General features: G+C 32.3%; 7 protein-coding genes across 14 annotated transcripts; 4 read left to right on the top strand and 3 right to left on the bottom strand.

The window, feature by feature from the left end:
• Positions 1-4,834: 4,834 nt before the first annotated feature.
• On the top strand, positions 4,835-11,903 carry LOC139517884 (fatty acyl-CoA hydrolase precursor, medium chain-like). The gene is made up of 3 exons (XM_071309373.1): positions 4,835-4,926; positions 9,172-10,725; positions 11,584-11,903. The coding sequence occupies exons 2-3, from the start codon at positions 9,176-9,178 to the stop codon at positions 11,774-11,776; spliced, it is 1,743 nt and encodes a 580-aa protein (XP_071165474.1). The 5' UTR covers positions 4,835-4,926; positions 9,172-9,175; the 3' UTR covers positions 11,777-11,903.
• Positions 11,904-15,425: 3,522 nt separating this feature from the next.
• On the bottom strand, positions 15,426-25,185 carry LOC139517883 (monocarboxylate transporter 12-B-like). Of its 3 annotated transcripts, XM_071309372.1 has the most exons (7): positions 25,046-25,167; positions 22,952-22,973; positions 21,400-21,524; positions 19,746-19,889; positions 18,822-18,968; positions 16,587-17,963; positions 15,426-15,689 (listed from the first exon to the last, which is right to left on the bottom strand). In XM_071309372.1, exons 3-7 carry the CDS (start codon positions 21,500-21,502, stop codon positions 15,532-15,534), a joined length of 1,929 nt encoding a protein of 642 aa, XP_071165473.1. In that variant the 5' UTR covers positions 21,503-21,524; positions 22,952-22,973; positions 25,046-25,167; the 3' UTR covers positions 15,426-15,531. The 3 variants fall into 3 exon arrangements, with proteins under 3 accessions (XP_071165473.1, XP_071165472.1, XP_071165471.1); XM_071309371.1 differs by lacking the exon at positions 22,952-22,973 and having other exon boundaries at positions 25,046-25,185; XM_071309370.1 differs by lacking the exons at positions 22,952-22,973; positions 25,046-25,167 and adding an exon at positions 23,046-23,264.
• A 4,611-nt stretch (positions 25,186-29,796) lies between these two features.
• Positions 29,797-37,708, top strand: LOC139517887 (gigasin-6-like). Its single transcript, XM_071309375.1, has 6 exons — positions 29,797-30,098; positions 31,633-31,841; positions 32,612-32,776; positions 33,244-33,516; positions 34,954-35,207; positions 36,461-37,708. Exons 1-6 carry the CDS (start codon positions 29,991-29,993, stop codon positions 37,024-37,026), a joined length of 1,575 nt encoding a protein of 524 aa, XP_071165476.1. The 5' UTR covers positions 29,797-29,990; the 3' UTR covers positions 37,027-37,708.
• A 13,492-nt stretch (positions 37,709-51,200) lies between these two features.
• LOC139517890 (uncharacterized) lies at positions 51,201-64,005 on the bottom strand. Of its 2 annotated transcripts, none has more exons than XR_011663222.1 (4): positions 57,775-57,846; positions 55,039-55,144; positions 53,322-53,398; positions 51,201-52,835 (listed from the first exon to the last, which is right to left on the bottom strand). XR_011663222.1 is itself a non-coding variant. In XM_071309381.1 (4 exons), the coding sequence occupies exons 1-4, from the start codon at positions 63,962-63,964 to the stop codon at positions 52,660-52,662; spliced, it is 426 nt and encodes a 141-aa protein (XP_071165482.1). In that variant the 5' UTR covers positions 63,965-64,005; the 3' UTR covers positions 51,201-52,659. The 2 variants fall into 2 exon arrangements, 1 of the variants encoding a protein (XP_071165482.1); XM_071309381.1 differs by lacking the exon at positions 57,775-57,846 and adding an exon at positions 63,898-64,005.
• A 10,036-nt stretch (positions 64,006-74,041) lies between these two features.
• On the bottom strand, positions 74,042-86,110 carry LOC139517857 (zinc finger protein 511-like). The gene is made up of 7 exons (XM_071309329.1): positions 86,024-86,110; positions 81,437-81,928; positions 80,878-80,937; positions 80,383-80,524; positions 79,499-79,626; positions 76,110-76,373; positions 74,042-74,283 (listed from the first exon to the last, which is right to left on the bottom strand). The coding sequence occupies exons 2-7, from the start codon at positions 81,580-81,582 to the stop codon at positions 74,103-74,105; spliced, it is 921 nt and encodes a 306-aa protein (XP_071165430.1). The 5' UTR covers positions 81,583-81,928; positions 86,024-86,110; the 3' UTR covers positions 74,042-74,102.
• A 202-nt stretch (positions 86,111-86,312) lies between these two features.
• Positions 86,313-111,343, top strand: LOC139517856 (protein O-mannosyl-transferase 1-like). 4 transcript variants are annotated; one of them, XM_071309324.1, is made up of 19 exons: positions 86,313-86,385; positions 88,758-88,909; positions 89,780-89,949; positions 92,779-92,882; positions 93,602-93,652; positions 94,284-94,430; positions 94,936-95,044; positions 95,450-95,515; positions 96,526-96,619; positions 97,078-97,233; positions 98,607-98,836; positions 99,346-99,438; positions 100,476-100,572; positions 101,008-101,100; positions 101,482-101,596; positions 101,985-102,199; positions 102,789-102,915; positions 106,934-107,111; positions 109,163-111,343. In XM_071309324.1, exons 2-19 carry the CDS (start codon positions 88,775-88,777, stop codon positions 109,338-109,340), a joined length of 2,358 nt encoding a protein of 785 aa, XP_071165425.1. In that variant the 5' UTR covers positions 86,313-86,385; positions 88,758-88,774; the 3' UTR covers positions 109,341-111,343. The 4 variants fall into 4 exon arrangements, with proteins under 4 accessions (XP_071165425.1, XP_071165426.1, XP_071165427.1 ...); XM_071309325.1 differs by lacking the exons at positions 86,313-86,385; positions 88,758-88,909; positions 89,780-89,949 and adding an exon at positions 91,592-91,674; XM_071309326.1 differs by lacking the exons at positions 86,313-86,385; positions 88,758-88,909; positions 89,780-89,949 and adding an exon at positions 91,687-91,744.
• Positions 111,344-121,368: 10,025 nt separating this feature from the next.
• Positions 121,369-136,554, top strand: LOC139517855 (galactosylgalactosylxylosylprotein 3-beta-glucuronosyltransferase 3-like). 2 transcript variants are annotated; one of them, XM_071309322.1, is made up of 6 exons: positions 121,369-121,524; positions 129,508-129,652; positions 130,610-131,136; positions 133,836-133,922; positions 135,106-135,312; positions 135,956-136,554. In XM_071309322.1, exons 2-6 carry the CDS (start codon positions 129,568-129,570, stop codon positions 136,055-136,057), a joined length of 1,008 nt encoding a protein of 335 aa, XP_071165423.1. In that variant the 5' UTR covers positions 121,369-121,524; positions 129,508-129,567; the 3' UTR covers positions 136,058-136,554. The 2 variants fall into 2 exon arrangements, with proteins under 2 accessions (XP_071165423.1, XP_071165424.1); XM_071309323.1 differs by having other exon boundaries at positions 121,460-121,565.
• The last annotated feature ends 7,625 nt before the right edge of the window (positions 136,555-144,179 follow it).

Below are 144,179 nucleotides of genomic sequence, written 5' to 3'. Positions count from 1 at the left end.
AATCTAGTACATTCGCCAATATACCTACCTTTAAGAAAACCTGTTTGTGTTTGACTAATTATGTTTACCAAGACCTTTTTAAATCTATTTGCTAGACTGGTTGTAGCTATCTTATAGTCTACACACAGCAGAGTGATAGGTCGCCAGTTCTTAAGATAAAATTTTGACTTACCCTCCTTTGGTATACAGGTAATGAGTCCCTGTCTTTGAGTGATAGAGAACTTTCCATACTCTAATGCCTCATTTAAACATCTTACTAGTGGTAATTTAATATCATTTCAAAACAATTTATAAAACTCAACAGTGAATCCATCTATACCAGGTGATTTAGAGTTCTTCATATGTTTAAGAGAAGACAGACATTCTTGTACTGATAAAGGTCCTTCACATTATTCCACCTCTTCCTCAATAGGTTTTGTAATAAAAGGATTGTCATGCTGAAGAAATGTGCTCCTGTGAGTTTCAAGTAACAATGGGTAAGAACTAGTATACAATTTTTTATAAAATTGTTTTTGTTCATTTCTAATAATACATGGATCCGTTATCTCAGATTCGTCCTCTAGAATAAGTTTGGGAATAATTTTTTCTGTATAATGTTTTTTTCCCAAATTACAAAAATAGTTACTTCCCTTTTCCCCCTCTACTTGCCATCTCGCCTTTGCTCTTGTAATTATCCCTTTAACATTTTTTTCTCTTATTTCTTTTAATTCTAGTTCCAACCCTTCCCTTTCTTGGTGTACTGATGGCAAGTTATTCTCTTAGTTTTTTTTATCTAATAATGATATCTTGTATAATAATTATTTTTCTTTATTATTTTGTTCCTTCTTCCGGAAAGACGAAAATGAGATTGCAGATCCACGAACTTTCATCTTAATCATATCCCATAAAAGCTGATAGCTTATACTAAACTGTTTATCCTCTGTCTCAATATCAATAGATGAATCAGACTCATATTCTTCAATGACAGTTGTGATATCCCCTTTAACTTTTTCAATAAACTCATTTTCCTTCAAAAGACTGTTATTAAATTTCCATGTACCCTTCCCTCTAATCTGGCTTGAAAATTTTAAATTAATAAGTACTGGAGAATGATCCAATCTATAACTAATTCCTATATCTGATGAAATTACAAATGCTTCTATATCAGAGGTAATCATGAAGTAGTCCGAAAGACTTTGTTTGCGATTTGGACCCCGCCATGAGTACCTCTTTTCAAAAGGGTGTTGCGGGGGCCATATATCTAATAAATCAAGGTCATGCATAACCTCATGTATCTTAGCTTTCGACTGGGGGTTATTTTCATTTCTATAATTTAATGTGTCCATCTCATAATATTGAACAACATTCCAATCCCCCACCACTACAATTGGCGAGTTGCCAAAGTGGGATATTTTGTTTTTTATGTTGTAAAAAGGCTGGATCATCATTATTCGGTCCATATATTGCTGCCAAAGTTATACGGTAGTCCTGAATGGTGATATCTAATATAACAAAATTACCAGGCAAGTCTATAGTTTCCCCATGGATTTTAAATTCAAAAGTATTTCTGAAAAGAACAGCTACCCCTCTACTTTTACTAGAAAAAGAACTAAATTTCCCCACATATCCCCATTCATGCAGCCATTGTTTTTCTTTTTCAGATGTGCTATGGGTGTCTACTAATATAATTATATCATATAAGTCAATATATCAATTCTTTTAACTGTTTCTGATAACCCCCTGCAGTTTACAGTACCAATAGTTATAGTGGACATATTATTATCAAGTGGATAAACAAGAATAGCTTAAATAATAATAAATATAAATATCTATACGACCAATATATCCAAGCAGTATGAACAAAGAGTTACCCCCCCCCCCCCCAAAAAAAAAAGTGTCGAGAGCTGAAGAAATTGCTTGAGGTAATAATGTCTTTTGTTGAGAGCTGCCTCATTGACAATCATACCATGTCTTCTAACTATTATATTGTAATCAAGAGAAAATGATATGAAAGGATTGTAATCGTTGAAGAAACACTTCCCCTTTTTTGTTTGACTATAAGACAAATGCGTTAACTATGCTGGAATAGACGATATGTGTAGTTCAATATTGATTTAACCTTTCGATCGTTTTAAATAACTATGTGAATTGTATATAGAGGGTTTATAATATTTACTTTAAATTAAGTCGCAACGAGGGATTTACTAAACATCGGAATAAAAATCATTTCAAGTAGATCAGTTTTATTTTTAAAGAATAGTATAAAATAAGTTGGTTCAGAAAGTGAGAGCAACCGAGTTTTGATATAAGAATTCATTTCTGTAGCAAATTCTAAAACTGGGCTAACTGTTTGATAAGGGACAAAAAATATTACTGTTTATGATATATCGTTTAGCGCGTGTTTACCTTTTCGGCTTTCTAAATGCTTATATTTTATTCCTTTGTCGCTTTTTTACCATCCTCATCTTGTGACGTTCTGAGATAATTATTAAAAGCATAAAAAAGGTCCCACAAAAATTGCTTTGAATCTGCTTTCAACTTGATATGGCTTGTTTAGAACTGGGGCGATTTGGTGGATCCATATGATGTCTCTTTAACCAAACTAGCTAAGGACATTTTTATCACATGGTAGATTGTGGTTTGTCATTATGTCGTCTAATCTTTTAATTACCAAACGTGACTTATTCCCGATTGTGACTGTTTTGCTGAATGTGAATTCGCATTACTATAAGACGTGTTTCTGTACTTGTTGATCCCAAATTCATGTATTTAGTTTACATGTTTAATGTTATATTTGTAATTCTCATCGGATTTTGTCAAATGTGTTGACGTCTTTTTATTATATTTAGGTGTTACGGATAGAAAAATTAATCACCGCCTTTATTAATCATATTAAATTTTGTACGATTATTTACGTTTGAAGTTGGATTCATAACAAACTGGACATATATATATTACAGTTAATTGTTATTAATAAGTATTGCAATATGCATTTTGTTTAAATGAATTATCAGTATTTAGTTCTAATATAATCTTAAATCAATCCTAATTCTATCTCACTTTGATAGTTTTTCATATGTGACGTCATGCTGTTTCTAAATTTCATAAATTCAAATGTGGCATAACGTTTGTGCCTTTTCGCCATCGTATGTGACGTCACATTTTTTTAATTACGTTGACGCCTGGACTGATTCGGGTGTGTCTATTCTGTGTTAAACTTTAATAGCATTATGTATTCGGGTTTAGTTTTCTGTAATTAGTTAATACTTCAGTTTCATTATGTATATCTCTTTCATATTCATTTGTTAAAATTTACTGTTTGCAATAGCATGAATTGTTCTATATAATAAGGATGTTCTTATCCCGGGCATAAAAACAATGCCGTATTTGGCAAAACCTTTTCAACTTTTTATCTTCAGTGCTGTACAACTTTGTACCTTTTTCACTTTCGATCTTTTATATCTGGGCGTTATGTATTCGGGTTTAGTTTTCTGTAATTAGTTAATACTTCAGTTTTTTTATGTATATCTCTTTCATATTCATTTGATAAAATTTACTGTTTGCAATAGCATGAATTGTTCTATATAATAAGAATGTTCTTATCCCGGGCATAAAAACAATGCCGTATTTGGCGAAACCTTTTCAACTTTTGATCTTCAGTGTTGTACAACTTTGTACTTTTTTCACTTTCGATCTTTTATATCTGGGCGTCACTTGTAAGTCTTGTGTGGACAAGGCGCGTTTTTGGCGTATTGAATTTTAAACCTGATGCTTTTTGTTATCTATTAATCATGTTTTTCTTTGTCTAATATGTTCTCCTATTAATTTGTATTGTAGTCCTGTAATATTATGTTGTCATTTCAATGTTATATTTAACTTTGCCATTAAAGTGCGAGGTTTGGCATGCCACAAAACCAGGTTCAACCCACCACTTTTATTCCCCTTTAAAAGTGTCCTGTACCAAGTCAGGAAGATGGCCATTGTTATATTATTGTTCGTTTCTGTGTGTGTTGCATTTTAACGTTGAGTCGTTTGTGTTTTCTCTTATTTTTGAGAAATTGAGATAAGACGTGGCACGGTACTTGTCTATCCCAAATTCATGTATTTGGTTTTCATGTTATATTTGTTATTCTCGTGGTGTTTTGTCTGATGCTTGGTCCGTTTCTCTGTGTGTTACGTTTCGGTGTTATGTCGTTGTTCTCTGATATTTAATGCGTTTCCCTCGGTTTTAGTTAGTTACCCCGATTTTGTTTTTTGTCCATGGATTTATGAGTTTTGAACAGCGGTATACTACTGTTGCCTTTATTCATATATTTGCATGGTGTAATTAGAGTGGATAAGTACCGATTATCAGGTTATCTGCATGTTGATATCGTAAAATATCAGCTGCGAGACATAATATGAAGCTTTTTGTCGAGTGAGCGTAGCGAACGAGATCAAAACGCCTTCATATAATGTCAAGCAGCTGATATTTTACAATATAAATATACAGATAATCTGATAATCGATTTATCAGGCTATATTTGCGTGTTTCGGAAGTGTTTTCTTTGTTTCACTAGCACACAAAAGATGACTTGATAAGTTCGGGTCAAAGTTATTAACGTCGGTTCAAACATTATGACGTCGCTGATATGTCCGGGTCAAAGTTATTAAGGCCGGGTCAACGTATTTGACGCCACAAAGACATGATACGGAATAATATTAAGAGCTGAACAGAGTGATATAGACAGTGGGACGACCGATAAGTGATCATTATCGTAATCAGATTGATATAAATTTTAGACATAATTTTAAGAAAATGAGAGCAAAGATTATTTCCGTTCCCTTTCCATTATCCATATTTTAGTAGCAGCCTTTTTAAAGTCCTGGCAGTTCAAAATATGGGTCTTTTCACCTGGATAACAAGTGCAAGATTCGGTCGATGAAGTAGCAAAACTTGATTAAAAGGTAAGAATAGTTTGTTAACAGAGGATACAACATATATGATGAATTGATCTGGCTCAAATATTTTTTTTTTCTTTTTTCTTTCTTAAGCGTATCCATCTAATTTTAAATTACATTAAAAGTGATTTATACCGGAATAAATGTTAAATGATAATGATGTTGATGGGATATTACCTGCATTGCTAGTTAAACAATTCAATTGTTAATATTCTGCATTTATTTATATCTATAACACTATCTGTCACATCAAACTGCAAACTATAAATTCTAAAAGTTGGGCATTGATTTTATATGCTATTAACTACACTATTAAATAACATTATGTCATCGGGGGACAAAGGCACTCACTATAAAATCAATGCGTGGCCGCTGTAATTTTTTGGAAAGGGCGTGAAATTAGATGATTCCACCAAAAACAATTAATGTATTTAAATATGAAAGTAGTAAAATTATGTTTAAAATGTCATTTAAATCGTCAAATGATAGCTTATTGTACGCTGATTCAAGAAATATATGGTTTCTATGCAATACTTTTTTAAATAAGGGAGATAATTCCTTACTTCCGGTTTGAAAAATGTTACTTCCGATAATATTTGAATATTTACTTGACACTGATTCCAAAAATATCTGGTTCTATATACTTTTATATTAATAAAGTACAAAAAATAGCTACTTCCGGTTTACACAACGTCACTTCCGGTTGTTTTTTTCAAGGTTAAATGGTTTGATTCATATTGCCAAAAGTCTCATGGCTTTATCATATTTACATATGAGGTTAAAGCAAAGGTCAAAATCTAGAACATCAAATTAAGCTATGACCTTGAGATCAATTTCAAGGTCATACACCAAGGACCTCAAATCAAAAGACCATAGGTCTTAATTATATTTGGTTAATGAGTTATATCACCATACACATATTTTTAAATACAAGAGGGGAGAAAACTCCCTTTTACGTTCAACGTACCCTTGCAATCAAAATTTACTTGTTATGATATATCGCAACTAACAATTTAGTAAAAATAATTTGTTGATATCTTATACGGTTTTTGGAAATAAATGAAAATAAGCAAAATTCAAAAATAAAAATATGACCTTGACCTTTGACCTTGATCTAATTCTTATTTTTTGGACCAAGGTCCTCAAATCAAAAGATTCTAGGTCTCTATCACTTATGGCTTACAAGATACAAATGCATATCACTTATATCAAATGCATAAGAGGAAATAACTCTCATATGGAGCGTTCATATTGCTTAGGTCAAAATAGAACAAATCATGTGAAGGATATAACGAGCAATTTTATAAAAATAAATTTGTCGTAAACTTTTACAGTTGCAAAGGAGTCGTGGACACAAGGAAAACAGTGTTTGAGGAGATAACTCTTACAAAGAAAAGTATTCGGTTACGTAGGGGAAATTTCAAAAGCGCATAAACTGTTCGATATCATATACATAATATATAAGCGACATATTGCGAAACAAATATTTATCGCAAGAACAAAATAAGGCGGAAGAAACAAAAAAAAATAAAAAATAATTAGAAGAAAAACAATAAGTCTTTCCACAGAAAAGGTGGAAAGACTTAATTATGGCAGGGTTGCAGATTATATCATAAGTACACGAATCTTAAACTGAATCAAATGTTACTATTATTATAGCATATGTGAGTGAAACCTTAGGTTATGCAACAAATATCAGTAAATTTTAACTCTCTGTGAAATAGATTCATACAGCTATAGATCAAATGCTTTTTTGTCAAAATATTGATTCATGATGTGAAAGATTTGCCGTGTATTCAGGCGTATATAATAAAATAGACGTATTGACGTGACTTCTAAGAACACAGGTATGTCTTTTATATACTAATATCAAGGAACGCGTTCGGAGGTAATGGACTTATCTGAAGGGTTTTGAAAATGAAATGCCTGGCCTGGTTAGAGCTAAAACAAAAACTTTCGGCAGATTATTCCAGGTTGCAAGTTATTAGAAATTCTTAATTATATAGGAACTTTACTTTGAAGCTATATGCTTTTGAGATATAAGGGAATTCATCATCAAGGTGGCGATACAACGCTATTTTCCTGCACATCTATTGCCTCAAAAAAACACCACTCCTAACCGTATATTCAAAAAAGCACCGCATATTTTATTGAACCATACTAACCTTATATGGAATATACACGGTCTCAGCGCAGTTGCTTTTAACCAATCATATTTCTAGAAAGGTATAGGTGGTCAGATAAATAGATTTACATTCACATTAATAATAAAATAATACAATATAACTGATTGTCATGAACACTGCAAATCTTGACTCGGGAAAAGTAGAGAAGGGAACGCAACAAAAATCATTGACGTAAAAATTAACGATCTGATGTTCAGTAGTTGTCGTTTGTTGATGTGGTTCACACATGTTTTTCTTTTTTTTTTATATATATAGATTATACCGTTGGTTTTCCCGTTTAAATGATTTTACACTAGTATTTTTGTGGGCACTTGTGAGCCAAGGCTCCGTGTTGAAGACCATACCTTGACCATAATGGGTTTTTTTTTATAAATTGTGACTTGGGAAGAGAGTTGTCCCATTGGCATTCATACCATATCTTCCTATATTTATTCAAACTGAGATTCAATGAGTAGTTTGATAAACGGAACGGAATTTGATAAATTGTAAACAGGGAAATTTTCGCAGCAGTTTTATTTTCGCTATTTTCGCGGTTAGAGTGGAAACGCGAAAATAAAACTACCGCCAATATTTCAAGGAATCCTAACAAGAATATGAATACCATACATGAACTTATGTCCATAAATATCGATTTAACAGACGACAGATACATTCCTTTATTTTTATAGGAGTGTCACTTTTTGGCTTTATAAATATTTTGATATGAGTGTCACTGATGAGTCTTATGTAGACGCGCGTCTGACCTACTAAACTATAATCCTAGTACCTTTGATAACTATTAGATATAAAAACTTTATATCATGATAGTCCTAATTAGTCCAAGTGCACATTACGGATATCGCTGAATAAACGACTATATCGTTACAGTTATGTAAATGACACCTGTCAGTCAGTTTGTTTTGAAATGATTACTTATTTATCTGCTACACAGATCAATCAGATTAAAATATTAACTAATAAGCAGTAATTCTGTCAGAATTTAATTCACTCTTAATTAGGTCATTCCTCTCTGTTTACTGTGATTGTGTTATTACAAGCAAACATGACTAATAATTTTTTTAAAGAAATTTTGATTAATTTTATCACTTGCTTGAAAAACATTTATTAACACTGTACAATTTCCAAATTATTTATGATAAAAACTTATAAAAGGACAAGACCAGGACATCGCGAATTCAAAACGGTGCAAATCTTTATTTTGTTGAGAAATCGCGAAAAAAAGACTCAGCGAAAATTTCCCGGTTTACAGTAATAACAGACTGTCAATTAGAGACCATTCGACAAAGAAATGAATCATAACTGTTATCATGTCATATAAAGAAAAGACATAAATCATTACTGTTTCCAGGTCATCTATTGACAGAGACATAGATCATTACTTTTCCGGTGTCATATAATAAAAAAGACAGAAATCATTTCTATTTCCATGTCATAGTATACAAATATAGCCTTTGCATGAGGTCGATAGCAGGATATATTGACCTGAAAAAAGTTTAATGACCTCAAATAAAGGCTATAATTGTTATTTCCGACCATATCTGTATCAAAATCGTCAGTGTATTATTTTCGATCATTTGATTTTGTTGGAATTTTATGGATATTATTTTGACTTTAACAATAATTTAAGCTGTTATTTTCTTTCTGTATTTTTTTTTTTTTTAACATTTTATGTATTTGATGATTTTTTTCTTAAATAATCGATCATAACTATAAATTTTTTTTAAACTTTTGAAAATACCATGAAATTCATTATAGAGTATAGTTTATTAGATATTAAAAAAATAACCGTGCAATATGCTTTTTGCTATCCGCCGTTTTCTGTCTACCTTCTATAGTTTAGACTATCCCTGAACGAATCATTACTGTTCTCATGTAATATAATTAAAAAAGATATAAACCAAAAAGGTACACTTTATTCGATTTTACACAAATCTGCACCAATGGAAAACTTTACGACAGGCTTATATCATTTCAATAATTTTTACTCTAACCTTTTGTGTATTTTCCTATAAATTGTGTATTTCTAAATCAAAATGAAAATAAAAATCTGTTGTATTCATTTCAGGACAATGTTTACCTTCACAACTACTATTTATATGGCTTTAATAGGCTTAGCATTCACAGCAGGCGATAAGATAGAAACAGCTAGAGTAAACTCTCCGTCTGGTCCGATAGATGGACTCAAGACACAAAACAAACATACCGGAATGAACCTTCATGAATTCCGCGGAATTCCATTTGGCAAACCACCTGTCGGACCTTTGAGGTTCAAAAAACCAGAACCAGTCGACAAATGGACAGATGTTCTTGACGCAACAGAGTTTGGGGCAGGATGCCCCCAGACGGTTTCTGAATATACTCCAGACTTTGCACCTCGTAAAATGTCGGAAGACTGTTTATTCCTTAATGTTTATGTTCCGGGAAGTCTAGATGAAAACAGAAAATTATCCGTAATGGTGTGGATATATGGCGGAGGTTTCATGGCAGGGTTTTCCAGTCAGTATGACGGAGGATGGATAGCGACACAAGGCAATGTTATAGTGATAACAATTAATTATAGGGTAGATATACTCGGATTTTTGACTCTTGACCATCCAGCTGCACTTGGAAACTATGGTCTATGGGACCAGAAACTAGCTCTTCAATGGGTACACGACAATATTGAATCATTTGGAGGTAACCCCGATTCTGTTACCTTATTTGGAGAATCTGCTGGTGGATGGAGTGTGTCTTTCCAGTCCCTAATACCTTCTAACCAGGGGCTATTCCACAGAATTATAGCACAAAGTGGTGTTGTTAATAGATTGAGTATTATGACAAAGAAACAAATTAATGATAGAACCATTGAACTGGCACAGAAGACATCATGTCCGATCAATGATATGTTTAAATTTGTTAACTGTCTTCGAGATAAAGACTACAGTGAACTATTGGAAGCCACTAATATGGAAAGTTCTATGTCCCAAGATAGAATAGACAGCTATCAAACGCCATATTTTGCCGTGGTAGACGGAGAGTTGTTCCACGATCATCCAATTACAAGTTTAGATGACAAATCAACAGAGGTTGCAAAGTTTTTCAAGTCTCTAGACTTAATTACTGGATATACATCAAACGAAGGACTTGTTTTATATTTTATAATATTCCCAAAAATGCAGGAAATCTTTGAGTTTAATGTCACTGAGGGAATTCCAGCTAGATTTATTTGTGAGGGAATGATTGCTCCTTTTGTTGAATTATTTTACAAAAATGATACTGATGTAAAGCAGAAGATGTGTTCCTATTATACAACTGAAAGTTCTAAAGATGAGCAAAGCATGAGAGCAAATCACTTACTGGGTGATATCATATTCAATCATCCGGCAATGGAGATGCTCAGCTATCACACACGTCTAGGGGGCAAGTCTTACCAATATGTGTTTTCCAAGGAAAAACACATAGAATGGGGATTTGCTCCGTTACCTGAGTGGGCAACGGGTTCTGGTCATGGCGAAGATCTTCAGTTTATGTTTGATATGCACACTGTCATGCCGTCTCTAAATGAGACTAAGTTCACACCGGAAGAAAAAGATTTATCCGACAAGATTATTCAGTATTGGACGTCATTTGCAAAAACCGGGTAAGCATTGCATTGTTCAATTTCTATGTTTTAATCATTTAACTTTAGATTCGTTAAAAACTGCTATTGAGGAAATATATTTTAAAACCTCTTTCGATAAATGCACGTGTAGCTGAGGCAGACTGTTTGTTTGGAAGCTGAAGTAGTCAAACTATATATATAAGAAACAGAAAACTGAACTGACCAGACTGAATGTAAGAAGGCTGAAATAGTTGTACTGCATACCTGTATGTAAGAAAGCTGAACTAGCCATACTTTATATAAGAAAGCTGAAGTAGCCCGACTGTATGTTAAAAAGATGAACTATCTAGACTGTGTGTTAGAAAGCTGAAATGGCCATACTGTATGTAAGAAGGCTGAATTTTAGAAAGCTCAACTAGATAAACAGTATGTTTGAAAACTGAACTTGCCATTCGGTATATAGACTTCCAAAACAAAAGAGTTATTCCAGCGGATCTGCATAAAAAATATATACTTTAAAATGTATTTGAAATGAGAAATATCATTACCTACTTAATAGATGTTTGTTTTACTTACACTTTCAGAATGCTTTTATTTTTATGTGACAATATTCTTGATGAAAATGCATAAGATTTAATTAATTCGTTCATTTGTAACTCTATTAAATTTACTTTAAACTAAAATTAAGAGCTGATTTACGTTAGTAAAAAAATAACATGAAAAATGAACATAGTTTTACCATGAAACATATGGTTATCAAATGAACTCATGTAATAAGATTTTAAACTTGATAACTTTTCAACTCATCTCTCCTTTACTTAATTGAAAATCTGTTCCTTTACATTCAGTGACAAATATGGAATGTGCTTGGATATTCCTTGATGTTCTTTTTTTCAGGGAACCGTATGGTGGTGAGGGAGCAATTCCATGGAAACCATTTGACCTTACATCAAGATATTATCTAGATCTCGACACACCACTGGCACTGAGAAGTAATTTAAGTCCCAAAATGGTAGAATTCTGGTCCAAGGAAATACCAGCAATAGGACTAGAACGTGTGGAGAAAGTCAAAAGACATGACGAATTGTAAATGCAGATTAAGTAACATTGTGATTTTTATCAATTGGTGTTGTTGTGGTTTTTATCGTGTTGTAATTAGACATCTTTCTATGCTTATTTTCAGTCCAAATAGAATACATTTAGTTATTCATGTGTTCGCGTATATCCATGCAACTCCGTGTTTTACATCAAATATGATTTAAAGTTTAAATCAACTAACGTCTGCTCAGTTTGAACAACATAAAGTAAACATTTAGTATAGTGAAAGCTTTATTTATGATGAACAAATATACTCATGTTCATGTTTGTTCGTATTCAAGTACCAGTGTATTCTTCTCTCATATGACAGAGGTTCAATACTTGTACTTTGTTAAATCTTTAAGTCTCCTTTTGAAATGTTTACTTTCAGTCTTGTTTTAGATTATCTTTACATTGACCTAACCGTGATCTGTAAATTGTAAATTTTGTCCAGGGAAACGAGACATCTTGAATGCAATGCATTGAAAAATGAAATGAAATGATATTAGGATTACTAGTTATACCAGAATACCTTTTAGTAGTAGCCTAGGTCGACTTCCGCAACGTGTGTAAAAACAAGATCTTTAAACGTTGGTTGAAATTGGCATGTAAAAATGTAGAAATAGATACATTTACAATACGTTTTCTAGAAGTCAAACTCAAGATAAAATATTTGAAGAGCTGAGAAAATGGAAACATTTGGTTGAATACATAGGGACTGTGAATTGTTGGTGATATCATTTTATTACATTGGTTGCAATGAATTACATTGATTTCCCAGTTAGATAAAAACCGATAATTTCACATGTGAAATAAACGTGGTTATTTCACTCTCTGACGTCATACAACAATAGGCGTTGTCAAGACGTCGATAACGTCGGATCAAAACAAATTGTCAATGCGTAGGAAAAAGATATAGTTCCTTACATTTTCTACATTAATTTCATAAAAAAAGCCAAATTTTGCCATTGTAATAAAAAGAATAACTAATCGCCGTATTTGAATATCAAAAATAAGACAACTTGTGACCGAACGCCGCTATGGATTAAACTCGTGCTGCGCACTCGTTTAATCCATGCGTCGTTCGGTCACGCGTTGTCTTATTTTTGATATTCAAATACGGCGATTAGTTATACTATAAATCATCCATCAACTTGTCTTTATACTGTACATCTTATGACTACGCTAATGTTAACCCGCCTCTATCCTTTTTGTCTTTCAGTCTGCACGCCATTCTTTGTACCTTTGACATTGAAAAATGGAATTGGTAGATGTCCTTCTTGCATGTCTCCTTGTTTTCCTTAAAAAGTGTAACAGTTAAGATGAAGGTTATCGTCTGCTTGATCTGCTTACTAAGTTAGTATGGGCAGTTATGTTTAATATTTTTGAGTTGACATTTTATGTTTAATGATATGATATGCTTTGAATGTTTTGTATTACTTTTTATAGATTTTATATAGCTTTTGTTTTTGTATAATTATTTTTTTTCTTGTGTTGAGATTATTTGACGAATAAAAACGAAAGAAGGTGTGTTCAACAGTATGATTAATACTTTGGTAACTGCAATTAGAAGATTCAGATGAAGCCGATAGATCCATTTATATTAGATCGAGCCCGAATTGTTAGGATGCCTCTGTTGGTGGACTGATAGTTTCCGAGGGAATTACCAACCCAGTAGCCAGTACTTCAGTACTGATTATGTGTTATTAAAATTTGCTATTTCAAAATTTTAGAAATAATTTTAAATTGAGGAGTATATCTCCCTCATGCAAAACTATAATTCATAGTTCGTCTTTAGCTATAGTTTTTTGTCACTGAAGAGAAATTTATTATAGAAATGTGCAGAAAAAAAGGATACCGTTTATATGTCCAACACTGCAGGTATTGTAACAAAATAATATTAATGATGTTTTCTTGGGTTTTTTTAAACGGAATAATCAGCTGAGAGTAACAGTTGACGAAAAGTCTGCTGTGTCGTCAACTGTTTAGGTACTCATACATCCTTGGCTTTAAAATACATATTCGGCTTTGAGCGTTCCTGATGAAGGTAAATCTATAAAAGAGCGTCGGACACAAGTAATTAGTAATCAAAGGTACCAGGATTATAATTTAGTACGCCAGACGCGCGTTTCGTCTACATCTACATAAGACTCATCAGTGACGCTCATGTCAAAATATGTATTAAGCCAAACAGGTAAAAAGTTGAAGAGCATTGAGGATCCAAAATTCCAAAAAGTTGTGCCAAATACGGCTAGGGTAATATATGCCTGGGATAAGAAAATCCTTAGTTTTTAAAAAAATTCAAAGTTTTTTCAACAGGAAATTTGTAAAAATGACCACATTATTGATATTCATGTCAACACCGAAGTGTTGACTACTGGGCTGGTGATACCTGTTTTTTTCATTTTTTGCTTATCTTCAGCCGACAGACGTAAAGGCATCATATGTTATGAACAGGTGTGTATAACCTGCTTTGAATGTGTCACACTTTATTATTCTCGGTGGTCAAACCCGATATTAAAGGTTGAATAGAAAACGGTCTTAACAGTCATGTAGTCAATCATTACACTCTTTACTAGCATCGACAGAGCCGGAAGCAGGTATATATTAACCGCTCGACTCTATCCGTACGTCCGTCAGAAAGAAAACTTTCGTCAAATTCAAAGTTTCAGTCTTGGTTTCCATGAAAGGAAACAATTTTAATATTTGGTCTGCAGGTTTATAATGTTGAATTGTATCAATTCGAGTATGCAATTTTTGCATATCCTATGTATCCACTTCCTGTTTTCCGAAATTTTACAACATTCAATTTACAAGCAAAAAAGTTTTCTTAGCATCAGTCAAAAAAGAATGGTCAGTTATAATCCATTATACATATAACCCCAATCAATCGCATGCTACGACTCAGACTATATATACCCTGTAATCATGGTTTTGTTTATTCTAAATTCACCATAAAGTGCACAAGTTTTTGTGAACTTTCTTTGATACGTGTAATTTTTTTTTAAGTACTACTTAGAAAAGGAAAATCCACTATTTGAATACTAAAACGACCAAAGCAATTGTATGAACAAGATAGTGGGGTTTCATTTCTAGCTTAAAGAAAAATGAGGTACTGGTAATCTTTTAACTTTTCATTTTTGAAAGAAGAACATTTACATTATAAAAGAAAAGCACGAAAAAGACCTGTATTGTAAACATATGACTGGGAACTTTGATAAGAAGACAATTCAGAAAAAGAACAAACGAGGTGCTTAATTAATCAATCCATAAAAAATATGCCAAAAGAATTCAACGATAAGTTTCCGATACAGCATATCAAAAGACTTCTCTCTACGCAGCCGTGTCTGTGTGAATCATATTTTACTAGCATAAGTTAGTAAAAAGGGTGATCAGTGGTGGACCGAGTGGTATAAAGGGCGTTATGTACCGTGTTTTGTCGCTGACAAAGTCAATTACGTTTTTCAAACGATCTAAATGATTTTTTTACATAAACCCTGCAAGAAATCGGTTTTTATTGGAATAAGTCACCACTCATCACTCACCTTTTTCAAAAATTCTGGATCTGCATGATGTAATAATGTATATTGTGGAGTGTTGTTGTATTGGCAATCATACCACATCTTCTAACTGTTATATTGTAATCAAGAGAAAAAAAGAAATTTTAGTAATCGTTGAAGAAACAACTTCTTTGTTATTTGCTTGACTATAAGATAAATGCGTATAACATAAAACCGGTTAACATAATACTGATTAAAGAAACGTCTGTCATGTCTCAAGTTCAACCTCAGCAAGCTGTGTTTTCCTTTGTCCATTTAGTTTGATATATATAACGTCTACGACCAATAAAAACGCTCCAAAGAAATTTGCAAATCCAAAGAAAAAGAATGTAGCATTATAACTACCCGTCAGATCTCTCAATGCACCTGCAAATAAAATCAAAACAATCTAAAATACTTGATTACAATCTACAACTTTTAAAAGTGTAATGATTTCAATTTAATTCTTGTCGGGTAAGAAAAGGAACAGATTTTTACCTGTAAAGTGAGTACCACGATCTCTGAATGTCCGTAGGTGGTTTTATTCAGAAGCAAAATTACAACCTTATCAAACAACCCTCAATTTCATGAGGCAGCGAAAATGACGCATCCATCATCCTATTCGACCTAACTTGATTGAAGCCAAATCAATAACCGATTTTTACTTCGTAAATCCGGTTAAAAACCTACATAATGCATGTATTGTTAGTTGGTTTGCGTTAAGGACTTGTATTAAATATTTGCCACTTAACACTAAACACGCACGAAAAAACATTAAATCAATCAATGAATTTTATTTCTTAATATTTTGCCTTTTATATCGTGTAAGTAAAAAAAATGTATAGCTATCATGCGTAATAAATAGAAATGGATCATTAATGTTGATTTCACTTCAAATTTATGTGGTCCCGTTCTATGGGAATTCAGAAGTCTCAGATATTTCACACTACAATGTTATTGGCTGTGTTTGCTAAAAAAGATAAGTTCACCTGTTGGAAAAAAAAACATTTATTCCAATAAATATTGATATGCCAGAAGAAAAAACGCTGCTTTCGTCTGCAAAAGCTTGGTACACATCCATTGACTTCAACTATTTATAGAAATGGAAAGTAACACTTCTGATCTACATTTGAACTAAAAATAACAATTTACATGTAAAGCATTTTCAAATATACAGATTTGTTTTCTATGCTTATAATCATTGAGAGAATTTTGCATCCTTGCATAGGTTGTTTAGATATATATTTCTTACCGCCAATTTAAACTTTTTCAGTAATCACTTACCATTGAATGGTCCAGCAATTCCAAAAAATATGTGCTGACCTCCAGTCATTAGCCCAATAGCTTGGCCGAACCGTTCCGGTTCGATTATTTCTGACAAAGTAGATGAATTAATAGCAAACATAGTCCCTCCGATGAGTCCGTATATCACAGAATATAAAACAAGGGACCAGAATTCAGTATAAAACGGGTTTAAGGAATTTATAATGCCACATATAATCAATGCAATAATCATAATTTGTTTTCTACCAATAAAACCATGGTCTGCGAATATTCCACTTCCTGCCCGACCAAATATGTCTACAACACTGGAAATAGATATGATAAGACTAGTACGGGTTTTGTCTATACCGTGGAAGTCTGCTAGCGGAGGAATAAACATGATTGGATATAAGCAACCAATACTTCCTGTTAAAAAAGCTATTATAAACAAAGTAAATTCAATGTTTCTAAATATTTCACAGTTGAACACATAACGAAGAACGGACACAAAGCTATGTTTGGTTTCTAAAGTTGTATCAACCTTATTAACACTATCATCACTTATTGATCTAATTATTTCAGCTGTATTGATATCATATAAATATTCGTTACTTAAATAATGTCTTCTTGTCGTCTCGGAACTTCCAAGTATGTTTCCTTGAGACGAACTGGTATGGTGGTTTGATTCAACTAAACTTGGGTCCATTTCAACTTGCATAACTTCCGAGTCTGTTCTTGAACGCATTCTTTGTAGCATTGCTTTTCTAGCTAAAGGCGAAAACGAGTCGCCTGTGAGTGATCTTGGACGGAATCCGTCAGACTGATCATTATTTTCTTCTAACAGTGATTTTGTTTCTGGTTTTCTAGTGTCACTAAATTTTCGTGTTCTTTGTTCTGATGTTCCGACTGAGCTTTTTGGATCATTTGTTTTTCTAATTCTGTGATCTGGGCTATTTTCATCACTCATTTTCCTAGTTCTATGTTCAGGGCTATTTCTATCACTTATTTTTCTATATTTATTTTCTGACCTATTTATACCATCACTTATTTTTCTAGTTCTACGTTCTGGGCTTTTACCATCACTTATTTTTCTTATTTTCTGATCTTTGTTATTATCATCACTGATTTTACGGTTTCTTTTTTTAATAACAACCCGATAAAAAGATTCTGGTCGCAATAAAGCGCCTGCCATAACTGTATGAAAATGAATACCTCCAATTATGAGGAAGGCTCCCCTAAGTCCATATGTATCAATAAGAAGTCTGGATAAAGGTCCCATTATAAGACCACCAAAGCTGACTCCACTCATAGTTATTCCGTTCGCTAAACTCCTTCGTTTGTCAAAATACTTTCCGAGTACAAACAAGCAAGGTCCGTTTATTGAACCTATGGCAATGCCTGTAAATAAACGAAGTAAATTCATTGCTTAATTATTTATTTCAAATGACATGCAGGAATGATGGCATATAATCACATAACAAACAATGATTCAAAATAAATGAAATTATATAAGGAGCAACAAACTGTGTCAGTTCAGGAAAAGACAAATGCACATTGTTGAAGACCGTATAGTGACCTATATTTTTTAATTTCTGTGTCATTTTGTCGCATTGACAGTCAAACTACATCTTCTTTTTATATAAAAGAATGCATCATCTAGATGAAGCTTGCTTGCAGTTATCACTGAAATCCTCAAATATTTAATTTATCGTATTTTTAACATTGTTTCTATGGTATATTTGGGCTGGTTCATTGATTGTTTAGTCAAATTTTAAGTACATTAACACAATTGCAGGTATGGTATTTAAAACAGCTAAATAAGTCTAACATCTAGAAAATTTGCTAGGAAATAATGCAAACTAAAACAAGATCAAAAACAAAAACTATATCTCTAACAAAATGACAATGAAAAACTAATGAGTTAATGCAAGCCTCCCATCTAACGTCAGTAATGCTAATAACTAATAAATAAACAATAAAACAAGCATAAAACTTTACACTGACAAACATAATTCGGGAGCAAAACAAAATATCAGCTTGTCAAACCATTTTCAGCACAAAATTTGGATAACAATACCTTAGATCTTGAATCTTTTAAAAATTACAAAATATGAGCATTTCAGACCATAAAAAAGAGTAAACAAGAGCCAGACCATTAACATAAATAGAATCTGTTCTCTGAAATTGTAAACAGGGAAAGCCTGCAAATGGGAACGACTTTCTTATATAAAATATTCCATAACAACTCAAACTTACCGACTAAAATACTGTGAGAGAAAATGAAGAAGTAGATACTTTGAGCGAATGTATTACATATTAATCCAAGACTGCCAATAAATCCACCCGTCATTATCACCTGTCTGGGGGTAAAAAACTTCAGTCCCACTGTCATGCTTAGGAAACCTGAAATTCAAAAATAAGTATGACATTGTGTCAGCAAACGTACGACGTAGAATTGTTTCTCTGTTTTGAGATTTGAGTGCAAATTGAGTTGAATATTTCTCCAAAAATTGCACTACCAATGACACATATACGTTATATCAATCTTCTTGGGAAATGCGTTTTTAAACTATTGAGTAACTGCGAGTATTCTTTGATACGATATCATTCTGTAGGCTTGTTACTTGCATAAAGTGACTTGGAGTATTTTTTTTATTAGGTATCATTCTGTATCGTTTTTAAATTACATTAAGGAAACTGCGAGCATTGAATTTTGATGAATCGGTACTATCATGTTATCTTTAAGTTTGCCTTCAGTAACTGTGAATTTCTAGGATACGGTATTGCTTCGTTTTGTTTCTTTTCAAGTTCACCTTCAGTAACTGCGAACATTCTTTAATTTGGTGTTATTTTGTATCTTTCTGGTATTGTCCTCAGTAATTGCAATTTTCTTTGATATTGCATTGCTGTGTGTCATTTTTTAGATACCCTTCATAGCGAGCATTCTTTGGTGTGATATGGTTTTGTATCATTTTAAGTAAATGCTTACAGTAATTGGGAGCATTCTTTGATAAAACATTTTTTTTTTCTTTATAGTTTTACCTTTAGAACTTGTTAGCATTTCTTTAAATTGCATTGTTTTGCATGTATGGCTAGTTTGCCAACGAACCATTTCGAAGATGACTTTATATTAAAAAGAAGGGTCATATGATCACGTGATGTGTATTTCTACAGACCTACCGACGACACTACTAGTAGCAAACTGCAATCCAATTATAAGCGATGACGACGTCGAGTCTGTGTTATATACTGTAAAGAATTCTACCATATATATACCAAAAGATCTCAAAATGCCGCCAAATGTTACAAACAGTATGAACGAAGCTGAAATATAAAAGTGTAATAATTTACATCATGTGTATGAGCAAACTCAAAGTATACACTGAGATATATTTCAAGAATATGAAAGGGCATTGCTGATAAAGTATAATAAAAACTTACAAAAGTCTCAAATATCGTTATTAGTATGTAAAGTTCTTTTTTCTGACTATATATTGCATGACGTGAGACAAAACAACAAATCACAAGACTTATTATACGACAAGTATAAAATTGAGAATGGAAATGGGGAATATGTCAAAGAGACAACAACCCGACCGAAGAACAGACAACAACCGATTGCCGCCAATGGGTCTCCAACGCAGCGAGAAAATCCCACACCCGGAGGTGGTCCTCAGCTGGCCCCTTAATAAAATTGTGTACTAGTTCAGTGAAAATGGACGTCAAACTAAACTCCAATAACATCAAATGAACTTAAATTAAAAAGACATACAAGACTAACAAAGGCCAGAGGCTCCTTACTTGGGACTTATTGTGTTTTCTAACCACAAATCAACATGTGTGTCTTCAAACTGTATTTGTTTTCATGATAGTTCTTGGTAACATCAATAAAACAATGGATACTGAATGTGAGTATTGTAGATATTATTATAACCTACAGTAACATTAGTATACAATATATTTTATCAACTTTAAAATCACATATCAGGTTGACGATAATGGACATGTGGGAGCTTTGGTAACATAATTGCCACAACAGTTAGTCTTCTTGTTAAATTTGATACTAGAAATACCAATCGTGAAAACTAAAAATTGGTCTATATTAAAGTTACATTAAATTAGCATATAGTTATACCGATGAAGGCAAACTGTTGGTCCCCTTGTTCAGTTCTTGTCATAAATGTAATCATGACAGCCGTTTGTACTACTGATTAAGAACTTGCCTGACAACTTTTGACCTGGCAATATCCCCAATCATGACAACCTTTTTGACTTCTTGTTACGAACTTACAATGATAATAATCTTAACGGCCTTTTGGACTTCTTGTTGAGAACTTGCAATTATACCAAACATGACGAACTTTTGGACTTCTTTTACGAACTTTGCAATGATAATAATCCTAACAAAATTTTGAACTTCTTGTTAAGAACTTGCAACAATACCAATCCTGACAATCTTTTAGACTTTGTGTTCAAAACTTTCATGACAACCGTTCAGAACTTGACATTGTACCAATCCTGACAACCGTCCACAAAACTTGTCAATAAATCAATATTTAAAATAAATATTTTGTTGAAAACAAGTAAAATTTGAAGGTAATGTAATGTGTTTCCATGCACGAAACATGTCTTGGTTGATATGTAAATAGGCTGTAGTTGTTAATTTCTGTATCATTTGGTCGCATGTGAAGAGTTGTCGCATTGGCAATTATGTCACATTTTTTTATGAATGTCTTCCTACCTAGTGTCACAGCTAACTAATGATAATATAGTGAGCAACCTTGAATATCACATCCTTTTAATGCCTTCTACCTACCAAAACCTTTGTACTAACCTAGTAAAACTACCCAGGACCACCCACAATCAACAGGATGGGGTAATTCCTTCACTTTCTCTTTATGTTTTTTATTCATCGTCGATGACTTGATGACAGTCATAATTTTGTAATACCAATTTTGTCTAAAATGAGAAGCAGAAAAAAACATCTGAATATGTTGAAAAACAATTTGTTATTATAGAAACTACACATCATTCGGTATTCGAAATATTCTATACTTTGGCTGGAATGTGCTATTTATGTGCGAAAACAGAAATCTCATTAGTATGGTATTTATTGTCTGACCAATACTAGTCGATTCCGATTTGGGATTTTTTTCGAATGTATTTTTCTTGCATTTCTAAATCTAATGCACACTCTCAAATTAATCCAAATATAATGAGTTTATTAAGCAGTTGTTAACGATGAATAATAGTCACATTCGATCTTGAACAATTCACAAATGCGTATATGTGTCTTTTAAAGTCGTTTTGTGTCGATCTGATGAGCAGCGAATTGTTCAAAAAGAAATTCTTATGTTTTGCAGTGATATGAAATTCCCAGGGAAGGAGATTGTTATGGTCCCGCACATACGTTTAATCCTGCCACATTCTGCATGTACTTGTCATAAGTCTGTAATTAAATGGTGCAGTTTGTTTCTTGTTTCATGTTTATATTTCGTTCATTGTTTTCATCAGGCTGTTATTTTTCTAGTTTAAATTGTTTCATATTTCATGTCGGGATCTTCTATAGCTTACTATTGTTTATTGTTGAAAGAAGTATGGTGACCTATAGTTGCTAAATTCTATGTATTTTTGTTTATGGTTGAAAGTTATCTAATTGCAATCGTACAGTATATAGGCTAAAGTTTGGAATCGCACAAGGTCGTTTAGTTTAAGGGATTTTTTATTTTAATGTCTTAAGTCGGTTGTTGATTTTTAGTTGTCGTTTGTTACCTGTGTCATATTTGTTTTTGTTTCTTTTATCGTCATAAAAAGTTTTTTTTTTTCATTTTCTTATGATGAATCATTTTATATCTGACTATACCATTTATACGGTATATATAGGTTTTGTTTATTATTGAAAGTCCCTATTAAGAGACTTAAGAGGCAGACGCACCTGCAACTCACAAGGCTGGTGGTGCATCGAGACCCCAAAAATATTAAGAAGTCATAAGTCTGCTGATATCAAATCATGAATAAATTTCTATTTCATTTGATGCCAGATTTCAAATCAAATAAAAAATAAAAGTTCAGGTATTGAAAATGTAATTTTAAATTAACAAATTGATATTTATCAAAAAGCAACAGATGCAGTGATTGTAAATATAACAGTATAATTTCAATCTTTTTTGGATTCGAGCGTCACTGATGAGTCTTTTTTAGACAAAACGCGCGTCTGGGATATTTACAAAATTTGGTCCTGGTATCTATGATGAGATTATTTAACTTATATTACCATTGACAGATTAGATTTTGAACTTTTGTCGTTATCGTATTTATATCACACAATGATGACTAACAATGACCGACATATATTTCATTCAATCAATTAACTTTATCTCTCTTACCTGATCGGGTCTTTGTATATAACTGTAAATAACCACACATTATTACTTGTAGAAAGGTTACACTATACCTGTATACCGTTGCAACATAACTTACATAATTTACTTCTTGCATACTTGTCGGGGTGCACTGTCCGTTTTGTCGTTCATCGGTCGTTGACCCCTATATTTGTTTTCAGATATACCTAGTAATTATCCTTAAGATTTTTTTTTCACATAAACATCTTTGTTGGACTGGTATTTACGATATTACAAAAGTTAAAGCGGTCAGCATTTTATTCATGATAAATATTTAGAAATTACAGGGAAAACGTGTGACTATCAATCAATACGACCCTGATAAATAAACCGTACATGCGTATACACGTATATATCTAGTTTTTGATTTTATCGCTTTTCCTGAATAATTTCTAACAAAGGTTGTATTGCCTTTTCAAAGTCTGTGTATGTTTTACTCATATATCAGAACAACAATGTTTATAAATCTCCAACTTTAAGAAAGCAAATGTTTGTTCTGCACTCGCCGGGATTCAAACTCATGCTTTTTGGATATCGAGAACATAGACAATAACTGTTTAGTGTCTTTAAATATCAGCTGTATTTGTACGAGGCTAGGAAACAAGGTGTATGCGAGCTTTTAGCGAGCTATTACACCTGTTTCGAGCCGAGTACAAATACAGCTGATATTTAAAGACACTAAACAGTTATTGTCTTTATCCTGCAATTAATTCTGTATATCATTTGTGTTTTAGAGACACAAAGCACATGTTTTTCATTTATTTTTTATTTGAAATCCCTTGAGGCCCGTGTAGTAATACGATACAGTAATCACACATTCAGCTGAAGACGGGTTCGCAAAAAAAGAATCTCGAATGTTCAACAATGATACGTCGCTCAAAGTGAATAATTATCTATTTTAACATAACAACTAAATTCAACAATAAAAACAAATAACAAAACATTGTCCAATTTGAAACATGAGTGTACGAGTTGTCCTACGCTTCAGACTCGACATTCACTAAACATGCATGCTGAAATTGACATGGTTATTTTTGTTACACAATCATACACATTCAAGTTTTGAAATCGATAGTTGTCATCTTAGAAAAGACTGCTGTTCTTGTGTGTATGTGTATGTTATCAGAAAATTGGTGGGATTCTTATTGCTCTGAAGAAATGTTTGAAAACAAACAGAACGTATAAAGTAATCGTTAATTCGCAATTGGTACGTCATTGGAATTCGACTGCAATACACATTCTGATGTCACGCAGGTTCATACAATACACAGTCCGGCAGTGGGCGGAGCTTTTTAGCGATATCTGTATAGTATACAGATACAGCATAGCGATATCTGTAGGGTTGTATCTGTATAGTAGGACACCTAATTGCAGGATAAATTTAAATACATATCATAAATTCATTATTTATGCATACTATTATTAACCTCGATAACTCCCCCCCCCCCCTTTTCCCCCTCATTTTTTACATTCAGAAATATGTGTCAATCAAATGGATATTTTCTGATGTGATATGACATATATATTATACTCAGATATTATACCTCTTGACGTTTGCAGGTACGGACCCAGAATTTTATGTAAGGGATTGGCGCTCCTGGTAATTGGGAATTATGCAACCTCATGTTGACATAAAATTGGCTGTAATTTGACCTTGTGTTTTTCTCTCTATTAAAAGGGATAAAAAAAAAAAAGGGGGGTGTTCCGCCTCATAACGACTGGTGTGAGTGTTTGGGTTTTTTTTCTGTCATTCTGGTTTCTGTCTCATGGACGACCAGACATCTCGTTTTACTTAACTCCATTATCAAATGATTAGAAGCCGGAATGTGTATGTGGATTTGTTATCGGATGAAGACACTCATAGATAACATAATGTGTATCATGGCCATTTATACCTGTGTATGTGTGGTAGACAAATACTGCATTTTAAACTCATCTATTTATACATTAATTTGTTTATTATTTTGTTTTATGAATATTTTTTTATTTACATGATCAACAGAAACATTTATCAATTATTTCCCAAATCGAGGGCAACGACATTATTAACATATTGAATATTCATATTTATCTACTTACGGGATCAGTAAACATTTTCGTTGGACGCCTCCTCTAATTACATAATATAATTGCACAACATACTTTTACACTACAATGCGCGAGAGAACAATGTTAAAAAAAAATATGTCATCCCTTTTAATCACTGTATTTCGTTCGTGAATAATTATCAAAAGATGAAAATGATAAGGTTCGAAGTTCAATTTGTAAAGTAAAGAGCAAAGATATCTTATCTTATTGTCATAGCATATTTGTTGATTGATTGACAAACAGACAGACAAATGGCAGTCAATATATTAACTTAATCATGATAGTGATGAGAAGGGTGATTGATTAGTTGATTGATTGGTTGGTTGATTGGTTGATTGGTTGTTTGATTGATTGATAGTTGATTGATAGTTGATTGATAATTAATTGACTGATTGATTGATTGATTGGTGTAAAGTTTTTGTCCAAATTTAGCAACCTTTTAACCGAACCATATATAAGTACATATTCGAAGTCAAGATCTGCCTCGTATGGTATTCCTTTTTTTTAAGTTAGTGTTCGATGTTTTTCAAAAGAGGGGCGAAAGATACCAGAGGAACAGTCAAACTCAATTTAGACATGTTGGATAGACATATGTTGTTGAAAACTGTTGATTAATCTCTTGGGGTTTTTTTTTTTGGTTGTGTTTGACCTTTGGTTGCTGTTTCATTGGAGTACACCCCACATTTCCTTGTTCATATTTAAGGGCAATGACTCATTCCAAGAGTCGATTGAAAATTTGCTCGTGTTGAATATTTGTAGATGTTAATTTTTCTTATAATTTATTTTAGAATAAGAAGATGTGGTACGATAGTCAATTAGACACTACAGACCAAACGACGTAGAGATTAACAACTATAGGTCATCGAACGGCCTTCAAAAATGAAGAAACCCCATCCCGCATAGTAAGCTATGAAAGCAGGGCCCCGAAATGACATCTGTAAACTAGTTCTCTTTCAAAGCCAATAATAAATAATAAAAAAATCGTGTATCTAAACTATGTAAGACAAAACTATCAATTAGTACACATCCAACATCCAATGAATTTAGTGAAAAGATGTCAGTAACAGTAAGAATAACATGACAATATGCAGTGCCAAAATAAAGGTATCGACAGCTTTTAGGACTAGACGTATGTGTATAACAATAAATTGTGATTAATCAATATTTATACCAATAGAAATTAACATTCAAAGATCTAATTATAGTGTTGAATAGGTAACCTTTTAGAATAAGTTAATTTAAAGGATCGATAAGTTTACGGAACATGTCTAAGTTTACGGGCTCGGTACAACATCATTACCGTAATCATTAGAATGTGCCATCTTGTTTGTTTTACATTGTCATATCGGGGCCTTTTATAGAACTGGTGACTATGCGGTATGGGCTTTACTCATTGTTGAAGGCCGTACGGCGACCTGTAGTTGTTAATGTCTAAGTCATTTTGGTATCTTGTGGACAGTTGTCTCATTGGAAATTATACCACATCTTCTTTTTATACAGTCATGCTTGTAGACAAACTATTTGTATCTATGAAAGAATAAAGTAAAGAATTTGAGTAGTTTGCTGTTACAAAAATCTTTGACTCAATAATTTACCAAAGATACATTATAGATCACGTTCATTGAATTCCAAAACGTCACTAAAGAGCGAACGAGTTTGGATATATAATCATTATATTATGTAAGATGTTGCCAATGGAACCTCACCGATCAAAGCAGGAAAATTGATCAAAGGGAAAAAAATTCGCTTCCTTATATTTTGTGTAGAGTTTCCCGTGTAAAGCTTATTTATGCAGATAATTGTAAGTATTGGTATTAGTTCTAAATATATCGTATTTCAAAGTATCTTTGGATTTTAAGAATGTGTATGTATTTTGTGCAATGTGTCTCATAAGCCAAATTGATATAGCTGGGTAATGAATGTTCTGCAACTTCTTGTATAATATGTTACAGTATGTTAATCAATATGTGACACAATAATAAAATAGATTATTATTGTTGTTGAATTTATCAGTAAAATGGAATTGAGACGGTTTTATTAACATTATCTACTCATAATAATGTGTTTATCTTCTATACTATTAAACGAGAAGACCTCATTTTGTGTGTCGCTTCTCTTCCTTCCAAGATAAATTAATCATCGTGCCTCTGTGTTCTATATGTAACATGCATAGTCGCATTTGTCATCCATTCTTATGATTATTCAGATTGAGTTATTTTGGGAGAAAAACGACAAAAAAGAAAGGAGTCCGGATATTGATTCCGTCATCAGATTGACTTTTAGTCATAGATAAGACTTCCGGTTTGAATCATGCACAAGTACAACCAATCGTATGATAGATAACAAAAAATGAAAAATAAATAAGCCAATCAGAGTGTTTTCCATATCATGGTGTTTAGATCGCGAGAACCACAACTATTATACCTCCTTAGAGTGGACAATTATTTTTCGAGTTTATCTACATATAAACTACGATTATACTACTCACATATATAGAGACTCTCTGTATTCTGTCTACTGTTTTCTTTGAAATGTTTACTATTTAAAGGGTCACGCCAGTTGCATATATATTAAAATAAGTAAAACATGTGGAAACAAAAATGTGTCCATAGTACACGGATGCAACATCGGCACTCTATTTTCTAAGTTTCGAGTTGATTGGACTTCAACGTCTCAAAAACTACCTCGACCAAAACCTTTAACCTGAAGCGGGACAGAATGACGGACTAACGAACGAAGAAACCCACGGATGCATAGACTAGAAAACATAATGCCTATAAATGGGCATAACAGTTTATTGTTGGAAGCGAAAGTAATAGTGATTTGGCAAAAATGAAAGTAGGGTAGAGATGAGAGCTCGAGGGAGGCAGGACCGTGACCTTTTTTCGGGACGTCGGGATCGGGTGTTTTTAAGTTCGGGATTTGGGGATTGATCCTTACGGGATCCGGGAATATATTTTTTCGATTTCGGGATTTCGGGATATGAATTTCCTGAAATTCTGTATCTCGGGATTTCATGATTTTAATCCCGGGATTTCTGGATCAGAACCCCTCCGACACTCCCTCAAATTAGCCTTAGATGGTTTTAGTCATTTATACAAGATTCATATCCTACCATTGGCATGTTAATAAGGCTCTCAAAAGAAAAAAAACACTGATGGATTGTCCTAGAAGTATATTTTATTAGACTAATAATGGTCCATATATATGCAGTTACATTTATTTCATGTTTGAAGCGGAGCAAATTTTTTAATTTAATTTGACTTTTACCAAAAGATGCGTTGTAGCAAAGGAGAAGAATAATTGTGGTCTGAGGCCAGAAACAGGAAAATAATTAAATTTAACAGAAAGGAAACAAATATCGGACTTTGGAAAAAAAGGAGAGGGCTTTTGGTACCTTTTATGAAATTCCCCATACATACATGTAGTATCTTTTACAAAAAATCATCCAACAACATTTCTCAAGCTGTATATGCCCGCGATTTCGTGGGTGTGTTCTAGTTATATTGAATTGTAAACATGTATTAATAGTTATAACATAATTACGAGGTCTATATATAGCCAACGATGCACTTGTCTATTTAGACCTATAAGTCACCTTTTTGCCAAATTTAGTAAGTTTATACAGTATCACGAACTACAATGTAAATACTCTAAGTCTGGCTATAAACTTTGGTTTAAAAGTGAAAATTAAAATGTTCTGTCGTTAAAGAGGCGCCATTGGTGCCCATAGGAATATCAAATAACATGTCGAAATTACCGAAACATACATAAATGTTGTCAAGGAGATAATTTACAGCTTTGATTTCCTCATCACACGTCCAATAAAATATCTAGCATTATAACCTTTCTTGTTAGAGAGGACAGCTTTATATGAGTTGCAGCAAAGCACAATCCTTTTATCAAATAGGGAAAACTTTTGTTTTAAAATAAGATTGTGTGGACGTGTAGTTTGAAGAGTTGATAAGTCAGAATTGTCAACCGAATTAAGAGGACCATCAAAAGAACGAAATTTAACCAAAACATAAAACATCCATATAATTTTTAACACTCCGAAAAAGGCTAATTCCATTATTTTCAAATACATTTTTACGAAATAGGTAGAAGTTAGGAACTAGTTAAAAACACTAAAGGGTTGGTAGTAGAACACTTACTAGAGGCCGAGCCGAGACGATATTTTTTTTTTTTTTTATGTAGTTTAGGTTACCTAAAATCCAATCTATTAGAAACATCTAAGAGTGTCTACCATGCACTTGCACTGCACTATTATTTATATAGTAGAATAGAAAGACATACAAATGGATGAAAATTATATATACATGTAACTGTAATATACGAATATTATTATAATCAGAAGTCCATTACTAGACTAGTTTAGTAATGGACTTCTGATATAATATATAACAACAAACCAGAATATACTGAATTGTATCACTACAGTACAGTATAATAGTTATTACAATGAGGTTTTTTTTTTATATCTGTGCATTAACCTCACTTTTATAAGTATAGAGATGTGATTGTGACCATCCACATGAAATTGCGGTCATTCGATGTTTAGAACTTCAGTACTTCGATTTGTACATGTATCCATACGAACTTGCACTTTTACAAGTTGCTAAGTATTTTTATACAAACAAATGAAGGAAGTTTAATTTTTTCTTTCATATCCTATGATCATCATTTAATTTGTCATAACAAACAGGATATGTTTTAATTTATCATATATAGCGAGTCTAATTACTGCAATCATTATCTCTTTAAAAGTCGGATAACATCAGTCTCCATATGCATTGGTAAACATGTCAACTAAATATTGATGGATACATGCTTAACAAAAACAGTTCCCTAGACTAGTTGCCAAACATACAAAATAATATTGACTTCTGTTTCAATATAAAAGCATGATAGACGCTTTCAAATTATAACACGAAAAATGGCAGTTCGACAACTTATTGTCGGCTTCTTATTTTTGTCCAGCCTTCTTCTTGCTTTTGCATCTGAGCCGACATACGAGGATAAAGTTGACAAGACAATAAGAGAGGTTAGTTTAAAAAAAAATTGATGTGTTTATGACGTCTTTGTACTTAATCCATTGGATATGTACTGATTGATATTTTAGTCAAGGTGAATATGTTTTATTTGCTAGAATTTAAAACTGGTTTTGAACCAACTTTTAGCAGCAGCGATCAAGTACTTAGTGTCAGCAGTCTTTTTGGTATTTTTTATTTTATTTTGTGCTAATCTTGTTGAGTTGGAAATTGTTGAAATATTCACGGTCAAGAAACAGTTTGGATGATAATGTAACATTCAGACTAGCATGATTAGTTTATGGCAATGAAACTTAAATTTATTATATTATAAACATAAATGAATTTTTGATAAAATATTGTTATTATTAATCGAGATTTTATGGTTTAAAGAATGTTGTATATCGGTTCAATTATCTACCTGTACAAATCTATGTATTTTTTAAAAGAAATCTGTCACATAGTCAGTAAATAAATGAGATGAATGAATTATTTGTTTCGACATTTAGTTTATATATTTAACATGCCAAAAGTCTATTCAAAATCTTAAACAAATCTCTAACATTTACTGTAACTTGACTCAACAACAGCAATTGCAGTTTTTGCGTTATGGATTTCCACTGCAAATCAATAGTATAAATGCAGATGCAGAATTGTTTATGATCTGACTAGACTGGTAATCTACAACCCCGTTGCATGGGAGATAATTCCCATGTATTAACGGTTAAAGAAATAACAATGCAAATGCATGTACTTACAAACTACGAGACCGGTCATTTGTACACAGTAAGGGTAAGGAATTGAAAGAAATCAGTGGGGGCTTGAAGATTCATAGAATTAAAAGGGTTTATCCAATTGTAAAATACTTAAGAAGGGACATCAACATTTTTTACGAGATTTGAACAATTTTGTATTTCAAACTTGCAAAAATTATAGCGATTATACTAATATAATTTCTGATTAGTTAGCTTGATATAAACAACGACAATATCAGGGAGTTTATACACATGTATATATATATTGAGTTTGTAATATATATCGAAAAGATAAAAAGTAAAAACAAATAACTATACTTACTATGCATAGACTTCGTTGGAGAATGAAGTAAGATATGGATACTCTTCAGTATTTTTATTTACAGAAACGCCAGTATTTTAATGCCATGCATAACACGACGGGTGTCACATGTCCCTTTGACTGGATTCTATAAATATTCTTATTCATAGGGTACATGATTCTACTATGTACCATTTCGAAACACATGAGATCACACCCCGTTTTTAGTGGGTTTGTGTTACTCAGGCTTTAGTTTTTTTAATGGTATTTTTTAATGGTATTTTTTAATGGTATTTTGATATTCTGTTCGTCTTTCCTTCGGGTTTTTTTGCCAAGGATTTTCCGGTCTGAAGACAGTGCCGATTATTTCCCTAGCTAGCCTCTAATATTTCTTGCCTACTTCGTTTGATTTCCATCTTGTTAGGTAGCGCTACCAAATATCGTGCTTCTCGTGCAATACTAAATGCTATTTTATATTTATTTTTCACACAGATTATGAACTATTGTAAAACATGGATTCCTGGTTTAACCGTCAGTGTTGTAAAAGACGGTCAGACACTGTTTGCCAAAGGTTATGGAGTAACCAATGTAAATGTATCAGACGGGAAACCAGTAACGAGCAAGACTCTCTTTCAAATCGGTTCACTTTCAAAAGCTTTTGGTGCCACACTACTTGTCAAGCAGTTGGATGACAATCAAAAGTAAATATATTTATAATAAACACTTCAAAAAGAGCAAAAACACAAACAAACAAAAAATGGAGAAAAAAAATGGAACAATTATAAAAAAGAAAATATTTTTTTTTTAATTTTTATTATTTATAACTTCCAATTTACAACATAATATACACAAATATAATAGCAATATATAATATATAAATCTATAGATATTATCTAATCAATACATCTTTCTATTAGGAAGCAATTTTTTTTTTTTTTTTTAAATATACAAATATACAAATAAAAAGTAGTCCAGCTTCTCTGTTCTACATTGAGTGATAACAAATATCATGTTGTATGACTGTTGGTATCAATTCAAATGTGACTTTATACTATTGAAATAACACTGAAACGTTCAAAATCTTATGTTCAATGTTTTATGAAAACGAAAGATTTAAGTCGCATTTAAACTATCCAACGAAACTGAATGCTATATAATATTCCCTGAAAAACTCTAGTAGAACGCATACGATTGTACAAATTCTGCAATCTCAAAAGGAAAGACATATCTGAAATGTACTTTAGTCAGTTATTTTGCGATTTATAAAGGGCTTTTTACCTGATAGATACTTAATTTTTGTCAGACTTTGGTTGGATTATCATGCAAAATAAAACTCATCGTTATAAAACATTGCAACATGTGTATTCAAATTGATTGCTGGAATCTTAACGCCAAACCTCTTTACAAATCATTTAACGAATAATTTAATAGTATACGAGTCAGTAATGTTTAAATTTGTTTCTTTTTTAAGCTACAATCTTAACACAAAAGTGAAAGATTTGATGGATTCTGGATTTAATTTTGTTCCTGGGAGAGAGGAGGCAACTGTAGTTGACATATTGGCACATAGGATGGGCGTTCCAGATCACACCAAGTTACGACTAGACCCATCACTAACCAGAGAGAACCTGCAAGAGTAAGTACACATACAAATTTGCGACTAGACCCATCACTTACCATATTTGCATATTTCACATGTTCTGTGATTGTTATGTCAGCTTAGATTTGGTACTATGCAGTTTTATAAGTATTTCAACGTCTCATTGCCATCGACTAATCATGGCTCATTTACATTGTAACTTGCTTGAAACAAGTTTGTGTCAGATCAGTTTAAAAGTAAAGTCAAAGGTATTTGGTATGCAGTTGGCATTTCTCGTTGTCACAGAGATTATTTGGCCCTGTACCTTCAATTATTGTTATTGACTTTGAATGGTTTGCACAGTTTATATGTTTTAATTTACTGCATACGTGAATTGCAATTTTCATTTCAATATTTGTGCAATACCGTCAAAATTGTCTATAGGCAATACATGTCCGAGTCTTTACGTCTATATGAATGTGCGAAATGCCTTTAAGACTGACCTATGATATATTTTTTTTCAGTCGATTCAAGCATATGAATTCTGTGAAGAGTTTGGGAAAATCTTTCCTGTACAGTAATATGATGTATGGCTTTGCTACTTATCTGTCTGAGAAACTTGGAGGCCATACTTGGGAGGAATTGGTAGACTCTGAAATCTTCCAGTCCCTTGGAATGACTTCATCTACGTTTATCACTACCGTCACGGACGTAGGAAATGTTGCACAGGGTTATGATAAGGGTCCTCTATCAAAATCAAAAGGATACTTTGTACCAGTGCCATTAGCATTTAGCAGGTAAGTTTTACGAAATTCAAATTAAATCACAATTTATCATATTAAGACGTATGTCAAAGATGAAACAGTTATAACGTCTGATGTCATCACTAATTGGCTGCGTACCAAGCGTTTAAAATTATTAATAGTAACGAATATCACGTCATTTCCCCCGATGGATATACATATCGTTATATCGAAGGACGTTTTAAAGGACCTTTGACAATCAGAAAAGTTATCAGTAAGAGTCATATAGCTAAAAAAATCTAGTGTTTTCAACATTTAATGTACATCTTCTTTACTGGATTGCGCCTGAGTTAGTTAAGTCGTTAATATTAAAATAACTGTAATACTATGAGTCATTTTTATGTAAATACATGTATGAGAAACGGTTATAAGAAGTCAGGAACATGAAAGCTGCTTTCCATTCCTTTGATGTGTTATATCTTTTGATTTTTCCCTTTGATTAGGGATTTTGTTTTCAGTTTTCTTAAGAGTTCGGTGTTTTTCCAGTATTTTAATTTTTGAAATCATTTCTAATGAAACACTGTCTTCGAAAGGAAGATGAACAAACCATGTTCGATAAGATTAAATCGACCAATCGATCAACATGCATATATTAAAAAGATGTTTTCCTCAGAACAATTATTATGGAGAAATTAGCACATTGGCGGTGTTCCTGCAAGAGATGGGCGAAAGATACCAAATGGACATTTCAACTCGTAGATAAAAAAAAAAACAAAAAAAACAATGACAACGTCATGGCTAAACATAAGCCGAACAGGCAAATAATAGTACACAAGACACAACATAGAAAACTAAAGACTTAGCAACACGAACCCCACCAAAATTGGTGGTGATCTCATGTGATCTGGAAGAATTGGAAGATCCTGATTCACATGTGGCACCTCTCGTGTTGCTCATGTTATTTCAAACCCGGTAAATATTTTTATTCAGTAGGTCATATTCGTGAAAATGGAACGGGATTGTTGAAAAGACACGAGGAACAGATGTAGTTTTTACTACAAATAATCTAAATAATGTGTTGGGTTTTTTTTTGTTTGCTGAAAACAAAGCTTATGTCTGTATGAAGTAAGAAAATATCTTGTAATCTTTAACCAAACTGTTGCGGTTATTGTTGTTGAAATGCATTTCTTACTTAATAGTTACTTGTTAACATACTCTTTTGTTAATAAAAACTTAAATGTTTAAAAGTTATGTAAGAAAGTATCTGTCGGCAAAACTCAGTAGATTCCTGTACATATATCCAACTTATGTAGGTTATCGGACTTAAAACATACCAATATGGCAACAACAACAAAAAGACCATTAGAAATAGTACTAAACGTTTTAAAATGTTATCTTCTTCTTTAATGATATTTAAGCTGTAAATGATCAATGACTGTTTTATGTGAATATCAGTGTTGATAAAACTAACATACAAGCTTTTTCTTATAGGGAGTGGGGATTATGGGCGGGATCTGGTGCTATAATGTCCAATGCTGAAGATATGACGAAATGGATGAAATTCCATCTGAATGGAGGCCTTGACAAAAATGGCAACCCATTAATGAGCCAGTCGTCTTTTGATGCATTACATGCAGAACATATAGGTTTATCCTACACCACAGTCAATAAATATTTCAAAAATCAGATACAGCCAACAGAGGAAACAGGATACGGATTAGGATTTAAACTCGGAACATATAGAGGTAAGCCATAGGGATTTTTTTATGACTTTAATATATGTGTATATCTATAATACTAAAATTAAGAGGTCCAATTTGTCAGCCGTCATCACGTACAAACGATGAATCAAAGAATTCAACTTTATATATAACTAATATAGTACAATGGTGTTGATTAAAAATTACACCCCTCTAGGCCCGATTGTTTTCCACGTAATTAATATTGCCAATAATTATGAAGTTCCGGATCGAGTCCGACACCGATATCAATAGTATATTCACCTGTTACCTATTACCTTATCTGTACGTTCCGCATCAGACAGGCGCACCACCAAACAGTGTATTTAGAATTTTGCTGTATACTGTTGAGTAAAAAATATTCCATTCCAGGCCCTTTTGTTTTCCAAATTATTAATATTACCAATAATTGATAGGTTCCAGGTCGACGGGTTTAAACAGAAAGATTTTGAAAGCAAAGAAAACTGTGCACCTTATACATGTTATAATCGGCATGACTTTATCAGATGACAATACCAATACTAAAATAAGGCATACGCATAGTTATATATCAGTCACGGACCCGCGATATCACGGGTGTGTTCTAGTAATTACTAAAAAAAAAGTCTTGTTCATGCTTATTTTCTTTTGTTGGTGCTGGCTTTTTGCCGAGATAGCCCGCATGCACATCATCTTTACTTTAATAATACTTTCTTTTTTCATTCTTTATTTTAAAAGACATTAAAGGATATATATGATAGGTAGCTTGTACACGCGTATTTTTGTGTTTGATATCTATAACAATGTCTGATATTTGATGTATTATATAGAATGTATTTGAGTTGCTGATGACAAGTGTCTACATAACTGTTTACTATGTTGTATTGTTTTACTTGTATATGTGTTTTTGGCGAATTGGTATAGTAGAGTTTTTAAAATTTATTAACTTTATATGGACTGATCTTAATAGTAAGGTTATCCATGATGTTTGGTTTTTGTTGTTGCAATGATTTAAATAACAAGATCGTCGATGAATTGATAAAGAAAAAAAGATTAATTTACATATTTTGATAAAATCAGGGCCTTACCTTGTCGACAGCAATGGTTCAATTATTAATCATCTTATCCATAATAAATAAGGGAAGTAATAATACTTGTTCTTCCTCGAGCAATAACCAGAATGCAACATAACTGTATTCCAACTTCAAAAGAAACTACATTTACAATTTTATCGTAGATGAATGTTTTCATGCTTTGGAAAAACAATATTTTCATTGTAGGTAAAAATATTTTGTTACATGGTGGCAGTACCTTCGGTTATAGATCTTTTATGACCTTATTTCCCGATCAGAGAATTGGTGTCTTTACCTCTATGAATGGGGAAGATCAAGATGATAACACGTATAAATTCCGCGTCCTGCTTCATAATTTCTTATCGGATGTTGCCCTGAATGTCTCACCGTGGTTAAATGCTTCGTCAATACAACAACAGCTTTTGAAACCTAGATATAAAGGATATAGCACAAAAACGAAGGCCAAAAGAAGTTTGACGGATTACGTTGGTCAATACAATAGTCCAATATACGGAAATGTTATCGTTGAGATGAAAAAAAACAACAAACTATGTCTAATCTATGGAAATGGTACTTGGAATTTATGGCCAAAATCCACTAAAGATGAATTTAAAGGCACTGCGACAGGAATTATTCAGTACCTGATGAACATTTGGGAGGTAGTGTTCATTCCTGAAGCAAATGATCAATCCATTGTATCTGTTGAAATCAACAGTTTCTGTAACAAATGTGGTGACAACAAGCCACCAACATTCTCAAAAGTTAATCAATAATTTCAAAACGTATGTTTAATCAAGTTTCTTTTCTATTTCTTTGCTGGCATATTTTAGCATAAATATCTAAAGCTTCAGCTGCTTTTGGGCATACGATGCAGTTTTGATCCCACGGTGTTTTTTTTTGTTTTTTTCAATTACTAAAAAAACAAGCATTTTCAAAAGATAAGCACAATCGGATTTCTTAATCATTTGGAATACAAAAGTATGCTCTAAATTAGTGAAAAAAAAATCTTTTTTGTTTTTAAATGTTCCAATGATTTTAGAATTTAAAAAAAATTGCAAGTTTTGCTGAATATTTGAAAAATTCCATCCTTGACTTTTTCATTAAAATTGGTGAAAATAATCTTCATACATAATCATGTCTAGTTATTTTAAAAAGAGGACTCCATGTACTCGTTTTCGAACTAAATATTAAAATCAGTCGGGAAATTTCTTTTCTTCCGACCGATATGTCACGGTTAAACGTCGGTTAAACGTCGAATAAAAGTAACATACGTTTCATCTCCTATGTAACTGTATCTTATGCCCCTTTCTAAATATTTACTCAAGAAAGATATATATCATAAAAGTTGTTTTAGTTTACAAGTTTAGTGCTTAATCTCGAATTATTGATTCTATATCATGTCAACTGTTTATGCATTTTGTGGCAAATATAAATATAAATAAAATATCTTCTCTTCGTCTTGTACAATAAATTATATGTAATCCAGCATGTATTTTTATTTTACAAGGAAAACAAAGACAAAAACAGACATTGTATATGCGTAGTAGGACGTCAAACCAACACTAAAAACATAACAAGTTAAAAAAAATCAGCTATCGTTTCTAAATTAATCAAATAATATTTATTTCAATAAATATCAACATGATTTTAAACAGGCTTGGTAAATCTGACAGAATCAAAAAGCAAAAATAGATAAAATACAAGTAAGAAAAAGACGGACAATATCATTGTGAAAAGAAAACTAACCGGAAATTGGTAAACAGAAAACGAAGTATTGGCAAACTCACTAGATATTGTGTATGAACAGGGTGATTCGTAATGGCAACAGTTCTTGTTCTATTAGTGGCACCCGGTATTATCCTCATTTCAAGTAACAGTCCAGACTGCGGATTTGTTTGTCCCGATAATGGATGAGTTTGTGCAGATTGCGGATATGTTTGTCCTGATTGCGGATTTTTTTGTCCAGTTTGTTGATTTGTTTGTCCAGTTTGTGTATTTATCTGTGCAGATTGGGGATTTGTTTGTCCAGATTGGGGATGTAGTTGTCCAGTTTGTGGATGTATTTGTCCAGATTGTGGATGTATTTGTTTAGATTGTGGATGTGTTTGACCAGATTGCGGATGTGTTTGTTCACATTGTGGATTTGTTTGTCCAGATAGTGGATGTGTTTGTCCAGATAGTGGATGTGTTTGTCCAGATTGCGGATATGTTTGACCAGATTGCGGATAGGTAAGTCCAGACTGCGGATTTGTTTGTCCCGATAATGGATGAGTTTGTGCAGATTGCGGATATGTTTGTCCTGATTGCGGATTTGTTTGTCCAGTTTGTTGATTTGTTTGTCCAGTTTGTGTATTTATCTGTGCAGATTAGGGATTTGTTTGTCCTGATTGTGAATTGGTGTGTCCAGATTGTGGATATACTTGTCCTGATTGTAGATTTATTTGTTCAGATTGTGGAAATGTTTGTCCAGATTGCGGAAAAATGTGCCCAGATTGTGCTGCAACTGCATGTGCGCTACCTTGTGGTGGTAAAACTGTTCCGGCGTTGTTACGACCTGTGAAAGAAATTCGTCAAATTAGCTTCTTTTATACAAGTTCTATCAACTGTTTACCTGACAATAAAATAATTTTCATTTACTTGTGTATATTATTGTATTTGACGGATTTTTGTTCAAGGCTATTGTTTGTTTTTTTTACATTTTCTAACATCTCACAGCGGTATTTATGTTGTCTTTAATTTTTCACCCCTATTTTTAGTGATTGTGTATTTACATTGTATCATATATCAAATTTATTCTTTCAGTGTATCTTCAAATGTGTTAAAATGTGTTTTGATCGAATTAAGTCATTTCAATTGATATTTTATAGTGGGTATTTCTTTGGTGTGATGTTACACTATTGTTTCAGATAAGGGTGAAAGTTGGTACCATTAAAACATTTTAAATGCTACATTTGTTTGCACCTGTCCTAAGTCAGAATTCTAATGTTCAGTAGTTGTTGTTTGTTGAAATGGTTCATAATTGTTTCTCGTTTCTCGTTTTTATATAGATAAGACCGTTTGTTTATTCGTCTGAATGGTTTAGCACTATCAATTTTGGGGGCCCTTTATAGCTAGCTGCTCGGTGTAACCCAGGGGTCCGTGTTGGAGACATTACCTTGACCTTTAATGGTTTACTTTAACAAATTGTCACTTGTGACAAGTCAGGAATATGACAGTTCTTGTCCATTCGTTTTTGATGCGTTTTGTTATTTGATTTTGCCATGTGTTTATGGACTTTCCGAATTGATTTTCGTCACTTGTGACAAGTCAGGAATATGACAGTTCTTGTCCATTCGTTTTTTATGCGTTTTGTTATTTGATTTTGCCATGTGTTTATGGACTTTCCGAATTGATTTTCCTCTTAAAAAAGAATTTTTGTGATTTTACTATTGGATGGAGAGTTGTCTTATTTGCACCCATACCACATATTTTTACATCTCTATTAGGAGGCTCATTGGCCGAGTGTTCTAAGTAGTAATCACTAGCCAGTCGACACTGAGGTTGTGAGTTCGAATCCCGCTCGTATGGTTTACTCGACTCCAATCTTAATTGATTAGGATTGTCAGTTTTCCATCGAAGGTCGGTAGTTTTCTCCGGGAACTCCAGCTTCGTCCACTAATAAATACTAGCCGCTTCAAATTAGTCCAAAAGCGGTGTTAAAAGCGGCTTTAAAACACAAAAAATCAACCAATCAATCTTATCTTTATCAATCAAAGTGTATGCAAATAAAAATATCACAACTTTGAACTATTCTACATCAATTGTTTTGTTACTTTTCAACAAATAGTATGATCACAGCGTTCTCAGAATATAACAAAACTCTTCTTATTATTTAATTGGCTAGTAGAACGATCAAATATCTCTATGTGTATAATCAGTTTGTTATAAATCAGAAGAAACAAAATCATAATTGGTTGATTTTCTATTCAAAATGATAACATGAGTTGTTTACTTACGTCTAACACAGGCACAAATCACTCCAATAAATATTCCTATGCCAACCAGGCAACCAATCACAAGTCCAACAATGAGTCTAATGAATAGTAAAAGAAATAAAATGATGATGATAAATCAACAACGCAACAGATATTACCAATCTTATTTCAACTCATCGGGCGGAGCTTATGTTTTAATTTGCATAAGTACAGTCTATTTGAAGATATGTGTGATAAGGATGATTGCCGTAATAATTATGTTTGAATTCTATTATTAATCACCTATCTGTATCACCAAACACATATACAAAATTACTAAGTGTATGATATGGGACGTATAACTGGACACTTCATTGATGAGTTTATCCCAAAACTCCTATAGATAGACTGGTCTTAAATAAGCAAACTTCTTAAAACCCCGCCCAGTCAAGTGAAATAAATTAAGTAATACACACCTATAAACATAAAATTGCCAATCAATACCAGTTGACTTATCATATGTCAAGTTAAACAGCAAAATAAAATAAAACATTTCTTGAACCGCATTACACTAAAGCACTTTAGCGTGTCATGTACAATGTACCTTGTCATCTAATAGCACTTGAAAAAACAAACAACCATCGCACTTTAGTGTCTGACAGCAATGCACTTTAACGCGATGCATTGTTCTTTGCGTGATCATCGCAATTGAGAGTTCCATCGCAACTTTGTGCTCTACAGTTATACAATAAGTCAAATAGAAAGTAAAACACCACCCAATGTAAATTATCATGGAATGAAATATTTAGAAGTCCAGGTACAAAACTATTCATTGGCAGGTTAGTAAAGATAGTAGTTAAAGTTCACACGGAAAATATGAAAATATGAAATGACATATCATCTCAGTTAGCTTATCTTTTGGCACAACTTTTTTGAATTGTGGATCCTCAATGCTCTTCAACTTTGTACTTGTTTGGCTTTAAAAATATTTTGAGCGTCACTGATGAGTCTTATGTAGACCCAGTACTAAGACATGTTGATGTCCTAGTACAGACATTTATTTATTGGTAATATACGATTAACTCACCCAGTACTAAGACATGTTGAAGTCCCTGTACAGACATAGCCCTCAGGACAGCACCATAACGTCCCACTGCAGTCATGATACCCAGAATAACAGGAATTACCTTAAAATATATGGGGTCGTTCCAGTTAAAATTAACATGTGAAGCAGGATCTGCCTGACTTCCGGAGCAGCTGAGATCATCCCTAGTTTTTGGTGGAGTTCGTGTTGCTTAGTCTTTAGTTGTCTATGTTGTGTCATGTGTACTATTATTTGTCTGTTTGTCTTTTTCATTTTTTATCCATGTCGTTGTTAGTTTATTTTCGATCTATGAGTGTGACTGTTCCTCTGGTATCTTTCTACCCTCTTTTACAGTACATTGTTAAAAAGAACTTTATAACAGCATGTTATCTTGCATCATTGAAGATTTACTAAGCGCTGCAAAGTCAATTTGTTTATTTTTTTTTTAAATAGAAAATGTTTTCTAGATCTATATTGGATTGCCCAAAGAAAATTTTGCGTTTTTCAACTAGAGATGACCAGGCACTTTGCAGTGCATAAAAGAAAACGTTCACTTCTTGCCATGAAACGAATGTCGAGCAGATTTATATATTTTTTGGGGTTTATCTTTAACCTATATAATAAATTGAGTATTTAGACCACATACCAGATAAGGGAGCCACTATCATCATGTGCCTGATCTTATCCATGGAAAAATCTTAAAAGATATTGTGGTGGGAATAAATCTATATAACTTCCAACGTGGTTTTCGATCATGTCGCAGAGGCGGATTAGGCCCACTCCCTTGTATGACAAAATTGGTTGATAAGTTAGGGAATCACTAAGGCATGACATGAGTGGGCCCTTTGGCCTCTTCGACAATCAGTGTGCCTCCTTTTGAAAATATCTGGGTCCGTCACTGTTTGGTTCCTGTCAAACTCAGTAAATATCATTTATTCATGGCCTTTGGATGTGTTTTTCGTTCGAATCGTTTCACATTTGTCATTTCGGTCAATAGCTGACTACTTGGTATGGGCTTTGCTCATGGTGAAGACTGTATAGTTACCTATAGTTGTTAACATCTATGTCATTTGGTCTCTGTTGTTGAGTTTTACCTCATATTCTTACCTATATACTTAGTCTGTTTGTAAAGCTTTTAAATAAATTCCGAATTTACAAAATGATAAAATCTTCAATCAAGTAGTTCTGCGTTTCCTAAACAAGCAGTTGACAGAATGTAGAAAAAAAGTAATAGTCAAATGAATTCACATATATATCAAGTTTTAGAGATCCGGCAATATGTCTCGGGACCAAGAAGTACATGGGTCGACTGTAATGTCGATATGCAATATAATACGTTAAATGTTGAATAAGTCAATTGCATGTAAAACTTAACTGTACATGAAATCAGTCGTCCGTAAGCTTGTATTCAAAAGAAATATATCTGTGTAAATAAGAACTGTATGATTGGACCGTTGTCTTTGTAGTAGAATCGCAAACATTTTAATTGATATATGACCCTTTCGAATTGCATTGTTTAAATATGTAGTGTTTTGTGACTGAATATTGATAATGAGATTTATCTTAACTTATATACATTTCTAGGAATATGATTGGTTAAAAACGTCCTCGTGGAAACCGTGTATATTCAATATTAGGCTAGTTGGGAGGCGGGGCTTATTTCATACACGGTTAGTAGTGGAGTTACGTCCCTTTATATTCCATATAAGGTAATAAGGAGGCGGGGCTTATTTCATACACGGTTAGTAGTGGTGTTTAGAAAAACAAAAACAGTACTGAGAAAAATCTTAAATGTTTCAACAGACGAAGAAAGTGATGATAAAGTGAAATAAATTCACAAAACACATTTAAATCTAACAAGTTGTCATTGTTGGCATCTGTTTTTGTAGGATCAAAGGAAGTAGTTTCTTAATCATGTTAATGCTAACTGTATTGAATACTTGCTCATTTTGATAGGTCACTAGTCTATATTATACACGTTAAGATAGTCGGTAAGATAAATTCGTTACATAGTGTGCTAGTGACGTAATACGGTATATATGGGGTCAGTAAATTCCATATGGGGATTCGAGCTTCGCTCTCACCCCATATGGAATTTACTAATACCGTATTAGGTCACTAGCACACTATGTAACTAATAGTATCCGTATTTTATCTTTAAGACTCTTCCGAGTAAAGATAAAAGCTGAAATGACTTTCTTTGCTCTTTATGAATGGTCAAAGAATAGTCTCCATTGCTGTTAAATGACAGCTAATATCAATATCGTAAAAAAAAAGCCCCCTAAAAGTACATGAGATTTTATAACTTTAATTTCTTACAGGGCAAAACACTTAATTATAAAAAAAAGACTAACAATGATGTCGATTCTATCGGGAAACAGGAACATCAATTTTGTTGTTGGCATATAATTAGAACAAGAAGATTTTTTTTAAAAAGGAACAGTTTTTAAGGGCCTGCAAGCGTTCAATTTCATAAAATTAACTCAATTGTCTAAACAGCAGTAAAAAGACCTTTAAGTAGAATGCTTGTTTGTATGTATTCATACCATAAGTATATTTACCAAAATAGCAAAATATTTTTAAAAAATGGACAGCTTTTAAAACAATTTATGTGCACCCATCGTACACAAGTCTTATATATCATTTACAGTCATCGTGGTCATTTTGATTAGTCGCTTGCATCATTAGCGACTACAATTCGTTAAAAGAAAGCCCATTATAGAAATTGATAATTTATAGATTTCGTTCGTCGAAAACGCATCTCCGGATTTACCTTTCACGGGAACACTTAAACGCTAAGAATAATACAGGTCAATATTTTCCTGATCAGCACAGTGGCTCAGAAGATGGAGACGTTTTATATACATTAGAACTAAAAAGTAACAAAAACGACACCACTAGATGTGAGGTTAAAGAAATGGGAAAAAATAAATAATTCATATTTTCCTTTAATTTTTACAATAGCCTGGAGTAAAATTGTCGAAAAAACACTGATGTACAATATATATTTCATTTTGATTTTTGTTAATTATCAACAGTGCGCCTTTTAATCGATTGTTAGATACTTTTGAGATGGTCTCGTTACCTAAAAAAATGTTGAGAAGCAACATCACGTGATCATATTCACGCTATGTAGACACATAGGGAAGTCGGGACAAATGCACTGCTGCTACTGTCAAAATTTAGATTTGTTCATTTTTTTCTTACAATTATATGAGACTATCTTGATTTAAGCTTTTGTTACATGGTTACATCAAAAAAGTGTAGGCGAACTTGCTGCATACCATTTATTTTTTTAAGAACGTAACAATTGATAAATGTTTCAGAAATTAATATTTTTTTAGTGTTGCCATTTCTAAAAAAGTACAACCAAAATAATAAATTTGAAAAAAAAAGGGGAAGTCTGTAAAAACTGACATAATTAAACGCTATCTATCAACGGAACAAGACAAAAAACTACTGCCGTATTCCTTACTTGGTACAGGCATTTCCCGAGAAAAAGGGAGGGCAAAACTTGGTTTTAAAACTAGCTAAACCTCCCACTTAAATGGCAGGTGTTTTATAGTATAGTTATATATGACCAAAGAAAATAAAATAAAAAAATATTTGGAAAGCAATTCAAGGTAACAAAATATCTTTATGAAACAATTATTAGGACCCTGCAGTCTAAACTGTGTGAACATTTATCACAGATATGCAACACAACTGACTAAAAACAACAACATAAGACGCCCAAACAAATGGTGTAGCAAATAGTAATAACTCATTGTAGATACCAAGACCAAAATTTAATTCGACAGAATAACAAAAAAACAACTTAAAAAATCATTAATGTATCTTGAGTGCTGGTCTAGGCCAAAATTTGAAAATTCAAAAATTATAAAGATGCGGAAGAGTAAAAATATTAAAAAAAGAACACTTAATGCTGTTGCAAAATCTGGCAAAGGGATTAGAGATTTGTTCGAAAAAGACTATATTTTTATTAGCTATATTTTCAATCAATGGAAATAAGAACTTTTAATACGTCTGTGCGTTGCAACATAGGATTAACTTCTCGTCATTTTTATGCAAAGACTGTCATTCATAATGTTAAAATGCAAATAAGTCCAAGTAGATGGTGATAGGCTGATTTCAAAAGTGGCATTAGGTTTTGTGTGAAAACAGCAACGCGCATTATCAACGAACGATTACATAATTTAGATCAAAACCAATTTTGAAAGATTTGAACAATGATAGAAATAAACTCATCATAGATACCAGGATCAAAATTTTATATTTAAGCCAGACGCGCGTTTCGTCTAAAAAAAGATTCATCAGTGACGCTCGAATCAAAAAATGTTTAAAAGGCCAAATAGAAACAAAGCGAATGGTATTAATTAAGAATGTATTTTTATTATGTCAAACTTACAATAACACTATTCAACAGCGATACACTACTGATAGCTGTTGAGACGAGGCGATATACCATGAACGCAAATATCATCAAATGATAGACTTTTAAAAATCTGTTATACGAAAGCTGTGGAACACGAAATACGTTTTATATGGGTTTGTCCTTAAATACAGATATCTGATACGAACTTCTTCTGAAATCACTTTAACTCATTTATGACGTTGCCAGAATAAACACAGAATAGATTTATTGCGCTTTTGAACTTTAAACAAATCACAACATTTCTACCTTACACATTGAATATATTTTTTTTTAAGAGAAAAAAGTTTTTATGAGATTATACCTAGTAAACAATTTATCTATAACTATTATTTCTATTTCTTTATATATATTTTTTTTGCATTGTACTTAGGTAACTATACGTGATAGTCTTCATTTGTAAAAAAAAATTTAAAAGATAAAACCAATCGTCAATTTTATTTACATTATCATCATAATATTGGAATTTGTATAAAGATTATTTCTTTTGTCAGATGTGAAATATTTTATGCCGTTATTGCAGAAGTGCTTCTAAATAATTAATTATATATGTTTAATTGATATGTCAGTGTCTCGTTATACTCTATAGGCTGGGTATTGGTCATTGTTATAGCTGTTTTGTGTATTGAAAATGTACAATTAGTTGTTTAATAGATCAATTTGTGACATTTAAATTAAAATAATCATTATCTAATCTATCTATTTTATCTTTATACTTTAAAATATTTTAGTAGATGAAATATATATACGAAGCCAATTGGAGTATTCGGAGAATATATTTGAATGGGCGTATGACATTTGCGCCGATTTAAAAATGAATTGCGATCTTGTTTTTGCGCCTATTTCAAATATGTGCGATCTTTTATTTGCGCTGATTGTTAACAGGTAAATTACAGTTGAATGCTATTTTTCATTTATCATAAAAGCAAGTACAATATGAATACAAGAGTGGACATTACAAGTGAGCAATATGTGTAGCATGTACATACTTGGCAAGAACAGTTTTTGATTCATCGTATACCGTTTTCCAGGATCATCTACCCCGATTTAGTTTTTTGTCCATGGATTTATGAGTTTGAACAGCGGTATACTACTGTTGCCTTTATTTATCACCACCGGACCGGAATCTCTGCTGGTGGACAATCTGTCCCCGAGGATTCTACCAGTCCGGTAGCCTAACAGCATGAAAACTAGTAGAACAAAAAATATTATACTGGATGATACGACGCCCAGGATAAAAAGGTGTCAATCGACTGTTGTCAAGGACACAACAACACCGATTTTATCAGGTGTCCCCAGGGTCATCTACCCCGATTTTGTTTTTGGTCCATGGATTAATGAGTTTGAACAGCGGTATACTACTGTTGCCTTTATTCATAGATTTTAACGTTTTGAAATTTGTTACTTTGAGATATTCGTGGTTGTAAACAGAGTGCTTAAGTCTGTCAAATTAAGTTATCCTTCTCGAAATCCTACATCGGTCATGGGACAACAGTTATATTCATGTTTTGATTGACAATACTTAACATATGTACAACTGACTAACGGAAGATGTTTACAATAATAAAATAAAACATAAAACTCACCTTCAAGTAACCTGTACGCAATCGACGCAAATGAAAGAAAGAAATCGGCGCAAGTGAAAGAAAAAATTGACGCATGTGAAATACAGGTCGGTGCAAATGCAAAATGCTGATTTGAAATTCAAAAACATAAAGTTCCTAATCAAATGACAAAATCAAATGATAAAACACATCAAATGAATGGACAACAACTGTCATATTCCTGAAACGGAACAGACATTTTCAAATGTAGGAAATGGTGGCTAATTATTCTTTTTGTAAAATAGAACAGGAAGATCATTTACATTTTCTTTACTACATTTTAGATTTGGGAATATTTTTGAAAGAAAGTACACTATCGTCTTACAAACATAAATTTTGAAATAATACATCAATAAAACACATAATATTTTGATACCAAATACTGGATCACGAGTATTACGGTTGTTAATTAATTTTAAGTTTTTGTTTTTTTTTTGCATTTGCTAGTCATACTTTTTTGCAGAGCAAAAATAGAAATTCGAAATCGATATGCACAGAAAAGTTATGAAAGAGAAGAAAAACGGTCTCTCGACATATTTTTTTCATAAACACAAAACGATGTATATGATAAACAAAATAAAATATCTTACTTTTGTAGTGTTTTATGCATTTTTAAGGGTTTCATTCTAAGTTATTTGCTGGATATTAATAAAATATATCGCTTGAATTCTTACTAGAGCTTAGACAATGAAGTATAATTCTAACAAGCAATATGAAAAATTAAGAATATGTATTTGTTGTTAAAACAATTGATTATGACAAATATGAAAAAGAAAAAAAATCTCATAAATCTAATGCGTCGAAAGCGCCTTTCTTGATTCAGCTTCATCAGCGATGTTTGAGACCAAATATTAAAAAGCCAATGATGTATAAGAACTGAACCAGTTGAAGAGTTATGTGACCAATAAAGACCTAAAGAGTAGCTTAATCAATCTACGGTCAATAAACTCATCATAGATACCATAATTTAAAATGGGGTTGCCAGATGCACGTTTCTTTTACAAACGACTCATCACCTGCACTAGAAGCACAACTATAGGCGAGTTGAAAACCTTAGTTTCTTTATACTTTCAAAATTTGTAAAGGGACAATTTAAAAAAAAATGTGTTGTAAATCAAATAATTCATTGGCACTCATACCACATCTTCCAATAGCTAAGTACCGAAGTACTGATTACTAAGTTGATGATACCTGTAACATAGTTGTATATATACCTATGTTGCACTTAATAATATATAAATGTTATAACCCTACTATCAGACAAAACCAAGATGGCAGATGACCATTTACCTAGCCTTGGTGATATACAAACAAATCGTCCCTTATTATTATTAATTAAGAAACCAGAAACATTACGATGATGTATACCTTAGAATCAAGAACATAAATTGACTTTCAATAAACTTACGATTTAGAACATTAGCATCTCAGCATGTGTCTGTATTACAGAACCTCTAGTATATACATTACCTATTATTGATCACACTGTACGATCACCAGACAATCTTATGACTCTATTTATTAATAGACTTTTTGTAGCTGTACCACAACTATCTTAGACTCACACCGATGTACACATATACATTATTTGTTCTCGTAAATTATTTACATTTAGTTCTAATAAAATATATCATTGAAACCTTTGTGTTCATAAACCATATTACGTTACGACGTCGCGAAAATAACACAATACGTAAGCGACGTTAGTATCTCGTCTATCACTGTAGCGTATATTTCTTTAAAATATTTGCCACTTTGTTTTATTTTATAAGTAATATGTTTTAGTCTCAAATTATTGATAATATTCTTTGTCTTGTTGTACAATAAACTATATGTAATTCAGCATGTAGTTTTATCTTACAATTTGTAATGAAAAAAAAGAGACATTAGGTATGCGTAGCAAGACAAAATAACATAAGATAAAAAAAAAGATAAGTTATCGTCTTAAAATTTATCAATAAATATCTATTTCAATAAATATCAACATCCAAGATTTTAAACAGGTTGATAAATCTGACAGAAACAAAAACAAAAATAGGTTACAAAACGAAACAGACCTGAAATGGGTAATTGAAAAACATATTATATATTGTGTATGAACAAAGGTGATTCGTAATGGCAACAGTTCTTTTTCTATAAGTGGCACCAATTACGATCCTCATTTAAAGTAAAAATAGTAAAGGTCGCGCGACATAAGCCTTAATTGCGTCATAATTGTGGAAAGGGAACGGGATTGCGGTAGCAAGTGGAATTTATGCGTTGTCATCTGTATTATAGATTTGCCAATACTGTAACCATTCTTTGTCCCTTATAAATTTTTGAAATATACACCTTGGTTCATTAGCATCCTTGTAAATAGTAACCCTCTTAATCTACAAGGAAATAATGGTAAGACACGCTTACCCTAGAATATCGTATTACCTATGTTAGGAACCTGATGTTCAGTGGTTGTCGTTAGTTGTTCATAAATGTTCCTCGTTTCTTGTTTTCTATACATATATATATATATAGACCGTTGGTTTTCCTGTTGTTGGGTCCTTTATAGCTTGCTATTCGGTGTGAATCAAGGCTCCGTGTTGAAGACCGTGCTTTGATCTTCAATGGTTTACTTTTACAAATTATTAAAAAAAAATTATATAATTATTTTTTTTTCATGAGTTTACAGTTGTCAACATATATTTATTTTGTGGCACAATAATCAAGCAAGTGAAATAAATAAGCATAATAAGCATTCTATGAACTAACACTTAGAAGAACTATGGATTAAGTATAGTTATAACAATTTCATTAATATAGTAATAATAGTAAAAGTAGTGCAAGAAATATATGAACATGCATATGGTATGGTATCACAGTAAATACAAATAATTTCAAATAACCATGTACACAAATGTATATACATTTACCTCATTCATATTTTAATTAATGACCCTATCCAAGGGGTTCCAGTACAAGTTGTGTTCTTTCACACTTAAATATTTTGAAGAAATATGTTTCCCTACAATCAAGTTTTCTTTTATGTAATTTAAAGACTTTTTATATTAGGTTTTATATCTTGCTTCTTACATCTGTAAATGAAGTATTTTGTCAGGAAGATAACTTTATTTTTAATAAAGTTCAGCTTATAATTTTCATAAAGGCAAAAAATGACAATTTTCAAATTAAGTGGAACTTCGATAAGAACCTTATCGAAAATCCAAGCATTTAGATTGTGCCAAATGTCGGCTACAATATGACAACCCCAAAGTAAATGCTCTAAATGCTCTTTTTAGAAAAATGTACACAAATTACAATTAGCAAGTTTCATTTTAAAAAGTAGAGCATTTGTCCCTAAAATATAATTTAAACCAACTTTATCAAGAATACCTTCCCATTTTTTTTGCTTCAAAATCTATAGGTAAAGTTCCTTGATTTAAAATAGTATACATGTCTTTTAAGCCCTTTTCGGACTTCAAAAAAATGTTAATTTTAAAAGGTATAATAGCCTGATGGTTTTTTTTCTCTTTCAGTGTTGATTCCAATGTCATGTAACCACTTTTTAGTGCTAGTATAAGTCCATAAAATTGTAGAAACGATTACAAATTATGACATGGATAGAGAGTCGTCTCATTGGCACTCATACCACATCCTCTTATTTCTGAATATATTTCCTTGTTTTTTCATCAGTTGTGAAGAATAAAAATTGCGATAGAAAGCTAGTTCTGTTTTCTTAAAGTCGTAAGACTTACACCCGCAGGTTTTCTGTATATCATACTACTAGAAAAATCCTGGTAAAAGTTCAAACTCAAAACTGCCGCATAAATATAAACATGCTATAGTTGTTGATAACATATCTTTGATTAGAAATATACATAATACTAATAAAAAACAAAAGCATGTTAGATTAAGATTTAATAAACATAAGATATAACAATGGATAGAAAATAGAAAACGAGAGAAGGCAAAATATTAAAAAAGGTATTACAAATGGAAAATCTTATATATGAAATATAGATTCAATAAAAAATAAGTTAATGAAAAAACATGCATACAGATAGAGGTATTAAACTCAAAGTTAAATAGCAGTATTTTTTACTCCATCCTTTTAATAGAGTTCAATAGATAATTGAAAACCAGTGAAGACAAAAATGCAGTCCAAATTCGAATGTAATGTAAATTTAAAAGACATAACTAGACTATTAAACAAACGGCTCATAGTTTTTACATATCTGCAAAAAATATCGCTTTCCATTAAAAACTGTGTGTGATCATTGAGACAAACAACTGTTACATTAAAATGATATTTAAAAATTTTCAAATAAAAGAACAAAATCTCATATTCTACCACGGTGAAAAAATATTGAGCAATCGATTTCAAGTCCTTCAATAAAACAAAATACTGTATTTGGGCATCTTTGCACCAATCTTTTAGTGATGACCTACTAACTAACTGTATGACATTTTTACTGGAAAAAACAAAACTTTATTCATGGCAAGTATTTCTTTATTTGAAACACATTTGTGTGCCAATTTAGAGAGAACATAATGAGTTATCATGAGACATGCCCCAAAATGTCGAATTAAAACGATTAAAACCAGTTGACCACAAATGTGATGAGCTTGACACATCGAAATGATGTACATAAAGATCTATAAAGACAAATGTCATAACTTTTCGTTTTCGTTAAGATTATAGTTGTCTCTTAACCGGATACTTCACAACTACTTTTAGTCCTACTGAGATATGATATCATAAGATGAGTAAGCACGCATATTGGTTTACCATAATTCAGTTGACATCATCTACGTTTGAATTAAAATCTTCTATCTAATAACATTAAACTATTCTAATTGAACTGTACCAGGTGCGTATTTCAATTCGTATAATTCATTCATATCCAGGGCGATTGCTTTGAACATCTTGATTGATTTCCTTATCATTGAAAATAGAATTGCCTAATATAAGCATTAAACGTAACTTCCACGGGCATAATTAAAACCTCAAATGAAAAGGCCCCTATCAAAATACTCCTCGCAAATCGATTCGTTTAAAAAAAAACTCGTTTGTTTTTACTTGCCTGCAATGTGTGCATAGAAATCGTGGTTAGCAAGTCAGTGGTTCCAATTATTGCGTCGGCAGCTAACACTCGACGATAAGTCATTATTATTACAGCTAAAAGTACCTCTAAAACAGTAAAGATATTTTAAATACATTGAATTCTTAGAAATATATACAGTATTTAGAATTTAGGTATTGAGTTTGAATAGTATTAGATTTAACAGCATCAAACTTTGTTCCACTGAAAGCTTTTCTTTAGTTGAAATAGAATGCAAAAATTTTGTCATGCCGTAATTTAGTATTTTGGAGCCGGGTACGCCGGAGGGTAACCTGGTTGTTGTTGATTTGGTTCTCCCGGGTATCCAGATTGCGGATATGTTTGTCCAGCTTGTGGATATGTTTGACCAGATTGTGCTGTAACTACATGTGCGCCACCCTGTGTTTGTAAAACTGTTCCGGCGTTGTTACGACCTGTGAAAGAAATATCTCAAATAAGTTTCTATCTTACTTGTTATTTCCTACACCAATGCAATATTTATATATCACATCAAAGTGTGTAAAAATAAAAATCTGGCAACTTTAAACTATTATACATCAATTGTTTTGTTACTTTAAAAAATATTATGATCACATCGAACTCAGAATAACAAAGTTGACACAACATTTATTTATGAGGTGATATTAAAACAAATGTATTATTTGAGGGTGTTCTTTGTACATTAGTTTTCTTGTTTCTATGTGAACAGTAAATTCTTAATATTTTTAAGATACTGTAAATATAGAAACAAAATTATACAAAAACTTTTACATCCACTCTTCAGACTTGTTATGATTTGATTGGCTAATATAACGATAAAGTATCTCTACTTGTATAATAAATTTGTTATAAATCTGAGGAAAAAAACTCACTATTGGAAAATGTTATATTAAAAATGATACCAAGAGTTGTTTACTTACGTCTTACACAGGCACAAATCACTCCAATAAATATTGCTACGCCAACCAGGCAACCAATCACAATTCCAACAATAAGTCTGATAAAAAGTAAAGAAATAACTTCATTATAATACGTCATTCTGATTGGCTAACAGCACATCACGTGTTAATCCTTAAGCAAATGCATTACACAATAATATTTATCATTCATTATAACGCGTGGTCCCGCAATAAAGTGCACAGGTGAATTAAATAAAAATTTGATAAAATTCGTGTTTTCATGATCCTAGCTAAAACAAAATGTAATGATAAGTATTGAATGCTTCTTGTTGTAACTTCATAGGGTTGTGAAAGCGTTTATCGTGTGCACATTTTTACAAAATGTACTTCAGCCAACGCTTTTACACCCCAATGAAGTTACAAATAGAAGCATTCAATTCTTAAATCAACAACAGAACAGATACAGATACCAGGCATGGTAATGCAAATTTGTAATTATAATGCATGGTAATGCATTACATTTTCTAAGTAATTGCATGTAGTGTGTAACGCAGCAATTTTTGCATTACATGTATAAATTGTAATTTAATGCATTACTTGAGAAAAAAGTTACATTACTTGGCATTACTATTTTCTCATACTGCACATCTTTTTCAGATTGTTCCAGATATTTAGCTAAAGCAGAATTTAAGATTTCTTGATTTTTTACGAAAATAATCATTTGGATATTTATTTATTTTTTCGAAAAACATTAATGAAAAAGTGTTTTAATGTTGACATATAATAAATGAAAATCTTTTAATGATTAAACAGAATTAATTACCAACAAAAAAACATAAATAAACTTATTCGTATCAGTCGATATCATAAGTACTGTTATAAGTCTCCGATCAGACGACATGATAAGAAAAAAAGGTTTACGAGCCCAAAATCTAGAAATGTGTATGTCCTGAACAAACATATCCATTTTGATGAATCAAGATTTACTCACCAAATGCTGAGACATATTGATGTCCCCGAACAGATCTGTCAATCAATAATTTTGATAATTCAAAAAATAACTTATCCTTTAGAATCCCTACACAGACATTTGAATTGACTACACCAATAATTGGACTGTCCCAGAACAGACATATCCATTTTGATAGAACAAATCAAATATTGAGACATGCTCATCCTTGTACGTATACGTATCACTCTTGATAGCACAAGATATACTCACCAAAACTGAGACATGTCGGTGTCCCTATACAGATGTATCAATCTTGATATTATAAGATTAACTCACCCAGCACTGAGATATTTTGATGTCCCCGTATCAATATTGACAAATCAAATATTACTCACCTAGTACTGAGACATGCTTATCCTTGTGCGTATAAATACCAATCTTGATAGTACAGGCTTAACTCAACCAGTACAGAAACTTGTTTTCCCCACACAGATGTATCAAATTTCACAGTAGAGATTTTACTCACCCAGTACTGAGACATATGTATCATTTTGTGTATCCACATCCATCTTGAGAGTACAATATTTACTCATCAATACTGAGTCGTGGGGATGTCCCTGTACAGACAAAATCACCTTGACAGTACACATTTTACACATCTATTACTGAGCCACTGAGAAATGTTTATCCTAAACGTCTCCATCTTGAAAGTACAAGCTTTACTCACACAGTACTGAGATGTCGTAGTATAGAAATATCTTTCTTGGTAATATAAGATTAACTCACCCAGTACTAAGACATGTTGATGTCCCTGTACAGACATAGCCATCAGGACAGCACCATAAAGTTCCACTGCAGTGATGGTACCCAGAATAACACAAATCCCCATACCCTGAAAATATAGGAGGTAGTTTAAATACAAAATAACTTTTACGGTACATTGTTACAGAATCTTTCATAACAACTTTATTGTTTAGCTTGCATTGTTGAAAATTTACTATGATGGGGTTTTTTCCAAAAAAAACGTAATCCATATGGAATATGGAATAACAACAAGTCAAAATGGTGTTCAAGTCACGTCCTAAGGAAGTTTCGCGCTTTTCAACTAGTTATTTCCAAACAAAACTTCCAGTGCATAGAAGGTAACGTTCACTTCTTACAACAAAGCGCCATGAAACGAATGTCGAGCAGATTTATATATGTTTAGGGGATTATCAATAACCTATACAATAAATTAGGAAGTTTTACCAACTAAACAAAATAACAAAAACACGACAAACAAAAACAACAAAGTACATCTAACTGGAAACCTACTACTATATCAAAATCTGTCAACTAAAAACACAAAAGTTTGACAGCGCTCTAACATATCACCACTTCGAAAGAGGGGTAACAGATTAACCCATACTAGATAAGGGCGTCCATAACATCAGGTGCCTGATATCATCCATGGAAAAATCTTAAAAGTGAACAAGACATATCTCTATCCCATCTTGTCACTAATTTTTCAAAGATTCCTAAACATTGGATAGGTCCCAGATGATTGGGCGTCATACAAGTATATTTCCAAAATTCAAAAAAGACGACAAACACGATCACATAAACTATTGCGGTAACTATAAAACGTCGGAAAAAATAAAATTCTATGTAACTTCAGACAAGGTTTTTGATCACCTCACTGAGGCGTGGCATATTTAGGGAACCAATAATATGGTTGATAATATTATCTTGACTTGAGTGGGCTCCCTGTTAGGCATTCAGAGGTCAGTGTGCCCTCTTACGTAATTTTCTGGATCCACCACTGAAACAGTTCCTGTGAAATTCAGTAAATATCATTTATTCATGACCCTTTGATGTGCGCTAATTGATACTTTAGTCTTAGATACATATTTGCTTTTGTCTTTGGGCTAGCTGTCAGTAAATGCGAGTACTATCAGACCTGTACCTTTTTTTTCAGGATGTATAAATACCCTGTCACGTCCTGTCTGTGATTTTTTTATTCGATTAGTAACGCCATATCAAACATTTTTATAGTTTGTTCATATGTTGTACTGTTGCACCGCTGTCACAGGTTAGGGGAAGGAGTGTGTGTGGGGGGGGGGGGGGTAGGGGTGTGTGCAAGTTCATGAACCTGTTATCAAGTGGTTGTCTTTTCTTGCTGTATATACTATTTTCGTTCATTTTTTTTTTTACATAAATCAGGCCGTTAGTTTTCTTGTTTTTCTTGTTTTACATTTGTCATTTCGTGATCTTTTATAGCTGACTATGCACAATGGGCTTTGCTCATTAGTGGAACGCTGAATGGGAACCTATAGTTATTAATCTTTATGTCATTTGGTCTTTGGTGTAGAGTTATCTTATTTCAATTATACCTCATCTTCCTACTTATATATTTAGTTTATTTGCAAAGCTTTTAAACCCTTTAAAGTTATATAAAAAAAAAACTTCCGCATTTACAAAATGATAAAATCTTCAATCAAAATCGTTCCGCGTTCCCGAATCACGCAGATGCTGAAAGTATGTAAAAATAAATAGTCATAATAATGAATTTAAATATAAATGAAGTTAATTTGGAGATTCGGCTATGCGGCGTTTCGAGCCTACAATAAGTAAAATTAAAGGTTGAATAAAAATAAGTCAATTGCATGTAAAACTTTACTGTACATAACATCAGTCGTCCGTTTGCTGGTATTCAAAGGAAATATATCTGTGTAATTGAACACTATATGATTGAAACATTGTCTTTTTAGTAGATTCGCAAATATTTTATTTAATACATTATTTTTTTCGGATTGCACTGTTTAAATGGGTAGTTTCTAAACAATGTGTTTTGTGACTGAATTGTTATAATGAGATGTATTCTTATTATGTCTGTAAGACATGTCCGACTTATGATTGGAGATGAAATGAATTTCTTTGCTATTTAGGAATGATAAAAGAAGAGTCTGCATCGCTGTCTAACATTCTAATGACGACTCATATTTTTCACGTAAAAAGCAAAACACAAAAAGTAAATGAGCTTTTATAACTATTATTCCCTAAAGGATAAAATACTTAGATGTAAACAAAGACTATAAACTTAGATGGAGTTTCTAACTGGAAACAGGAACACTAATCTAATTATTGACATTCAATGTATAACAAGATGGTTTAAAAGAGAACATTTTTGTTAAGAGCCTACAACAGAGCTTGAGTTAGAAAGCAGTGGCTTATTCAATTTTTTACCTTTAACTTTTAGAATGTTTATGTGTATGAATTCATACCGTAAGTAATTTTAAAAAGGTAGCAAAATTTTAAAAAAAATGGAAATAAACATTTTATAAATTTCGTTCGTCCAAAGCGCATTTCTGGATTTACCTTCCACAGCAACACATACCTAAAACATATTTTAACTGAAACAGCCCTGTGATTTCAAAATGTGTGGATGTTTGATTTAACGAGTAAAGCTAACTACGCAGAAGATCGACACCACCAAATTGAAGTTTAACGAAAAGGGGATATTATATTATTATTAATATTTACCTGTAATTTTCACAATAGCCTGAAGTAAAATTGTTGTAACAACACTGATGCACAATATATATTTGGGCAGAATCAATTTGCGCCAATTGCAGTTTTGAAAAGGTATTAATTGCGCCACTCTCTTTTATTTTGATGGTATTATTTGCGCCAATAAATGAAATGAAATTGCGCCACATTTATCTGTTAATTTTTTTTACCTATATCATACCTGTACATGTTTTACCTATATCAAGACAAGACAAATACTATATTAAAGTCTCGCCATTTGTTACATATAAAATATACAGCTTTTTAAACACACAAGTTAACAACAAGGGCCACTCTATAAAGAGTTTTGAGAGACTATAAAACATTTTTTTCTTAAAATTATAATGCAAATACAAGTCAACTATCACGAGTATAAAATACATTTTCGCTTTAATAAAATTTCATAGCAGATTTTGGCAGTATTGAATACCATATTTTCATTTGTAAAAAGAAATGTATTTTTTTTCATTATCAAAGTCCAGAAATTAGAACGTCAAATTTTGAGAACTGCGTGTAAAAGAAAAGCAACCAATGTGTTGTCAGAGCGACCTTCAAAAATAATAAATTCAGAGATCTTCAAAATTGAAGAAGAAAATTTAGAAAAGAAAGATTTAAAATATGTGTGTCAGTCTATGTATATAGAGAGAAGAAAACTGCGTCCGGCTTAATCTAACAATCGAGCAAAATTTCACAGAGTATTGGATGATATTGGTGTTGTTACAAACAAAGATGATGACTTTGTATTGTGTAACGATCCAACAAGCGGTATAATTTTATTAGGATGCGAAGCTAATTTGAAATTTCAGTGTACAATGTCAGAGGAATTGTTTGCTGTTGGTACCTGGTCAGTCATTTAGTTGTTATATATAAATAAAAATATTTAAAATTGGCGCAATTAGATGATTATTTTATTGGCGCAAATGATACCTATAGTTTTGAAAATTAGGTGGCGCAAAAGAGGTATTGGCGCAATTAAGTTGTGGCGCAAATGAGTTACTTTTTGGCGCAAAAAGATATCGCCCATATATTTCATTTTGATTTTTGTTAATAGTCAACAGTGCGCCTTATATTTTAAAATGGTCTCCGAATCTCGAAACATATCGGAAAGCAGCACCACGTGATGTTTATCTTATTCACGCTATGTAGACACAGTGGGTTTAATTGAAGTCGGGACAAATGCGCTGCTACTTGTAATGTATTGAAATTGTTTATCTTAGGTCATTACAGAACTTAATTACTTTAACAGATGCAGACCGTTATAAAATGAAAAACACTTCCTTCTTGAATGTGAACTTTATAGTGACTTACGGTATAATTTATTTTCCGAATGCTCCAAATATATTGATCACTTTAGCAATCTTGATATGGACGATAAATTTATACAAATCATGAACTGTTCAAGTATCCAACACTATTTGTGTAAAATGTTACATAAGTTTTTTATTCGAAGAAAATTATTTTCATAACAAATTTATTTTAATCAGAATTTACAACTGTTCTTAAATAACGTAAATGTTTTTACCAGTAAAAATTTTAATACAGGCAATAATTTTTAAGCTTTATATTACATTGTTTACGTCAATTTTAATCATAGTCAAGAAATTATTATATATTCAGATTTTTAATTTGTTTTTAAAAACTTTGATATAAGAAAATTTTACAAGTATAAGAACTACGATATAGGAAAATTTTATAAGTATAAGAAACAATTTTAATGAGTAATGTTTAGTTGTTTTAACTATTGATCAGTAATTGTATAAAGTTTTATAATGTTAGTGTCTCATAAGTCAGTATTTATGGCTGGATATTGATTGTTTTATGTGTAAATATTATAATTGTTGTATATGTTTTATGGCAATCAATATGTGACACTTTAATAAACAAAATTTATATATATATATATAATCGAGTCTTATCATGTGTGTAACTTGTATTAGTTGATCAGTTGTATTAAAACCATGAAACTCTGCAGACGACTTTATTACCTCTCTAGCAATTAGTAGCTATTTTATAGAGAATTCAGATTTTGAAAACAATTTCGAATGTCAAACAAAGATAGATAGTAGTTCAGATGATGAATATGTTTTCGGACTACAGGCAGAATCGCTAAAAGGAACCGTGAATTCTATCAAACGTGAACAACCAAGAATTTGTGTCAAAATCAATGAATCGGACATCAACGTTCTTAACGACACTGGATCAAGTATCAATGTAATTGATGAGGATACCTACAACAGGATGAAGAGAAAACCAAAATTGATAGCTACAAAGACCAAAGTTTTCGCTTATGGATCTCATCAAAACTTAGAATTCGTGGGAAAGTTTGACACTGTAATTGAAACGAGAAATAAGCTAACACGTGCAACTGTTTATGTTTCTAAAGGGACAAGCGGTAATTTACTGTGTTATGATACGTCATTAGAACTACAGATAATCCCGCAAATATCGAGGCTCTCAACAGGGAACAAACACGAACAATTGTGTGAACAATATAAAGATATATTTCATGGACTGGGCAAACTTAAAGAAACGCAAGTGAAAATTCATGTTGACAAAACCGTAAAACCTATAGTCCAGCCACATAGAAGGATACCGTTTCATATAAGGAAGCAGGTAGAAACCGAACTTGAAAGGCTAGAGCGGTTAGACATTATAGAAAGGGGACATGGACCAACTCCCTGGGTATCGCCTATAGTTGTAGCACCCAAACCTAAAAGTCCAGGTGAAATAAGAATATGCGTAGATATGAGACTACCAAATCAGGCAATACAACGAGAGAGACACATAACTCCAACTATAGATGATCTAACAGTTGACCTTAATGGAGCAAAGGTATTTTCCAAAATGGACCTTTTAAACGGGTACCATCAGTTAGAACTTACACAAGAGTCACGAAATATTACTACTTTCACAACACATGTTGGACTAAGAAGATACAAACGTCTAAGCTTTGGAGTCACGTCTGCTGCTGAAATATTCCAGAATACGCTGAGTACAGCATTAGAAGGTCTTAACGGGGTGAGAAATATCTCCGATGACATAATTGTGTTTGGAGCATCTCAAGACGAACATGATACACGACTGACAGCCTTATTTCAACGTATAAACGAAAAAGGTTTAACACTTAACAAAAAGAAATGCGAATTTAATAAAGACAGCTTGGAATTTTATGGACATATATTCAGTTCAAAAGGAATATCAGCAGATCCGAGAAAAGTTAGATTTAATTTTTTTCTCAATTTTAGGTATGGAGGCTAGGGGAAAATGACAGAATTGTTTAATACCATGCTCAAACGTAGCTTCAATAAAGCTACAGGTTGTGAAAATTTGACATATTTGTGATCAGTATGCATGGAAAAAGCATTATGAGAATAGAAAGAAAATAATATGAAACAGTTTAAAAAAATATCTTTTTGTTACATGGTTACAGAAATAAAACTGAGTCGCCGAACTTGCTACATACCAAGATCGAGAAATGTTCTTTACTTTCAACTATTGAATTACATTATCTGATATATGCGACTCATAATGCTAAGTCGTTATCATACGATAAGATAAAATCACGCAAATTTCAACATTAAAATTAAAATTAAAATGCTTATTTCAATAAAAATCTTGACCGATAATTTGGTTTTATATTACAAACGACTCAACTTTTACTGCACCTTGAAAACCTCAGTTTTCTGATAATTAAATAATTTGTAAACGGACAGTGTTAAAAGTTTGTTATAAGATTAATCATGTCAGTACTTAGTGTCAGTACCAAAATACTGGTTTCTAAGCTGATGATACCCTCTGCGACTGTTTGTCCTTCAACAGTGATATCGACACAGTGTTGCAAAATATAAGAACACTTTATATCATGTTTCCGAAGCATTTTTATTTACTTTCATTAAAAGAACACTCAAAGCCGAATATTTGAAGGCAAAATGTATAAGAACGCAAAAATTGAAAGACCTATTTAGACCAATACGGACCCAAAACAATTTGCCAAATCCATTCAATTAAACCTATGTCTTAATGAGCAGAAACATGTATTCAGATATACCCCTAACTTAGCACTTTATGGAGATATGGGATGGAAACCATGTATTGTTAACAATGGTATTTAGGACATGGTCACGAGTTAATTTATAAGATGTCTAATTGTCAATCTAATTAAAAACCGATATCTCATCGCTCCTGTTTCTGATATGTCGCGTGGGAGATCTTAAGTATTCGTCCAGTTCAGCTTTAAACAGATTGAATACATTAGTAGATTTATTTCTCTGATCGGATACATAGTATGATTTGTAGATAGCAAATCCTATAAGTGTCAGAATTATATTGAATCCGATATACTCATTATCTGTTATTTTGTAGCCTATTACAATGTCTTTTAAGTTAATGTTTTTGTTAAAATTCATTTGAGATAAGATTTTATTAATGATTTCCCAAAATTCTTTTAGAAATTTACATTCGATAAAAAAGTGTTGATACGTGTCTTTGAGTTGACAAAGTTGACAAAACGGACTAGTTACGATTTTCCATTTATAGAGATTATCTCTATTCGGTAAAATGCAAGTTATTAGTTTCCACCTAAACATTTTAAGTTTATTAAGTTTTAAATGTTGGTGTATAAACTTAAACATATATTTGGTAAAGTCATAATTTATTTCTAATTCATTTTTCCATTTATTTATGCCAATGTTTGGAGAAATTTTTTTTTGAACGAGCAATTGATACACGTTTTTGTTGCTTAAATTTTCAATTTTAATGTTTTCTTTGTTTATATTGATAAATAATCTGTTAAAATTTACTTTTGATTTGATGGATTCTTCTGTAGCTAAAATTTTTAGCCATGAGGTTGGAATTGAGTTTTTTACTTTTGAAATTTCTGCTATCCAATTTTTAGTGTTTCGCAGTTTTCTAAATATTTTATCTTGGGCAATTTTTCCATTATCGTCAATAATATCGTTAATGTAAATAAAATCACTGTGTATCCAGTTATGCATAATAAGCGGCTTGTTTTGAAATTTTATAAATTTATTACCCCAGATAACTTGCTTTCTTATTTCGACAAAGTTTTTCAATTCTGTGATGTTCGTTTCATGAAATAAAATCCAACTTTTTATTATTTCTAAGTAAAATTCTGGAATGTCCTTAGTTATGTTATCTAGTTTTTTTAAAGTTTGGTTATTTAAATTCATTCTAAAAATGAGGAAATTAGAACCTAATTTACTTAAAAATAGTTTTGGTATCAATGTCCAATTTTCTTGTTTTGCCTGTAGCAATCTAGAGACCCATCTTATTTGAAGAGAGGAGAAATAGCTTTTTATGTCGGTCATTTTAAGCCCTCCCTGGTTATAATCTGCTACCAAAGTATGTCTTTTAACTTTGTCTTTCTTATTGTTCCATATAAAACCAAAAATTTCTCTTTCTATATCAACTATTTTTGAGTTACTTAAAGCTGTAACATTTGCTAAAAAAGTAAATTGTGGTATAATGAGAGTTTTAACTATTAGAATTTTGCCTAAAATGGTTAAGTTTCTTTTTTTCCACGATGTTATCAGGTTTCGACTCTTTTCAAATCTTGTATCCCAATTTAATTTTTCACAATCTTTTTTATTAATGCCGAAATATATACCTAGCACTTTTAGTTTCTTAATTGGTTTATAGTACAGCCCCAGTTTCCTTTCAAGATAAATCCCTTAGATATAAACAAATACAAACATTGACGACGTTTCTGACCGCACATGAAAATTAAACAGTATTTGAAAAGGGAAAAGGTACAATTGGTACAAACATGAATAATAATTTGACGATGTGCATGCTGCACACTTGCAAAGAGGATATATCACGGAGAAGACATGATTTCAAGTTTGTTCAAAAGCTGAAGTTCGGTAAAAAAAAAAAAGCCAACCGTCAAGTAGAACGTAAATTTTCCTTCTTGATACAACAATAATAATAAGAAATCTGAAATATTTTCCAGGGGTATCTATTTCTCTTTTTAATTGATAAGCTTAGTTGTTTCAGAAGATATATGTTTAAAAACATGTCACACCGACCCTATTTCGGAGCTCAAAAAGGAAACAGACTGTAAGTATCCATATTTACCTGTTATTTTCACAATAGCTTGAAGTAAAACCGTTGAAATAATGCTGATGCACAATATATATTTCATTTTGATTTGTATCAACTGTTCACATACACCTTAAAAATCGATCGTCATATATTTTTGCAAGGTGTCCTAAGAATTTCAAAATATCAGAAAGCAATATCACGTGGTGTTGATAAGACGCACGCTTAGTTGACACACATATTTGACCCGTGGTCGAACTGCTGCCAAAACTAAACTTTTCGAATTTTATCTTTGTAAAGGTATATATGTATAGGAAAAAAGCAAACAATAACAGATTTTCTTAACTTTGAGATTAAAAAACAAATAAATGTAACTACGCTTTTTTTCGAGCTACATGTTGTGCAAAGTTTAAAAATCGATCGTCATATATATTTTTGCAAGGTGTCCTAAGAATTTCAAAATATCAGAAAGCAATATCACGTGGTGTTGATAAGACGCACGCTTAGTTGACACACATATTTGACCCGTGGTCGAACTGCTGCCAAAACTAAACTTTTTGAATTTTATCTTTGTAAAGGTATATATTAATAGGAAAAAAGCAAACAATAACAGATTTTCTTAACTTTGAGATTAAAAAACAAATAAATGTAACTACGCTTTTTTTCGAGCTACATGTTGTGCAAAGTTTAAAAATCGATCGTCATATATTTTTGCAAGGTGTCCTAAGAATTTCAAAAGATATCAGAAAGCAATATCACGTGGTGTTGATAAGACGCACGCTTAGTTGACACACATATTTGACCCGTGGTCGAACTGCTGCCAAAACTAAACTTTTCGAATTTTATCTTTGTAAAGGTATATAATAGGAAAAAAGCAAACAATAACAGATTTTCTTAACTTTGAGATTAAAAAACAAATAAATGTAACTACGCTTTTCGATCTACATGTTGTGCAAAGTTTTAAAATTTCTGTTAGGATTATACATGTTGCATCTATTGCTGTGAAAATAGATTGATTTTTAAACATTTTATATATTAGAAAATCAAATAACGAATAAACTAAACTCCAAGGTAAATTCATAAAAGGGAAATTCATAAAAACTGACAAAACAAATGCTCAGCTATACCAACCAACGAAACGTCTAAAAAAACTATCATATTTGAATATTCAAATATATATGCCTCTAGAACTACTATAGAAAGGTTAATTGTCTAAATGTGATCTCAAAAACATGTTTAACCCCGCCGCAATTTTGCGTCTGTCCCAAGTCAGGAGCTCTGACCTTTGTTAGTCTTGTATGACTTTTAATTTTAGTTTCTTGTGTATTATTCGGAGTTTAGTATGACGTCCATTATCACTGTACTAGGATACATACTTTTAAATTGGCCAGCTGAAGGACGCCTACGGGTGCGGGAGTTTCTTGCTACATTGAAGACCCATTGGTGGCCTTCAGCTGTTGTCTGCGCTATGGTTGGGTTGTTGTCGCTTTGACACATTCCCCATTTCCTTTCTCCATTTTATATGGTGCATAAGAATAAGAATTGTTACTTATGAGGAAGTTTCCAAAAAAAAATGTGGTTTATACAGCTAGCTAAATCTAGTTGGCTTAAAATGAAAATGAAAGTGCTTTCCTTTATTGAAATTAAAAATTAAAATGTTGCATATTTCAATAAAAATTTGGATAATGTCATTTGCCACCCAAGATGGTGAAACCAACGCTTTAAAGAGGGACGGAAGATACCCAAAGATTTTTACCTGAGCAACAAGAATAATAACCAGGTGCTCAGGAAGGTAAGCACATACTCCACTTGTGGCACCCTTTGTGTATCTCACGTAAGTACTAATCTGGTGTTGTCTCATTCGAAGGAAGGAGGGCAGATGTGTATGTACGAATGCATGGCAAATTCCAGATGCTTCAGAAAGGTAAAAGCTGCTACGGAGATTTTTAACACAGCTATTTGATATTTGACCAGACAAACGTAGTGTATGAGTTCATCTACTCGCTTCTCGAGTCTCACTTTACAACAAATTATTTAGTGTATTATGCAATCGTATTTGACGCCTTTTTAAACTAAAACCCTTGTTGAGATTTGACAATCAAGATCACATCTAACATCTTATCTAAGAAATTTGTTTGGAATGCGAAAGACTTTAGTGCATAAGTATTTTCCATTTAGTACCCGGGTGTTTTGCATGCATATTCGTGTCCGAAAAAGACAAACTTATATAATGACATTTTCTGTCTTATATATAAACAAATTTGTTTTTTAAATTCCCTCAATATGTCCTTGACTGGGAAGTATGTCGATTCAATGAAAATGCGCAATTATACGTCACTCAAAAACCAACCAGGTCCATTGTTATGGAAATACCTGATAAAATATAACTACGCAGATGTTTTATGTTTTATTCAATTTTAGTTTCTAGTACAACTGAAATAGTGAATTGAGGTTTTGGAAAGTGTATTATCTTATGGGATAATTGTTAAAACAATATTGCCGAAGGACTTTTGCAAGCTTCTTTAATTTCAACCTTCAGATTTATTGAAAGACCTGTTATTTTATCTTCCTTGTTTACCATACTTATAATTTTTTTAAAAATAAGGATTGTTAATCCCAGAAATAGACTACCGGAGCTGTATTTTCAAAACCTCTCGGAATATTGGTTCTCAATATTCTTCAACTTCGTACTTAATATTGCCGTTTTAACATTTTTGATTCGAACGTCCATGGGGAGTCTTTTGTAGGCGAAACGCGTGTATGGCGTTAACCGTCATTTTAATACCGTGTTATGGTATTCTTTGTTTGTCTGTGAACATGTATATATGTGTATGTATAGAGTGTCTATATTTTTTTATTTGCCATTATGTTTTTCCTTGTTGAAATATTTGTTTGTTTTTATAGTTAAGATTATAACACAATGTTGACTGCTGTACTCCAACTTTTAATATGTTTACTTATTATGTCTGTTTGGTATTGTTCACATATTGTTGTCAATATTATTGGATTTTATGCGACTTTAACACAAGTGAGAGGTTTAGATAGCTATAAAACCACATTCTACATAAGGAAATGTCAGTTCCAAGTCAGGTATATGGAAATTGTGTTCCCTTTGTTGGAAGTGTTTTAACTTTTGATTTTGCCATTGATAAGACCTTTCTGTTTTGAATTTTACTTGAATGTGGAGCTCTGCATTCTTGTTATTTTATATTTTAATTTTATCGGTAGACGAAAGAAGTTTTTTTCTGATTAAATGCTAGTGTTCCTTTTCAAATTCTACCGGTCTCTCATTATGTAAACCTAGGTTGAACTCGTGTGCTCCAGTGGCACCAGTCGTGTTGCTCATGCAATTACTCGTCTAAGTATACGTTGCATTATGTAATGGCACAATCGAGGAAAGTGGGCTGGATTGATTAAGGAGTGGAACATATTTGTGGAGATATTCCATAACAGTCAACCAAACACAATGGCGTTAGTAAAAGTTTTAATGGACATACTTCAATTTTAGCACTTGTAACTCTAAATGCAATAGCTAAATGCAATAGCATAGATGCAGTGAACATTGTCACTGAACCCAGAATTATTCGCAAGAAGGACTTCTTCTATATGGCCCTAACTGAAATAAAGTATAATGTCAGGTTCTTTTTATTTTATTGAAAGTTCTAATAAAGTCTCTGGAAAAGAGAAATTAGTAAGCAATCAGAGGGCAACTATTGGTTGTCTTAGGAATACTGATTGTATCAACAAAAACCAGATGCTCCGCAGGGCGCAGCTTTATACGACCGCAGAGGTTGAACCCTGAACGGTTGGGGCAAGTATGGACACAACATTCAAGCTGGATTCAGCTCTAAATTTTGATTGTGATTAAATAGTTGACACAGCATAGGTTTCGGACACAGAATGAATGTGGTCTAATGAACTTAAAATATTTTTTTTTGTCTTTGAGGAATTCACTATGCTGTTGAATATTAATCCTCTCAAAAAAATGTTTGAAGAAATTGTCTTTTTATTTATGAAATCTGAAATGAAAAAAATTTAACCTCCCCCCCCCCCCCCCCCCCCCCACCACCCATTTTTTTTTCCACATCCCCCTTTCCCTTTTTCCAAAACTGATCTCAATTCAAATTTCTAATTGAGTTTGCAACAATAACTACTCATTTAAATACATCATAAAATATTAAAATGTAACAAAAGGTGCTTGTTATCACTGAATGGTAAAGATTGTTTTAATTTATCAGTTGGTAGTAAAAGTGAATATACATTGTATATTGTATAAAACAATGATTTAATTTGATTCAACTACTATTCTGGACAAAGAAAGATAACTCCAATCAATTGAAAATTTCTTGCCATTGCACAATATTGTGCAATTAGATATTTCTTGCTATTGCGCAATACTTTTCAATCGAAAATATTTGCTATTGCACAATACTGTGCAATTGAAGATTTTTTGCTATTGCACAATACTGTGCAATTGAAAATTTCTTGCTATTGCACAATACTGTGCAATTGAAGATTTCTTGCTATTGCTGAATACTGTGCAATTGAAAATTTCTTGCTATTGCACAATACTTAATATAATAATTTTGGATCCTGATTTGAACCAACTTAAAAACTGGGCCCATAATCAAAAATCTAAGTACATGTTTAGATTCAGCATATCAAAAAAGCCCAAGAATTCAATTTTTGTTAAAATCAAACTTAGTTTAATTTTGGACCCTTTGGACTTTAATGTAGACCAATTTGAAAACGGACTAAAAATTAAGAATCTACATACACAGTTAGATTTGGCATATCAAAGAACGCCAATTATTCAAATTTTGATGAAATTAACAAAGTTTAATTTTGGACCCGGATTTGGATCAACTTGAAAACTAGGCAAATAATAAATAATCTAAGTACATTTTTAGATTCAGCTTATCAAAGAACCCCAAGGATTCATTTTTTGTTAAAATCAAACTAAGTTTAATTTTGGACCCTTTGGACCTTAATGTAGACCAATTTGAAAACGGGACCAAAAATTAAGAATCTACATACACAGTTAGATTTGGCATATCAAAGAACCCCAATTATTCAATTTTTGATGAAATCAAACAAAGTTCAATTTTGGACCCTTTGGGCCCCTTATGCCTAAACTGTTGGGACCAAAACTCCCAAAATCAAACCCAACCTTCCTTTAGTGGTCATAACCCTTGTGTTTAAATTTCATAGATTTCTATTTACTTATACTAAAGTTAAGGTGTGAAAACCAAGAATAATGCTTACTTGGGCCCCTTTTTGGCCCCTAATTCCTAAACTGTTCAGACCTCAACTCCCAAAATCAATCCCAACCTTCCTTTTGTGGTCATAAACCTTGTGTTTAAATTTCATTGATTTCTATATACTTATACTAAAGTTATTGTGCTAAAACCAAGAATAATGCTTATTTGGCCCCTTTTTTGGCCCCTAATTCCTAAACTGTTGGAACTTAAACTTCCAAAATCAATCCCAACCTTCCTTTTGTGGTCATAAACCTTGTGTCAAAATTTCATAGATTTCTATTAACTTAAACTAAAGTTATAGTGCGAAAACCAAGAAAATGCTTATTTGGGCCCTTTTTGGTCCCTAATTCCTAAAAAGTTGGGACCAAAACTCCTAAAATCAATCCCAACCTTCCTTTTGTGGTCATAAACCTTGTGTTAAAATTTCATAGATTTCTATTCACTTTTTCTAAAGTTAGAGTGCGAAAACTAAAATTATTCGGACGACGACGCAGATGATGACGCCAACGTGATACCAATATACAACCAAAAATTTTTCAATTTTTGCGGTCGTATAAAAATGTTACAGATAAAGGCAACAGTAGTATACCGCTGTTCAAAACTCATAAATCCATGGACAAAAAACAAAATCGGGGTAACAAACTAAAACTGAGGGAAATGCATTAAATATAAGAGGAAAACAACGACACAACATTAAAATGTAACACACACAGAAACGGACTAAGCATTAGACAAAATCGTATGAGAATATGAGAATAACAAATATAACATCAAATACCAAAAACCAAATACATGAACTTGGGATAGATAAGTACCGTGACACATATTATAGTAATGTGAATTCACACTCAAAAATAAGAGAAAACAAACGAAACAACGTTAAAATGTAACACACACAGAAACGAACTATAATATAATAATGACCATTTTCCTGACTTGGTACAGGACATTTTAAAGGAAAAAATGGTGGGTTGAACCTGGTTTTGTGGCATGCTCCAAACATTATACATTTTCCAGCCTTTTGTTGTGTTAAGTAAACATTTTGCTTGAATCACAGTGTTTTAAAGCAAAGTATCATTTTCATGAATGTGACCTACCAAATTAGACTTGTTACCGGGTTTTTACTAACATGAGCAACACAACAGGTGCCGCATGTGAAGGGGGATCTGCTTATCTTTCTGGAGCCGAGTTCAGATCACCACCAGTTTTTAGTTTGGTTTGTGTTGCCCAGTCTTTAGTTTTCTATTTTGTGTTTTGTGTACTATTGATAGTCATTGGCATTTTTTTAGCCATGAATCATAGATGTGAGAAGATCTTTGATCAGAATAACTCATAAAAATCATTTTAATTTTTTAGTCTCCCCATCTGATTCACACCAACCCTAGAAAAGATAAATATTCAGTACATCTGAATACCGGATGTAATAGCTGATAATATATATGTTAATAATTTGGACAGGTTTTGTGAGGCATTTGAGATACCAAAAAATATAACTTTGGGAGTAAGGTTTACAAGTGAAGTGTCAACATTCTAATTTTCTATTTAAAAGGAGTCATTATAATGTGATTATAATCGCAAACGATATTGTGTGTAGCTTTGTCTGTGGGGACAGACATGCTTGTCATGTGGTTAGTGATTTGCAACTTTTTTGTGACTTTGAAGATAAATGTAACAAGAATGTTAATAGACCCTTTTTTAAATGACATCATAGTGTTAGCCAACTCAGAGAAAGTATCTACTTTTTGTCAATTGTCTGGCATTAATCAACAAATCAATTAAGAAAAATATATGACTGGGTTTATTCCTTTGTTTTTCTTGGTAACAAATCTAAATATGAATGTACATTTATTCAGCATGAAAATGAGCCTTTTATAAAAGTGGATTTGTGCAACAATTCTACCTACAACAATAAGAAAAGCTAATAAAACAAATATGGATATTAAGACACGAGTTTCAGACAGCAAACCAATAATATAATCAAAGAGCTGATAGCTCTGAGGTGGAAGCAGGTGAATGAAAGGTAACCTGAATTACCACAAAAGCAGCCCCACTTACCAAGGGTGCTTTGATCCATTATCGTTATGATGTTGTTTTTTTTTTTCAAACAAGAAAAGGTCATAAGTACATGGATTTCCCATCCGTACAATCATTTTCTATGTTCAGTGGACTGTGAAAATTAGGTAAAATCTTTAAATTGGCAGTAAAATTAAGAAGATCATATCATAAGGAAGACATGTGCACTAAGTTTCAAGTTGATTGGATTTCAACTTCATCTAAAACTACCTCGACCATAAACTTTATAACCAGAAGCAGGACGAACGGACAGACCAGAAAACATAATGCCCATAAATGGAGCATAAAAATAGTAAGGCTTGTTACATACCCGCCAACTTTTGAAAGTTCCCATAGGGGTTTTTAGTGCACAACAACAATTTTAAGGTTACAATTTTAAGCGAAGTATTTTGCACGATCTGTATTGTCTAGAGAAAGTGTCATATTTGTATGATGAACTTACATGCCTTTTTCTGAAGTCTGTTTGCATGATTCTAGTTATTAAATCGGTGGAAGAGATGAAGCTAGCAGATCAGTGTTTATTTTCTTGCGTAAGAATATTAATTTTTAGATGCTTGTTGAAATTTCCAATTTTGAATTATGCACACAAAGATGGACCTTTAACAGGTTGGGAACAACACTCCAAATGAGGGGTAACCTTATTGGAAGAACATTACAACCCACTGTAAAAAAAAATGAGCACATTTTTATTCATATTATTTGATGAAACTTTCCCCTAAGAACTATGCATCTATTAAGTACTAAATGGTCAAAATATGTCAAAAGAATTTTCTGTTGTTCCCTCATTTAGAAAAGTTGTTCCAAATATAAGAATTTTCCCACTTTAAACTGGCCCTGAAAGCAGCCGTTGTGAAGAAGTAAAATCCAAAATAGTCAAAAACCAAAAACAACTCACCAAAACCAAGATGGCGGCCTACATATTGCGACCTCCACTACTTGTTCCTGACCCATGGCATCAAAATATGATAAAGCTCATCAAACGCCTTCGGGCACCGAGCCGACCGTGCGAGGGCTGTACAGCCAGTCAAGGTCGTTAAACACCACCATATATATATATATATTGTGGAGGGGTCCCAACCTGAATACAAAAATAAAATATGTTACAACCAGTATTATGTCAATTAATTAGTGAAAAAAAAATACTATTTACTATCTTTATCATGTTTATGGTAGTACAGTAGACTCCGGACAATCGGATACCCAAAATTTCAGCTAAAAATATCCGATTACCCGATATATTCAATTAGACGATGAATGTATATTCAATGAATATTCTACAATAATAAGTAGATCTATTGCTTTAATATGTGAAAGGGCTGGAGGATTGATGGAGTGATTCACCACGATGTTTGCGAGAAAAATTATCAGCTGATTATGTAGCTAATGATTAAATTTGTTTCCACTTGCAGTTTTTAAATCCTATATTTATTAAAATCAATCAAATGTCCTGAAATATTTATGTAAATTATTATCTTCCATCCATAGTTTGTCTTTACTTGTTTAGTAAACAAATTATTTACATTTTCACATAGGTAAACTAATTTGGCTATAAATAGATCACAGCATGTCTGAGTAGAATCTCTTATCTAAAATCGTAATTGTTATAATTTTATTTCTTTAAATAATCAAATTTAAATTTATGAAAATAATCATGATTGATAAAATAGTATTGCATAAAGTTTACGCTTTCAGAGACTATTTATGTTTAGGTCATGGTTCTACAGGCCTCTTCACATATTTGTAAACAAACCAATATGGCCGCCACACGTGATTACCTTTGCACATGCGAAAAAAATATTTCTGACAAAAGTCAGATTTCTCTTGTCAAAAGGGATTTATATTTATATTGCAATAAATTATTCAGAAGGAAGTACATTCAGTTTCAATTATATTTCTTATTCTATGAGCATTTAGAGTTTAATCAAATTCTCCCAACAGTAACGTACTGCTCTTGTCAACTGAGTCTTGAATAATTTTATAAATAGATTCAAACCATTTAAGTAGAAAGGCATCTAATTCACATGACAAGGAAAACAATGAATAAAGACACCAATTTAATAAGAAATAGATCCTTTTTATTTATTAAAAACAAAATCTTCTTGTCTGCAAGATTGAAAATTTGTAACTTCAAGGGCGAACTTGTAAACAGGGCGAGTTGTCCCGATACCAAATTGATGCATGCGTACTACAAATATCTACAGTAAAATCATCCGGTTACAAGTAAACAAATAACGTTCATGGATTTCATGTGGATGAGATGAAATCTATTAATTTACATAAATAAAAAGGTCATATTTACGATAGTGATTGTTTTTCAATCCTAATTTACAAATTAAATGATTCAGATGCTTAATCATGTGTAAAAATCGGTGTCAGGAATCTTAAGTTGTTATGAAATTGTAATACACAGAAACGAATGCGGCATACGGAGGCTCAATGAGTTTAAAGTCGGTCCCATAGGTCTTCAGAAGACCAAAAATAAGAACATGATGTATGATTAACCAATGAGACTAATATCCCCCAAACACCAAATGACATAGATGTAACATAACCATGTAGGGACGCCATGAATGCCTATTCATTATTGGGAAAAGTCAGTCAATCAGTGCAAAGTGATGTTCAAAATTAAAATAATAATTTTACAGTTGTGCACAAAACTTTGGATCTGCAGACATTATATTAAAGTAATGTAAAGTCTGGACAAAAATAAAATTTATATAATACTCTGGGTCTATTTAATCAATCTTCTTTGTTCTTTGTGTTGAAAAAAACAAAGTGTGGATGAATAGAAAAATAGATGTATGGACAAGGGTATATTATTGCCATTTAAGATAAAGACGTATATATCATGGTTCAGCTCAACTTTTATTTTTTTATCCCCTTAAAAGTAACAGTTATTCTATATAGCTATGTTGTGTTTAAAGCATCATTCAGATCATTCATATCTATGTTTTCAATGTCCATTTCTGTGTTTTTGTTTTCTGGTAATTGGTTGTGCCAATGTTTAGCTTTACTTCCACGACCTCGTCCTCTTGACCGCTGAAATCCTTTAGATACACCATGTCCAAAAGAAAAATTCTGAGGTACTCTGAAAAAATAATTGATAGCTAGAGTAACATGACACAATGCATTGATATAATATGTAAATCCCCATCTATTCCCTTTTTATGCTGACATTTTTTAAGTTTTAGTAAAATTGAACAGTTATGGCCAAAATGTCCTTTCTGACTTTACAAACTGATTGGACCTGCCATATTATTTATGAATGTGCCTGTCCCAAGTCAGGAGCCTGTAATTCAGTTATTGTTGTTTGTTTATGTGTGACATATTTGTTTTTCATTCATTCTTTTATATAAATAAATAAGACCGTTAGTTTTCTCGTTTAAAATTTTTTTACATTGTCATATCAGGGCCTTTTATAGCTGACTATGCGGTATGGGCTTTGCTCATTGTTGAAGGCCTTGCGGTGACCTATAGTTGTTAATGTCTGTGTCATTTTGGTCTCTTGTGGACAGTTGTCTCATTGGCAATCCTACCACATCTTCTTTTATATACCATAATATCATGTTACAATCATATGATATCTTTTAAAACATTCATTTTATGAGTCAAGAGAGCACTTTGTATTGTTGGATATAAGACTGAACTATACTCCTGATCTTGACCTAAATTCACCTTGCAGGCATACAATTCAACCTTGACACACATCCCATAAAGTAGGATCCCATACCCTGATACCAGGTAAAAATTAATAGCATTCAAAAGTTATAAGCTTGATATGACCTGATCAGTTGGACAGACAGAGATTCCTATACACTCCTCCCTCTTGTTTGTATATAGGTAGGTATAACAATTTTACTGTAGTATAAATAAAAGACATGTTTGCCTTTTATTTTGTGAAATAATTAGGTGAGCCTTAACTGTACATGCCTGATGAAAATTAGTATTTAATATTTGACATATTATATAAAACCTGTTAAATGTTGAAGATTGTATGTTGACCTCTTAGATGTTTTTTTTGTTATTTGTATCATTAGCTTTCTATCTCATTGATACAAACCCCACATCTATTTTCTTCATCTTTTTTGTGCCCATCCCTTTCTTCCCATTGGTGCTAATGTATTTTATTATATATTATGAAATATATTGTATGATAAGCCATTAATCTTTTCAATTATAGTCAATATCAAATTAGTGCATTCCCTTGTGATCCTCTTTCTCAAACACACATGCATGTGTAGAATATGATGATACTCATTGCCTTCATCCAATTCATTATTAGGACACAAAGACAATAATTAACCCTCCTCATATTTGATTTATTTACTACTTGTGAGGGCCCTCATGGGGTTTTTGATTATGTGATTACTTGGCCGTGTTTTTAATGATTATTTGATTATTAAGCCAAATATTTCATGATTATTTGATTACCTAGGACTGTATTTTTAGTTTATGATTATTTGATTACTAAAGATAAGCAAATATTTAATGATTATGTGATTATATTGGCAAAAAAATGGTGATTATGTGATTACTAGGACCCCCCCCCCCCCCCATGAGGGGCCTCACTTGTGGTGAAAAACAAACACATATTGAGTTAAGCAATTTCAATTATGTTGTGATGTTACACTTTTGTTTCAGGTTAGGGTGAAGGTTGGCGCCTGTTAAAATGTTTAAACCCACTGTATGTGTTTGCACTTGTCCTAAATCTTATATTGAAAAGGTTAGTTTTTAAAACTTTTTTTTCTCAGTATAATAATAAAGATGTCATTAATATTCATCATCTGTAAATTAAAAGCAATGGTAAATACAGTATTCCCTAAAACAGCAATAATTCAACTAGCATTTGTGTTGATTGCAAAACAGTCCAAATAATAAATGCCCCCAATAATTTTTGAATTAACAGTACACTACCTATAGCTGAACTTGAGTTTAGGTCTATTCTCTTTGTCAACTTCTGTTTCCATTGACATAGATTCTGACAAGGTTACTGGAAGACTCTTATCTTGAAGTTTCAGTCCAAGGTCATTACTGTTATCCCTTTCTGTTTCCATAGAGGTTGATTCTGATGAGGTTCCACATGGAATTTTATCTAGTAATTCCTGTTTGTTCTCTTTGTTGGTATTTACTGTTGTTTCCATGGTTATGGGTGCTCTACCTTTTTTATTTGTGTTTGAACTATTGAAAAAGAAAATAGATTGTTTATGTTTTGTTGTCATGTGTGAATATTATAAGAAAGTGTGTTTACTCCAGAAACTCACAAGATCATCTTAATAAGTAGAGAGTAAGGGTCCATTACTCATAAGAAAAAAGTTTGTGGAGATTAACCCCTGCTGGAAGAATTAACTTTGCAATAAGACTAGTACTATGAGTGGTGAACATCACACGCAAGGCAAAAACGTCTACCACTACCCAGATTAAAGAAGCATAAAAAGTTTAGTTACTATCAGAAGGTTAAGCATTTTGAGCTTGCTTTCAGTAACTGTGAGCATAACATTGATACAATATTATTCTCCATAATATTAGTTGTAACTGTATTTTTGTTGACAATCGTTCTTTTATTCAGGAGATTGAAAATGTTCTGGCCTAACGGAGATAGGAAACAGTAAAGCACTTGTGTTGTCAACATGGTCAACTTAAAAACTATGAAACCTATTTTTAACAATATTTATGTGTCACTTGTTTTAAATTTGCACATCAGTTATTTGTGTTGGTTTGAGTGTAGGTAATATGTTGGAACTTTTAGAGTCCTTTTAGTCAATTTAAGATCATTTAACCAAGAACTGGAGAAAGATTTTGATGCGGTAAAGTAAAATCATAATATGGAACAACAATATAAAAATGGAATACACAACAGGATTGATATCTTGTCTTGCCTTCACTTTGACCTATAGTTATTAATTTCTATGTCATTTGGTCTCTAGTAGAGAGTTGTCACATGGTCCAAGGACACAGTTATCGTCCTTTGGTTTTCGCTGTCTACGAATATAGTCCCTAGTGTGAACAGTGTATAACTTGCATGTTTTATTTGATACACTTTTCCAATTTATTTCTTGATATTAAATGTATGAAATATTAAGTAGGGGGATGTTATTACATGTTAAAAAAATTTGGGTGCTGAATCTTTATGTTAAGTAGTGATTTGGTCCAGTTCAAAAAGGTCAAATTTTATCACGTCTGAAGCTGTCAAACTGAATTTTACACCCCTTAACACAGAATTGTCAATATTTTGAGTTAGAGCTGGTAGAAGTTTCTATAATTTTGAAGTTATTTGTCAGACTAGAAGTACACTACACTGTAAAAATCATTTTGAGAAAGAGCAGGTGTGATTTTTTTAATTTGAATTTATTGTCTAAAAGAAATGCACTACGAAATAACTGTGTTCTCTGGCCTAAGAGATGGATTCCTGAAATCTACATTCTGTACTTTGACAAATTTCCTGAATGATTTGTTGGTTTCAATTTGTCAAACTCAAACAAAGTAAAGGATTTACATCTTTGGTTTACAGAAATTCTGTTAAAACGTGCCATTTTGGCATTTTACGGCTAAAATAAGCATTTTAAAGCAGTTTACATTTCATGCCTAAGAGGCATGCTGACTTTCTTTCTGACAGCTTTTTGGTTCTTGATATTTGTGTTTCTATGCTTAAATCAAATTTAATTAACCATTTATGAACTCTGAATATAGAGAAAAGTAGATTATCACAGAAAAAATGGGCAGCATATTTTGTATTCACGGCCCTGGTTAAACGGCCTAATTGATGAATGTAAAATGTGAAGAGCTTTGTACATCAAATCTGTAGTCCATCACAAATATTTCACTAAATCTGTAAAAAAAGTACTTAACTAAGTTCAGTACACCTTACTACTTTCATATGCTACCATATTTTTTTTCTGTATGATAGTAAGTGGTCCAAATTTATGCCTATTGAGACTAAAACTAAATGCAAGTTTTCCATTGAAAAGTGAAAAAACTGGCCATCAGACCATATTGTCTTTCAAAAAATTTAAATGCAAGAGTCCTTTTGCAATTAGACTTCTTGTATCATAACACCTTAGCATATAAATGAGCAAAAAGTGACCCATTTTCATTTCTTATAGCTTGTGTGTGCATTTTTATATGTCAATATGGGACACTGCTTAAATCTACTCTAAATAATTCTCAGTACTACATGGCCCAAGACCATTTTATACTCATGTGGTATACTTTTTGTAACTTTTCTATACATTTAAAATATATGAAAGAATAATTGAGGCTTAAAAAACTTTAAAAACTTCGAATTGGCTGAGAAAAGTGCATATTTATATAAGGCTTCCCCGAATTTGAAAATCTCTATTTTCAGGCATAGGCTCATATAAATTTGACCTTGGAATAATAACAATACATCTGATAAATAAAATGATTGTTCAGATGCTTTTAATACTTTTTTTAATATATAATATTCAAGAGCATTTAAAAAGCAATTTTTTGCAAAATTTAAAATTTTTAGGCCAAAATCTTGACAGTTGAAGATATTTGATTTATACGTCAAAAATAAACATCCAAATGTCAATACTAAAATGACCCTATATTCTCTAATATATGCCCTATGGCCATGAAACTTGGCAAACTATCTCATAATTCCCTAAGCTTAGGTTATGCAAAGTTTTATTAAGATTAGTCAAGTCCTTCTATCCTATTAGGTCCAAGGACACAGTTATCGTCCTTTGGTTTTCGTTGTCTACGAATATAGTCCCTAGTGTGAACAGTGTATAACTTGCATGTTTTATTTAATACACTTTTCCAATTTATTTCTTGATATTTAATGCATGAAATATTAAGTAGGGGGATGTAATTACATGTTTAAAAAATTTGGGTGCTGAATCTTTATGTTAAATAGTGATTTGGTCCAGTTCAAAAAGGTCAAATTTTATCACGTCTGAAGCTGTCAAACTGAATTTTACACCCCCTTAACACAGAATTGTCAATATTTTGAGTTAGAGCTGGTAGAAGTTTCTATAATTTTGATATTATTTGTCTCACTAGTAGTACACTACACTGTAAAAATCATTTTGAGAAAGAGCAGGTGCGATTTTTTTAATTTGAATTTATTGTCTAAAAGAAATGCACTACAAAATAACTGTGTTCTCGGGCCACATTGGCAATCATACCACATCTTCTTATGTTTATATTCCATACAAAAAGTAAGTTTTGCAAGGTTTGTTCACTTGAATAAAGAATAGGAGTCAGAGTTCAGATTTTTTATCAAAAGGAATGGTTCAAAGCTATTTGAGAATTGAACCTCAGTATAGAGGTACTGTTACCTTTTATTTGATGTCTTCTCTCTGTCAAACCTGAAGTTGCTAGGATACCTATGAACCTTTATCATGTGATTTTTTCTTTGTTTTCGATTAGCTAACTTCATACTGCATGTAGGAATAAGACACTGAAACTATAATTAAAGAATAAAACTATTTTTTCATTAGGGTTCAAACATACAGAATTGTGTATCATGATATGAATATATCCTTATTGGAGTTCAATATTCAAAAATCTTTAATCTACAAACTCCCTTGACCATCTCAAATCATCCTTGAAATGTGTAATTTCTATATAGAACAACCAGTAGCTATATAGGGACAAGTAAACAAAATGTTGGGGCAAGCAGATTAACTATAGCTGTTAATTTCTGTGTCATTTAAATTTGGTCTCTTGTTGAGTGTTGTCTCATTGTCAATCATACCACATCTTCTTCTTAATATTTGGTACAGAGTTTGCCCATGGAGAAGTTAAGAATTTGAATATTTTCACACTTCTGACTCAAAGCATTTCAGGAATATCATGTTGATGCAAATATAGAATAAATTACAAATAACACTATGGACTGGCTATCTCTTGTATTGCAAAGGGGCTCTCATCTATGATCCCATGTATTGTATAGGTGTTCTCATCTTTCGTGAAAGGCTATTCTAACAGTGAATTTAAATGCTCTTCTTTAAAAAAATTCGATATTTTTTATATAAAAGTGTTATCAGATTGATGTCTAATTGATATTTACAGCACATCTCTGGAGATTTAGAGGTCTCAGAAATTTTGTTATCTGTTCACAATAATGTAATTCTACTTTGGTTGCTTTGTTGGATGAATGTCTAAATGTTGTTAAAACAACCCCATTTTTTAAAAAGAATAACTACTGAGTACAGCTTACCATGTGTTGTTTTTCTGCCATTAATTCAAACATTGAATCATGCCACTCTAACAGATGAATATCTAATAGGTGACTGGATGGATAAAATCTCCTACATATACTGCAAACGTTTCTATGGATACTGTTATAATGGGATTCATATCTGAAATCAAGTCTCATTCATTTTAAAAATCTGTTTCTTCATTTTTAGTTTTTTAATGCAATATATAGTTTTTTCTAGTTAAAACTTTGAAAAAAAAATAAAAATTTTAAAAATCTGCAAAGCTTATTTAAATACAAATTAACCAATGGAAATAGTCAAGAAATTTTCTGTTTCATTTAAGCTATTGTGACATATGTTCATAACTACAGTACATGTACAATCAGATAACTGATTGTGACCTTGTATATGTATATGAATGCTGTGATTCATTGGTCCATTGACATCTGTGTTGATGAGAATTACTCACATGATTGTTTACAGCCTGCCATTGATTTGGGGTTATAAATACTTACTCAGCTAAGGACTGGAAGGATTTGTCACATGTTCCTATACCACAGTTAAATGTTTGTTTCCTAGAAATAATACATTTTTTTATGTAACATGTTTTGATCTACATTTACTCAGTATTTTGGATTTACTACAAGTTATATAAAGTTCTTTAGTTATTTACTAGGGGAAAAATGTTCTTTTCTGGTTTAATAAATCTGTTATCTTTTATAAACAAGTTTGTTTTATGACATCTGTATATCTTTAAAGTACATGACATGTAATTTCTCCTATATATGTGCACAATGCATGTATCTAATCATTAAAAGAAAACAATATATTTATATGTACAATTTTCAACTAAGATAAGTCATATATAAAATTGAGAATGGAAATGGGGAATGTATGTCTGCTTATATTGCAAATAGATTTTTGTTGTCTGTTTTTCACTATCTTATTTTCTGTTTAACTATTGATTTAAAAAAAAAATGTCATGAGGAAAATCCATTTCATCCTCAGCAAAGAAATAGCAAACAAAATTCCATACACATTCTAAGTACATGTATTGGACTTTTTTTCAGTTACCTTTCAAGTAAATCGTCCACATCCTCTTTGTAGGTAACATGTTTTGTTGCTAAGCAACAAATAATATTTCCCTCTTCAAAAAGTGGACTGTTGATTTTCATTAATCTTTTGGATGTAATCCAGCTCCAGGATAGTTTTGTTTTCATTTTTATTAATTTTAAGTATAAAAAATACCTATTGTCAAATGATTGTATATGATATGTAAATAAAGATAAAGAAAAAAGAAATGACAAATTTGAGAATATGTTCTTTTCAGCAGAGTTATTTTTCAGCTAATGGAAAAGAAAGTCTATCCATTATATCGTCAATTTTATCTTGTAATGTTTCTAGAATGTCTGATGAGATGAATAGGCAGTTTTCACCCAGATCTTGGATGACGAATTTGCGACCAAATGCTTCTGTGTCGTCGAGATGAAGGAGAAACTGTTTCATAGCTGGATCACATTCTACAAGGATTCCTTTAGTTACATTCACCATTCTATCACCATATCACTGAAACATAATGTTAAATATCGTTTTAATATTCATGCATTAAAAGGAAAACTGCTTTGATTCTGAAATTAATGATCTGAAGAATTAGAGGGTTGATATAACAGCTTTGGCTTGGTTATGGCACTGGACACCTCCATGTGGTTCCAGTTAGCATTGTTTATACAGTATGACCTGTATGACATCATAGACATGTATGATACATATAGTATCTTTTAGGGTTCTCTTTTATGCCAGATATTTGTAGCTTGTGAAATAGTTTGTCATGTGGCAAAGTGCCAAATGCCTTTGAAAAGTCCAGAACAATTACAATGTACATGTTCAAAAATGTACATCTATTTTAGTGTTTAGTTTCCTTGGTCATACATGGTGTACTCTTTCAGATACAAATTTCAATACGTTTTGACTGTTTAAAATATATAGTTTTCTTGTTTGAATTGTTTTTCCATAATTTTGTCATGGTGAGGCCGTGTGACGTTTTCGACCTAATTCTACTTTCACTTCCCGTATGCTGTGCATGTCTGCATGATGTCATATTCGGCTGCTATACTTAGTAACAATAGCAAATGATATCCACATGGGGTGAAGATTTTTCAAATAAAGTTATTATATTAAGTATTTACGTTTTTTTATTTGATATCACGTTTTTGTACCCTTTTCACTAATACTATAGTGCCTAACAAGATTTTGTGAGGTAGACGAAATTGACTTTAAAACGATCGTATTGACTTTTGATGTCCAAAAATAGGCAGATCGGACATATTTTGACTTCATATACCTACTACTTAAGTTTGGGAGTTATTGTAATTAACATATTCCAATGAGACTGAATAATGCTTTTTTTTGTTATGATAACTAATAACTTTACCTGCCGTAGCTGTGCGTAAAATGTATTTCGGCATTTCTCTTAAGAAAATGACTTGTTTAATGGAACAAAACGTCTTATTTGTAAACTTTCTCTTTTATCTCCACCATAGGCTTTTAAAAAATAATCTATCAACTGTGTAGTCGGAAAATTTTGTGAAAATAGAAGAAGTGGCAATTCTTACCTTTCATACCTTAACTTTCATTGATAAAACATAATATTGACTCGTCCAGTGTCCAGTTTGAAGGTCATTTTAGTTACCGTACACATACATGCACGTTCTTATTATCAATAGTCATGTATGAAAAGCATAAACAAGTTTGAAGGTAAACTAATTACAAGTTAATCCAATCAAATTGCGTACGAATTAATAACAATGACCAGTCCACATCATAAAAAATATTAGGGGTAAACTGGGTAGGGAGAAAATGTCAGATATTTTAAGTTCATTATTTTGCAATAACGAATAAAAATTTGTAAACCAAAAGATTTGCTATAATTCCATAAACATGTCGTTCTGTATTGGTATAGTTTTTGGATCTTTTATTTGCGTATTTAAGGCTGTAGAAAGTTTGGGCTTCAAAAGTCAACATAATTATTGACTTTATACAGAAAATTCGCCTTTTTAAAACATTGAATGTTTCAAAAATAATACGCGACAACAAAGTAAAATCATTTTTTAAAACACTGCAAAAATAATCATACAGATTGATGCAGTGGTATTGTCATAAATTGCGTTGGAGTGAACAGTGGTACAGCAAACGTCGAATTCCCTCACACAATGTTATCACACACTATAGTTTTACCTTCCAAAAGAATCGGTCTAAAATAAACGAATTTTCTAAACTTATGGCAGAGGTCTTTTTGCATGCAAAGTTTACTTCAAGGTCATTAAGTCACATGACTGTCAGGTGGTTAGTCGTTGTAATACTTAAAGTTAATCTGAATACGAAAATACGCATACTCCTTACAGCTTTTTAACGAAAAAATAAAATTATAGATAGGTCGAAAACACAAGACGCTTGTTTTTGTCAACAAAGGTGCCATCGATCTAATGAACTCAAATGCAAAAATAAATTAAAGATCGAAATATATTTCCGATACAATTATTTTATGCACAAGTATACTCGCGACTCTCAAAATATTAGGTATGTCTATGTTCAAACATATAATAGGGAAATTCAGAAAAATATGTTAGTAGGTCGAAAATAAAATACACGAGGATATAAGATCTTTTCTGATTCAAAATAAGCTTTATTTAGAAGGCATAAGCCAAATAACTAGCCTTTGAAGAACTGTCAAAACAGGGGTTTTCCTGACGAAGGAAGGCATCACAAAAATAAATAAATAGCCTTGCAAGATGTCATAATTATCTCAATATAATATAAGGCACACAAGAGCATATGCCCGCTGCTGGATAACTCGGACTAAAACAAAATCGGCCTATAACAGAATCGGACTATAACAAACTCGGACTTTAACCAACTCGGCCTACCATTAATTATATGCAGAAATATATTGAACAAACTCGGACTACGATTAGTAGATTGTTTATTTTTTTTTACTTTAATAAAAAAAAACTTTATATATTAAATTTATATACGAGTTTATCAGATTATAATTAACATTTTTGAAAAAAAAGACAATATATAGAAGTGTATTAAATGTTTGTTATACGAGTTGAATTTGATATGTTTAAACAGAGACACATAACATATAAAATTGAAAAAAACAACAGAGATTTCTTTGATCTTACCAAACACTTCTATAAAATAACATGGAATGGCATAATAAGGTTTGACAACCGAGAAATAAAAAAATAACAGGAATTCGGAACTGGTGTCATTTTTCAAAAAATTTAGTTAAGTACCTTGTGTTATATTAAGGTATATAGGGGAAAACAATTCTGAGACAAGTGCTTGTGTACCGACCACTGCGTCGAGTGTTCTAAAAAAGTTACAACAAAGCAACATGCCTTACAGTGTGATTCGTGTAGTTTATAGCAACACAGAGTTCGTGATACTGGTAAGTGCTTCTATATTTTATTCTTGTTCATAATTGTTACTCATAAACGTTTTATTTGCTATGGATAAGAAAGTCTTGCTTCATTGTTCATTTAAGGAAATTAAAGTTGAATTCAGTCTTATACTTCTTCTTTGTATTAGTTTCCTATAAACAGGCTTTTATTTTGTTTGATAATACAATACTTATCGTATTTGTACATATGTGTGTATTATATATTTCAATGAGTGACTATACTTGAAGTATTATAAAAATAATAGATGTGTGACGGGATTGCTTCCCTTAGAAAACTTAGTAGATACTTAGTCAGCCGTAAGCGGTTGAGCTAAGGAAGTACTTCTTTACATGTAGCTCAGTTGGTATACGCGCTGCCTTGTAACACAGAGGTCCCGGTGGAGACAAGCAATTTTGTAATGAAATTCGTGCTCTCCGGTTACAGATGCCTATAAGGCATGGCATGATGTCATAATCAATTAAGATATGCATATAATAAAAATTAATTCTGAGAGGGACATTATTACAAATAATAATACTGAAAAGACACATCAGAGGTTAATTTTCAATATATCATTATTAAAAAGAAGTTTTTTTGTACTTTTATTTTAATCTGAGACTACAGTAGTCTCAGTTTTAATATATATCTTGTTAAGGTTTTTTTGTTATTCCCTTCAATAAATTATTTAATTAATTGTAGCAAGGATTTGTATAGTAAGACAAAATCCTTGATTGTAGATAAAAAAATAATTTCAAATTAAGAATTGAAAATTAATTTCCAATAAACAACAACAACCAACATTATACCAGAGACATATAATATATGTATTATATGTCTCTGATTATACTTATAGACAATAGACAATATTTTATTCGCACAAACACATTTACATTAAATGGTTATGGCATACAAAATTAAGACAATAAACTTATATTCTTCTAGTAGTCCGAGTTAGGTATAGTCCGAGTTTGTTATAGTCCGATTTTGGGAGGCCGATTATGTTATAGGCCGATTTTGTCATAGTCCAATTTTGTTATAGGCCGAGATATCATGGATTCCATATGCCATAGTAGTCCAAAATTTGGACTACATGTCATATGCTCTTGTGTGCCGAATAAGTTTGGAAAAATAAAATACTCTATTCTATTCTACCATACAATACAATAAAATTCATATATCATTGTTTAAAGAGCTTTACCGTTTCGTTGAAACTTACATATTTGCTAATTAAATTGACTATTTATTTGTGATCTTCTTGTGTGAGCCAAATTGAATGTATAAATATTAAATCAATGACGGAAAAGGTATGGAAATATTCGTATACGAAAACAAAATCATTCAAATTCGATCCCTTCGTATTGAATACAATGAACGTATTTTCTATGTTATTTGAACAAAAAAATACAAGGTACAGACATAATAAATAAACAGCCAAATATCTGCGATTAGTAAATAAATTAAGGTATTTTCCGGATAATTTGATATCCGTATCCAGATACCGTTTCATTTTAAGAAGTGTTTCAAGTTTCCGGTTGTGTTTTTTTGTTTTGTTTTTCTTTTAAAATATAGAAATAAAAGGTAAGTAAACAGGTAAACAGGTAATTGGATTTCACCAGTATTTTCGGATTCTTTAAGTTATGGCTCTGTTACCTGTCTTTGAACAATATATCAGTCCTTCATTCCAGGACTAGAAACTCCACCCAAACAACCAAAGGCCCCCATACTCACACTGATCTTTCAAACATCAATCGAAACAGGGGATGAGGAATGCCAATGTTAGCCCAGTCTTCAAAAAAGGAGAGAGATATAGAACAGAGAACTACCAACCAATATCTTTGACTTGTATATGCTGCAAACTCATAGAGCACATAATCACAAGCTATATCATAAGGCAGCAACCATTTGATTTTCGGGGGGGGGGGGGGCTATGGTTTTTTTTTCTGTACAGGCGAAAAACAATTTTTTTTTTTCGCGACAAGTCGAAAACAATTTTTTTCTTTCAATTTTAGCGTTACATATAGTGGCAGCTGAGGGTGAAACACACAATTTTTTTTCCTCAGAATCAAAAACAAATTATTTTTTTCTCCAAAAACTGGAAACAAACTTTTTTTTCCAAAAAAAACCATAGCCCCCCCCCCCCCCCCCCCCCCCCCCAGAAAATCAAATGCTTGCTGCCTAAACCATGGATTACCACCAAATTACAACATGGCTTTTGCTCTGATCTTGTGAAACCCAACTAATTGAATTTATGGCCGACATCACTTAAAATATGAGCACAGACATACTTTTTATGGGTTTCTTCTTAAGCTTTCGACAATGTTAGTCGCAGTCTACTCGTTCATAAACCTGAACACTACGGCGTCAGAGGAAAGGTCAATAGGTGGATTGCTAGCTTCCTATCACATTGGACACAAACAGTAATAGTGGATGGAGAGAGCTCATCACATATTGAATCAAGGCTCAGTCATAATCTAATTGCATCTTTATATTAAGGGGACGATGATTTTTTTGTGCACTTGATTTCATCAAAAGATAATTATATAAACATGTCAAATTTATTTCTGTTTGTAATACATGTAATGCCTGAAGAATGTTGTATATATCACAAAGTATTTTTTTGTTGAGCCTTTTACTTTTGTTGAAAAAGCGAGACATAGTGATCCTACATTCTGTCATCGGCAGCGTCCACAAATATTCACTCTGTGGTTTATGTTTTTGAAATTTTGATAGCTTTCTTAAACTATTCTGGATTTCTACCAAACATGGACAGAAGCTTGTTTATGATCATAAGACAATGTAAGATAGTATCAAGAAGTTAATTTTGTAAAAAAAAATCTTGTTTTTCCATATTTTACTTACAGATAAACTTAGTTTTTCTGCCAGGAAACATGACATTCACTCTGTGGGGAAAGTTTTTAAAATTTTAATAACTTTCTTCAACTATCCTGGATTTCTACCAAACTTGGGCAGAAGCTTGTATATTATCATAAGATAGTATCCAGAAGTAAATTTTGATCGTATAATGGTATGTCATTGTGTGCGTCGTCAGAAGACACATTGGTGTCCGGACAATAACTTAAGTTTAAGTGAATGGATCTCTATGATATTTTTGAAGAAGGTTCAATACCACAAAAGAATGGTTGCGATTGATTTTGGGGATGATGGTCCAAACCGTTTAGGAATATGGGGCCGAAAACAAGCATTTTTCTAGTTTCAGGATAATTACTTGTGTATACACTGGTATAAGTACTTTGATTGCTCTGAGATTAAACCACAATGTTTAATACAACAAGTTGAACGTAAGGATTCATTTTATGGGTTATGGGGCCAACAGTTTGGGAATTAAGGGCCAAAAACAAGCATTGTTCTAGTTTCCAGTCATTAACTTGTGTTTAAGTGTATGGATCTCTCTGAAATTGTACAACAAGGTTCCATACTACAAAGGAAAGGCTGGGATTGGGAGTTGGGGTTATTGCTCCAAGGTGGGTTTCAAAAACGTGGGGGGGGGGGGGGGGGGATTTTTTTCCCAATTTTTTAAGGGATTCATATTTTTCTCAAATTTTTCAAATTTTGAAATTTTTGAAAATCTTCAATTGCGCAAAAGAATTGTATGATTTATGACCACATTTACATGTATTTTGTGTCAGAAACCTATGAAAAAAAATAATCACAGTGAAACATTTTATTAAAACATTTATTAGATTCATAAACTATCCTGGATTTTTATCAAACTTGAGCAGAAGCTTCTTACAATCAAAAGATAGTATAGAGAGGAATATTTTAATTATTTTTTTTTCTCATTCTTGTTGAGCCTGCGATTAACATCAAAAGTAGGCAAGACATTGGGTTCTGCGGAACCCTTACAAATTTTTTTACTATAATACTTCATATAATATAAAGATACATGCATATAAATATGTAATTTCCTAATTCATCTTATAATGTTTAAGGGCAAAGTATCAGATAAATGATGGAAGAACAAACAACAGTAGAAGGTTCAATAGCAAACCAGCACAAACCAGAATCAGATGCTGCATTAGACAGAACTTCATTAACAGAATCTACATTAGACAGATCTTTACCTACACCACAAAGATTAGAGGTACTTAATATTTCATTTTGGGTAAAAGAAGGCTCATTTTTGGGGACCTTTATAATTTGCAGTTTGGTGTGAACCAAAGCTCTGTGTTGAAGGCTGCACTTTGACCTATAATTTTTAACTTTTCATAAATTGTGATCTGTCTAATTGGCACCCATACTACATTTTCTTATTTATATTAAACATTAGTGCAAAGTTGACAAAAAAGCTTTAATATCAGTATTAACCAGGCCGGTGGTAAATACTGGGAAAATATGGTCAATTGATTTGTGATACAATAATCCAACATCACAGATATACTAAACATAGATACATGTACATGTATACACAGATCAGATTTAATCAGATAAAATAATAAACATTTGGGTGATTTGAATAGAAATAAAACTCTAAGGTTGTACAATGTAGTTACATGTAGGAGTAGTTAAAAAAAACTTTTCCTTTTTGGCTTATACATGTAGTCATATAAACACATTTCTTGTGATTAAAATGTTTACATCAATTAAGTAAAACGATAATGACCCTAATAAACAATCAATACTGAAAGGTAAGCATGTGTATATAATAATAAGTGAGATTTTATTTCATTAAAAGTGAAATATTTGTTTTTATATATAAAAAAAGTTAAGAATGAACAGGAACAAAAGTTTACATGATTTAAAGCAAATTTCATGATGGCTGCCAATCATTTCATTTCATAGGGGTATGTACATGTATAAAATAAATTTTTATATTATATTTTAAAACATTTAAACCAAATTTACATGGAAGTTGGAACTTATACATGAAATTTCAATAATTTTGGAGTCAGAAAAATCATGACAACATAAAGGTTAGTTTATACATTAAACATTTTATAATTATATTTTAAAGGGTGATGGTTCACCAAGACCAAGTAGTTTAGATGAAGGTAGAAGAGAAGAATCATCTCAAAGGTCACGACCTTTCTCCATACAGTTTGAAGTGGATGTTGTTCAGTTATTGTTGGTTATTTTATCAGTAGCCACTAGGCTTTGGAGACTAGGATTTCCTAGAGCTGTAGTGTAGGTATCTGTTGGTTATTTTATCAGTAGCCACTAGGCTTTGGAGACTAGGATTTCCTAGAGCTGTAGTGTAGGTATCTGTTGGTTATTTTATCAGTAGCCACTAGGCTTTGGAGACTAGGATTTCCTAGAGCTGTAGTGTAGGTATCTGTTGGTTATTTTATCAGTAGCCCCTAGGCTTTGGAGACTAGGATTTCCTAGAGCTGTAGTGTAGGTATCTGTTGGTTATTTTATCAGTAGCCACCAGGCTTTGAAGACTAGGATTTCCTAGAGCTGTAGTGTCGGTATCAATGTTGGTTATTTTATCAGTAGCCAATAGGCTTTGGAGACCAGGGTTTCCTAGAGCTGTAGTGTAGGTATCAATGTTGGTTATTTTATCAGTAGCCAATAGGCTTTGGAGACCAGGTTTTCCTAGAGCTGAAGTGTAGGTATCATTGTTGGTTATTTTATCAGTAGCCAATAGGCTTTGGAGACTAGGGTTTCCTAGAGCTGAAGTGTAGGTATCATTGTTGGTTATTTTATCAGTAGCCACTAGGCTTTGGAGACTAGGATTTCCTAGAGCTGTAGTGTAGGTATCTGTTGGTTATTTTATCAGTAGCCACTAGGCTTTGGAGACTAGGATTTCCTAGAGCTGTAGTGTAGGTATCTGTTGGTTATTTTATCAGTAGCCACTAGGCTTTGGAGACTAGGATTTCCTAGAGCTGTAGTGTAGGTATCTGTTGGTTATTTTATCAGTAGCCACTAGGCTTTGGAGACTAGGATTTCCTAGAGCTGTAGTGTAGGTATCTGTTGGTTATTTTATTAGTAGCCCCTAGGCTTTGGAGACTAGGATTTCCTAGAGCTGTAGTGTAGGTATCTGTTGGTTATTTTATCAGTAGCCACCAGGCTTTGAAGACTAGGATTTCCTAGAGCTGTAGTGTCGGTATCAATGTTGGTTATTTTATCAGTAGCCAATAGGCTTTGGAGACCAGGGTTTCCTAGAGCTGAAGTGTAGGTATCATTGTTGGTTATTTTATCAGTAGCCACTAGGCTTTGGAGACTAGGATTTCCTAGAGCTGTAGTGTCGGTATCAATGTTGGTTATTTTATCAGTAGCCACTAGGCTTTGGAGACTAGGATTTCCTAGAGCTGTAGTGTAGGTATCAATAATGCCTTTATAATGGTTATTTTATCAGTAGCCACTAGGCTTTGGAGACTAGGATTTCCTAGAGCTGTAGTGTAGGTATCAATAATGCCTTTATAATGGTTATTTAATCAGTAGCCACCAGGCTTTGGAGACTAGGATTTCCTAGAGCTGTAGTGTAGGTATCTGTTGGTTATTTTATTAGTAGCCACCAGGCTTTGGAGACTAGGATTTCCTAGAGCTGTAGTGTAGGTATCAATGTTGGTTATTTTATCAGTAGCCACCAGGCTTTAGAGACTAGGATTTCCTAGAGCTGTAGTATCTGTTGGTTATTTTATCAGTAGCCACCAGGCTTTGGAGACTAGGATTTCCTAGAGCTGTAGTGTAGGTATCAATAATGCCTTTATAATGGTTATTTTATCAGTAGCCACCAGGCTTTGGAGACTAGGATTTCCTAGAGCTGTAGTATCTGTTGGTTATTTTATCAGTAGCCACCAGGCTTTGGAGACTAGGATTTCCTAGAGCTGTAGTGTAGGTATCAATGTTGGTTATTTTATCAGTAGCCACTAGGCTTTGGAGACTAGGATTTCCTAGAGCTGTAGTGTCGGTATCTGTTGGTTATTTTATCAGTAGCCACCAGGCTTTGGAGACTAGGATTTCCTAGAGCTGTAGTGTAGGTATCAATAATGCCTTTATAATGGTTATTTTATCAGTAGCCACTAGGCTTTAGAGACTAGGATTTCCTAGAGCTGTAGTATCTGTTGGTTATTTTATCAGTAGCCACTAAGCTTTGGAGACTAGGATTTCCCAGAGCTGTAGTGTAGGTATCATGTCATTATAGGTTTGTGTGGAATTAAAGATAATCTGTACAGTCCTAAAGCCTCTAACCTTACACTGTATATCTATATAGATCTGTACTAACTTCTCCTGTAAAAGGACTCTTTTTTTTGTATTGTGTGAGGCATCTTATAGACTTACAAAGTGATTTTGTTAGATGTCTTTGTTAAAGTGTATTATAATTAGCATTTCATATACTGCCCTGATATTTATAATAGTTTTGATGGAGAGTTCTACAGCTGAAAAATTACCTTTGTTCTTGAAGCATAGAAACAATAGGAAAATGACAAATGTAAAACAATTCAATCAAGAAAACTAAATGCCTGATTAATGTACAAAACAATTAACAAAAAAACATCTATGCAGCAAACAATCAACCACTGAATTACAGGCGCCTGACTTTGGGACAGACATATAGAGAATCTGGCTCGGTTAAGTGCTATTTATGTTAGAGCTTGTGATTTCATTATTAACTGTTATAAATAGGAATAAAAGAAAGCACAAAATGAGATAATTAAAAATCTTAAGTCTTACAAACATTTGTCAATACCAAAGGCTAAAAATGATACCCAACTTAAAGGCAAACAACAGTCCACAACCACTACATACAATACCTAAGACTGAGCAACATAAACTACACCAAAACCAGGGGTTCTTCTAATTGTTCTAAATGAGTAATCATTCATGGTTCCACATTTACTATCCTTTATTAAAATGGTTTTCCAATGACACATTTCAATAGTATAAGATAATTGTTAAACAGTCACTTTTCATGAATTGATAGAGATTTTCGTTTGAAAACTTTCTTAAAATACAGCTTCATGGTTATACAATAAAATATATAATCTGTTTAATTTTATTTTATTTCAGATTTGATGAGTTACACTTTGCAAAATATGCTTCATTATACCTACAGAGAATTTTCTTCTTTGATTCACATCCTCCTTTAGGAAAAATGCTCCTCGCATTAGCAGGTTTGTATAAATAGCATCTAACTTCTGTGTACACCATTCCACTGCTATGTACAATGTTTCAGATTTTTGCATGCAATCTTAAAAAAAAATACCTTCATTTGTTTGTTTGTCATATATTCCATTAAAACCAAATAAAAAATTTAGTAGACAGTAGTTTTAAATTTTATATCAAGTACAAAAACAAAGAATTTACGAACAGAAACATTTATCATTTGTAATAATGCAAACTAGTCTTAACCAAAAGAGGTAAAACATATTTTTTTGTAGCTATTTTAAATATCTAAATGTGTTACATGTAATTTAATGCAATAAATTTATAGATATCCCCAGTACTTGAAGACCTGGGATTTATCCGTGTTTAGAAAGGATTTTTATTTGATACATAATAGTTTTAAAAATTGCAAATTTACTTAATTTTAATTTAGAGCTATTCCTTTAAAATGGACAGATTTATTTTTATGAGTTTTGGACCATTTGTACTGTTCCTTATTTAGTTGAATGCAAAATTACTTAAAGTAAGTATATATAAATAAGGAGATGTTGTATGATTGCCTATGAGACAACTATCCTTTGAAGTTCAAATACAGTGAATGTAAGGAATTATAGGCAACCATGGTATTGTTGGAAGGGGGTGGGGGAATCCTTTCCTACCCTCCCACATTCATTTCAATAAAATAGTCTTAAAAGTAAAGAAATGAAAAGTGTTATATATCTTCTAGGTGGTTATAGTGGTTTTGAAGGTGACATAAACTTTGACAGAATTGGTGCAGGTAAGTGTTATTGTGTATACATTGTACTATAAACTGGATTGTCACATCATGATTTAATAATCTACAACCATGTTTATGTTCACAGTTTCCACTGAGAATGTTTGCCAGTTTTTATTATGGCTTTGCAATCCTTAACAGTGCATCGCCGAGAAATATCCTCTGACTTCAGTTTTCTATCAATACGGAAAGTAAATCCATCATATACTTATGAATTATTTCCCCAATTTGTTTCAGACCAAGGAATCTCCATGTTTGTGCTGTAACAACTTTACAAACTAACAAGTTATTCACTAATTTTAAAGCATTCACTATTTATTGAAACACAATTCACTCTGAAATATTCGCAATGAAGTTAAACAGGATTTTTTTCATGATCCCTTTATATTTTGTTTTATAGAGTTCAATATGAGCCTGAGTTTACCTGTAAAATAAATGTGTGCAATGTAATCAAAAGCAGTGCCCAAAGTTATAAAATGTAAATCCCCAAATATGTGGAAACATAAAACGCCCAACCTGAGAGTAAAAATTCTACAAACAGACAATTAGACAAATACTTTAATAGGTGAAGTAATTAATGAACATTTTAAATTTTTGTTTGTTCAAGTTTATTTGAACCATTGATTTATTTCAGAGTTTTCCCCTCAGTTTCCTGTTTACCAGCTGAGATTACCACCAGCTGTGATGGGTAGTTTAGTGGTACCTTTAATATACCAGATCTGTGTGGAACTAAAAATGTCCCGATGGTCTGCATTGCTAGCAGGAATGTTTGTTTTATTAGGTAAGAGTTATTTCTTTTTTTTACTAGGTAGTAGAGAATGTCAATTTGTCATATGTTATACTTTGTATTGTAAATTTATTTGGGTGTAAAAGTGTTGACCGAAGTACATTTTGTATGAAGCATGGAAGCACATCATTCTAAAAATGTATGCATGATCAAGGCTTTTACAACCCTTTAAAATTTCTAAAAGAAACATTTAATACTTAAAAATATTTTTTTTTTGCTAGGATCATGAAACACAATTTCTATCAAGATTTTCTTTTATTTATCTGTGTACTTTATTGTGCAAGCTCATATCATCATGAATGATACATTTCATTTTGAAACAAAGGTTTGTTTCAGAATGACGAGGATTGCTGTTAGCTAATCCAAATAACAAATAACGTATTTAAAGGGAACATACATGTTATGTAATTATTATCAATTGATTGGAAGTCAGCTTATATGATAAATAATTTGCTAGTTTGTGTGTGTAATATATATTAATATTCTATTCTAATTCCAGACAATGCATTATTAGTTCAGTCCAGATTCATGTTGATGGAAGGAATGTTGTTATTTTTCATGTGTCTAACAATTTACAGTTTTCTCAAGTTCAGGAGTTTAACACACAGGTAAGGTGATAAGATCAATGTCATTGTAGAGGTCAAATCAATCAATTGTTTTAATATACTGTGTGCTATGGTAAAGTGGTAAGATCAATGTCAATGTAGAGGTCAAATCTAACAATTGTTTTAATATACTGTGTGCTATTTTCTTAGATAAGTAGTGTAAAGTAAAATTTATAGAGATACAGTTTTATTTTAAATTTCCCACTTCTTTGTCATTTTTACTTGTTTAAAATGAAATCTTGTTGAAGTAGACCACAGACAATAGGATGACTTTCTTACTTAGACTGTACATTTGTGCTTTTTTAATCGCACTGTATATTTTCAAAAATTATCTGCTTGTAGGTATCATGCTTTATATTATATAGTTAATAAAGGAATTATGAACTTTTTATACCTCATTTTTTTCAGAGAATTTTCAGTGCCTTGGTTTTTCTGGTTGTTTTTGACAGGGATTTCATTTACCTGCACACTAAGGTAAGTTCTGCACACCTTTACACTCAAAATATATTTCAAACGCTTATGAAAGTTAAGTGCAACAAACCAGTACATTTCTATGAGATTCATACACCGGTGAATACCAGAATTCCTGCTACACAAGTTGGTTCTGTCCATAACTTATACACACTAAAATGAGGGCAGGGTTTATATGGATATGACAAATGAAATATATATCCACGGTTTATGTGAAAGACGTCTGGTAAACACTAAATGGTATGTGGAATTGTTTTACCTCTTTCCTGAAAAAGAAGAAAACAATAATGTGAAGGCCAGGATTATACAGTGAAATAACATTAAAAGGTAGGCGCCACTTAGTGAGAGAAAAAAAAATCATCTCTAGAACTCAAATGCTCCGAGGACGCTTCCTATATACAAGGTGATAGGAGGTGCTTCTGGAATAGGTCACAAGCTTGAAAATGTGTGAATTGGTCAGGAAAACTATCACAAATATATGATAATGTCAATTAGGTTCCCATAACTTCTTCGTTGTTCATCTTTCTTGGTGTTCCTGGTTGTGTTTTTATTAACCAATTTTCTCACTTTTGGAACTTAAGTACATGTATTCTACTTTTGAGTTACACACCACATGAAACCCAAACAAAATGGGAAAAGGTTAAATTTTTACCTATGGAATATATGGAAAGGTATACATTTTTAAAACCTAAATTATATGTAAAGTGTGGGGTAACAGAACCCCAGTGCCACTTCCTATCAATTAAGTATTGAAGTGCCTCTCCCTTCCGCTCCCGCAGAGCTCAAATGAAATTAATATATTTCCACAAAGATTGTAGCCAAGTGTGTATACACTTTGCCAAGCTTTAAATTGTGTTAGGTCAATAGTGTGTATTTTAAAAAATTTAAGGAAACACAAGTTTTGGAAAATTGTGCCAACATGAAATGTGATGATCACTTCTGTCAGTCGGCAACACTTTCATTTTGTTTTGTTTTCAATTATTTATTTTGATATAATTGTTCTCTATTTTCAGTGTGAAGTATGTAGGAGTTTTCACAGCGATTGTAGTATTATTATTGTCTGCCAAAGATTTCTGGTTTATGTTGGCAGATAATTATAGATCTGATGTAAGTGTCATCTGAGATCATGGAATACTTGTTCCCTGATTTCAGAAGATTTTATTTAATATACACAAATATATATGCATGGTTGCAGTACAATTACAAATCTTAGGATAGTTTGGATGTTTAAAATAGTGTAATGTAAAATTTACTTCAGAGTTTCACAAGTTTCTTTATAATATAAAATTGAATATGATTTTAAGTTTTGAATATTTCACCATCATGAATACATACTAAGTGAAGGAATACAAAATCAAAAATAATAAATCTTACACTGTAAAAAAACCAACATCAGCTTTAATGTAGACATATTTACAGAGTTTGAAAAAATGAGTGCTATTCAACCTATTGATCGTCAGAGTTTCTGTGATGTTTTTTAAGGATGAACTTAAACAAATCTTACTTTATAACATGAATACTATGTATGCATTTTTGTTCAAACTAAGAATATTTTTATATTTCAGTTTAATTTGATAAAGCACCTTATTGCTAGACTGACCTTCCTGATTGGAGTTCCTGTTACTTTCTATATTCTCATGTTTTATATTCATTTGAGTATCTTGATCAAAGCTGGACCTCATGACAATATAATGACCAGTGCATTTCAAGCTAGTTTAGAGGTATGTTGTATGGACTTAAGATTATATAATGACCAGTGCCTTTCAAGCTAGTTTCGAGGTATGTTGTATGGACTTAAGATTATATAATGACCAGTGCATTTCAAGCTAGTTTAGAGGTATGTTGTATGGACTTAAGATTATATAATGACCAGTGCCTTTCAAGCTAGTTTAGAGGTATGTTGTATGGACTTAAGATTATATAATGACCAGTGCATTTCAAGCTAGTTTAGAGGTATGTTGTATGGACGTAAGATTATATAATGACCAGTGCCTTTCAAGCTAGTTTAGAGGGATGTTGTATGGACTTAAGATTATAAAATGACCAGTGCCTTTCAAGCTAGTTTCGAGGTATGTTGTATGGACGTAAGATTATATAATGACCAGTGCCTTTCAAGCTAGTTTAGAGTTATGTTGTATGGACTTAAGATTATATAATGACCAGTGCATTTCAAGCTAGTTTAGAGGTATGTTGTATGGTTAACAGATGTCATTTTCTAAAATATTAAAATAAATTTTTATGTTGCTAATACATAAAATTTTGCTTTATAAAGCTCAGAAACATAAACAATTACATTATCTGATGTTTATTGTTACTCTGAAAGAATAATGGCAATTGTATGGTTTTCCAAAAGTAAAATATCACATTTTCAGTCTTGCAATGATTTTTGAACACCAAAGTTTCTGATTATACAGTATGTAATATGCATTTGATTAAGACTATTGAAATTAGTTATATGATTAAAGTTACTAATGAGAAAGAAAACCTTATCCAAATTATATGGCTTCTGAATTACAAATCAACAAAATTATATTAAATTAAAAAAAAAAGAGAGAGAAAAAAATATAAGATGTATGTACCAGGCCTAGATTTCCATTTATCTCTACATATTTATATTTATATAATCAAAATCCTTCAAATTGAGGTAAATAACCAATACTGAAATAATTTAAAGCATTGGACCAGTCATACTGGTCCTTTTGAACAAACTTTGTGATTGATATAGTAAGCAACTTTTATCATTATAATGAATGTCATAGAACACATGTTAAAACAGGTAACAGAGAATGTCATTATTTTGTATTATTGCCATCCAGCTTGTATGACCGTACACATGGTACACAGAATTTCTCAATGTAAATATTGCAACTAGGTCCCAGTTTCTTTCTCTGAAGAAGGCATAAATTTAGCATATGTCTTTTATACAGAATATCACCAATGTCCCCAATATATATTACCATCAGTTCACTACTGATTAAAGACATTGTAAATATGTCTGAAACTTGTTATAAAGACCTTTATAATATGGACAATAAATGTTTCTTTTCTATTATGTACAGGTTTGACAATATATATATATTTGTTTTATTGTCAGGGTGGATTAGCAGCTTTAACAAAAGGACAGCCATTACATGTATCCTTTGGATCTCAGATCACCTTACGTCCCACCTACCATACAGGAGGAAAGCCATGCTGGTTACATTCCCACGCCCACGTTTATCCTTTACGTTACTCAGATGGACGTGGAAGTAGTCACCAACAACAGGTCACATGTTATGTATTTAAAGACATCAATAACTGGTGGATAGTTAAACATCCAGACAGGTAAACTTATTGTATAGTGTGGAGATTATTTACTAACTGCTTCATTCAAACTAGATAATAAAAATTCCATGTCATATAGTACTGGATACTTCTCAGGTAAATATCTTCAAACAATCCTTGTCCTAACCTGATATGGTAGAGGCACTTTAAACTGAAATTGCAGAGTTGAAAAAAATGTTTTACAGCATGCCAAACAGACACTTCTAAGCTGTTGTTCAGAAATATGTAGCCAATCAGACTCTTCTAAGCAGTTCTTCAGAGCTATTTTATATAACATTATATAAATCATTTCTTTATCATGTCATGTCTGTTTAAAATGAACTCAGAAAACCTATTATATAACAAGTGTACAGATATTATCTGATGATTATAGAATGTTTATGATAACTTTACCGATCTTCAGATGTTATCTAGTAGACAATCATGAAATTTTTTTTTTAATACATTTTGTCCATCTCTAAAATAGTAAAATAGTATAGTCAGTTCACAGAGAAAATATTGTATTTCAGTGATTCCATGGTGGTGGATGACCCCCCAAAGCCTATAGAACATGGAGACCTGATACAATTGGTTCATGGTATAACTAGCAGAGCTCTCAATAGGTCAGTTACACAACTTTATGTCATTTAATCTGGCAATTTGTTAAAAGAAATTAAGCAATATGGACTGAGAAACGTCTTTTAATAAATGAACAAGATAACTCTTCATGTCAGCTATAAACATTGCTAGCTGTCTTTTGTTCTTCTTCATTTACAGTTCTTGAGTTATGACCCTTAAAAATGACTTTAAATGTATTTTTTTTGTAAAATCTTGATGATACTGTAAAAAATACTGTTAATTGTGGGTATAGTGGTTTGAGCAAAAGTAACATGTTGTTGGCAGTTAAATTTGTGTATAAGTTTTCTGAAGAAAAAAACATGGTTGTCTGTTGTCATCTGTAAACATTCATAAAAATCTTCTTCTCTGAAAATACTGGGCTTACTTTAACCAATCTTGGCCACAATAATCATTGGGGTATTTAGTGTCTAATGAACCTACCGGCAAACAAAGATGGCTGACATGGCTAAAAATAGAACTTAGGGGTAAAATGCAAGTGTTGCCTATTTTTTTGAAAGCTTCTATCAATAGAGAAAATCTGACGGGGCAAAAATATTTAGAATGATGAGCTCTACCTATTGTTCATTTACATCAAAACTACAGGAGTTATTGCCTTTAACAGATATTCTTTTTTAATTTTTGCCTTTTATCTTGAAAATCGTAATTGCTAGATAGAAACTTTAAATATAGCACAAGTGATCAGCAAGACAAGATCCACAAGTAATCCATAATAGCCAAAATCTTCAGTTAACTTGTAATAAAATTAAGGCCATTGTTGACTATGCAGGTGAGCAACACAGGCACCTTAAACCTCTAGTTATCTAGATGTGGAGAGTTCCTATCACACACTAGCAACAATTCATAAGCTTATTACATAGATAACAGTGTTACTTTTTAGGCCTAGATGTGGCATTCCATCAAAACTAAAAATCAATTTGTTGCATAGATATCAATGTTTTTTTGTTAGCCTTGCTGTGGCAGCTCTATAACTACAGTTCCCTGAAGTAAATTGTTACATAGATTACAATGTTTCTATTTTTAGCCATGACGTGGCAGCCCCTATTACACCACAGAACCAGGAAGTAACTTGTTACATAGATTACAATGTTACAATGCCTGCACAGAATTTATGGAGAGTGGTAAGTTCATATTTTGAATTATATAAAAATTTTGTCAGAATCTCTCAAATCGTTTTTTGTAAATAACTTTGTTGATTCATGTAGGGAAATGGATAAGTTATTTAAATGTAAATATGTTTATATTAGAAAATATTAGTATTCAGAACTTTTATACTGAAAACAAACATTTTATGGTAATCTTTGTGACATTATATTTCATGTGGATATTGAATAATGTTTCAAAGAGTGACTGGGGCAAAGAAATATGGTCACATCTAACTGGTAATAAAAACCTTACAAAAAGCTTTGTGTCTTTTTGGCTGTTGAATTAAAATTTGTTATAAAGAAAATTTTACAATTAATCATACTGGCCACAAGAATAAAGCAGATTTGTACAATTTACTTCAATTGTCAGAAACATTACAGTCAGATAATGCATATCATTATTATTTTCAGGAAGTAATAAACCGTGATACTGATGGCCATAAATGGCAGACAATTAAAAGTCATATTAGACTGGTCCATGTTAACACTTCACAGGCACTTAAGGTAAAGTTAGTTATACATAAAACGTAGGCAGATTGGTACATACTAGCATTTCATAAAAATTAATGGTAAAATTACACTTGCATTAAATAAAGGTAATTTATGTTCATACAAAAGTTTCTCTTACCTATATGGTATGATGAAACCTTAAAATCCTTACTAGAACTGTGTAGTTTCTGTGTTGTATTTTGAGTCTGTAATTTGATTATTATTAGTTTGTACAAGTCAATCTCTTGTTCATCTGACTACCATGTTTCTTATGATTTGCTTTATTCAGATAGTCCTTTGGATCCCTATATCCTTATGTCTGTTTAAAATTAGGGTTTACTTGTTATCTAAATAAAAAATAGTTGGTAGCGTTACTATAATTTCTTTTCTTTTTAGAGTACTGGTAAGCAACTACCTGAATGGGGATTTCATCAGCTGGAAATATCAACAGATAGAATCATCAATCAGGAAGCTACAGTGTGGAATGTGGAAGAGCATAGATTTACAAAAAGTAAGAATGATTTTTAGGAAATCTGTTACTGTGGATTCATTATTACTCCCTTATGGGCCCTTAATTTGTAATAAAACATATCTTAACTTATCTTATCTTCTTTTTGGGAACAAGTGAACCACAAAAGTAAATGTTCAACAAATAACAAATTTTCTATAGGCTTGTATGCAGACTTACGCAAAACCACAAAATCAAATATCCACTAACATGCAAGTTTTCTATATATTTCACAAAAATTGGAACTAACGAAAAAAAAAATGAATCCACAGTTATTCAGAAAGCTTGGTCTGCAATAATTTCCTCTGTGATTTTATGTTCTCTCTTGATTTTATAATATGTGTCTCTTACTGCTTTCTCTACACTAAAACATTGTTCCTTTATTTATTAGGTGTTGAAAAGGACCAACAGGCTCGAGAGATAGCACAAAGTGAAATGATTCCTCTTGAACCCACACATCTATCATTCTGGACCAAGTTTACAGAACTTCAGCTGAAGATGTTGATGGGAAAAGCTGAAGAAATGGAACATAAATACAGCACTGAACCAATAGAATGGCCATTTATGGATAAAAATGTGGCTTATTGGATGAGCCCTAATAGTAATGTAAGTCTATAGTACTAACCAATAGAATAAAATTGAGAATGGAAATGGGGAATGTGTCAAAGAGACAACAACCCAACCATAGAGCAGACAATAGCTGAAGGCCACCAATGGGTCTTCAATGCAGCGAGAAACTCCTTCACCCAGAGGAGTCCTTCAGCCTGCCCCTTAACAAATATGTATACTAGTTAAGTGATAATGGACATCATAATAAACTCTGAATTATACACAAGAAACTAAAATTAAAAATCATACAAGACTAACAAAGGGCAGAGGCTCCTGACTTGGGACAAGCGTAAAAATGCAGTGGGGTTAAACATGTTTTTGATATCTCAACCCTCCCCCTATACCTCTAGCCAATGTAGAATGGCTGTTTATGGATAAAAATGTGACTTTTCGGATGAGCCTTAATAATATTTATGCAAGTCTTTAGTATTGATAAATTGCTAGAATGGATGTTTATGTAGCTTATTGGACGATCCGATCCCTGAATTGATAACACATAACCTCTTTTTAAATTTGTTAGAAAATAAACACAATTTCTCTTTAGATTCTTTTATCATTGGTGTTTGTCATATATTTACATTCTCAGGCACAGATACATTTGCTGGGTAACCCAGTTATCTGGTACCTAGGGACACTTTCTGTTTTCGGTTACTCAGCATTGTTAGTATTTTATTTACTGAGACGACGAAGAGGCTGGTTTGATCTCACAACAGGTACATATACATATTGTAGATATTGAAAATCTTGATCTGTTGAAAGAAGTATATATCCCTCAAATCTGTATCCTAAAATATTACCAAAATACACTAACAGTACAGTTTTGCTTTTTCAATCAGTTATTTAAGAATATTTTTCTTCATATAACCCAAATAAACTCTGAAATGAAATGTCTCACTTGTTTTTTCTATTTCAAAGATTTGAATTGCACTATTCATTTAATTCCTGTATGATCATTAGTTAAATATTCTCTTTAAAAAAATTTAAATGAAATATTTTATTCTGGTCTCAGACAGGTTATACAGTACGCCCAAGGAGTTTGTAATCCCAAACTCCATACTCCGATATTTTTCCTGGTGTAACACCAGGAAACTCCGACATCCCTCCCAAAATTCTCGGAGAAATTTGGGAGTATTCCCTCCGACTTCCGCGTAAATCCGCTACCTTTTGTTTATTGTATTAGCGACATCTCTCCCAGTCTGGTGTGACGCGGTGTGACACCAGGTAATTAATTGCCCTAATCTGTCTGATCTATGCCGGCACGCGACAGTCAAGGTATGTGAGATTTCTAATGTAATTAAACAATTGTATTTCCTGTCTATTGATTATCAGGTTATATCTGATTGCTTGAAACAAATGAAAGATTAAAATAAAAAGCAAAACGTTGTTGTTAATTCTTTCAATTACTCTGTACATTTTAATCAAGTTTTTAAACAACTATATTTGATTTTGACTTCCGTTTTTTTATCAGTAAATAAATATTTAATTCACTAAAAGAGATATAATTGTGCACCAATAAACGGAGACTAACGCTGAATAAATGAGGGCAGTTTAAAGAAAAATTACACGTCTCAAAGTTTTTTATACTACAAGTAAAAAAGAAAATATTATTCCTTATCTGTTATGCTAATAATTCTACGCCATTTCCATTTTACGATTACAAAATAAAAGTTTTAAAATCCAAAACGTTGTTGTTAATGCTTTCAATTGCATTAAAGTTTTATAAAAAAAATCTATACTTGATTATGACCTCGTTTTTTATTTATCGGTAATTGATATAACTTACGAAAAGAGACATACTTGCGTGAAAATAAACGGAAACTAACGCTGAAGGTATAAAATGTGTATATGCAAGTAAAAAAGAAAATACTATTCACCATTCGTTATGCTTAATAAGTCTACGGCATTTTCTCTTCACGATTAGCATTACTTTAGGATATAATACATTTCGGCTACAACAGGAATACTTCTATAGCTGCATCAACTCGTCGTTGCATAATATTCATTTACGCACAATGAATGTAAACCTTTGTGTTGTATTTAGAACAGTTATCTTTAAATATTTTTAAAACAATTAATTGCCGTGGGAAGACGACACGCATCTCAGTGATCAACAGTGCGTGATTGAACTTGAACTTGACTTCGCTCACAATATTGAATGCTAAAAATAGTGACATCAATTTTGTCCACGAGATTTTTATTTGGCGGGAAATAGTATCATGTAACAGTAAACTCAGGTGACCTTTCTGGATAACCGTGGGAAAATTCATGTAATGATTGACATTTGTGTGCGTTAAGATTGAGGCTCTAGAAGGTCCTTTTACAATTGATTAACCGGATTCTAAATTTTATTCCTTTTCTGAATAAACGAACATCAGCCTTTTATTTATACGTTTCTCAGTCAACAGAGGACATAAACCTGGACATTATTTATTAGTCAACACTATACATTAATGGTAGATGAAAACAGGATGCATGTCGTTCAGTTCCTGATGGGCGTTGGTAGAGATCCTCTGTGAAAATGTGTCGATCGTAAAAATCCGATCCACATTTTTTTTACATATTTCTTTCTTGTACGATATAATTTCATTTTAATATTCTATAGTATAAATTGTTGAAATACTTCTTTTTATATTTCGCCGAGGACTTTTAACGAGCAGTAAAATACGGATTGCGCCAATCCAATTTTATTTTAAATAATAAAAGATCAATAACAGATCATAACAGATAAAAAACACATGATTTTATTTCTTCATATAATTAAATAAGGTTGTGATGATTGTGTTGTGTCTGGGCGGGGAATTATCTCAGTATTTAGTAATATAGGGCTGCCACATTGCATACGAAACTATTTGTCACTTTACAGTTTCTTTTTTAAATTCAAATATTTCAAGTCGGTAATCTACCGAGGTAGTGAAACATAATATTTTACATTTCAAAATAAATTGAAAGTAACAGAGTTCACTTGTTGGTCCGATAAATTAACTCTAGGGTTTGATTTAGATTGGACAAATTACCGTAAAAACATCATTTTGTTTTAAGCCAGTTGATATTAATTATATAATATTGAACTATTAATAAACCGGATATTCACTGAGTAGGTCATAAAAGGTTCTAATTGTGGTAAAATCATCTTTGTTGAAACTTTGTTGAAAAAACAAAATTATGACCTGATCGGACTATAATGAAAATACTAAATAAGTGTTTTATTCGTATTTTTATACGTTTTTACGTTTTATTTAATATGACAATGACATGGGCATATACATACAAGAATAATTATCTTATTTTAAATAAAAATGTCACACTTTTATCTGACAATGAATGGACATTTAAATAACGTATTTTAAAGCACACAGGTGCAATCAAGATCGATTAAATGTACAAAGGTAATAAATCTGGCTAATCCGATTATGTTGTCACGCGTCATTAATTTTCAGTTCATCCGATGGGCAATAAACCAATTAACAGCCACGCGGTGTTGGGAGAGAATCTTTGGAGGAAATTGGGAGTAGAATCCGTGATTCGCGGTGTCACACCGCTACACTCGGAAATCGGTGATAAAAGTTCGCGATTACAAACTCTCTGGGCATACTGTATAATGTGAAATTTATTGCTTATATTCTCTGAGCCGAAGGGGAAGATGATATAAACAATAAGCAGGGAATGTCACATTATATACCTTGTCTGAAACCTGAATTACACATTTAATATGAATTACCTCTAAATTAATGTTTTTTCCAGTACCAGATATTTGTTAAACAATCAAAATGTGGTTTATATATATATGTTATGCATATGTGAAGGATTTTTTAATTTGCTGTGTAAATAATTCTAATGTGTATGCAAAAATTTGTACTAACACTTTAAGACACTAATTTAGTATTTGATGTGAAAATCGTGTGATTTTAGATTAAAAAGGTATTATTGACGGATACACATCATTATTTTCCCTCTGTGAACCTCTTTAGCTAAAACTGCAACTAAGTAACAATTGGTATGATAACATTGTTGATGTTCCATTTGTGGTATAAAAACATAGTATGTACCACTGCAGTTTCCTGAATATATGCTGACATCTCTATGTTGTTATCAAAAAAGTCAACACATTTGTAATCCTTAATATCACATTATATCAATTTCACACTATGTCCTCAGCACTGAGAAAACACAAGAAGATATACTGAAATATAATTAATTTTTATTATCTAACTAGATATAGGAAGATGTGGTGTGAGTGCCACCATCCAAATAACTAATTTGATTTGTTCAGCAAGAGTCACATTATCAGCTGTGCTTATATAGGTAGACTGAAAACAGCAGATAGAAAAGTGATATTACATACTTATTTTTAATGAAATATCTAAAAAAAAAATAAAAAAAAAAAATAAGAGAAATCGAACAACCTCAGTAGTTTGTGACACAATCATAACAACCATTTTGAAGAATTGGATCTATATTTCATGTGTACTGACAATAGTCGATATGCATCTTTCAGGTCAATACATCCTTGTATCAACCTCGTAAATAGGCTTTAATTGTAAAGTATTGTTCTGTTAATGTTGGTTAAACTATATTATATTATGTAGTATGCAGACAACAAAGCCATACAAATAAAACAAGTACAATAATGTATATTCAATAAATGAATAATTTTGACAAGAAAACTTTACATTTTACACATTAAGAATCTGATATAAAAAAAAATCTGGTGATTGATGTACTTTGTTTCAGGTGAATGGAATCATTTTGTATTCATAGCAGAACTTCTGATTGGTGGATATTTCCTGCATTATCTTCCTTTCTTTCTGACTGACAGTACATTGTTTTTACATAGCTATCTCCCCTGTGTGATCTTTAAGATCTTAGCAGCAACAGCATTAATAGATCACTTATATGTTGTTTCACATAGGTGAGTTTACATAGTTATATAGTTACCTCCCCTTAGTAATCTTTATGATCTAAGCAGCAACAGCATTAATCGATCATTTATATGTTGTTTCACATAGGTTAGTTTACATAGTTATATAGTTATCTCCCCTTAGTGATCTTTAAGATCTTAGCAGCAACAGCATTAATAGATCATTTAGATGTTGTTTCACATAGTTTAGTTTACATAGTTATCTCCCCTTAGTAATCTTTATGATCTTAGCAGCAACAGCATTATAAGATCATTTATATGTTGTTTCACATAGGTTAGTTTACATATTTATATAGGTATCTCCCCTTAGTGATCTTTAAGATTTTAGCAGCAACAGCATTACTCGATCATTTATATGTTGTTTCACATAGGTTAGTTTACATAGTTATCTCCCCTTAGTAATCTTTATGATCTTAGCAGCAACAGCATTATAAGATCATTTATATGTTGTTTCACATAGGTTAGTTTACATAGTTATATAGTTGTCTCCCCTTAGTGATCTTTAAGATCTTAGCAGCAACAGCATTAATCGATCATTTATATGTTGTTTCACATAGATTAGTTTACATAGTTATCTCCCCTTAGTGATCTTTATGATCTTAGCAGTAACAGCATTACTCGATCATTTATATGTTGTTTCACATAGGTTAGTTTACATAGTTATATAGTTACCTCCCCTTAGTAATAATAATGATCTTAGCAGCAACAGCATTAATCGATCATTTATATGTTTTTTCACATAGGTTAGTTTACATAGTTGTATAGTTATCTCCCCTTAGTGATCTTTATGATCATTAATCGATCATTTATATGTTGTTTCACATAGGTTAGTTTACATAGTTGTATAGTTATCTCCCCTTAGTGATCTTTATGATCATTAATCGATCATTTATATGTTGTTTCACATAGGTTAGTTTACATAGTTGTATAGTTATCTCCCCTTAGTAATCTTTATGATCTTAGCAGCAACAGCATTATAAGATCATTTATATGTTGTTTCACATAGGTTAGTTTACATAGTTATCTCCCCTTAGTGATCTTTATGATCTTAGCAGCAACAGCATTATAAGATCATGTATATGTTGTTTCACATAGGTTAGTTTACATAGGTGTATAGTTATCTCCCCTTAGTGATCTTTATGATCTTAGCAGCAACAGCATTAATCGATCATTTATATGTTGTTTCACATAGGTTAGTTTACATAGGTGTATAGTTATCTCCCCTTAGTGATCTTTATGATCTTAGCAGCAACAGCATTATAAGATCATTTATATATTGTTTCACATAGATTAGTCTACATATTTATATAGTTATCTCCCCTTAGTGATCTTTAGGAGTAATACCACCATTGATTTCCCCCTATTAGTCTTTGTTAAATTTGCACTTTTCCAAAAAATCTGTAGAAGTGTTCAAATAAAGAAATACTTGGCATGAGTAAAGTTTTATCCTGTCCAGTACTATAGAAAAAAATTCACATAACATTTCATTGCATATAAGAAAATAACCATCACTGGAAGTTAACCAATCAAATTTCTCCTCTTATTGTATCTGTGTACAAGGTTTAGTCATCATGTAACCTCTAGATTACAAAATATTCTATAGAAATCCCAAATAAAAAAATAATGGTGCTTTGAAGTACCCAAGACATATGTTTATGACACAGAAATCTTTTACTGCAATAAAATGTAGGATTAATTACCTACAACTGTCTAATTCAAGGGAATATTTTTGTTGACCTATTTTCGTATACAATAGGATGTGACGTACCATGATTTGGTGGTATTACACCTTTATGACATAAAAAGCTAAAACATTGGTAGAACTTTAATCTTTAATTTTTAGAAGCTTGAAACACCAATCAATTAATCAATCTTATAATGAGATTGAAATATTTTCTCAAATAGAAAAGAAATAAACAATGATATAACTTAAAAACAACAATATAAGAATTAGTTTAATTTATAAAGATATTCAATTCTAGTCATGGTGGATGTATTCATAAAACTATATATTTATTTACTTTCTTTTTTTTTCTTTGCAGATTTCCTGTACTGCCATCAACAGTTAAATATGTGACAGTAGGCATTATTTTATGCACTATTTATAGTTTTTATAAATTATCAGTTTTCACTTATGGAGGTACTGATTTAACACCTCAGCAGATTACAGACTTAATGTGGAGGGAATCATGGGACTTCTTAATTCATGTCCGTGTTTAATTACATAATAAGGAGATAATTGTGGGACTTCTTAATTCATGGCCTTGTTTAATGTGGACACCATTGTCAAGAATCGTGGGATTTCTTTATTCATGTTCATGTTTAATATTTTTTAGTTAATTGTGGTGTTTTGGTTATTTATTTTTTTACCCAGGCAATATTTACAATCATGTCAGTTTTATCTGAAAATAACATAAATTCTATAATGACTACTAAACAATATGTGATTTTAGGTTTCTTGGTATTTTTCAGAAATTAAAACTATGTTATGCTAAACTAATGTCACAACTTGTCAAAGTGATGACTTGACCAATCAAAAATAGTGCAATCCCATAATGCAACATAATTTTATAATTAATTCGTTATGTATAGAAAATCTGCCAATGTGTTGTATATAATATTTATAGTTCACATATTTATGTATATATTGTTTATGTGAACAAACATACATCCTGATAGATTGTAATTGACAAGTCAATGTAGGTTCACAATGTAAATCTCAGTCTTATAGTTGTCGAACAGTGATGAAAAATACCACTATAGAATAAGTATGCAGCTGTTGGCAAATATTTGATTTCAATTATTTTGGGTTAAAATTCAACTATTATAAAACGTTATGCATGTAGTATAAGAATTCTTCCCCCTCAGTGGTGAAGTTTTGCATTGTCCTCATGTATGAAGTGAACTGCCATAGAAATGTACTGCTTACAGACTTATAACTTGGCTTTCCATGAGAAATGATGAATATTTGCATGTGGGTACCAGAATTTGGCAGAAAATAAAAAATTAAAGATTACAGATTGAATGTTATCCAACTCATCATAAAGGCTGGCCCAGTAAGCACCATACTATGTGAATTCACTCAAAATAATTCTTCCCTGTAGAACTTATAAAATATCTGACATTGAGAAAATGAACATATTTGGGTTTCTACTGGGACAAGAGCTTTAAAACCTTCTAACAGGTAAGACTATTATCATAAAAGGTACATGTAAAAATTCTGGTAGCAACGATTGGTTTTTCAATGTTTATTTGACATTTTTTATATTTGTTGTGTGACAGTTTTGATCGATTTACTCAGAGCTCCACCATTCTAAGGAAAACATTTGGATGCTAATATTGTTTATATTATTTTTGGTTCATATTGACATATAGAATGTTTTGATTACCAAAACTTTCAGCAGAAACGTTATATAGTAATATTAGAGTTCATCAAACAACATGCCACGCTCGAAAGTCTCCCGAATGAACAAATTTTAGAAAACCCTACAGTTCCATTCCATTCCCACGCTGTAATCTTTGTCAAAGTTAAAACAATTCTAAAGACTTTTATTCCCAGATGTTTGTAATCTAACTTCCTGTTTATTGAAAGATTTATCATTTAGAAAATAGTTTTATTTTTATATACATGAAGCATATACATATGAGTTATGTAAAATAATAAAAAAACGAGAGGGTTAAATTCTCACATTATAAAATATGGAATATATTTGTAGATATTGTCCTGGAATACTTTTTTTCTAATTATTTATGATGTTAATATGATTACATGTAATGCTCTCTCATTGTAAATACAATTTTACACTTTAGATATCAAAGACGCAAGTCTGAGCATGATTGTGTTGAGAACAAAGGGAAACAACTCACAATATTGCCAAAAAATGTTATTAGAACACTTATTAAGAAATATCTACCCCATTCTGGCCACAAGCGCTTTTATTTTACCTTGATGCTAACCGATACACCAAAGTTGTACATGTACATATAAAGACTTTTTTATATATCATTTATTCATATTATTTTTTTCAATAGTTTTATTTGTTATGTCTAGTATGTATTTTTATTTACTACATGTAGTTGTTTTGTTTATATATAATTTTATTTCATTGTATGATGGTTGTGAAGGTGGAGTTATTGTTTTTTGTAAACGTTAAATTAATCCACACTTGTAATGTGATTTTGTAGATCTATATATAACAGTTAAATATAGATTTATACTACCAGTATATCTTAATGTTTTGGTTGTTTAAGCTTTTGATAATATATGTAATGTATAGTCATAGTTTTCTATAATTATGTCAGTTTAGAGCTAGATGGTTTAGATTTGTGTCTGTTATAGATGACAATATGTAATTTGTATTTTTTATATATATATATTTGGAAATTAACTAGTTTTTAAATTGGTCCACACTTAAGTCCAAAGGGTCCAAAATTGCTTGATTTCAACAAAAAATGGATTCTTTGGGTTCTTTGATATGCTTAATCTAACCATATATTTAGAACTTTGATTTTGGGCTTGTTTTAAGTTGGTCTAAATCAGGGTGAAAAATAAAATTTTGTTTGATTTAAAAAAAAAATGAATATACTGGTTTCTTTGAAATGTGGAAAATAACAGTGTATACAGATTATAGAATTGTGGGCCCCATTATCAAATTGGTCCACATATAAGGTTTCATAATAAAACTTTGTTTGATTTCATCAAAAATTGAACTCCTTGGTTTTTTTTAATATTTTGAATCTAACAATAGATTCTAGATATAGAACCATAATAGTTTTACATCCAAATTATAATATTTAAATTCTTAGACAACATTCATTTTGTGTCAAATATTTAATCATAATCCTATCAAGTTGAGAGCTGTATCAAGCTTGAATGATCTGTTAATACATTTGATTAATAGGAACTATGTACAAAAAACTATTGTCCATCAGATTGTCTTTTTCTGAATTGTATGCCGACAGGTGAGACATATCTCTGTTGGCTTTTTTTGTACACACTAATTATTTTTTCAATTTATTTCAATTTTTATGCCCCACCTACGATAGTAGAGGGGCATTATGTTTTCTGGTCTGTGCGTCTGTCTGTTTGTTCGTCTGTTCTTTCGTCTGTTGGTCCGTCCGTCTGGTAAAAGCTTTTGGTCAAGGTAGTTTTTTTTTTTTTTTTTTTTTTTTTTAAATTTGATCATACTTTATTGATAGTTTGACATTTGTTAGTGGATACATCAAATACCGGTACCTTATCCCGGCCTCGTTAACCGTTAGTAGCATATATAAAATATAGTCAATTTGGTTAGTATTTGTTAGTTTTTTTTAAACTGTAATATATACATTTATAAATCATTTTAAATTATAATATATCCAACTAAAACATTATCAATACAGAATGATCAATAAATCTGAATAGATAAAAAAAAAAATATATATATAAAGAATAAATAAATAAAAATCACAGAAATTTGGAATTTTGGAAAAAGGAAAAAAAAAAAAAAAAAAATATATTTTACTTACAGCATTCATAATGTATCTTGCAGGATTTATTTATTCAAATATTTGCGTACAGGCAATAACTTAGAGGAACATACATGTAGTTATAAACATCGACTAAAACATCAAGCATATATATATAAACCAACATATAACAGTATCAAATCATTAAACATAGGTTGTGATGTGGATAAGGAAAGAAATGTACATAAATATAATTCCGGTACATGATGTACCAATTTTTTGATAATCAACCTAGTCTTCTAAAATTGGAAGCCAGGGGTCCCAGCACTTATTGGCCATATGAAAAGGTTTTCTTTTAAAAAATAAATTCTTTTCTAATGCCAGAGAAGTTTTTGGTCAAGGTAGTTTTTGATGAAGCTGAAGTCCAATCAACTTGAAACTTAGTACACTTGTTGCTTATGATATAATTTTAAAGCCAAAATAGACTTTTCAACCCAATTTCACGGTCCACTGAACATAGAAAATGAAAGTGTGAGTTTCAGGTTAAAGGTTTTGGTCAAGGTAGTTTTTGATGAAGTTGAAGTCCAATCAACTTGAAACTTAGTACACATGTTCCCTAGGGTATGATCTTTATAATTTTAATGCCAAATTAGATTTTTTACCCAATTTCACGGTCCATTGAACATGGAAAATGATAGTGCAAGTGGGGCATCCGCGTACTTTGGACACATTCTTGTTTACAATATTTCATGATGAATGGAAATTATTATTTATTAGATGCATTGATGGCTGAAGGTTTACTGTAAACTATGACAGTTTTTCATTATTGGTGAAGTTAAGAATGTTTCTAGTCACTTTATACCATTATATTTGCAATCCATGAATAAACCAGATTTTAGGACTATGTATCAAATATGTGTTTAATAAGTGCATATTATATTTCTATTAAAAGAAGTAAATTCTTAAAGTTTTTTTTTCTTCTCAAAATTAATTTTACTTTCAGTACACAGTGTTTATTTAGGTGTTTTGATGTAAAGCATAAGAATACAGGTAATCTATGTTCTATCATTGTTGACACAGAGAAACATGGTTTTAATTCAAACAATTGTAAAAAAATATTACAATACATTCTAATATGACGGCCTATGATTGTCAACCAGTATAATCGCAATATATCTACATTTAGCGCAAAAGCAGTAATACACAAAAACGGCTGTTCCACCCTACGACCAACTTATTTGTACTGCCAAATATTCTCAATTTTCGACATCAAAACCCTCGGTTTACATAGACAAAGATTCAGATACCATATATTTATCTCTATTCTACAGCCAAAATAAACAAATCATTCCATTTCAATTTATTTTTCATGGTAAAATTTCATAAAACGAAAATACCACGAAATGATGTTATTGTCTTGGCATGGCAACGAAACAAGGTGACGTCACAAGTATGTTTCCGTAAAGAAAAAATCAAATGTAAATATCTCGAGTTTTAAAGCTTCTTGTACGCCTCAGAACGAATAAAATTACATTGGAAGAAAATATAGAAGTGAAAAATGCGATTAAAAAAAAAATCATTGAATTATATGATACTACTAATATTATCAAAATTGGGCAAAATGGAACAGCCAAAACAGTATTGTATGTATAGGGCTTTCACGGTTAACAAAATTACCAAATTTTACCTATTAGAATCGAAATAATTCATGGCAGCCATAGATTTGTTTTCATTTAACCATGGGTTGGGCATTTATATTCTTATTTTACCCCTTGCTAAAGATCAGGGTAAAATAATCTAATATAAATGCCCAACCCATGGTTAAATGAAAACAAATCTACGGCTGCCATGAATTATTTCTTAAATATAAATGTCATGTAAAACTGAAAATGGAAATGGGGGAAATGTGTCAAACAGACAACAATCCAATTAAAGAGCAGAAAACAGCTCAAGGAGCTCAATGGGTCAACATAGCAAGAAAATCCTGCTGTGTTGGAGGCACTTTACTAAATTAAATTAAGAAATAATTTGCCATGCTCTTTGCTAATTTTAACATGGGTAGGCATTATATTTGTCAATATCTTAATACCGAGCATTAGGGGGGGTATTAAATGTTGACAAATATAATGCCTACCCATTTTAAAATGAGCATAGATCATGGCATAATATAATTATTTTGATTCTACTAGGAATATTTTGAACTTTTGTATTTCGAGGAGGACATATAATACACGCTTGAAATTTCACCATTTTGATTTGAAGAACCAAAAACAATATAGAAATCAACAGTTTAACAATAAAAAAAAAAAAAGGACGAACACATTTAAACTTACTTTTAGAATGTTTTTATTTTATTCCACCAACAAAAATGTCCATTTTTATCGTCAACATTGTTGAAAATTCATCCGATGTAGCAATATCATGTCAATCACGTGCAGCCTATGTTTTATTAGAATTAGAACATGGCTTTGTATCCAAAGCTAAAGAAGAATGTCATATTATAATACATAATAATTAATGTCTAGTTTGTGATGTTCTATGTTTCTAGACTATTTAATTTGAATTATGAAATCAAAACAAAAATCTTACACTTTTCAAAAAAACTTGCCATAAGTATAAATTTCTTATAAGAAATTGAAAACTAATAAATTAAATTCAATCTAATTTTGATTTATTTCATGGAAAACTTGATCTTTATTATATGAATGTGATGAAGATTGTTTGTTTGTCTGGGTTGGTGGTCTGGTGGTAGCTTTATCATTTCTTTTTGTTGAAGGGTGTTTGTTTGGCTGGGTTGGTTGTCTAGTGGTAGCTTAATCATCTCTTGTGTTGATGGGTGTTTGTTTGGCTATGTTGGTTGTCTAATGGAAGCTTGATCTTCTCTTGTTTAAGGTTGTTTGTTTGGCTTGGTTTGTGGTCTAATGGAAACTTGATATGCTCTTGTTAAAGTTAGTTTCTTTTGCTGGTTTGGTCTTCTAATGATAGTTTGCTCATCTCTTGTGTTGATGGGTGTTTGATTGGCTACGTTGGTTGTCTTAATTGTAGCTAGCTCATCTCATGTGTTGAAGGTTATTTGTTTGGCTAATTGGTGGTCTAATGAAAACCTGCTGATCTCATGTGTTGGAGGTTGTTTGTTTGGGCTGGTTGGTGGTCTAGTGGTAGCTCAATCATCTCTTGTGTTGATGGGTGTTTGTTTGGCTATATTGGTAGTCTTAATTGTAGCTAGCCAATCTCATGTGTTGAATGTTGGTTTTTTTGCTCGGTCAGTGGACTAATGGAAGCTAGCTCATCTCATGTGTTGAAGGTTGTTTGTTTGGCTGTTGGTGGTCTAATGAAAACCTGCTGATCTCATGTGTTGGAGGTTGTTTGTTTGGCTGTTGGTGGTCTAATGGAAGCCTTCTCATCTCCTGTATTGCAGGTTTTTTGTCGAGCCTGCAACTGTTGTTGCAGAAAGCTTGACATAGGGATAGTGATCCGGCGGCGGCAGCGTTAGCTCTTCTTAAAAGGTTTATATTTTAGAAGGTGAAAGACCTGGATGCTTCATACTTGTATATAGATGCCTCATGTTACGAAGTTTCCGTCAGTCACATGTCCAATGTCCTTGACCTCATTTTCATGGTTCAGTGACCACTTGAAAAAAAAGTTCAAAATTTTTGTAATGTTGAATTCTCTCTTATTATAAGTAATAGGATAACTATATTTGGTATGTACATAGCTTTCAAGGTCCTCATGCCTGTCAGACAGTTTTCACTTGACCTCGACCTCATTTCATGGATCAGTGAACAAGGTTAAGTTTTGGTGGTCAAGTCTATATCTCAGATACTATAAGTAATAGGGCTAGTATATTTGGTGTATGGAAGGACTGGAAGGTGTACATGTCCAACTGGCAAGTGTCATCTGACCTTGACCTCATTTTCATGGTTCAATGGTTATAGTTAAGTTTTTGTGTTTTGGTCTGTTTTTCTCATACTTTATGCAATAGGTCTACTATATTTGTTGTATGGAATGGTTGTAAGGTGTACATGTCTAGCGGGCAGATGTCATCTGACCTTGACCTCATTTTCATGGTTCAGTGGTCAAAGTTAAGTTTTTAAGTTTTGGTCTTTTTATCTAATATTATATGCCAAAGGTCAACTATATTTAGTGTATGGAAATATATTATGATCTATATGTCAGTCCCACAGGTTTTATTTGACCATGACCTCAATTGCAAGGTTCATTGCACAGTGTAACGTTTTTGTGTTTTGGTCTATTTTTCTTAAAGTATAAGTAATAGGTCAACTATATTTGTTGTATGGAAGCTTTGTTAGCTGTACATGTCTGCCTGGCATGGTTCATCTGACCTTGACCTCATTTTCATGGTTCATTGGTCTTTGTTTAGCTATCTTGGTTAATGTTAAGTTTATGTGACAGTTGTAATCAAGTTTTATACTTAGGACTATCAACATAATATCAATGATTAGTAAAGAAGGCGAGACATTTCAGTGTGTGCACTCTTGTTTCTGGTTGGTGGTCTATTAATAAAAGCTTGATCATCTCTTGTTTTGAAGGTTGTTTGTTTGGCTTGGTTGGTGGTCTAATGGAAGCTTGATCTTCTTTTGTTAAATGTTGTTTGTTTGGTTGGTTTGGTTGTCTAACGATAGTTATGCTCATCGATCATCTCTTGTGTTGAAAATTGTTTTGCTCGGTCAGTGGTCAAATTGTAGCTTGATCATCTCTTGTGTTGAAGGTTTTTTTGGCTGGGTTGGTGGTCTAATTCTAGCTTGCGCATCTCCTGTTTGAAGGTTTTTTTTTCAACATGTGCCTATCAGTTTGACAACTATTTTGAAGTCATGCCTTTGAATGGTCTAGTGTCTTTCAATTATTTACCAATTTTCAGTTGTAAGTTTTCTGCTTGAGTTAATTTAACGGGAAGACCCATCACTTGTTAAAAACACACACAGTTACAGACTGTGACACCAGACCTTCCTAACAGCGTAGCAAATCAAAAACACAACTGGCATATCAAACCATGAAATGATAGTTACAGACTGTGACACCAGACCTTACTACCAGCGTAGCAAACCCAGAAAATGCTATATTTACTCTTAAGACAAACTGCAACAACATTAAAGAGGAGATTTCACTAATATCAACAAAAATCCGACAGATGCAGGATCTTCGAATAAACGCATAAGGAATGAGTGACACCCTCAAGTGAGAACTCTTTTTAAAGAATGGACAAACACATCCCATGATATCTTAAGAAATCCGCTCTAAGAACATCTTACCCTAGATAAACCAAAAATTAAGGAAACTGTTAAAAAAAAAGGCTATACCAACAACCTAAATGAACTTACCCGCCGCATGTTTGCGAACATGTTTAACCATGCTGCATCTTTGCACCTGACTGTCCAACGTCAGGAGCCTCTGGTCTTTGTTTGATTGTATGATTTTTTATTTCATTTCTTTGATAAATCTCATAGTTTAGTATAACGTCTGTTATCACTGAACTGGTATACATTTTTATTTTAATATGGCAGCTGAAGCATGCCTCCGGTTGCGGGGTTTTCTCACTGGATTGAAGACCCATTTGGGGCCTTCGGCTGTTTTCTGCCCTTTTGTCAGCTTGTTGTCTCTTTGACACATTCCCCCTTTCCATTCTCAGTTTTATAAACAGTTGACAAACTACAGACAGTTCCAAAAAGAAGTGCAACGGGAAGTCAGGAAAGCAGAATACTCATCCATCAATGATACTATCATCAAATGCCTACAAAAGAAACAATACAAAGCCATTCTGTAAGTACATCAAATCCACGAAAAAAAGATAAAATTGGAGTATCACCTTTAAACAAGAATGTGTCCAAAGTACACGGATGCCCCACTCGCACTATCATTTTCCATGTTCAATGGACCGTGAAATTTGGCAAATTATCTAATGTGGCATTAAAATTAAAAAGATGATGTCATAAGCAACATGTGTACTAAGTCTCAAGTTGATTGACTTCAGCTTCATCAAAAACTACCTTGACCAAAACCTTTAACCTGAAGCGGGACAGACGAACGAACGAACGAACGAACGAACGAACGAACGGACGGACGGACAGACGAACGGACGCACAGACCAGAAAACATAATGCCCTTCTACTATCGTAGGTGGGGCATAAAAACAAACAGAAGAAGGTCTGTGACAGCAGAGGAAGACTGAGAAATTTTAATTCGACCATTTAGATCACAAATGACAAATTTCAACATCGATGCCTAAAACAACAAAATAGCACAGCTACTTATAACCACTAAAGTCTCGAAAAACTTCTCAAAGATGTAAACTCATCGAAAGAATCTGGACCAGATGTTATCCCTAACAGAATTCTTAAAGAATGTGCAACAGAAACAGCACAAGCACTAACTGCCATCTTCCAAACATCAATAGACTGGAATACTACCGAAGACTGGCTCAACGCAAACAGTTCGTGTGTTTTCAAAAAGGGAGACACACACGCTGCAGAAAACTAATCTCATAAACATGAAATAGAATAATCGAAAAAATCAAGTGAGAAACAATACTAGGTGTTTTGACCATAGGTACTTGTGGACAGGACAATCTTTATTTTTCTTTTTGCCCTCTCCTGAGACTATTATAATAGTATACTAGTATAATAGTCCCAGCCCTCTCCCTTTTTTACAACGTTGTTTTTCTGTATCATAAGAACATAACTATATCAACCTTCATCCTTACCTGAAACAGGGAAATGTTAGAATTACTGTTCTTAGCCTGAAACAATATTTTAATATCACAACATAGAAAGACACTAGATGGCAAAACATTCAGAGTGAAAATCGTATTTGTACTTCAAGTTGTGCAATTCCAGTGACATTGGCGACGAGTTCCATTATATTTTAGCATGATCGGCAATAGACGATAGTAGACAACTGCTACTAAAGCATCATTTTATAAACAGACCAAATATTTTAAAATTTCAAGGTCTAATGAATAGTAGCAACCCGTCTGAACTAAACAATCTGCACGTTTATAAGAATTATTATCAAATGCCTAGAATCTCCTGGGTAACCACTTTATGTCTCTACTTTACATTTATATTTAAAATTTATACTATGTTAATGTATTTGTATATGTTTCTGTATCATTGTACTTTGGTTTATGAGAATAAAGATATATATAGCCATACTAATCTCAGGAAAGATGGACCAAGCAGTCTGCATGGAATGCCAAGCCAACTGCCTCTATCTACGACTAGATTAGCTGCTTACGTCTAATTATATGCTTAAAGACCTTGACAGGCCTGAGATCACAGCACCGCCTCGTTTACTACCTGTTTCTAAGCCTTGTACAAATAACATTGATATTTCGAGACAATGTATGGTTATTCTATATGTATTCAAATTTTACGATATATGATTAAAAAAAAAGTTAATGATATATTTCCGATTTTTGATAATCTCGTCTTAAGCTGATACCTTACTGAAACAATTTAATCTCAATTTTTTTTTTTTTTTTAATCAACTTATTTTTACCTTTTATCCTTGGTTTTTTTTCTTTTTCTTTCATATTTTAATCCTTTAACTTATTAAACATATGGTAGAATCACCCCATTGTCTCATTAAAAGGAATCAAAACGTTTTTTAAATCAAAATTTTTAACTTAGGTAGAATTATAAATGATGTAAATAGCACTAAATATACACTTATTTTTGAAATTCACAGTCTTACCTGTATATAAAGTTTTTAAACTTAAGCACCCCACCACACTGTGTAAATATCTGTGTAAATAAAATAGGCACTGGCTACGGTTACATGGAAATGTAACAATAATAAAAATAGTATTGTTACATTGGAGACTAAATGCCGGAATGCATGGTTGGGTAAGGACCTGTTTAATTACGAATGTAACAATAATTATTGAGGCTACGGTTACATTGCGTTATTGTTACATGAAAAAAAGCAATGTACGATGGGACTAGTAATATGTACTAAATAATAAAAGTTGAGGACATTTATTACATACATTTATAACATACAATTTATTTACTGTAATTTTTTATTTACAATGACAATTTCTACAAATCCAGTAAGTTGTTTTAAAGTCCGACACATTTTTGATGAACGAAATTACGTCCTCCACGGATAAGTGTACATACAGAATTTCTTAGTATTTTAAAAGTTACAATTAGCAAACTTTGCTTTTGATTATCAATTTGCGTCAAGTTATAAAGCTGTATGAAATGTATGTCTTGATATTGTTTCAGTTTCGTTTAAAACGCATCCCAAGTTTTATTTTTTTCACCATAAACAAAATTGGTCCAAAGTATAATGACAGTAATAAGAGTAGGTGTGCAGTTAAATACTTTAAGAAAGTGAAACCATTGACTATATTTTTCGCCTTTGACAGTCACATTCCTAATCTTGAGTAGTATCTTTAAGAACATCAAAACCATTAATACGTAGTTAAACTATTCAAGTTGTACACCATTTGTTGAATAATAATATTTTATTATTTATCAGTATTAAATTACAAGTATTGTTTAGTACATATGAAAGAATGAAGCAGTTCAACTATAGAAGATTTAAGTTTTATCAATCTAGCGTACATTGCTGTATTTCATGTAACAATAACGTAATGTAACCGTAGCCTCAGTAATTATTGTTACATTTGTAATTAATCGGTTCCTCACCCAACTTTGCATTCCGGCAATTAGTCTCCAATGTAACAATAATATTTTTATTATTGTTACATTTCCATGTAACCGTAGCCAGTGCCAATAAAATATTTAATCCCAAGTAGGAGTGTTCCGATATATATAACGTGGAATATACCTGTACAGAATAGAACAGAACAGATTGGTTTCTCTTCCCTTACTTATATTCCCCGGACAGAAAAAAATCTCTTTCTTCAAACTTCTTCAATATTTGGAATATTTGGAACGAAAAAATACAATAAAGTTGCGGATGGTGAAATGTAAGCTCATTTAAGAATTGTTGTCGAAATACGTCTCTTCTGTAAGTTTATCAGGTCCATGATACTAATAGGCCAAATAAAAATATGTATGTGATTCCAGTAACCCTACCGTCCCTACTTTTTCGGCTTGAAAATAGACTACCCAAAAGATTTTATTGTCATTTTTCATTAAGCACTAGTACTGTTAAAGTCAGAATGTTGCTCCCATAGACTCAATGTAAAAAAAACACCATAAAATTAAAAAAAATCCCTACCTACCTACCTGTTCAGGACTGTGTTCATTAGACGTTTGCGGTACCGCTATGTATTGTAACGTCACGCTACTTATGACGTTGAGATTTATGTGCAAGATGAGTTTAGAATCATTACAAGTAGAAACAGCTAGTATTTCTTATTGTGCCTAACAAGTCTTATAAAAACATTTTAAGATATTGGTGCCGAAGGACCAAGATGAGTTCCAAACTACGTTCGATACGTGCAGGACACAGAAGTGTTATTTCCCGACTTTTGAAGAAATTTGAGGACATCCGAGACGACGGAGATGAGCCCGTGAACACTGAAGAGTTAACTAAAATTGTGAACAATCTGTTGAAGAAACAAGAGACACTACAAAAATTAAATGAGGACATTCTAGAAAATCTTGATGAAGGAGAAGTAGAAGCCGAGATCGTCGATTCAGATGAGTATGCTTACACATTAGATGGAAAAATAACGCAAATACAAAAGCTCATTCTTGTCAATACATCCGCACTCAATACAAATGCAAAAGATTTCGTCAGTTATAGCGGCCCTTCTCATTCCGCCCCTGCTCAGCCCGCTCATGATCAGTCAAGTTATGCTCAACCCGCTCATGATCAACAAAGTTATGCTCAACCCGAGAGATACACTAAACAGAATACATGTAATTCAAACTTCCGTGAACCGGAAACTCAGTTTTCACGTAGTAACACTAGAGTAAATGAGTACAACAAGTTGCCCAAATTGAATCTTCCTACCTTTGATGGTAATATTATGCAGTGGCAGTCATTTTGGGATTCATACGAGACATCCGTTCACGAAAACACTACTCTTGGAAACGTTCAGAAATTTAATTATTTGAAGTCACTACTCCATGATGAGGCATTGAAAACCGTCACAGGGTTTGCGCTTACACATGCAAATTATGAGAAAGCTATTTCTTTACTGCAAGAAAGATATGGACAATCGCATGTAATAAGACAGAAGTATATGCAAGCACTAGTTGATATACCAGCCCCTAAATACACGATATCTAGCATGAAAAACTACTACGATGAAATTGAGATACACATTAGAGGTTTGGAGTCATTAGGTCAAAGTGAAGACACATACGGAGCGTTTTTAGTGCCCATTATTATGAACAAACTACCCGGTGAAATCCGCAGAAATCTTGCCAGACAATATAGATCTACAGATTTACAACTGAATGAATTACGCCGTGGAATTTTCGATGAACTTTATATTATGGATGCAGGCAAAACTTCAGAACAGTTAGAATCCCCTACAGCTACCGCCGCCTTTCTGACAAATACAAATTCTAGTAATCGAAATAGAGGTAACAAGAATACAAACGCAAGTAACACTAAACCCAAGCCACACTGTGCGTACTGTAAGGAGCCACACTCGCCTGTTAATTGCACTAAAGTATCTGATTACAATAGCCGAATGTCAATCGTGAAAAAAGACCGCTTATGCTTTAACTGTCTAGGACACCATAGCTTATCCGCATGTAAATCTACAAAAACTTGCAACAAGTGTCACAAACGTCATCACACCAGCATTTGCAAAGACAATGTTAAAACAAATGAAGACAACACACCAACAGGGGATGTAAGCGTAGGCACAATTCAACACAACGCGGAGGAACCAGACATTGTTTTACACTCACAATCGCCAGATCGTGTACTTTTGAAGACAGCAATTAACCCAGTAAGTGCAGAACATGAAATACTTGATGCAAAAATATTGTTTGATGAAGGCGCACAGCGGTCATTTATCACAGAGGAATTAGCCGAGAAATTGAAACTCAAGCCTACTGGAACTGAAATCGTTAACCTATCCGGATTTGGAGACAATGCAAATAGTACTAAAATTCGCCATTTGAGAACAGGATTGGTATATCTCATAACTACAGATGGTAAACTGCCGATTCGAGTCTTGATCGTTCCAGAGATCGCAGCACCGATGAGAACCTATGTACGCCAAGCAGCAAAACTTACATATTTGTCAGGAATCAAATTAGCTCACCCAGTAACAGCAGATGAAAACTTTGAAATTTCTATTCTAATTGGAGCTGATTACTTTTGGTCAATTGTTCAGAATGATATTATCCGAGGCGAAGGACCGACAGCTGTTCAATCAAAAATCGGATACTTGTTGTCTGGAACGCTACATTCACACAACTCTGACACAGAAGGATACAAGAGAGCTTCAATGATGAACGTGATGATCGCAACAAAAACCGATGAGTACGACTTGGAGAAATTTTGGAAAATAGAGTCACTGGCCACCGAGAAAATTGACACCACAAAGTTAGAAGAACAGATAGATATTCAAAAGACTTATGAAGAGAAACAAATTTGTTACCATGACAACAGATATTTTGTAACGTTACCATGGAAAGAGGATCACCCTACGTTACCGACAAATAAAGCCATTGCACAACGAAGGACGGAAAATGTAATAAGAAGACTTAGCAAAGAACCCAAACTACTTGAAAAATATGGAGAAATAATGGCAGAGCAGGAGAAAAGGGGCTTCATAGAAAAAGTGGATACTACTAATGAGACCGATGAAACTAGCAAAATACACTATATTCCGCATCATGCTGTGAGAAAAGATTCAACTACAACACCAATTAGGGTCGTATACGACTGCAGTTGTAAAGCAACACCAGAATCGCCTAGTCTTAATGATTGTTTGATGACTACTCCACCCAATTTAAATGACTTAGTCGGCATTCTTTTAAGATTTCGTTTACACCAATTTGCCGTTACTACAGAGAGTGCATTACTGAAATATTTTGATACAGCAAGAGACTTATTCACTAGAGCAGGATTTAACTTGCGCTCATGGGCTTCAAATTCTCAACTTTTGCGAAACCGCGCAAATTCACACAACGTATTAGACAAAGATGAACCCATAAAAGTGCTTGGATTGAGATGGAACACTTGTAACGACACACTTACTTTCGCCAAACCGGAATACCAGATATTGAAGATACACGTCTGACAAAACGAGAGATTTTAAGACAATCGTCGAAAATCTATGATCCACTCGGACTTATTGGTCCAGTTACTGTGCGTAGTAAGATTCTTATGCAGACTTTGTGGGAGAAAGGATTAAATTGGGATGAACCTCTTACATCTGAAATTACAACAGAATGGAAGTGTGTACTACAAGATATTAATGAATGTTCACATTTGGAGATTAATAGACCGTATTTCAAAGAAAAATCAGACAATGTAGAATTACATGTTTTTACGGATGCAAGCTTGAAAGCCTATGGAGCATGCGCATATTTAGTCAGTGGAAAAGAAACCGTACTTATCATGTCAAAGAATCGAGTGGCACCTCTTAAACAGTTAACAATCCCGAAGTTAGAACTCAGTGCAGCTTTGATAGGCGCAAGACTCGTCAAGCATTTGAAATCGTACTTGGATGTTACAAGCGTCACATTATGGAGTGACAGTCAGATAACTTTGTTACTACTGAGAAACAATTACCCGTTTTCGTTAGTAATCGAGTGAAGGAAATTAACGAAATTACTCAAAAATACCAATGGAAGTACTGTCCGACAGATTCAAATCCGGCAGATATGCTATCGAGAGGAGTAACTGCAACGAAATTCTTAGAATTGGATCTTTGGATGAAAGGACCTGAATGGCTCACTGACAAATCAAACTGGCCACAGTGGAAGAATAAAGAATCACACATTCTTAGCACTACAATTGATCAAGGACAATCAACTAGTGAACCGCAACAGAAAATCAGATCTTATGAAGGAATAAGTAAAATTATGGATATAGAACGCTACAGCTCATACCAAAAACTTTTGCGTATAACAGCATACATGTACAGATTCATAAACAACTGTAGAAATAATGACAAACTAACAGGAAATCTTAGTGTCAATGAAATTCAGACTGCTTCGACTTCATGGATCCAAGATTCGCAACTGCGTAAATACCCGGATGTTATTGAGTGTTTAAATAACAAATCAGAGAAAAATGTGCTAGTGAAGCAACTTAGATTGTACATGGACAAAATGAACATTATCCGTTGTGGCGGGAGAATTAACAATGCACCTATTGATGAATCAGCTAAATTCCCAGTACTAATACCGAACAAAGACAGACTTTGTAAATTAATTGTGATGGATGCACACGCAAGGAATTTTCACTCTGGATTAGAAAGTACAGTGACATTTATTCGCCAGTCTTACTGGATTCCGTCGATTCGACAATGTGTGAAATCAATACTCCGTAATTACGTTACTTGCCGTAAAATTACAGGAAGACCCTATCTTACACCCGACCCCCCACCACTGCCGTCCGACAGACTTAATGATTCACCACCGTTTACCGTAACCGGTGTCGACTTCACAGGAGCATTGAATGTGAGAACAAAAAGCAACAGTATTAGTAAAGCATATATTTGTCTATTCACCTGCGCTAACACTAGAGCTGTGCATTTGGAAAATCGTGGAAGACCTTACAGAGCAAACATTCATTCTAGCGTTTAGGAGATTCACCAGCCACAAATCGTTACCAAAAATCATGATGTCTGACAATTGTACAACATATACCGCAGCAGCGAAGGAAATTGAAATGCTTACAAAATCTACTACTATTCAGGAACAACTCAACATATATGGAACTCAGTGGAAATTTATTCCGAAGCGTGCACCATGGTATGGTGGTTGGTGGGAGCGATTGATCGGCTTGACCAAGAATTGCATAAAGAAAGTGTTAGGACGAGCACTAGTTACTTTTAGAGTGCTAGAGACAATTGTGACCGAGATAGAGGCTATATTAAATGATCGTCCGTTAACCCACGTATCAACGGACCTTACCGATGATGAACCGCTTACACCGTCTCATTTTCTCTATGGAAGACGGATTAAAACTTTACCGTATTCAGGAACACATAATTTTAACAGTGAGGAGAACGTACAAAACTTAACACATTACACAGCAAATAGACAATCTAGTGTTCAAAAACGCATTATTCACGACTTCTGGAACAGATGGCGACGAGAATATCTCACTTCACTCAGGGAACAACATAGAAACACCGGAAATAACACCAAAATCATTAAAGTGGGCGACATTGTACAGATTCATGATGATACCCCAAGGACAATGTGGAATATAGCGATTATCGTTAAGTTAGTTTATGGGAGAGATGGACTTTGTAGGTCTGCCATTTTACGCACTAAAAATGGTACGACATCTAGACCGATAAGTAAGCTATATCCACTTGAACTCTTATCAACAGATAGTCCGTGTGATTCTAGTGACAATACTATTACTTCAACTAGAAAAGCAAAAACTGATGCCAAGGAGAAAATCAAAAGTTGGATTCAACCGTTCCGTAAAACATAAAGACTGTTTAAGTGTAAATAGTTAAAGTTTTATTTCATTTGAGAGACAATAGTTATTTCATTTTAAGAATTTTTCTTTATTTATTGCTCAAATTATCATTCGCGGGCCCCCAGGATGTTCAGGACTGTGTTCATTAGACGTTCGCGGTACCGCTATGTATTGTAACGTCACGCTACTTATGACGTTGAGATTTATGTGCAAGATGAGTTTAGAATCATTACAAGTAGAAACAGCTAGTATTTCTTATTGTGCCTAACAAGTCTTATAATAACACTCTAAGATACTACCCTTACTTTTTTTCAGATGTAACTGGAACCATACATACTTTCTTATTTGGCCGTATCATATGTAGAAAAAACAAACACGCAGCAATACACACAATAGACAATAGACAATATTTTATTGGCACAAACTCATTTACAATAAATGGTAATGACCGAATGGATAAACAATTTGCAATACATGGTAGTAAAATACAAACAATTATATATATATATATGTGAATAAACGATTAAAGGTATAATGAAAATCTATTGCAATAGATTACTTCTTGCATTTAAACAATTTGTTACGAAAGAATAAGATAACTTTAGTGCCGTATAAGATGTATTATTAAGTATAAGATTTATTTTATTTTTATTTTAATTTTGGAGATGCTGAAATATTTGCATGTTGTTCCTGAAAACCCTGGTCAATTAGTCTTTGTTTTATAAAACCAAACAGGGGTTTAATAGTAAGGTTATCATTTGACAAATAAGATAAACCTAAGTTTTGAATAATAATATTTAACCTTTTAATATGGGTTGCTTTTTTTTGTAGCATTATATATTTGGTGAACTAAACTTCCTTCTGAAGTGATTAAATGGTCCCAGAATTTAATGCTAGATAACATTATCCTATTTTTCAATGGCTGTCTTGCAAGTTCGGAATGACATGCATCATTCAAGGCCTTACAGTGTACTCCCAAAATTTCTTTAATAAATTTTATATGCAACTTTTAATAGGCATCACTGTCTTTAAATGTCGAAATAATTCCCCAGATTTCGCTACAATAAAGGAGAATAGGGGCTACTAAGGAATCAAAAAGTTTTTCCAGAAGTTTACAAGGGTTAATGTAATGTCAGTGAATAGGGTAATCATCTACCCTAGTACATTGTAATGGTTTGTTAAAAGGGAAATCATTCACAGTCAGGGTTCTCACTAAGGGGAGTCCATGAGTCCTGTACTCAGGAAAATCAGTCTGGACTCATCATTTTCAAAACTTGTGGGTCCAAAGATGCATCAAGATTTTAAGATATTGTATCAACTGTGCACAAAAATCATTTTAGGTGTAATACCACCAAATCATGGTACGTCACATCCGGTTGTATACGAAAGTAGGTAGAAAAAAATATTCCCTTGAATTTGACCATTGTAGGCTAGGTAATTAATCCTACATTTTATTGCAGTAAAACCATTTATTTGTCATAAACATATGTCTTGGATATTTCAAAACACCATTATTTTTTATTTGGGATTTCTATAGAAAATTTTGTAATCTTGAGGTTACATGGTGACTAAACCTTGTACACAGATACAATAAGGGGAGAAATTTGATTGGTTAACTTCCAATGATGGTTATTTTCTTATATGCAATGAAATGTTATGTGAAATTTTTTCTATAGAACTGGACAGGATAAAACTTTACTCATGCCAAGTATTTCTTTATTTGAAACAAAAATAAATTCTGCACAATTTTTGAAAAGTGCAAATTTAACAAAGACTAATAGGGGAAAATCAATGGTGGTATTACACCTAGATGCAGTCTGTGAAAAGGGCATTCATCCACACTAGATGCAGTCTGTGAAAAGGGCATTCATCCACACAAGTTGCAGTCTGTGAAAAGGGCATTCATCAACACTAGAGGCAGTCTGTGAAAAGGGCAATTATATACTCTAGTAATGGTCAGTGAAAGGCATTCTTCCTCTCTATGTACATGTATGGTCAGTGAAAGGGCATTCTTCCTCTCTATGTATGGTCAGTGAAAGGGCATTCTTCCTTTCTATGTATGGTCAGTGAATAAAAGGGCAAGCATTCACTCTACTAATGGTCAGTGAAATAATATAAATATTCACCCACTCTGGTAGTGGTCAGTGAATAAAAGAGCAATAATCCTTTAAAGAAATGGTCACTGTAAAGATGTCCAGGGTTGCCACCTACAACACAGCTTGCCTTTCTTTCTTTGATTATAAAAATCAATAATTAATGTACTTTCACTGTTTTCAGAATATTGTTGTATACCTGTACATGTATGTAACACAACTACTTGAAAGAACTTTATTTTCCTTAATTTAAAATTTAAATTATGATTAACTTTCAGAAGATACCACATCATTTGAATTGGATGAGATAACCTGTGTTCAACCTGTGATATGTTGGAATGGTGCAGATCCGTATGAGAAAACTTTTCTTTTTATATATAGCCATTTCAACAGTTGCATTTATATGGTTTTATTCAAGCTGCGGTAAGTAAAGTTTTACACACCCAAAAAAAGTTATAGGCCCAGAAAAATTTTGCTAACTTAATTTTGATTACATACATAGTATACACACTTTTATATCTTATGTTTTGTTGAAATGTTGTAGGTGATCAAAATTTTTATGTAGATTTTCTAAGCTGGGGTCCCATCAGAACTTGTCAGCTAGTCGTTGTCAACTGACTGAGGTTACCTTAGTTGAGGCCCCATTGTATTTTTTTCAGCTAGTTATTGTTAGCTGATTTTGACTTGTTTTTCAGGAAATATCGAAGTTGAAACCTATCATGGCTTGTCAGCTAGTCATTGTCAAATGACTTAGGTTGTCTAAGTTGATGTCTTATCAATGCTTGTTGTGTTTTCACTGTCAACTGCCTGAGATAATATAATTATAAGTGGATGCCTTATCAAGGCCTAACAGCTACAATGTAGATATTGTCAACTGATTGAGGTTGTCTAAGTAAAAGGCATGCCAGTCATGGTCAACCAAATAATTGAGGCCCTATCAAGGCTTGTAAGCTAGTCATTGTCAGCTAAATGAGGTTGTCTAATTGGAGGCCTATCAAGGCTTGTAAGCTAGTTATTGTCAGCTCAATGAGGTTGTCTAATTGGAGGCCTATCAAGGCTTTTAGCATGTTCAATAATTGACAGTGTTCCAATCCAGCTCCACTCTCAGGACAAAAGGGTGCTTTGTCTGAAAAGACATGTAATGCAATTACTAAGCAGATTATTAGGGCACTGTTGGACAGTGTAAATGACCTTTAATATTGCAAAGCTCAATTGTATAAAGACAATAGCTTAAACATATTTAGAAATACATTGCCAAACACTAGGTATTTTTGTAACTTTGTCATTGTCAGTTAATAAGAGTGTTAAACAAACAGGTAACAATTTCAATACATACAAATATCTTAAAAGTTCGATATTTAATTGTGCTTTGTATTCAAGGTTTCCCAGAGTGTAAAAAGAAAGAAATAGAACATCTAATAAAGAAATACAAAGCACGAAACAAAGAGCTTGATAAAAAGATAAGTGATCTTTCTCAACAGCTACAAGGATGCCAAAAGAATGTAATGTCATCAGGGAGAACAGAATTTTCTCATTCACCAATAATTTATATGGTGACACCAACCCACACCCATTCAGAACAAAAGGCAAATTTAGTAAGATTGTCACACACATTGCTTCATGTCAAAAATATTCACTGGATTGTGGTAGAAGACTCTGTCAGCAAGACAGTCTTAGTTAGCAAGTTTCTACAAAATTCTGGTGTAAAAAACACACATCTTGCAGCTTTGACGCCTCATGAAATTAAAATGAAGTACAATGATCCAACGTGGCTTAAACCTAAAGGTGTCCTGCAGAGAAATGCTGCCCTTCAGTGGATTCGTGAGAATGTAAAGTCAAACAGAGATGGTGGTGTGGTTTATTTCGCAGATGATGATAATACATATAGTTTAGAAATATTTCAAGAGGTATAGTACCATCAATACAGGATGGATAGATTATTGTTTTTTTCTTTCATCTAAGGGTGCATTTCTTTCTAACCAACATTTTGTAAACCTTGTGTGGTGTTTGTTATCGTTTGCTAAGGGCTACAAAAGTATAAACAAATGCATCGTTTAAAAAGTGTTTACTGACCGTGTTTGAACTTTCAATCATGCACATGTTGTTGGTAAACAGATGTATTGTATGCACATAAGTGAAATCAAATTCGAACCATTTTAAAATATTACAAGAAAGGTAAAATATAGGGCTACCTGATGAGGATAGGCTAGGTCTACATGACCATAACAGAAATACCTCTTTTTAGTATTAGTATTAGTATTCTAGTATTCTATTCTTAAAATACACGCACAATTATCATACTACAAGCATGCAAGTATGAATTTTAAAAAATGTATTTCACAAGAAAAAATATTTATCAATCACTGAGTAAGTATACCAGCTCTAAATTACTCTAAATATATGCACATAGAAAATTAATTAATTACAAAAGATTATAATAAAATATACTGGATTGGTCCTGGACTCGATTGATTTTAATATATCTAAGGTTGAAGTTCAAAAACAAATGTAGCGTTTGTACTAACAAACAACAAACTGCAGACGCATTTTTAGGAAGTGCATAGTTTGTCAAAGTTTATGCAAACGTATGTTAGAAACAAATTTTCAAAACCTGTGCGTGCTTAGCCTTTTGAATCATTTGTGTTTGAAATAAATGCACTGTAAGTAAGGTCATAATAAAGCAAACACATTATTTTGATCATTTTTAAATCTACCTTTTGTAATTACCTTAAATATAATGATCAATTTTCCATCTGTTTGTATCATGCCAATTCAGATAAATGTCTTCATGAAGTTTTATTTTGATAAAAACAGGATATTCAGATGAGAAATACCTACACAAAACACACAACAAACATATTTTACTTCTGGTTTCAGATGAGAAATACCTACACAAAACACACAACAAACATAATTTACTTCTGGTTTCAGATGAGAAATACCAATACAAAACACACAACAAACATATTTTACTTCTGGTTTCAGATGAGAAATACCTACACAAAACACACAACAAACATATTTTACTTCTGGTTTCAGATGAGAAATACCTACACAAAACACACAACAAACATATTTTACTTCTGGTTTCAGATGAGAAATACCAATACAAAACACACAACAAACATATTTAACTTCTGGTTCCAGATGAGAAATACCTACACAAAACACACAACAAACATATTTTACTTCTGGTTTCAGATGAGAAATACCAATACAAAACACACAACAAACATATTTTACGTCTGGTTTCAGATGAGAAATACCAATACAAAACATACAACAAACATATTTTACTTCTGGTTTTAGATGAGAAATACCAATACAAAACACACAACAAACATATTTTACTTCTGGTTTCAGATGAGGAATACCAACAAAAAACACACAAAAAACATATTTAACTTCTGGTTTTAGATGAGAAATATCAATACAAAACACACAACAAACATATTTTACTTCTGGTTTCAGATGAGAAATATCAATACAAAACACACAACAAACATAATTTACTTCTGGTTTCAGATGAGAAATACCAACAAAAAACACACAACAAACATATTTTACTTCTGGTTTTAGATGAGAAATACCAATACAAAACACACAACAAACATATTTTACTTCAGGTTTCAGATGAGAAATACCAACAAAAAACACACAACAAACATATTTTACTTCTGGTTTTAGATGAGAAATATCAATACAAAACACACAACAAACATATTTTACTTCTGGTTTCAGATGAGAAATATCAATACAAAACACACAACAAACATAATTTACTTCTGGTTTCAGATGAGAAATACCAATACAAAACACACAACAAACATAATTTACTTCTGGTTTCAGATGAGAAATACCAATACAAAACATACAACAAACATATTTTACTTCTGGTTTTAGATGAGATATATCAATACAAAACACACAGCAAACATATTTTACTTCTGGTTTCAGATGAGATATATCAATACAAAACACACAACAAACATATTTTACTTCTGGTTTCAGATGAGAAATATCAATACAAAACACACAACAAACATATTTTACTTCTGGTTTCAGATGAGATATATCAATACAAAACACACAACAAACATATTTTACTTCTGGTTTCAGATGAGATATATCAATACAAAACACACAACAAACATATTTTACTTCTGGTTTCAGATGAGAAATACCAACACAAAACACACAACAAACATATTTTACTTCTGGTTTCAGATGAGAAATACCAACACAAAACACACAACAAACATATTTTACTTCTGGTTTCAGATGAGATATATCAATACAAAACACACAACAAACATATTTTACTTCTGGTTTCAGATAAGATATATCAATATAAAACTACAAAGCAGCATTTGTTTATGGCTGATTCCTAATGAGATATTTGAACTCAAAATAACAAACCAACATATTTTATGTTAGGTTTCAAATGAGATATACCAACACAAAACTACCAACCTATATATTTTACTTCTGGTTATAATTGAGACATACCAACTCAAAACTGACAACCATTAAATTTGAGATTGTAAATGTAGTTTCAGTTATATACCAACTGTAAGATACTTATCAATATATTTTCTGGTTTCAGATGAGAAATACCAAGAAAGTCACAGTATGGCCTGTAGGTTTGGTAGGAGGACTTAGATATGAAAAGCCAGTTGTCAAGGATGGAAAGGTGCCAGATGTTTTATGTTTTCTCTTCACATTAAGATATTTCAAATTAAGAAAATGACATTGTCTATCTGTTTGTCTATCTTTGTAACCAGCTTATGTCTAGTTCACCCAATTGCACCACATGAACTTAGATTGTAATATGACATTAACAAAAGGTCTTATCTTGAACGTTCAAGTTTGCAGTTTTCATTTGTTATGAGGTAGTGTAAGGACAACATCTGTCTACCATTACTTGAATTTGACTAGTATTTTGCACGATTGTTTACCGCTGGCTAAGTATCTATTATCTTCTTCTCCCAAGATCTTTTTTGAAGGTCAAGGTCAACCGATGTAAAAGAAAGGGAGAAAATACCCCTATGGTTAGATGCAGAAAAAAGACATCATGGCAATAGGAAATAAAAGACATATATTACACGTGAAGAATATGTGTTAGTACAACAACACGTGAAGAATATGTGTTAGTACAACAACACGTGAAGAATATGTGTTAGTACAACAACATGTGAAGAATATGTGTTAGTACAACAACACGTGAAGAATATGTGTTAGTACAACAACACGTGAAGAATATGTGTTAGTACAACAACACGTGAAGAATATGTGTTAGTACCAGGGGCGGATGCAGGAATTTTCGAAAGGGGGGGTGCTAACCCAGGGCACCCAGGGCAAAGGGGGGGTGCAAAACATATGTCCTGATACAAATGCATTGATCGGCAAAAATAAAGGGGGGGTGCGCACCCCCCCCCTGGATCCGCCACTGAGTACAACGTTTCTTCAGCAGCTGTTACAATTAAACTTATATATTTGATTAGTCATTGTTAAGGTATAGTGGGTCACAAAGCCATAATTAGTTTTGTATACAGAACTACCACAAGCATACATAAATTAAATATATTATTATATTTTGTAACTTTGAATCCCTTTCTCATTCTCATATCTGGAAGAGAATATATATATATATGAGGTAAATGTATATGTAACAGTAAACTGATACTCAGATGTGTCAAAACAATGAAAAATGTTATAATTTATTGAATATTTATCTAGACTGCAATTAAGCAGGTTCACAATAGGTATGAATTCACCTCTAAATAATTTTGATATTTTATCTTCATTTTCTATCCAAGTAGATATGTGGTATCCAAGTGTAGTCACATGACTGATGTACTTCCTTATTGTTGTAGGTGACTGGATGGTTTACTTACTGGAAGCCTAATAGGCCTTTCCCAATGGATATGGCAGGATTTGCTGTTAATGTTAATCTGTTCTTCAAGTTTCCTGATGCAAGATTCAGTAATGAGGTACCAAGAGGGTTTCTTGAGTCAACAATCCTTGGACAGTTAAATGTTAAGATGGAAGACTTAGAGCCAAGGGCAGTTAATTGTTCTAAGGTTAGTTTAAACAAATGCAGTTATTTTCCAGATTTAAATAGGACCATCAGATAAGATAGCAAATAAATAAGAATATTGAAAATTAAACACCTGAATGTGAGATGCGTTTACATTAAACATGATATTCTTATTAAAATTTTAATGTGATATTTTTCTTCATTGGTAATTATTATCCTTCAAATCTACAATTGACATGTTGACCTATAATTTTAATGAGGAGTGAGCCATACTACTTTCTTATATTAAAATGAATACATGTACTAATTGTTGTCTTCATTCTTAGATATTATTTTTTTTTAATGTCAAATGGATTACAGGTTATATTTTTTACTAAACCCTGAAAATACAGGAGATATTTGCCATTGGAACTTGGATAATCCTCATGTAATTCATGATTAAATCCAATGATAATATGTAACTTAGGTATACATATGTCATATGGCAATAACTTAAGAATTGTTTCAGGGCAATAATTCCAGAGCAAGGTCTTGTAGTTGATTTACTTTTTGAATTCTTATTTGCCTTGCTTGGATTCAACTAAGTGATGGATTTCAGTTTGTCTAGTTTGATTTTCTTAACCTCAAATTACTACATGTACTAAATTTGCTGTTCAAAAATTTAACATTCTTATTATATATTTTAGGTACTAGTATGGCACACCAGAACTGAGAAAACCAAATTGAAAAATGAACAATTAATGATAAAACAACACGGTCAAGGCTCTGATACTAACATAGAAGTTTGATCTACACAGATCTAAAACATGATCAAGGCTCTGAACTTATGATTAACATAGATATTTAATTAATAAAACACCTGTTGGTATGGCTCACTGAAAAAACAGAGATAACTCGAAAGGAGGTGTCTGTATAAGATCAAAGAACAGTATTGAAATATGGTACACCAAACTTACTTGTGGAGAGCATAGAACAGAAGATGTTAAATGAACTTGTTAATTAAGATCAGAAATATATTTCTGCAAGTTATAATCTATAGTAACATCATGCATGATGAATAGAGTTTGTCCTTCTTTGTTATTTGTATCAAAATGTTAAATAAGTTATACTGTTAAATTGAAATGATAGCTCTGGGACAGGAAAAATGGAAATTTCAATACAAACATTTTAACAAAAAGTAGGATCTAAAATGTTTTCTTTTGATAGATAGAGGAGCTTAGTAAAGTTGAATTCCTCTCTAAGCAAGAACGATGAATTGTTTTCAATAAAAAAAAACGTAATGCAATTTTTTGTCTTGCTTGACGGAGTCAAAAAGCGAAACATAGGTATGCTGTTTCGGGCGTTGGCGTCATCAACAAGGTATTAGTTTGTGATTAGGTCTAGTTTATGGTGAACCATTAGGGGTAAGTCAAAGATATTTGGTATGTTGTTGTATTAGTATTGGCACATGTCATTACCATGGAGATTATGTGGCCCCACCCCCTCAGTTATGGTCTATTGACTTTGAAATTTTGCTTATTTTTCATGTATTAGTTTGTGATTAGGTCAGTTTATGGAAAACCACTAGTGGTAAGTTCATGATAATTGGTATGCAGTTGTATAAGCATTAGCATATCTCATTTCCATGGAGATTATTTTGCCCCGCCCTTTCAGTCATGGTCTATTGACTTTGAAACTTTTGCTTAAGTTTTCATGTATTAGTTTGTGATTAGGTTGGTTTATGGGAAACCACAAGTGGTAGGTCAATGATATTTAGTATGCAGTTGTATTAGCATTGGCACATCTCATTTCCATGGCGATTATTTTACCTCGCCCCCTCAGTTATGGTTTATTGACTTTGAAATTTTGTTTAGTTGACATGTATTAGTTTGTGTTTAGGTTTGTTTAAAGGAATCTTCTTATGATAAGTCAATAGTATTTTGTATGCAGCTGTATTAGCATTGGCAAATCTCATTTACATGGAGATTGTTTAGCCATGTGCCTTCAGTCATGGTTCATTGACTTTGAATATTTGCTTAACTTACATGTTAAAGTGTTGCTATTTTAATTTCAACATTTGCATTATCGAAATTACAAAAAAGGGAGACATATCTCTGTGATAACAGTTTATTATTAATAGAATTTGGATATGTCAACACTTTTGATATAAATGTTTTGCATCAAATTTATACTGAAGATTAATGTATACACATGAATTAAAGGTAATGTTGTGTAATTGTCAATGACTAAAAAGAAGGTCAATGGTTTTCTCCTGGGACTTGAGCTTCTGTCACCAATGTATAGGTAATAGTGTTGAAAGTGGTGTTGGACACCAATCAATCAATCTCAATTATTTGATTGACCTATGAGATTTAAGGATGTACTGAAGGTGATATTAAATAAATCAAGAATTTTAAATTGATACTATAAGCTGGAAGAGTATAAGTTAAGGATCAAAATAAGCTAAAAATATTCATAGGTCATGGAGCTCCTTTTCAAGATATTCAATTTATAAAATATGGCGGGAAAAGGCTGACTTGGACTTTTACCTCATATTTCCATGGTATTTTTTGGGTCTCAAATCAAAAGAAAGAAAATAAATAATCTACTTAAATTTTGTCAAATGACCTTTTATGAGCTAATAAGTCTTATATGAAAAGATATAGGGGTGAGGGGGGATAGGACCTTTATCGGTACTCCGGGATTGGGTGTTTTTAAGCTCTGGATTTTGGAATTGACCCTTTCATATCCGGGAATTCTTTTTTCGAATTTCAGGACCTCAGGATTTCGTGTTTTTAAGCCCAGGATTTCGGGATTTCGTATTTTTAAGCCCCGGAATTCAGGATTAGGACCCCTCCTACCCTCCCTCAGGGGTGTTGTTGGGGGAAATATTTTACCTTGTATCGTATGGTAAAAAAACAAGGAGTCTGAACATCTGACACAAATTCCAAAACCTCACCCAAGTACATCCATAAGAAAATATTTTAAGAAAAAGATAATGATCTTTTAATCAGTACATGTATAAACTAACAAATGTATTGCAAAAGATTTTTTGTTTAAAACTAGCAAGAAGCTACATAACCCCTCATTTTTTGTAAATTAGGAAATTATTGTGAGTATTTCTTATTCTGATTGTTGAAAAATGAAAGTATGTTTTTTTCCAACACCTATGCTGTTGCCTTTTTAGCAATAATAAAACCATTGTAACAAATTCTGAATTAACGGTATATACTATAAATGTAAGCAACAATTTTATATTTTTTAAAAGTTATTAATGCTGACCAGTTGTAAACAAAGAAAATATTAAGATGAGTTAAAGTTTTGAGGGATGAATTTAATTTTGTTTTTTTCATTTTCATATCTGGTAATAAATCTTTAATATTTCTATATTCCATAAAAGTGGATCTACATGTTTAAAAATGGGATATTGTAGGAAAAATTATTTATTGCATGCCACTATATGTTCTGTTTTAGTTTATTCTGTTGATTGATAACCAATGATAACGTGTGTCTATCTGTGTATGAAAATGTAGAATTTTAAACAATACTAATAAAACTGTTTTGTTTTTACTGCTATTGAATTGTATAGCCATCTTCCAAAACATATTTATTTTTTAAACTATTTTCTGCATTTCCTTGCTTGAAAGTATCTCTGATTTTATCCAGCAAATAAAGGATCTTTGTAAAGTTGGGTCTCATTGATGTATATCCACATTTCTTTTGTTAATAAGCCTAAAATGTCAAAAAAGTGGGACAAGGCAATCTGAATTCTGACATCATCATATCTGGTTAAAGTTTTATGTCAAACATTTATGGAACTTCATGATACTTGGACATAAGATTTTTATGATTAAAAGACAACTCATGGGCAATATTTTGAAAATCTATTTATTTTCATTTTTCTGTATTTAACTTCAAAAGTAAAATAACCAATAAATCCAACTCTGAGGAAAATTCAAAATAGTGAGGTCTGAAATGATATGGCAATATCAAAAGCAAACACAGCAAACGAATGGATAACAACTGTCATATTCCTGACTTGGTACAGAAATTTTCTAATGTTGAAAATGGTGGATAAAACCTGGTTTTATAGCTAACTAAACCTCTCACTTGTATGACAGTTGCATAAAATTCAATTATATAGATAACAATGTTTGAACAAAACAAACAGACAAAGCATAGGAGGGGGGCAAGGGGGGTCCCAATAACAGCAAAACAGCAAATTGATTTGGCTCATAACAGATAACAAGGAATTAAAATGGACAAAAACAGATAACAGTAAATGAAATATTAAAATTATTCGGTCTTTGACAAATCAGTATTTTTTATTACGGATATAATCCTTTGTAATGCATTCCATTTTTTATGACTATGTTTTTAGTATTAATTTATGTATCTAGAATGTGTTTAAATTACTACTCAATATATTATAATATTTTTTATACGCTCGTTTTCGGAACGTATTATGGTACATTGTATACTGTTGTCCGTCTGTTGTCAACATGTCGGACATTAACTCAAAAAACTCTTTAACCATTTGCATTAAACTTTAGGAAATTGTTTATATCTATTGACGTGAGCTCCTTTTTTTTTTTTTTTTTTTTTTTTATAAATTTTAGATTTTAAGTTTCTGGGTAATGGGTTTTTATTCAATAAAATTGGTGTTTTTTTCAATTTTCTGATAATATCTCAAAAATGCTTTCACAAAGCAAGGAATTTTGGTGAATTGTTTATATCTATTAACATGAGGTAACTTTCAATTTTTATAAATTTTAGATTTTACGTTTCCGAGTGAACGGGTTTTATTAATTTAAAAAGTGGTGATTTTCCAGTTTTCAGACATTAAGGATGTACTTAGGTGAGGTTTTGGAATGAGTGTCAAATGTTCGGACTCTTGGTGTTTTTCCATACAATACAATGTAAAATATTTTGCCCCATAACACCCATTTATTTTTTCAAATATGACTAAATAGCTCATGACAGGTCATTTACCAAAATTTTAGAAGATTCTTAATTTTCTTTCTTTTGTTTTGAGACCCAATAATACCAATGTAAATATAAGGTAAAAGTCCGAGTCAGCCTTTTCCCGCCATATTTTAATTCTCAAATATCTCGAAAAGGAGGTCCATGACCTATCAATATTGTTAGCTTATTTTTATCCTTAATTGATGCTCTACCAGCTTATATTATCAATTTTACCTTCTTAATTTATTAATTTTCACCTAACCTCACCTAAGTACATCCTTAACACAAAAATGTTTTCAGCAGTTCTCCTGAAACGTTGGTGTATTGTTTATAGACTCTTTATATATATTGACTGAAGCTCCCTTTGTTGCTAATCAAAAAGTGACCTAAAAGAGTTTGAATATTCTGACTTTTTCTAAATGACCATTTAATGAGATGTGTGAATTTTTCTTAATAAAACTATGAGGCAAAGTGTATAGGGTAGAAAAATCAAAAGCACCAATTACAAGCATGCAATTTATCAAATTCTTTTTGACACTCTAAAAGCAATTTATTCCTCTATTTTCAAAGGCCTTATTTGAACAATTTTTATCAGCTGAGGTTTTTGATTGTACCAAGTGTACTAGTAAGTAGAATACATAGTTTAGTAGGGAAACTGGCTTGAAACGAAATAAATCTTTGTTTGTAATGAGTTATATGCAGCTTCGGACCCAAGTACATGGTTGGAACTTTCATTGTACAATGCATTTGGTTCTGCTTTGAAAAGAATCACAGAGCTGAGTCTATGTACCATATTATATAAAAGGTTAAGTGGTTGTTAGGACCTACAATGTAGTCCTTAATTGAGATCCTTGTCAGATATTCCTGGCCATATGTTTTCCTTTTTGTCATATTAAGAATTGTTTTAATTTAATATGTTCGTACGGAAAACAAGGAACATTATTCTCATACAAAAAATTAAGATAATTCTAAATACACATTCATAAAAAAAAATGGAATTTATTACAAAGGATAATCATATGATATACTTGGATTGTCCTGGACCACACTTCTGTGATGGGTAGAGTGGGGCGCTCATATTCGCCGGGGACACAATTTCGCCGTTTTATGATTTTGAGGTGCAAAAACTTCAAAAGATGGGTAAAATGGAAAAAACATGCCGGTAAATTATATTATTTTAACAAATATGATTATTTTTTAAACTTAGACAAAATTTCGGCACTTACCGGAAAAAACCGAAAGACAGACAACGATTTTCGGCCAATTTCCTGAATGAAAAAAATTATTTCAAAGAAGTATTTCTAAGTAATTCTTTGACTGATTGCCCTAAATTTCAGGTCTTTACACCTTTGAAATGTCTGCTATTTATCTATAATGAAATTGGTTTGATGAATATTGTTTAAAATAGCAGTTACTTGGTTTTAAATAGATGTGTAAAAACGGCTAATATGTGTCCCCCTTTGACAAAACATCAGGAAATTTCAAACACGCTTTAATCTAACTTTTCAGATGATTTTATTTCAAACAAACACGTTTTCAAGCTAAGGATATTTTGCATTTGAATTTATCTTCATATAGAAATATCAGCATACTTCGGAAACATAAAGACCTGAACATGAACTGCAGAAAACATGGAAAGATGTGGGGAAAATGAGCACCCCACTCTATATGTTAATGGAATCCTTCACTGAATACGGGACAAACATATCAGTAGTGGTAGACCCCAATGGCCAATGATCTTCAATTTATACCGAATATTGACTGTCAAAAAAAATGCTAACATTCCAATTTTCAATAACAGTTAACAGCAAATACATTATCACAATAACAGATAACAAAAAAATTAAAAGCCCAATAACAGCTAACAAAGAATAAGACAATAACAGCTAACAGCAAATATATTTTCAAAATAACAGATAACAAAGAATTAAATTGCCCCATAACAACAAAGCAGTTAAACCCCTTGCCCCACCTCAGCATATGAGGAAAAATACCAGACAAGAATACAATAATTTACTATAGCACAAAAACAGTAACAACGACTGGATGTATAAGTACAGAGCCACGTTATATGTAACATTAAAACACAAATTGGCGTATAGACAAAGCTCAATTTAGCAAAAATGAAAAAAAAACAAAACAAATATTTACCACAGCACAATAACACAATAACAAGATGTACAGAGCCACGTCAAATAGATATCACCGAACAGACTAAACAGTAAAAGTAGTATTCATAAAGACAAATTAAAGAATACTATAACGTTATAAAGATAATAAACAACATCAGTACCCAGAATCTATACTTCACAAGGTCATGTTTTTCTCTGACTGCATATGACGTCTACACAAAATCCATTGGATGTTGGATGTGTGCGGATTGATAATTTAGTCTTAGATGCATGATTCTTTTATTAGTTGTTAGAGGCTTTGAACTAGCTGTCAGTTAACTGCGAGTACTCTCAGATCTGTGCCTAGTGTCTTTTTGTTGTTGGGATGTACAAGTACCTTTCCACATCCACTTGTATTTTTGTCCATCTGATGAGTAAAACATTTTTCAACTGATTTTTATAGTTCGTTCTTATGAACAGTCAAGGGCTTGTGTTCCTATCATGATGTCCTATATAGTAAAGGGTTTGTGTTCCTATTGTGATATCCTAGATAGTCAATGGCATGTTCCTATCATAATATCCTATATAGTCAAGGGCATGTGTTCCTATCATGATATCCTGATGTCAAGGGCATGTGTTCCTATCATGATATCCTATATAGTCAAGGGCATGTGTTCCTATCATGATATCCTATTTATTCAAGGGCATGTGTTCCTATCATGATATCCTATTTAGTCAAGGGCATGTGTTCCTATCATGATATCCTATAGTCAAGGGCATATGTTCCTATCATGATATCCTATAGTCAATGGCATATTCCTATCATATTATCCTATATAGTCAAGGGCATGTGTTCCTATCATGATATCCTATAGTCAAGGGCATGTGTTCCTATCATGATATTCTATATAGTCAAGGGCTTGTGTTCCTATCATGATATCCTATACAGTCAAGGGCATGTGTTCCTATCATATCCTATATAGTCAATGGCATGTTCCTATCATAATATCCTATATAGTCAAGGGCATGTGTTCCTATCATGATATCCTATACAGTCAAGGGCATATGTTCCTATCATGATATCCTATAGTCAAGGGCATGTGTTCCTATCATGATATCCTATAAAGTCAATGGCATGTTCCTATCATATTATCCTATACAGTCGAGGGCATATGTTCCTATCATGATATCCTATATAGTCAATGGCATGTTCCTATCATAATATCCTACATAGTCAAGGGCATGTGTTCCTATCATGATGTCCTATATAGCCAATGGGATGTGTTCCTATCATGATATCCTATAGTCAAGGGCATGTGTTCCTATCATGATATCCTATATAGTCAAGGGCATATGTTCCTATCATGATATCCTATATAGTCAATGGCATGTTCCTATCATAATATCCTACATAGTCAAGGGCATGTGTTCCTATCATGATATCCTATCTAGTCAAAGGCATGTGTTCCTATCATGATGTCCTATATAGCCAATGGGATGTGTTCCTATCATGATATCCTATAGTCAAGGGCATGTGTTCCTATCATGATATCCTATATAGTCAATGACATGTTCCTATCATAATATCCTATATAAATAAATAAAATTGAGAATGGAAATGGGGAATGTGTCAAAGAGACAACAACCCGACAAAATAAAAAACAACAGCAGAGGGTCACCAACAGGTCTTCAACGCAGCGAGAAATTCCTGCACCTGGAGGCGTCCTTCAGCTGGCCCCTAAACAAATATATACTAGTCCAGTGATAATGAACGCCATACTAATTTCCAAATTGTACACAAGAAACTAAAATTAAAATAATACAAGACTAACAAAGGCCAGAGGCTCCTGACTTG

Source organism: Mytilus edulis, chromosome 3 (genome assembly GCF_963676685.1).
Source record: "Mytilus edulis chromosome 3, xbMytEdul2.2, whole genome shotgun sequence".
Lineage (NCBI taxonomy): Eukaryota > Metazoa > Mollusca > Bivalvia > Mytilida > Mytilidae > Mytilus > Mytilus edulis.
Note: the sequence above shows the minus strand (reverse complement) of the source record. Positions and strands in the feature narration are given on the sequence as shown.

Coding starts and splice junctions, on each gene's coding strand:
- LOC139517884 (XM_071309373.1), top strand. CDS start 9,176: ATGTTTACCTTCACAACTACTATTTATATGGCTTTAATAGGCTTAGCA. Junction 10,726..11,583: donor ACGTCATTTGCAAAAACCGG/GTAAGCATTGCA, acceptor TCTTTTTTTCAG/GGAACCGTATGGTGGTGAGG.
- LOC139517855 (XM_071309322.1), top strand. CDS start 129,568: ATGGTGCAGATCCGTATGAGAAAACTTTTCTTTTTATATATAGCCATT. Junction 131,137..133,835: donor GTTTAGAAATATTTCAAGAG/GTATAGTACCAT, acceptor TTCTGGTTTCAG/ATGAGAAATACCAAGAAAGT. Junction 135,313..135,955: donor GGGCAGTTAATTGTTCTAAG/GTTAGTTTAAAC, acceptor TATATATTTTAG/GTACTAGTATGGCACACCAG.
- LOC139517890 (XM_071309381.1), bottom strand. CDS start 63,964: ATGAAATATATATTGTGCATCAGCATTATTTCAACGGTTTTACTTCAA. Junction 53,399..55,038: donor TCAACATGTCTTAGTACTGG/GTGAGTTAATCT, acceptor ACTTTTTATCAG/ACTTATTGTTGGAATTGTGA. Junction 52,836..53,321: donor GATTTGTGCCTGTGTAAGAC/GTAAGTAAACAA, acceptor TTTCTTTCACAG/GTCGTAACAACGCCGGAACA.
- LOC139517857 (XM_071309329.1), bottom strand. CDS start 81,582: ATGAAAACAAAACTATCCTGGAGCTGGATTACATCCAAAAGATTAATG. Junction 80,525..80,877: donor TCCTTCCAGTCCTTAGCTGA/GTAAGTATTTAT, acceptor ACTTGATTTCAG/ATATGAATCCCATTATAACA. Junction 74,284..76,109: donor AAACTCAAGTTCAGCTATAG/GTAGTGTACTGT, acceptor TTATTTTTTCAG/AGTACCTCAGAATTTTTCTT.
- LOC139517883 (XM_071309371.1), bottom strand. CDS start 21,502: ATGACTGTCATCAAGTCATCGACGATGAATAAAAAACATAAAGAGAAA. Junction 17,964..18,821: donor CTCTCACAGTATTTTAGTCG/GTAAGTTTGAGT, acceptor GTTTATTTACAG/GCATTGCCATAGGTTCAATA. Junction 15,690..16,586: donor AATTGCTGGACCATTCAATG/GTAAGTGATTAC, acceptor TTTTATTTGCAG/GTGCATTGAGAGATCTGACG.
- LOC139517887 (XM_071309375.1), top strand. CDS start 29,991: ATGGCAGTTCGACAACTTATTGTCGGCTTCTTATTTTTGTCCAGCCTT. Junction 30,099..31,632: donor TTGACAAGACAATAAGAGAG/GTTAGTTTAAAA, acceptor TTTTTCACACAG/ATTATGAACTATTGTAAAAC. Junction 31,842..32,611: donor CAGTTGGATGACAATCAAAA/GTAAATATATTT, acceptor TTCTTTTTTAAG/CTACAATCTTAACACAAAAG.
- LOC139517856 (XM_071309324.1), top strand. CDS start 88,775: ATGATGGAAGAACAAACAACAGTAGAAGGTTCAATAGCAAACCAGCAC. Junction 99,439..100,475: donor ACTAGCAGAGCTCTCAATAG/GTCAGTTACACA, acceptor TTCTATTTTTAG/CCATGACGTGGCAGCCCCTA. Junction 101,597..101,984: donor AGAGCATAGATTTACAAAAA/GTAAGAATGATT, acceptor TTTATTTATTAG/GTGTTGAAAAGGACCAACAG.